This window comes from Triticum aestivum, chromosome 1D (assembly GCF_018294505.1).
Source record: "Triticum aestivum cultivar Chinese Spring chromosome 1D, IWGSC CS RefSeq v2.1, whole genome shotgun sequence".
In the NCBI taxonomy this organism is placed as follows: Eukaryota; Viridiplantae; Streptophyta; class Magnoliopsida; order Poales; family Poaceae; genus Triticum; species Triticum aestivum.
In genome coordinates, this window is record NC_057796.1 from 478,999,866 (window position 1) to 479,144,044 (window position 144,179).

At 47.5% G+C, this 144,179-nt stretch overlaps 4 protein-coding genes and 1 long non-coding RNA gene across 6 annotated transcripts; 3 read left to right on the forward strand and 2 right to left on the reverse strand.

The window, feature by feature from the left end:
* The first annotated feature begins 24,739 nt into the window (after positions 1-24,739).
* Positions 24,740-28,040, forward strand: LOC123177148 (uncharacterized). The gene is made up of 3 exons (XM_044591055.1): positions 24,740-25,964; positions 26,112-26,267; positions 27,725-28,040. The coding sequence occupies exons 1-3, from the start codon at positions 25,832-25,834 to the stop codon at positions 27,865-27,867; spliced, it is 432 nt and encodes a 143-aa protein (XP_044446990.1). The 5' UTR covers positions 24,740-25,831; the 3' UTR covers positions 27,868-28,040.
* A 9,606-nt stretch (positions 28,041-37,646) lies between these two features.
* Positions 37,647-41,946, forward strand: LOC123177161 (two-component response regulator ORR26). Its single transcript, XM_044591062.1, has 8 exons — positions 37,647-38,021; positions 38,110-38,265; positions 39,775-40,143; positions 40,335-40,411; positions 40,940-41,050; positions 41,148-41,283; positions 41,435-41,541; positions 41,639-41,946. Exons 1-8 carry the CDS (start codon positions 37,895-37,897, stop codon positions 41,693-41,695), a joined length of 1,140 nt encoding a protein of 379 aa, XP_044446997.1. The 5' UTR covers positions 37,647-37,894; the 3' UTR covers positions 41,696-41,946.
* A 6,797-nt stretch (positions 41,947-48,743) lies between these two features.
* On the forward strand, positions 48,744-51,612 carry LOC123161140 (putative two-component response regulator ARR19). Its single transcript, XM_044578991.1, has 6 exons — positions 48,744-49,059; positions 50,066-50,305; positions 50,830-50,943; positions 51,043-51,214; positions 51,330-51,457; positions 51,556-51,612. The coding sequence occupies exons 2-6, from the start codon at positions 50,258-50,260 to the stop codon at positions 51,610-51,612; spliced, it is 519 nt and encodes a 172-aa protein (XP_044434926.1). The 5' UTR covers positions 48,744-49,059; positions 50,066-50,257.
* A 10,373-nt stretch (positions 51,613-61,985) lies between these two features.
* LOC123177172 (uncharacterized) lies at positions 61,986-63,117 on the reverse strand. Its single transcript, XR_006488800.1, has 4 exons — positions 62,808-63,117; positions 62,426-62,520; positions 62,304-62,342; positions 61,986-62,162 (listed from the first exon to the last, which is right to left on the reverse strand). It is a non-coding gene; the product is annotated as an uncharacterized lncRNA (long non-coding RNA).
* Positions 63,118-65,371: 2,254 nt separating this feature from the next.
* On the reverse strand, positions 65,372-71,420 carry LOC123183209 (CTP synthase). Of its 2 annotated transcripts, XM_044595972.1 has the most exons (21): positions 71,117-71,420; positions 70,131-70,210; positions 69,557-69,643; positions 69,078-69,128; positions 68,857-68,974; positions 68,665-68,721; positions 68,467-68,531; positions 68,270-68,353; positions 68,104-68,154; positions 67,932-67,994; positions 67,803-67,849; positions 67,639-67,717; positions 67,486-67,548; positions 67,224-67,313; positions 67,099-67,137; positions 66,804-67,031; positions 66,628-66,713; positions 66,487-66,535; positions 66,324-66,404; positions 66,140-66,233; positions 65,372-65,994 (listed from the first exon to the last, which is right to left on the reverse strand). In XM_044595972.1, the coding sequence occupies exons 1-21, from the start codon at positions 71,232-71,234 to the stop codon at positions 65,825-65,827; spliced, it is 1,800 nt and encodes a 599-aa protein (XP_044451907.1). In that variant the 5' UTR covers positions 71,235-71,420; the 3' UTR covers positions 65,372-65,824. The 2 variants fall into 2 exon arrangements, with proteins under 2 accessions (XP_044451907.1, XP_044451908.1); XM_044595973.1 differs by lacking the exons at positions 67,486-67,548; positions 67,639-67,717 and having other exon boundaries at positions 67,820-67,849.
* Between the last annotated feature and the right edge of the window lie 72,759 nt (positions 71,421-144,179).

A 144,179-nucleotide genomic window follows, 5' to 3' on the forward strand; every position in this document is an offset into this window, starting at 1 on the left:
CTGCTAATACTTGAGAATATTCTTTGGCTCCCCTTGTGTCGAATCAATAAATTTGGGTTGAATACTCTACCCTCGAAAACTATTGCGATCCCCTATACTTGTGGGTTATCACGGAACACCGACCAAATCTGACGCTTCCCACGCAAACACGTCCTTGTTTGCCCAGAGGAAACTAACCAATGCCTCCTCCTGCTCCGGGGGGAGGCTGGCGCCTATGGTGAAGGTGGGGCCTGAACCCCCCCCCCCCCCCCGTCGATAGGCACCTGCTTCGTCTCGGCTCGGTCTTGGGAGAACAACTGCTTCTTCTTCATGGGCGCGGCCTCTGGGGCCTCCCGAGCATCTCGGCACCAGGTCGCGAGGGCGCTGCAGCCTTGAACGCGAGCTTGAGGACCCGGACCGCATCCTTGGTGTCTCCGGCCATGGAGATAATGCCGCCGCTACCGGGCATCTTGATGATGTTGTAGCCCGGATGCGTCACCGCCATGAACTTTGCGAGGGCCAGGTATCCCAGGATGGCGTTGTACGGGAGGCCGATGCGGGCCACGTCGAAGTCAATCAACTCGGTGTGGTAGTTGTCGCGGGTACCGAAGGTGACCGGAAGGCACACCTGCCCCAAGGGGGTGGCAGAGCCTCTGGTCACCCCCGTGAATGGCTTGGTGGGTGCGAGCTGGTCGTAGGGCACCTGAAGCATGCCGAAGGCCTTGATGGAGAGGACGTTGAGGCCGGCGCAGGTCCGGGTGACTGCCACGTTACTGATCGTGGGCGTGCACAACATAGGGAGCGCACCGGCGACAGCCGCAGTCCTGGGATGGTATCTAGAGTCAAAGGTGATGTCGGTCTCTGGCTTGACACGGTCCCGCGAAGCCTCTGGCTGTAGCTGGGAGGCGCCTACTCGGCGAAGAAGCTGCTTGGCATGGCGACCAGACGCGGGCGCCTGTGATCCACCGAGGATACAAGCGACCGCGTGAGGCCCAGGAGCCGCGAAACGCGCGATGAACAAACCGCAGAGATCCTCCCAGGTGGACACTGAGGCCTCGGGGAGGCCGCGGAGCCACGAGCGTGGCATCTCCGTGAGGGCCAGGGGGTGCCAGTTGGCCAAGCTTTGTCGTCGCCACCGGCCGCCTGGATGGCCTGTGCGTATAGCCGGAGGAACTCCTGGGGGTCTGTCGCGCCGTCGTACCACAGGGGCAGCGCCGGCCTAAACTTCGCCAGCCACCACACCCGACGCAGGTTGGGGGCGAAGGCCGGGCAACCCGCAGCGTCTCCAAGGGCCGCGGGCGGCCAATCGGCGACGCATCATTCGCCATGGAAACCACGAGGCGAGCTCGAAGCGCGGTCCGCGAAGAGACGAATCTTCGACACACCCCTACCTGGCGTGCCAAATGTCGGATTCAGGGCTCCGCAGACCCAAGGAGGTTCGAACTCTGGGGCATGTGCGAAGATCTCAACCAGCCCAAGCCTCAACTCCTCACCCCTTGGCCTAGCTACGTCGAGTTCGTGCGAGCTAGGAAGAAGATGGACACGGCAGTTTACCCAGGTTCGGGCCACCTTGTGGTGTGAAACCCTACTCCTACTTTGTGGTGGATTGGCCTCGCGAGGAGGTTTGAGGATGAACTAGTACAATGGTTGAGCGACCTCGCGAGAGCTCGAGAGGTGAGTGTGGAATGGATCCGATCCCTTTCTACGGTGGTGTCTAACCTATATTTATAGTGGCCTTGGTCCTCTTCCCTCAAAACTTAGGCAGTAAGGGATCCCACAACGGCCAATTTGAAAGGGGACAAGAAGTACTTCTAATCTCGATGAAAGATAGTCTTCGCCTGCAAAGCTTCTGGTCGTGACGCCGTAGTGGGGTCGACAATGACATCCGTCCTGCCGAGCCCGTGGTCTTGGTCTCGTTGCACCAGAATGGAAAGCTTTAGGGGATTCCTCGGGAACCCGCGTCTGTCCTTGCTTCCTTAGCACCGAGAGGCAAACTGCCTCCTTGCGCCTGCTAGCACCCGTCTGGCCATGGTCGTCATGGCTCACGTCACCGCAGCCTCGTGAGGCTGGGTACCTACATAGAAATTTCCGCTCCTCAGGAGGCAGCCTAGGGGGAACGCTCCTCTGGAGGTCTTGATGTCGCCCTCCTTGCGAGGCTGGGTGCCCCCTTGAGGGTCTTGTCTTGGAGGGTTTTACAGCTAGGCTGTACCGGGTCGTTGACAAGCCCACGCGCTGGGCCGTAGGCAGGCAAGTCTGGGTATCCCTGATCCCAGAACGCCGACATGAGTCTATTGTCCAATCAAGGCCCTAACTGTCACGCGGGGTTACCTCAGTTATTAAGGATTTCTTCAGACCAACGCATTAGACAATTAGTGACTGCACCTCATGGTCCCCAAGGAGTTGCTTTCAGCTACCATACTAATCCTTATTGTCATGACTTTTGGTATAGCCTTCCACGCATCCCTGCACTTTACCTCCTTGGTCGATCTACTGGATCCCATGTACCCACATGGACTTAGAACCAGAAAGAGACAAGAGACAAATATGTTATGATATACATTCAAATAACATTCGATTAAGCAAAGTTTATACTAACAATCTTGTGCACAAGTACATAGGGATGCAAGGCTATGCCTGAGCCCATGGTCTGCGGGGATTACTCACACATCACAATAAAATCACACATGAAAAAAGTTGATAGATGAATAATTGATAAAGGTCTTACGTTGGAGTAGTATGCAATGCATCGATTACAAGTATGTCAAACTATGGGGAGAATGGCTAGGGAGAAGGAGATGGAGATGGTAATGGTAAGGGTTACTAAGGGGAACGGCTTTTGGTGGCGATGATAATTCTGGTGATCTAGCAACTCTCCGTTGCTAATGAGGCCTTGGGCCTTTTATAAAGTGTGCTTCTATTGATGTCACGAAACTGTTAGAGGGTAGTACGAGCGCTAATACGAGCAATACTGCTTGTACCAACCGACGTCATCTCCTCTATTTCCTCTGTTGTGCCTCTATTTGATTTGGTTTGATCTCCACGCTTCATATTTCCGTATATATCTTTGTTTCCTTCCTCAAATGGACCATTTCCTGTAGAAACAAATTAAACATAGGAATTTGCAATCTTTTGCATTTATTAGTAATTAGTGAGAAGATCGAAGTGATTTTCTTGGACTGTTCGGGATTATACAGTTTAAACAATGGTGGACCTGTGTCCTCGGGCTCCGCCGTTGCGACGGCATTTGCTCCAGCGCCAGCGTGGAGCTTGGGAGGTAGTCCAGGAGCGGATGCTGATTGTGGTCTGCATCGACGACATCTGGAAGATGGTGGATCTGGATTCGTGGTCCATGGCAGGCTGGTATGGTTTCCTCCTCCAATGTCTTACTTGGGCGGGGGTGCCAGATCTGGAGTTCAATTGCGTGTCCGGGGTGTTGCCCTGGTCTGATTCGTTCAACGGCAATGGCTTCGCCTTTATTGGTGAGCCACCTTGGAGGTCCGCAAAGCTGCATATCAGCGATGGAGCCACGTCGAGCTCGGGAGAGGAGGTGATCCGTCATTTTCTCCTTTGGTGGCTTCTATGGTGGTACCAGAGGGAGGTGACGGACGTTGGTGTCAAGCTCAGAGTATTCTTCAATCTTGTTTGTAATTTTACTTCTTGGTTGGTGTTCCTGTGTGCAAAGGCTAGCGTTCTGCTGTCTTTTCAGTTTTGTCAGGTCGGTATGTACGTGGCTTGTACTATGATCCTTATGATATAAATGAGACACATATTACCATGCAAAAAAACACTCATCACCCTACAGGTTCGTAAACAAGTGGATATGACCCGGAACACCTTCTGGTCAATAATTAACAGCGATATCCGGGCACTCTTGATAATTCTATGTATTTACAAAGATCTTTATCGAGCAAACCTTATGTGACCACATACAATTCCATTTGCTTCGTGATACGTTACAGAACTCAAGGTGGCACTTTTATACTAGTTATCGTTGTTAACGGTTTTGTTCCCTTTACTCATTTTCATATTTCAATATCCACGTGATCTCAATTACATGTGTTTGGTCAGGGCCGGGCCGGCAAAATCCTGGGCCCTGTGCGAAACTAAAAAATGGGGCCCTATTTCACAAAAAATGAACTAACGAGCAATTATAATGTATATATATATATATATATATATATATATCATGAAAAAATTATAATGTATATAATGTAATGTCTTACATAACAATTGGACATATAAAATGGTCATACATATCCAACTCCAGTTTGCTAATTATTTGAACATCCCCATTCTTGTAGTATTCTTTGAAATGAAATCTTCAATCATACCCTCGTAATCAATCTTCTCCAACAGTTCACTCTCAAGTGCTATTGTAGCCAAATCATTGAGTCTTTGTTGTGTCATAGTAGTACGCATATAGGACTTCAATATATTCAATTTAGAAAAATTCTATATGCCGATGAAACTGTCACAGGAATGGTCAACAGAACTCTATAGGCAATACTTGCATTGGGAAAACAATCATGCCGCTTTAAAAAATTCAGAATTTCAACAGGTCCGATATTTTCTTTTGGCATGAAATTTTGAAGAAACTTCAACTCAACAAATAGATCATTGGCGTCAATATCAGATTGTTTATCCTTCATAAGGGTTGTCCCAAGATTAACACAAGAAGATTTCAAACTATCCTTATCCAATGAACGCAATGTTTCAGAGGTGAATAAGAAACCAAATATATTTTTGGCAACCTTCATATTGCTCAAATCTCCTTGTGGGTGAGGAAATTGCTTGATCAACAACACATAGAAAATAGTTGACTCTAAATGATTCCTCTGCAGACTGTGTGGCAATATTTGTGTCTTCTGGGTTCTCATCAAACTGTTTCCTTCTTTTAATTTATCTTCTTTTACGAAATTTTGCATCAATATACATCTCAAGTGCAATTTCTTTGGCTATCTCCAATGCTTCTAAGAAACCACTGTCTCTGTGAAGGAAATATGCCCTAGAGTCACTAATAAAGTTGTTATTTATATTTCCTTATATCATGATAAATGTTTATTATTCATGCTAGAATTGTGTTAACCGGAAACTTAGTACATGTGTGAATACATAGACAAAACAGAGTGTCCCTAGTAGCCTCTACTTGACTAGCTCGTTGATCAAAGGTGGTTATGTTTCCTAACAATAGACATGTGTTGTCATTTGATGAACGGGATCACATCAGTAGAGAATGATGTGATGGACAAGACCCATCCGTTAGCTTAGCATAATGATGGTTTAGTTTTATTGCTATTGCTTTCTTCATGACTTATACATGTTCCTCTGACTATGAGATTATGCAACTCCCGAATACCGGAGGAACACCTTGTGTGCTATCAAACGTCACAACGTAACTGGGTGATTATAAAGATGCTCTACAGGTGTCTCCGAAGGTGTTTGTTGGGTTGGCATAGATCAAGATTAGGATTTGTCACTATAACGAGATTGAACTAGGTATGATGACACCGACGATCAAATCTTGGGCAAGTAACATACCGATGACAAAGGGAACAACATATGTTGTTGTGCGGTTTGACCCATAAAGATCTTCGTAGAATATGTAGGAGCCAATATGAGCATCCAGATTCCGCTATTGGTTATTGACCGGAGATGTGTCTCGATCATGTCTACATAGTTCTTGTCGTGGAATTGTCACGGCAGATGTCCTTGGGCTAGGACTTAGTCGTGGAGCCATCGCAACTAGGAAGCTTGAAGGGGTTATGCGGGACAAGGAACACGAGGGTTTATACTGGTTCGGCCCCTTACGGTGAAGGTAAAAGCCTACGTCCAGTTCGAGGTGTTATTGATTAGGGTTACGATCGCCAGGGAACTAAACACTTATCCCGGCTCTCGGATAGATTGTTGTCGTCCCCAAACCGCTGCCGGGTCGTCCCTTTATATAGGGAGGCTGACGCCCAGCAGCCCTTAGAGTCCCGGCCGGCTCATAAGAGTGTCCGGCTCGGGCTCTAAAACAATACTTGCCTTACACTACAAGTCTACTATAACAATGATTGTAACTACGGGCTTTAAGCCATATCCGGGTCTCAGCCCATCTCTGGCCCATTATCCTGAAACTTAGCTCCGGGCTTCTGGTAATGATCCTTGGAGTAACCCGGCCCTCCTGGCGGGTGACCCCCAAGTCCATATCCACAACATTAGGCCCCAGATTGACTTGAGTCGGCTCGTGTCAATCTTCAGCTCCGCAGTCAGAAAAAATCTCCGGCTTATCATTCATGTGAAGGTCATAACCCGGAGTGACGTCATCCTCTGGACTCCGGGTAATCCGCCGTGACGTCATCCTCCACTAAGTCCGTTTTTTACTCCGCCAGATCCGCAACGGATCTTTGCTTTTACTGACCTTCCGAGAATCGAGGCGCCGTGAGGGGGGAGATAACCACGCCGTGGCCTCCTCAAATCCCGCGCCCACTTATGACTCGGCCTTATAAATAGGCCGGCCCGGCACTCTCTTCTTCACATTCTCCTTCTTCCTCGCACTGTCGTTCCTCTGCCCGAGCTTCTGCCGCCGCCGCCGTCGCACCCCTGGTCTTCCTCAACCCGGCCGCTGCATCAACCTGACTCGGACCAGATAACGTCGGCGACCTCCGCTCTTCTCCAGCTCCGGTGAGTCCCCTCCGCCTTACTAGCATAGATCTAGGACAGAGTTCATCTGTGTTCTTCATGTTCATCACTGTTACCGCAAGTTTTCGGTAACCCCTGTAGCCACTGCCCCCGTTGATCCTTAGGCTTGTGTAGAACCACCGCGGTAGATATCTGAGGTTCATTTCTTCTGCAAGAACACCTCTTTTTACTGCATAAGGACTGGGTTCCATCTCAAGAACCTCCCCTGCTTCTGTTTTTTAGGTCTAGAAAACTTTCTCTGCTCCGACTACTTTGATCCAAAAAAGTTACTGTAATATGTGAAATCTGTTTACCACACTTAGTAAAAACTGCAGTCCTTGAATCTTGGCGGCTTATATTTCCGACTTAGAGAAAACACGCGCCGTAGAACTTTCCGGTTTAAAGAGAATCATGCTCTGTAGTATCTTCCGACTTAACCGCAGTAAGCCGTAGACGACCAACTTATCCTGAAAGCCCCGACGGCTTAGATAACCCACCGTATCAATACATACCATTAGTCCCCTTCATAAGCCGTCATTGTAACTTGAATGATAAACTCCGGCTTATAATTAACCCGGACACTTTTCTCTTCCTCGTAGACCACCAACCGTCACCATGCCTCCCAAGGCTCCCATCACTTGCAACTGGATGAAATCCAGCGTCACCGAAGAGACCCTGGCCAACTTCGTTAAGTCCGGATATCTGCCTAAGAAGGAAGTGATGTCCTACCGTGCCCCTGACCCGTCCGAAGAAAGGCCACAGCCGAGAGACGGGGAGGTAGTGATCTTTGCCGACCATATGAGCCGGGGCTTCGCACCGCCCGGCTCAAAATTCTTCCGGGACGTGCTCAACTCCTTTGATCTTCGGCCTCAGGATATAGGACCCAATTCCATATCCAACATCTGCAACTTCCAAGTTTTTTGTGAAGTATATCTTGGAGAAGAGCCGAGTCTGCTGCTCTTCAGAGAGCTGTTCTATTTGAACCGCCAAACCGAGTGCGCAAACGGTCCAAGTCTAGAGTTAGGCGGCATCTCCATCCAACGGCGCAGGGATTGTCTGTTCCCTTACGCAGAACCGCCAAGTCACCCCAAGGACTGGAACATGACTTGGTTCTACTGCCAAGACACGTCCCCGGCTGATGAGAGCCCGCTGCCCGGCTTTCGCCCAACGCGCCTGGAGCCAACTCATCCATTATCCGACAAGCTGACTGCCGCAGAACGCCAGCCTCTGCTTCCAACGATCAACAAGATCAAAGCCCTGCTAGGCAATGGTCTGAACGGAATTGACCTGGTCCGGGTCTGGATCTCATGGCGGGTGATCCCATTGAGCCGCCGCCCCGGCTTAATGTGTGAGTACACCGGGCGAAAGGATGACCCGCAGAGGCACAGTCGCAATGATCTTCCAGAAGACGTTGCTGAAGAAGAGACCAAGGCTCTTTTAAACGAGAGCCTGGCAGACTGTGGAAGAACCGGGCTAGCCCCGTTCTGCAAGACCAATCCAGCCCCAGCGGTAAGCCGCTGACTTTAACCTTTCCATTTTGTTTTACCTGTCATCTTACTAAGAGCTCATTACTGTATTTCTCAGGCTGATGATAAATTCTGGCGGGTCAAGTATGACCACGAGGCGGCCAAGAAGGCCAGGAAGGCGAAGAAAGCCGCCAAGAGAGCCGCCCCTCGCAAAAAGGGAAACAGACCCACTGCTTCGGAGCTGCTGCAATTAAGCGATAGCTCCGAGTCAGAGGTAACCCTTAAATCTTTTAAATTCTTGCAGTATATGTTGTCTGATGCTGTCCGCCTTATCAACACTTGCTTATTGACAGGATGACACCGGCGCCAGTAACCCGGTGGTCGAAGAGGTAACATCACTTTCCTCCGGCTCGGAGCCTTTACCACAGCTGAAAGTCCGAAGGGTAACCCGGAAAGTAAGCTTTTCCCATCGATTAGCTCACCGAGACCCTCAATTTCTTTTGAAGCAGCAGGTTCACGAGAGCCGGCGTCACACCCGGGCCCGCAAGGACACCGACCTCTCCACTGGGTTACCCGACGCAACGAGGAAACGCCGCACTGAGGTTTTTTCTCACCTGTACCCTTTTCATCCGTTGGCGGGTGTCATCCGTCAGCCACTCAACTCTTCTGACTCCAATTACCAGGAGACCTCCCCCTCCTCGGGTGACTCCATGCAGTCAAGTCTGCCGGCCTTCAAGACTGCCCCCGGGTAATAACAATCTCCTTACATCATCTGTCTGTACTTACCCTTTGTATGCCTAACACTTCTGCCTTTTCAGTGCCCAGGCAAAGCTCACCAAAAGAGTAAAGAAGACCAGGTCAGCCGGAGTGCCCGACTTGCCTGAGCCGGAGACGACGGCTCAAGAGCCGCCAGTCGCCTCCACCCCTGAAGCCACCATTCCCATGGATACGGTGCCTGAAGCCCCACCAGCTAATGACCCGGACGCGGTAATTACCCGGACGGAGTTTGTTGAGCCGGGAAGGCCGACCGCGCTGGCCAAATGCTCCGCAAGGGGGGAGTTGCTACAACCCCACCGGGTGAATCTGGATCTCTCCAGCTACACCGACTTAAGTATTGGAGAACTCGTCTTAGGCTATATCAGCCAGGTTCACAAGAGCCGGGACGCCGAGATCGCCATGGTCAACCAGATCCAACACAAATCTGAGGTAACCTTCTGCTGTTCTCTTACTTTCCGCATAGTGATCCTTGCCATTCTAGCCCCCAAGTCTAGGACTTATACTTGAATATGTTGTAGACTTTAGATTCCGGCTTACTGAACTGAGCCGGCCGTACATAGATAGATACGTTCAATATGCATTAGCCCCCAAGTGCCAAGTGTCTTTGCTTGGAAAGCGCTTGGGACTTTATAGAATGACTGTTAATAACCCGGAAATATATGCAGGCTGTTGGCAAGAAATTAGAGTCGGACCTGGCGGATCTCAAGAGCCGGCTGAAGGCACAAGAGATGGAGACCCGGAAGGCAAATGCCAAGTTTGTCTCCAGCATCGCCGCTCAGGAGAAATTGAAGACTGAATTCGACGCTGGGCGGAAGGCCTGGGCTGAGGAGAAAGCTGCACTGGTGACCCGGGCAGAACAGGCGGAGAAGGCCCTCACTGAGAAGACCGCTGAGCTCTCCGGTCTAAAGCGCCAAGTGTCCCAAATGGTAGCTGCCATCTTCGGTAAGTTGCCTCACCGGCTTTCATTCAAGTTGGAATGTTTACATCTCTTAACTCATCCTTATCACCGGGTCATCTGATGTTGTTAAACAGGTTCCAGAAGCGCCAACTTGAACCAGAGCGTGGTCACCAAGTTAAAGGCCGTGTACACCCTGGTGGAACAGCTCTACACCGGGTCACAGCGGGCTTTAGCTGTGGTGGCCCTGTCAAATGAAGTGCCGACTCATCTGGCCGAAGTCCTGCGCCGGCTCGCAGTTCTGCCGCAGCGGATCCAGGAGCTACGACGAGCATCCGCGAGATCCGGAGCAATCGCCGCACTGAGCCGGGCCAAAGCCTTCTTGCCGGAGCTAGACCCGGCAGATATCGCCCTGGGTTACCCCAGCCTGAAAGAAGACGGCTCAGCGTTCGACCAGAAGGACTTCGCGGCTTGTGTGAAGGCTGTGCGCCCGGTGGCCACCATCATCGGGAACGACACCGATTTAACCAAGTATCAGCCGGGATACAACGCGGAGAATCAGAGGATTCCAACCCCTCGCTATGAAGCTATCAATCTGATTCCCCCGGCTCGCCAGCACACCTTCGCCCCGGAGATTAACCCGGCCGGGTTAATTGACGAAGAAGCTCAGTTCGAAGCTCTCAGCGGCATCAACTGGAAGTCGTCGACCTTCGAAGCCTTGGGATCAGCCGAAGCAGAAGATGAGCCGGGGACTTCAACTCAGCAGGCGTCATAAACCGGCTAGCGGCTCACCAAACAACGCCCATCCTTGAAACTTTGAAAGATTTTTGTAATAGAGTAGGTGCAACAATTTATCTCTGCCGTGCCATCGTGCACGTAATGAATGCTGAAATCCTTTGAAGTCATTCTTTTGATGCTCCTCCGGGTCGGAATTATCCCTTTGTCCTTCTCAACCTTAAAAAGTGCCTTTAAATATCTGCATAGAAAGGCAAATTACAAGTCGCAAAGCGGCTTACCGCCCTGAGAATCAGGTGTTTGAGATGGATAACCCGGGATACGAACCAAAAAAGATCGGTCCTTAACTATACTCGAACATAGCTGTGATGACACACTTAACAGCCTGTAAGCATACTTCCGGGTTAAATAACCCGGGTAGCACGGTTGGTACCTTAACTCGAATTTATTTGTCTTGATGACATCCATGATGCTCAACTAACAAGATAAACCAAAATTAAGCCGGCAAGTGAAACCCGGCAGTACATACTTTGACATGATCAAAGCAAGTTTGTGGTAAAATATAAAAACTTAAGGGCTTCCGGTTCGAATACGACCAGAAACTCGGTCCAAAGGGGTTAAGCTAAGATTCGGATACGATCATATAGCCCCCAGTGGGTTTGGCGATGCCAATCAAGAGGGTATCGACAGCTATGTTCTCTTTGGTTCGAATACGACCCATGTTTGAACAGGAAGCCCCCAAGTGATTCTGAAAATTTGTTTAACGACGCTGATTCGAATACGATCCACGTCGGTTCTCAGAGGGGTTACACTATGATTCAAATATGACCAGAGGCAACTTCCCAATGAGCTCGGCACTTTGCCAATCAAATGGGTATCGACAGCTATGTTCTCTTTGGTTCGAATACGACCCATGTGTGAACAGGAAGCCCCCAAGCGACTTTACTGCTTACAGCTAGATTCGAAGATGATCATAAGCCGGATCTTCTGTAAGTCAGCATGTAACAACACACATTTTTGGAAGAGAGCAAAGGACAGAGGTCCTGCTTTATTGCTTTATCATAATATATACATGGCTGAGATAAATATGTACATCACAAGAGTCGGAAGCTCAAGTGTAGTAAGGCCGAAGCTGAGCTATGTTCCACGGCCGACGGGTCTCCTCCTCAGATTTACGTGAGTCCTTATGCTCCCGGATATCAATGAGGTAATATGACCCGTTGTGCAAGTTCTTACTGACCACAAAAGGCCCTTCCCAAGGTGGGGATAACTTGTGTGCATCTGTTTGATCCTGGATGAGCCGGAGCACCAGGTCGCCCTCCTGGAAGACCCGGGATTTGACCCGGCGGCTATGATAACGGCGCAGGTCTTGTTGGTAAATCGCTGAACGGGCGGCTGCCACATCACGCTGTTCGTCCAGCAAGTCCAGAGCATCTTGGCGCGCCTGTTCATTATCCGTCTCAACATAAGCCGCCACACGAGGTGAATCATGACGGATGTCGCTGGGGAGAACTGCTTCTGCTCCATAAACCATGAAGAAAGGCGTGAAGCCTGTAGACCTGTTAGGAGTAGTGTTGATGCTCCATAAAACGGAGGGCAACTCCTCCACCCAACAACCTGGCGTCCGTTGCAAAGGGACCAAGAGCCGGGGTTTAATGCCCTTCAGAATCTCCTGGTTAGCTCTCTCAGCTTGACCATTGGATTGGGGGTGTGCCACTGAAGAGACATCAAGCCGGATATGCTCTCTTTGACAAAACTCCTCCATAGCGCCTTTGGACAGATTAGTGCCATTGTCTGTTATGATGCTGTGTGGAAAGCCGAAGCGGAAGATCACCTTTTTCATAAATTGAACCGCCGTGGCTGCATCACACTTGCTAACTGGCTCAGCTTCCACCCACTTCGTGAATTTGTCCACTGCCACCAAGAGGTGGGTCTTCTTATCCTTGGACCGTTTAAAAGGCCCGACCATATCAAGCCCCCAGACCGCAAAGGGCCAAGTGATCGGGATCATCCTCAATTCCTGAGCCGGCACATGAGCCCGTCGGGAGAACCTTTGGCAGCCATCACATTTACTGACCAAGTCCTCTGCATCAGCGTGAGCCGTCAGCCAATAAAAACCATGACGGAAAGCCTTGGCCACAAGAGATTTTGAACCGGCATGATGGCCACAATCCCCTTCATGGATCTCGCGCAAGATCTCTTGACCTTCCTCAGGGGAGATACAACGCTGGAATGCCCCTGAAACACTGCGATGATGCAACTCGCCATCGATAACAATCATTGACTTAGCCCGCCGGGTTATTTGCCTGGCCAGAATTTCATCCTCAGGCAACTCTCCCCGGGTTATATAAGCCAGATATGGCATTGTCCAGTCTGGTATGATATGAAGAGCCGCCACCAGTCGTGCCTCCGGGTCAGGGATAGCCAAGTCCTCCTCTGTAGGCAACTTAACCGAAGGGTTATATAGGACATCCAGGAAAGTGTTAGGCGGCACCGGCTTTCGCTGAGAGCCGAGCCGGCTTAAAGCATCAGCCGCCTCATTCTTCCTGCGGTCAATGTGCTCCACTTGATATCCCTGAAAGTGCCCGGCAATGGCATCAACCTTGCGGCGATAAGCCGCCATTAGAGGATCCTTAGAATCCCAGGTGCCTGATACTTGTTGAGCCACCAAGTCTGAGTCACCAAAACACCTCAGCCGGCTTAAGCTCATCTCCTTAGCCACCCGAAGACCGTGGAGCAAAGCCTCGTACTCAGCCGCATTATTAGTGCAAGGAAACATCAACCGTAGCACATAATGGAACTTGTCACCTTTAGGGGAAGCCAAGACCACACCAGCCCCCGAGCCCTCCAGCTGCCTGGACCCATCAAAGTGAATAGTCCAATAAGTGTTATCCGGCTTTTGCTCGGGTACTTGTGACTCTGTCCAATCATTGATGAAATCTATCAAGGCCTGAGACTTAACAGCAGTGCGTGGCACATATTTGAGGTCATGAGGTCCAAGTTCTATAGCCCACTTAGCAATTCTCCCTGTAGCCTCTCTGTTCTGGATAATATCACCGAGAGGGGCGGAACTGACCACAGTGATGGGATGACCTTGAAAGTAATGCTTAAGCTTCCGGCTCGCCATAAACACCCCATATACGAGCTTCTGCCAATGCGGATACCGCTGCTTGGACTCAATGAGCACCTCACTGACATAATAAACCGGCCGCTGAACCGGATGCTCCTTACCCGCCTCCTTGCGCTCCACCACAATAGCCACGCTGACGGCTCGTGCGTTTGCCGCTACATACAGTAGCAAGGGCTCCTTATCAACCGGAGCAGCAAGGACGGGGGGCTCTGCCAGTTGCTTTTTCAAATCCTCGAAGGCGGTATTAGCTGCATCATTCCAGACAAAGTTATCAGTTTTCTTCATCAATTGATATAAGGGCATAGCCTTCTCACCCAAACGGCTTATAAACCGGCTTAACGCAGCGATGCGACCCGCCAAACGCTGAACGTCATTTATACATGCCGGCTTAGCTAGAGAAGTGATAGCTTTGATCTTCTCTGGGTTAGCCTCAATGCCCCTGTCAGAAACCAAGAAGCCCAATAGTTTGCCTGCAGGAACACCAAAAACACATTTGGCCGGGTTAAGCATCATCTTATAGACCCGGAGATTGTCGAAGGTTTCCCTTAAGTCATCTATCAGGGTTTCCTCCTTGATGGATTTAACCACAATGTCGTCCACGTAAGCGTGAACATTGCGCCCGATCTGCTTATGAAGGCAATTCTGCACACAACGCTGGTAAGTCGCCTGTGCACACTTGAGTCCAAAGGGCATAGACACATAGCAGAAGGCTCCAAAGGGAGTGATGAACGCCGTCTTCTCCTGGTCCTTAACTGCCATCTTAATCTGATGATACCCGGAATAAGCATCCAAGAAACTTAAGCGTGCACAACCTGCCGTGGCGTCAATGATTTGATCGATACGGGGGAGAGCAAAAGGATCAGCCGGACACGCCTTGTTCAAGTCCGTGTAGTCCACACACATCCGCCAGGTGCCGTTCTTTTTAAGTACGAGCACCGGGTTAGCCAACCACTCTGGGTGAAAAACCTCAACAATGAACCCGGCCGCCAAAAGCCGGGCCACTTCTTCACCAATAGCCTTCCGCCTCTCTTCGTTAAACCGTCGAAGGAACTGTCTGACCGGCTTAAATTTTGGATCCACATTGAGAGTGTGCTCAGCGAGTTCTCTAGGTACACCTGGCATGTCAGAAGGTTTCCATGCAAAGATGTCCCTATTCTCACGGATGAACTCGATGAGCGCGCCTTCCTATTTCGGGTCCAGATTTGCACTGATGCTGAACTGCTGAGACGAGTCACCTGGAACAAAATCAACAAGTTTAGTCTCATCGGCTGATTTAAACTTCATTGCTGGTTCATTCTCCGTGGTTGGCTTTTTCAGAGAGGTCATATCTGTTGGGTCAACATTGTCTTTATAAAATTTCAACTCTTCTGTGGCACAAACAGACTCTGCATAAGCCGCGTCACCTTCCTCACACTCCAGAGCCACTTTCCGGCTGCCGTGAACTGTAATGGTCCCATTGTGACCCGGCATCTTGAGCTGTAAGTACACATAACACGGCCGTGCCATGAACTTGGCGTAAGCCGGCCGTCCGAATATAGCATGGTATGGACTTCTTATCTTGACCACCTCAAAGGTCAACTTCTCCACCCTGTAGTTGTTTTCATCACCAAAAGCCACTTCCAATTCGATCTTGCCGACTGGATAAGCCGACTTACCGGGTACCACACCATGGAAGATAGTATTTGACTGGCTGAGGTTCTTATCAACTAGCCCCATACGACGGAAAGTCTCATAATAGAGGATGTTGATGCTGCTGCCTCCATCCATGAGTACCTTTGTGAACTTATAGCCTCCCACCTGAGGAGCCACTACTAAGGCCAGGTGGCCCGGGTTATCCACCCGGGGAGGGTGATCCTCCCTACTCCACACTATGGGCTGCTCCGACCACCGTAAGTAGCGTGGAACCGCCGGCTCAACAGCATTAACAGCCCTCTTGTGAAGCTTCTCGTCTCGTTTGCACAAACTAGTGGTGAACACGTGATACTGTCCACCGCTAAGTTGCTTCGGGTTGGTCTGATAGCCCCCCTGTTGCTGTTGATGACCCTGACCAGACTGTTGATTGAAGCCCCCTTGACCGTTCTGAGGACCGGAATTTGACCCGCCACCCGGGCCATGAAAGCCGCCAGCGCCGGAGCCGCCTGCGCCTGGGCCGCCGCCCGGGCCATTGTAGTTTTTAAAGGCCTTCATGATAGCACAATCCTTCCACAGATGAGTCGCTGGCTTCTCTCTAGAGCCGTGTCTCGGACAAGGTTCATTCAACAGCTGCTCCAGAGAAGGTCCTGACCCGCCGCCTCGGGGAGGGGGCCTCCCCTTGCGTCGCTGGTTGTTGCCTTGGGTGTTGGCTACGAACTCCAGGCTGCCATCGGCCTTGCGCTTGCCTCCTCCTTGATTCCCCGGGTTAAACTGAGGGCCCTTGCCATTGCCGTTCTTCTTTCCCTTCCCTGTCCTTTCATCATCTGAAGGGGGATCCTTGGTACCATCGGAATCAGCGTATTTGACAAGAGCCGCCATTAGTGTACCCATATCCGTGCAGTCACGTTTAAGCCGCCCAAGCTTCATCTTTAGGGGCACAAAACGACAGTTCTGTTCTAACATCAAGACTGCAGAGCCGGCGTCCATCTTATCTGATGAATGTATGATCTCCTTGACCCGGCGAACCCAATGGGTCGTGGACTCACCCTCCTGCTGCTTACAGTTAGTCAAATCCACAATTGACATAGACTGCCTACAGGTATCCTTGAAGTTTTGAATGAACCGGGCCTTCAGCTCAGTCCAAGACCCAATGGAGTTCGGTGGCAGCCCTTTTAACCACGTGCGGGCAGTTCCATCTAACATCATGGTGAAATATTTGGCCATGGCCGCCTCGCTGACCTCTAGCAGTTCCATAGCCATCTCATAACTCTCAATCCAGGCCGCAGGCTGTAAGTCAGCTGTATAGTTAGGCACCTTCCTAGGGCCCTTGAAATCCTTAGGTAAACGTTCATTACGGATGGCCGGCACCAAACAAGGGACACCCCCGGTCCTGGTAGAAATACCCACATCAACGGACGCCGTTGGATAAGCCGGGGGGGTCTGATAAGCCGTCAATTGCGGCACCTGCTCCGCCTCTTGCCGTGCTTGGTCTGCGGCGTAGAAGGTTCCAACATGAGCCGGGCCATGGCGTCGGACATTACTTGAGCCGGTCGCCGAGACCATGTGCCGGCTGTAGCTCGGGCTCTGGCCTGGGCGAGGAGTTGAGTGGATCCTGTCCCGGCTGTAGGAGTACGCCTCTTGCTGCGCTAGGGCCGTCTGCAGGAGTTCCCTGACCCGGCGGGTTTCCACGGCTGCCGGAGAATTGCCGTCAACGGGAAGAGCCGCCAGTCGTGCTGCCGCAGCTACCATGTTCTCCAGCGGGTTATCGTAATGACCCGGGGGTATTGGCACATACTGAGGCGGGGCAGGGGGCGCCTGGGGAGGCCCCATTACTAGTGGCTGAATAAGGGGTCCCGACCCGGGCGCAATGACCCCTGGTGGGTTACTGGATCCCGCACCCGGCGTGTTGAATAGATTGCGCGGATCGTAAACCGGCGGGAGTCGAGACTGGGCCTTCTGATGCCTCCTTCTCATGACCTCGTTGGCCGCGTTCTGATCCATCGTGAGTTGGAAGGACTGCGCCTGAATCAACTGAGTCCGGGCGTCGAGAGCCGCCCGCTCCGCCGCCAGCCTGATCCCTTCTGCTGCAAGATCCTCTTTTGCTTTCATCAGATCCAATTTTAACTGTGCCACCTCCGCGTCATGCTGGGCTTGATCTGCCGGGTCAACCGTGGCAGTTAACAGGGCCGTCATCTTATCTGTGAGATCCATCAGCACCTGAGCCGGGGAAGGCTCCGGGTTTTCTGATCCGGTAGCGGGGTTCTGAACAGGCTGCGCACCAGCCATAAAAACTCCGACCTGACTTGGCGGCTCAAAAAGGTCCGGAATACTGTTGCCATCGGAATAACTCATGAGCCTGCCATCTTGAAGTTGGTACAACGAGTTTGACTCATCAGCGGCCGACTCGCCGTCAGAGCCGGCGGCCGCCTCATCCCCAGACCCAGATGGATCGGAGGGCCTTCCATGGATGCATCCCACAAAAGCGCGTTTTAAGGCAGGCCGGGCCCGGGCGGGTCGTGCGCGCTGAGCCGTTTCGATGAGATCGGCGCAGAGACCCGGCTCGGGGCCCGGCTCACCAACCTTGCCAATGAAGACATGAATTCCGCCAAAGGGGACCCGGTACCCGTACTCCACTGAGCCGGCGTCGGGGCCCCAGTCCGCGTCGTCGATGTAGAGCCTGCCGCGACGACTCTTGGTCATCCGGCCCACAGCGTATCCCTTGAGCCCTTCGAAGCTGCCCTTCAAGAACTCAAATCCACCGTGCGCTGGCCCCACGGTGGGCGCCAACTGTCGTGGAATTGTCACGGCAGATGTCCTTGGGCTAGGACTTAGTCGTGGAGCCATCGCAACTAGGAAGCTTGAAGGGGTTATGCGGGACAAGGAACACGAGGGTTTATACTGGTTCGGCCCCTTACGGTGAAGGTAAAAGCCTACGTCCAGTTCGAGGTGTTATTGATTAGGGTTACGATCGCCAGGGAGCTAAACAGCTATCCCGGCTCTCGGAGAGATTGTTGTCGCCCCAAACCGCTGCCGGGTCGTCCCTTTATATAGGGAGGCTGACGCCCAGCAGCCCTTAGAGTCCCGGCCGGCTCATAAGAGTGTCCGGCTCGGACTCTAAAACAATACTTGCCTTACACTACAAGTCTACTATAACAATGATTGTAACTACAGGGCTTTAAGCCATATCCGGGTCTCAGCCCATCTCTGGCCCATTATCCTTGAAACTTAGCTCCGGGCTTCTGGTAATGATCCTTGGAGTAACCCGGCCCTCCTGGCGGGTGACCCCCAGGTCTATATCCTCAAACAGTTATCAAACCCGTAGGGTCCCAACGGCTTAATGTTCGAAAGTGACGTTGTATTGATGAGTTAGGTTTGTTCCGGTTGAGAGAACTTGTCTCGTAAGTCCGGATAGATTCACAAAATGAAGGATGGCATTCGAAATGGTCGAGGAGTATAAGATGACTATATTGGAAGCATACTATGGGACAAGTTTAACGGACACCGGAATGGACAATCATGATAAGTTTTGGCGGATTTTTCGGAGTTATACCGCGGAGGTACCCAGAAACCCCCGGGAAAGTTAATGGCCTTTGGGCACATACGTGGACGAGAGGGAGGTGCAACAGAGGAGGCGCTCGCCACCCAAACCCAATGCTACATTGGACGAAGGAGAAAGAGGTGGAGGGCGCCCCCCCTTCCTCAACCTCTCCCTCCTTTCCCCTTTCCCCTCTCCATTGGAAGGAAGGAGGGGGGCCGAATCCTACTAGGAACGGAGTCCTAGTAGGACTACCCCCTCTTGGCGCGCCCCCCTTGGGCCGGCGTCCTCCTCCCCCTCCTTTATATACATGGGCAAGGGGGCACCCCAAAGGACAACAGTTGTTTCTTAGCCGTGTGCGGTGCCCCCCTCCACAGTTTACTCCTCCGGTCATAGCGTCGTAGTGCTTAGGCGAATCCCTGCGCGGATCACATCACCAACATCGTCGCCACGCCGTCGTGCTGACAGAACTCTCCCTCGACCCTCTACTAGATCAAGAGTTCGAGGGACGTCATCGAGCTGAATGTGTGCTGAACACGGAGGTGCCGTACATTCGGTACTTGGATCGGTTGGATCGTGAAGTCATTCGACTACATCAACCACATTAACATAACGCTTCCGCTTTTGGTCTACGAGGGTACGTGGACACACTCTCCCTTCTCGTTGCTATGCATCTCCTAGATAGATCTTGCGTGATTGTAGGTAAATTTTTTGAAATACTGTGTTCCCCAACAGTGGTATCAGAGCCAGGTCTATGCGTAGATGTTATATGCACGAGTAGAACACAAAGAGTTGTGGGCGATAATAGTCATACTGCTTACCAGCATGTCATACGTTGATTCGGCGATATTGTTGGATGAAGCGGCGTGGACCGACATTACGCGTACGCTTACGCGAGACTGGTTCTACCGACATGCTTTGCACATAGGTGGCTGGCGGGTGTTAGTTTCTCCAACTTTAGTTGAATCGAGTGTGGCTACGCTCGGTCCTTGTTGAAGGTTAAAACAACACACTTGACAACAAAATCATTGTGGTTTTGATGCGTAGGTGAGAACGGTTCTTGCTAAGCCTGTAGCAGCCACGTAAAACTTGCAACAACAAAGTAGAGGACATCTAACTTGTTTTTGCAGGGCATGTTGTGATGTGATATGGTCAAGACGTGATTATATATAAATTGTTGTATGAGATGATCATGTTTTGTAAAAGTTATCGGCAACTGGCAGGAGCCTTATGGTTGTCGCTTTATTATATGAAATGCAATCGCCATGTAATTGCTTTAGTTTATCACTAAGCAGTAGCGATAGTCGTAGAAGCAATAGTTGGCGAGACGACAACGATGCTACGATGGAGTTCAAGGTGTCAAGCCGGTGATGATGGAGATCATGACGGTGCTTTCAAGATGGAGATCAAAGGCACAAGATGATGATGGCCATATCATGTCACATATTTTGATTGCATGTGATGTTTATCTTTTATGCATCTTATTTTGCTTCGTACGGCGGTAGCATTATAAGATGATCACTCACTAAATTTCAAGGTATAAGTGTTCTCCCTGAGTATGCACCGTTGCTACAGTTTGTCGTGCCGAGACACCATGTGATGATCGGGTGTGATAAGCTCTATGTTCACATACAACGGGTGCAAGCCAGTTTTGCACGCGCAGAATACTCGGGTTAAACTTGACGAGCCTAGCATATGCAGATATGGCCTCGGAACACTGAGACCGAAAGGTCGAACGTGAATCATATAGTAGATATTATCAACATAGAGATGTTCACCATTGAAAACTACTCCATCTCACGTGATGATCGAACATGGTTTAGTTGATATGGATCACGTGATCATTTAGATGACTAGAGGGATGTCTATCTAAGTGGGAGTTCTTTAGTAATATGATTAATTGAACTTTAATTTATCATGAACTTAGTACCTGATAGTTTTTTGCATATCTATGTTGTCGTAGATCAATGGTCCGTGCTACCGTTCCCTTGACTTTTAATGCGTTCCTAGAGAAAGCTAAGTTGAAAGATGATGGTAGCAATTACACGGACTGAGTCTGTAACTCGAGGATTGTCCTCATTGCTGCACAGAAGAATTACGTCCTGGAAGCACCGCTAGGTGCAAGACCCGCTGCAGGAGCAACTCCGGACGTTATGAACGTCTGGCAGAGCAAAGCTGATGACTACTTGATAGTTCAGTGTGTCATGCTTTACGGCTTAGAATCGGGACTTCAAAGATGTTTTGAACGTCATGGAGCATATGAGATGTTCCAGGAGTTGAAGTTAATATTTCAAGCAAATGCCCGAGTTGAGAGATATGAAGTCTCCAACAAGTTCTATAGCTGCAAGATGGAGGAGAATAGTTCTGTAAGTGAACACATACTCAGAATGTCTGGGTACCATAACCACTTACTCAGCTGGTAGTTAATCTTCCTGATGATAGTGTCATTGACAGAGTTCTTCAATCACTGCCACCAAGCTATAAAGGCTTCGTGATGAACTATAATATGCGAGGGATGGAAAAGACAATTCCCGAGCTCTTCGCGATGCTAAAGGTTGCGGAGGTAGAAATCAAGAAGGAGCATCAAGTGTTGATGGTTAACATGACCACTAGTTTCAAGAAAAAGGGCAAAGGGAAGAAGGGGAACTTCAATAAGAATAGCAAGCAAGTTGCTGCTCCCGGGAAGAAGCCCAAGTCTGGACCTAAGCCTGAAACTGAGTGCTTCTACTGCAAAGGGACTGGTCACTAGAAGCGGAACCGCCCCAAGTATTTGGCTGATAAGAAGGATGGCAAAGTGAAAGGTATATTTGATATACATGTTATTGATGTGTACCTTACTAATGCTCGTAGTAGCGCCTGGGTATTTGATACTGGTTCTGTTGCTCATATTTGCAACTCGAAACATGGGCTATAGATTAAACGAAGATTGGCTAAGGACGAGGTGATGATGCGCGTGGGAAATGGTTCCAAAGTCGATGTCATCGCCGTTGGCACGCTACGTCTACATCTACCGTCGGGATTAGTTTTAGACCTGAATAATTGTTTTTTGATGCCAGCGTTGAGCATGAACATTATATCTGGATCTTGTTTAATGCGAGACGGTTATTCATTTAAATCAGAAAATAATAGTTGTTCTATTTATATGAGTAATATCTTTTATGGTCATGCACCCTTGATGAGTGGTCTGTTTTTATTGAATCTCGTTGTAGTGATATACATATTCATAATATTTAAGCTAAAAGACGCAAAGTTAACAATGATAGTGCAACTTATTTGTGGCACTGCCGTTTAGGTCATATTGGTGTAAAGCGCATGCAGAAACTCCATGCTGATGGGCTTTTGGAATCACTTGATGCTTGCGAACCATGCCTCATGGGCAAGATGACTAAGACTCCGTTCTCCGAAACAATGGAGCGAGCAACTGACTTATTGGAAATAATACATACTGATGTACGCGGTCCGATGAGTGTTGAGGCTTGCGGCGGGTATCGTTATTTTCTAACCTTCACAGATGATTTGAGCAGATATTGGTATATCTACTTGATGAAACATAAGTCTGAAACATTTGAAAAGTTCAAAGAATTTCAGAGTGAAGTGGAAAATCATTGTAACAAGAAAATAAAGTTTTTACGATCTGATCGTGGAGGTGAGTATTTGAGTTATGAGTTTGTTCTTCATTTGAAACAATGTGGAATAGTTTCACAACTCACGCCACCTGGAACACCACAGCGTAATGGTATGTCTGAACGTCGTAACCGTACTTTATTAGATATGGTGCGATCTATGATGTCTCTTACTGATTTACCGCTATCGTTTTGGGGTTATGCTTTAGAGATGGCTGCATTCACATTAAATAGGGCACCATCTAAATCAGTTGAGACGACACCATATGAACTGTGGTTTGGCAAGAAAAGGTGTCGTTTCTTAAAGTTTGGGGCTGCGATGCTTATGTGAAAAAGCTTCAACCTGATAAGCTCGAATCCAAATCGGAGAAATGTGTCTTCATAGGATACCCAAAGGAGACTGTTGGGTACACCTTCTATCACAGATCCGAAGGCAAGATATTCGTTGCTAAGAATGGATCCTTTCTAGAGAAGGAGTTTCTCTCGAAAGAAGTGAGTGGGAGGAAAGTAGAACTTGATGAGGTAATTGTATCTTTTCCTGAATTGGAAAGTAGTTCATCACAGAAATCAGTTCCAGTGATTACTACACCAATTAGTGAGGACTGACATGAAGCGAATCATGAGGGAACGTTTTGTGCCTGCTTATTACACTCGCCAGCTTCATAGTAGACTGCGTCGTCTAGTGCAAGGTACAAAATCAGTTGATGAGTACTACAAAGAGATGCAAGTTTTGATGATTCGTACAGCTGTGCGTGAGTCTGCGGAGGCGACCATGGTACGTTTCTTTGATAGGTTAGAAGAAAAGATTCGTGACCGTGTTGATTTAATGCAATATAATGATATTCATGAGTTGCTTCATCAAGCGGAGCGTGCTGAACGTTGGGTATTGGAGAAGCAAGCTTCAGAGACTCGTCCAACTTACAACAATGGGCGACGTGGTTCTTCTCCTATTGATGGTGGGTTTAGTGCTAAACCGACTCCTTCTTATAAGTCGGGAAGCATTGAATAGAGCAAAGTGGTGGCTGCGCCAAAAGAGGTCTCTCAGGTTTCATCTAATGCGACTTCATCTCATCATCGTAATATTATTTGCCACAAGTGTGGAGGACGCGGACACATGAAGCATGAATGTTCCAATCAACGAAGGGTTCTACTTGTTGATGCAGAATATATTTCAGAATCTGAAGATGAGATGCCTAAGTTAGAGGATGGAATCGAAAGAGGTCATGGTGATACCATACTATATTATCCTCAAGATGATCCTGATATCGAGAGTTTGCTAGCACATAAGGTCCAGCGAGATGACAAGGTCATTTTTGAACCAGGACAACGACGGAGTATTTTTCAAACTGCATGTACCATCAAGGGAGAAGTGTGCAAACTGATAATTGATGGCGGCAGTGCTAGCAACATGATTAGCAAGGATGTGGTGGAGTCTCTTTCTTTGCCAACTTGGGAGCACCCAAAACCATACTATATCAAGTGGATCAATGATGTGGGCAAAGTGAAGGTAACTCACAGGGTGAAGGTTCCTTTTTCTGTTGATGGCTATGTTGATAAGGTGGAGTGCGACGTTATGCCACTACATGTTTGTCACCTTATTTTGGGGCATCCTTGGCAGCATGATGTTAACGCACTTCATCACGGGCGAACAAACAGGTACACTTTTATGCATAAGGTTGAGTTCTATGCTATTCTTCCTAAGGTTACACAGAATATAAAGTGTACTGTAGAGATGTTTAAGAAGAAATCTGCAAGGCCTAAGTCGAAACCGAGGACGGTTTCCTTTTAAGGGAGAGAGGATGATGTGACACTGCCTATGAAGACAAATGTTTCATTGCCGGAGAAGTATGTCGTACCAGCTAAACGCACTGGAAAAAGAAATCAATTTGTTATTATCGATTCAATACATAAACAAAGTCTGGCCATGACGCACATAGCTCCGGAGATACAGGTATTACAGATTGGCACGATGGCGTTTCAAATTGTACAGCTGAAGGAAGTGAAGCCCACTTTCCGAACCCCATGCAATCATGATACGGAGGGGAAGATGAAGTTAAGGACTCAGGAGGATGCATGCGTTTTCCTTCTTAGTCCTGGTTCGTTTCCTTTTCAGTAAGTACTAGTCCGTTTTGTCTTTTGTGATCAACTTGCCGGATAATTAAATTAGTTAAGATGTGATTAGGAAGATAGGAGAGAGAGTCCGTGTAGTATTTTTCTTGTTTAAGTCGGTTTTGCCTGGTCGTTTTTCACGCTTACATAAAAGGCCGGCTTCGGCCGTGTGCGGGATAGCTTTTGTTTGACGTTATTTTTCAGAGATGAACAGATCGGGAACTCGGGGTGTCTTCGAGCCGCCGTTTGATATTTGTTGAATAGCTCTTGAGGCTTTGTGATTTTGGTGTGAGATTGATTCTAGAAATTCAATTTCCGCTGGTCCGCTGAAGATCGTCCACGTACTTCTTTTTTTGGTGTGCGTGTTGTTTCCGTGGTGATTGCATCTACAAGGTCGCGAGCGCCACGTCGTTTCAGGTGACACTGTACCGTGAAAGATTGATAAAATTATTCGCGCCATCGTTTTTCTGTTGAAGGTCGCATCAAACAGGAGAGGCAGACGACGAGGTTTAAGACATGTGGGGCAAAGGGATTTTAGTTTGACGACTATGAGGCGTGGTGTACGGGTTCATTCCCGGAAAAGCGAGGGGCTTTCCGTAAAAAGGTACGACACCACGGGCCGCACGACAACGCTCTAGCTTAGCCGGGGACCATTTACGGGACGATAGATGTCACGTATTCGCATATACAAGTGTTGCATTGTAGTGCTTCTCAAGTTTGAGGACATTTTCGTTATGCGCCAGGGAGTTCAAGGACAATCTATGTAATTTTCCCAGCTTTGCGTTGTTGCAGCCATCACCTCCCGCTGCGTGTCTTCCACTACACGTCTGTTGAGCTCCTACGTCAGCTGATATTTTCTTTTTGAGTTACCCTACGTCACCTGATTGACGTCACCCCATCTCGTCGCTGCCTTGCTCGACAAGCTCAAATTAAAAGGAAACACCAGATAAGCTCAATTTTTAAAAGAAGTGGCCCGTAGAGCGGGCCCTAGAAATAAGGGACCCGATCGAACGGTCGCGAGCTTGAGGGCATGGCCTTCTAGAAGTCAAGTTCAGGCCTCCGCATCATCCGCGTCCGTACGCACCAAGACCATGGCGCCGCATCGCGTTGGGTGCCGACTGGGCGGTGGGCCGAGGGCCGAATGAAGCAGGACACAGCTGGAATATTCTGCTAGAACAAGTACACCAACTTAACGAACAAACCTGCCAAGTACCAAACCCTCCCGGCCGCGAAGCCATCTACCTTCATGCGCGCGTCGCAAGACGCCTCTCTGCAACGCACGCACCGTCAATGGATCTCCCCGGCGCCGGCAGCGCCTACCTCCCTGCTCCTCCCCCTGGCCTCCGCGCGCTCGCCGTCTCGGCGGACGCCGTCAGGCTTAGCTCCATAGCCGCCAACCTCCGGGAGCGATGGCACTACGAAGGTATACGTTGCTTGCTACGTACTGCATCGTGCGTGCAGCGTTTGCTAAGCGCCGGCCGATCGCCTTCCCACCGTGCAACGGTGCAAGCTTATTGTCTACGCTGTGGTAGTGTGGTTGTGAACATGCTAGCTGTTTGCTTGTTTGCAGTGACGGCTTGCATTGATCAGGCGGCGGCCATGGCGGAGCTCCGCGCGGGGAACAAGTTCGAGGTCGTGCTGGTCGACATGCACTCCCTAGGCTGCGGCGCGCCAGCCATTGAGCTCTTGGAATGTGCCGTCGGCGGGATGCACGTTGAGACATATGGTAACTATATATTGGATCTTGTGCCTAGTTATGTCTATGGTGTTCTATTTTATCTAGCGATGGAGAGATGACGGTTTTGTTGACAACCTTACGAGGAGGATTAGTTTGATCTAAATACGTACATAGTGAAAATCATAGTGGTATGCTGCAAGTTTAATTCTTCTTTGAAGTTCGTAACTTTGACCCAAGTACTTGCACTATAAAAAGATAATCATGTTTGCTTCAACTTACTTAATTAAGTCTACCGTAATAGCAAGATGGATAACCATCGATGAGATTCGCGTTCATGCATGTGGTAACTGGGTCTTGTGCTTAGTTAAGCCTACCGTACGTGTTCCGTTTAATCTAGCCATGGAGCGATAACGGTTTTGAGGTTAAGTTTATTTAAGCAAGTAGACGATCGATTTAGAGCTATGTTACCAGATTCTTCTTTGAAGTATATAGGAGAAGTTTTTTTTTTCATTTTGAAAGCATCGACATACCACTAGCTGCGCTGCTTTGGCATTAACAAAAGAGAACTAGAATTCCAATTTCCGATGAAATCACTATGTTACATACTCCCTCTGTAAACTAATGTAAGAGTATTTAGATTACTAAAGTAGTGATCTAAACGCTCTTATATTAGTTTACGGAGGGAGTATAACACAAAAGGCCCAACTAAAAAACTCTCATACATCAATGAATCTCACTTCAAGCATTTAGACCAACCGTGTCTCGTAGATTGATAAATTTACTTGCAACCTACTTTCTGGGTGCCCTTTTATTAATTTGCATTGGTAAAAGAATATAATACCACATGTGATAAAATATGTTTGAACCATGAAGTTAGAGTTTGTGTATTACTGTCTGAAATAATTAGTACTCCCTTCGCTCCGAATTATAAGGTGTTCTAACTTTTTTTTTGAATTGGATGTGTATAGATGTGTTTTACTGTGTTCGTTCATTCATTTCAGTCTGTATGTAGTGAATATTGAAATATCCAACACGTCTTACAATTCGGAATGGAGGGTGATAACACATACTTTGTTCCAATAGAGTATTTCATATCACGTAGCATGCATCAATATCTTTTACTTGGATGAACGCTATGACTTTGTCTTCAGCCAGGTGCAGATGGTGCTCTAGCAAACGTGTAGTGGAACTTATATAACTAACTTTGACTCTCACACGTGAAAGTGTTTTCAGATTGGTCGGGTGACAATACTGTCACTCGATTTTTCATGAGAAATAATTTCATAATATCATAAGTTTATATTTCCATTATTTTTCTACATGAAAATAGCCGTGATAGTCACATATTGGACATTTTGCTTGTGTACAAAACACCATCTATTTACGCATATGGGAACTATAAGGTTGGTTCAAAATAGACACCAATATCATTGTGATTCATGCAACAAATGTTCCACTCTTCATTAATTTATTTATACTGACATTTCCCGTTTCACGGTATTTAGCAATATCAGAAAGTGGCCATCGCTTTGGACCCTTGGTGATGGAGGATCTCGATGTCTTAAAGAAGCACAACGACAATGAAGCATCAAATGGATCTAAGTCACTGGAGGCCACTCAGAATGGTCCATGCAACAGCTCACCCTAGTGCTATGAAACTTAAGTTTGCTACCATATTCTTTGTCCCATTTTATTTTTTATTTTTTAAGACAAATATTTAATACAGTAGGTTTTGGCATAAATCTGAGCACACAAATACTTTTTAGTGCTATGAAATTTTATTTTATTACAAAAGTTGTTCGTATTCCACCAATTTATCTATTTCCCTTGACACATTATAAAACATTTGTACATGTGTCATTTCCATGGTATCGTTAAATATCTATAGAACTTGATAGAGTATTATAGGTCTAGCAAACAACTCGGCATAGATGTGCGGAGTTCAAGACTATAGAGTTTAGGTCCAAGTTATTAGGTATTTTCATCTTCTTGAACAGTGGGGACTCAAATCCATCATCTTCACGAAGTCTTCACTCGAATATTTAATTATTTATGCTCAGGAATATGGCTTTGGTCAAGTTCCTCTTAAGTATCTTCGCTACTTCTTATCATCTTAACACTTTCAACCGGATTAGATTCTGGTTTTCCTGCAAATTTGGCAAGGATAACAGTTTGACTCTTGACTATTTTTCCATCTGGGCTTCCATATTGCGGGTTTTCTCTTGAAGTGTCCATACGTCATTGTTTAGTCCAGTAATTTTCACGTTCATTTCACCAAGTAAATTACCGTGAGACTTCAAGATACCGGTAAAGGTTTTATTTTGCTCGGTTTGAGCGGTCATGAAAGTGTTGAGGGTTTCCTCACATGAAGGCCTATCACCAGTGCTCGACCCATTATAGTTGTTTGATTCTCCTTGGCTGGTAGGATATGGTGGCTTAGGAAAATTTGGAGCATAATTTTATTTTATTTGTGAATTGAAATTATAATTATTACGAGCAATAAAATTGACATCAGCATCAATATTAGTAACAACGCTAACAATTACTGCACCTTTACCTTTAATAACACCAATTAACTCGTTTTCTTCATTTTTTTTCTTTGGTGATGGACTTTACCTTTTAGTGGTTGGCCTTTCAATATGCCATTGGGCATTGATCTCTTGCATATCATCAAGCAACTTTTTTGCTTCATCAATTGGTCTTTCTATAATAGTTCCTCTTGCAGCAGTGTCTAACATAGTTTTCGACATGAGATTAGGAGCATTTTATAAAATAAATGAAGGATTAACCATTCCTCCATCACATGGTTTGGACAATTTCTAGTTGCCTCTTCCATACCATTCTATGCAAACGTTAGTGGCTCGTGGTCTTCCTGCTTAAAACCAGTGATCGATATTGGAACGTAATTGCATTATTTTTGTTGGTGGCAAAACTTTGTCATAGATGCTGCAACATACGTTCCAAGAGGTGATGGTTCCTCTAGGTAAGGATTTAAGCCATTCCTTAGCTTTTCCTCTCAAGGAGAAAGGAATATACACAACTTTAAAGTGCCAGGTGCATAGTCGTTTATATGCGTCATATCACATAATGATAATTATGTGAAAAAATGTGTAAGTGGATACCAACGTCCTTGGATGTTTGTTTTCTTAGAAATGGAGGAAGACCCCCGGCCTCTGCATCTGGACGATGCATGCAGCCACTACGTCCTTGGATGTGGGACCTCTAATTTGGCCTTTTGAACCATCGTGACAAGGTGAGATTTGATCTTGAAGTGCTCGGCTATAACACTGGGTAGCGCAATAGGTGGATGCATAAAGTTTCCATTGGGAGCTGTAAACTCCACAAGTTTCTTAGCCATGATAATTTTCTTGGGTTTTGATAACTTGCGAGTGAAACAAACTAAAGAAAAAAAACAAAACTAAAATGATACCTCTAGTCACCTTGCTAGGGTAGCAAAGATGCTTCCGCAGCAACTGCACCAGTTGATCTGGTTTTTGATATAGATAGTCCCTACCTTTTCCCCCAAGGGTGACCATGTGTATCGAACCCATAGGAAGTAACGCTAGTAGAAAAGGAATCAAACAAGCTATTGTTGTTGTTAGAAATTCCAGTTTCCTGGATCGAAATCGCATGATTTTTAGATAGAAAAATAATGGCACGGAAAATGTCTAGGGCATCGAGACTTTATTTATAACCTTATACTTGCACTCAGGATCCTATCTTGATTTCCAACATGGTCCTCGTAGAGACCTCTATCATGTGTTCTCAATGTGTAGATATGGGGGATGCATCCAAATAACGTCACTAGTAATCATCAACCCGCATTGTGAGTCTATTGTCCAATCAACACCCTTACTGTTGAGTGGGGTTACCTCAGTTATTAAGAATTTCTCCAGATGAACTCACTGGGAATTTAATGACTGCATCTCATGGTCCCCGAGGAGTTTCTTTGGGCCACCGTACTAATCCTTATTGTCACTGACTTTCAGTATACCCTTCCATGCATCTGTGCACTTTACCTCCTCCTCGATCCATCTACAGGATCCCGAGTACCTGCGGGGCCTCAGAACGAGAAAGAGATAATAGACAAATATGTTACGGTAACACATACGAATAATGTTCAATTAAGCAAAGTTAATACTAAAATTTTTGTGCACAAGTGCATAGGGATGCAATGCTATGCCTCAGCCCATACATCACAATCAGATCACACATGGAAAAAGTTGATTGATGAATGATTGATAAAGGACATACATTGTCGTAGTATGTGATGTATCGATTACGAGCATGGCAAACTATAGGGTGAATGTCTACGAAGATGGAAATGGCAAACTCTTGGGAATGGTTCTTCGCGAAGATGGTAATTCTGGTGATTTGGTGACTCTTTGTTGCTCTCCATTGCGAATGGCACCTCGGGCCTTTTATAAAGTGTACTTGTGTTGATGTCACAGAGCTTTTAGAGGGTAGTACGAGCGCTGATACGAGCACGTCTGCTCGTACCAAACGACGTCTTCTCCTCTGTTTCCTCTGTTGCGCCTCTAGTTGATTTGGCTTGATCTCCACACTTCATATTTCCATATATAGCTTCATTTCCTTCCCTCAAATTATTCATTTCATGTGCAAACAAATAACTAGAGGGATTTGCAATCTTTTTCATTTATTAGTAATTAGTGTTAGTGATAAGATCAAAGTTTTTCTTGGAATGTTTGGGATTATCTGGTTTAAGCAATGGTGGAATGAGTGTCAAAATACACTCATCACCCTGCAGGTTGGGAAATAAGTGGATATGACACAGAACACCTCTTGGTCTGATCAATAATTAAGAACGATATGTGGACACTCTTGATAATTGTACATACTTTATTATTATTTTTTTAGAAAAGGAGGATGACCCCCGGCCTCTGCATCTGGGCGATGCATACGGCCACTTTATTAATTATTATAACAAGACCTTACAAAGCCATACAACATCAAGACTAAAGCCACCGTCTAAGCAACAACTGTCGCTACACCTATCCAATTGATCAAGGGACGCAGATAGTCTGGGCCTAATACCAAACAGACATCACAGCCAAACCTAAACATCTAAGACCTGAGACCCCAACCAGGACGCCTGCCGGGTATGAGGCACCTACCAGTCCGGCGCACTCCTCAACCAGGACGCCTGCCGAGTACGAGGCCGCCACAGCCACCTGCCACCAATCCATCTCCAGAGCTGTACTGTTGCATGCACCGTGCTAGGTCTCTCTGCCATCGATGCCACCACGACGCCCGACAGCGTCGTCCTCCTGTGCTAGTCCATCCTCCCACAGCGAACTCCGAATCTGCACTGCGCCACGCCGTCAAGATCCGTCGCCATTAGTGTGTAGGATGAAGCACCGCTCCACCAAAGAATCCGTCCTCTGGTCCCTCGATCACGTGTGTACCTCCTAGAATGACGCCCCCAAGGGAGGAACGACACCAGAGCGCCGCCGTCATCCGATCTAGGGTTTCCCCCGGAGGTAGCAGAGAGTGGCCTTGAACTTCTCCACGGCGATGCCTTCAAGAAGGGATTGACGCAGATAGCGCCGCCACCGCCGGCCTTAGCAGAAGCCGAAGGTAAGTTTTCACCCATATCAGTTCGAAGGGATCCAACTCTCATGCACGGGCCGCCGTCACCACCAGCACCACCAGGCAAACCCTGGAGTACCGGCAGGTCAGCGAGCCGCTGGCACCACCGCATCCAGATCGCCGGCCACGCCGGGCCGCCGCCATCCCCCGCGCTGTCCGGGTCAGAGCCGGAGCCGCCGACCGCTCACAGGGACCGCCGCCGACTGCACACGCCGGAGCACCGCCGAGAGCCCAGCGCCCGCCACCGCTTGCCGAAGCCAACCGTCGCCCGAGCACTGGCACCACCGTGGAGCCATCAGATCGGGGAGGAAGACGTCGCACGCCGACCACCCTCGCGGACCCCGCCGCACGCCCGAGCGCCGGCGCCACCGCGGCGCCATCAGATCGGGAGGAAGAGGAGCCTGTGCCTCACCACCCTGCGCAGACCACGCCGCCGCCATCGCCACCAAAGGAGAGCCCCGCAGATACGCCGGCGGCCCGACCTGCCGCCGAGCCGAGCGCCGCCGCGAGGGCCGGCCGTCCCGCGCCGCCCAGGAGCCTCGCGAGGAGGGAGGTAGCCCTGCCGCCGCCGACGCATGCGCGGGCTTTGCCCGGCGGCGGCGAGGGAGAGGGAAGGCGAAGGAGGGGAGCTAGCGGCGGCGATCTAGGGTTCCGCCCGGGCCGCTCGCGGGAGCGGCACGGGGGACAGGGGGGTACGGGGTTAGACGGGGGGACGGGGTTAGACGGGGGGGCATGCTAGCAATATGCAACAATCATGATTTTCCCGCATACGAACACCTTTATTGAGCGAACCTTAAGCTCCCGCATACAATCCCCGTTGTTTCGTGATACATTACTGTTGGGAATCATTGCATGGAAAACAAACAAAATTCTACGCACACGCAATGATCTATCCATGGAGATGCATAGCAACGAGGGGGAGAGTGTGTCTACGTACCCTCGTAGACCAAGCGGAAGCATTTTACAACGCGGTTGATGTAGTCGAACTTTCTTCGCGATCACCGATCAAGTACCGAACGTACAACACCTCCGAGTTCTGCACACATTCAGCTCGGTGACGTCCCTCCCCTTCTTGATCCAGCAAGACGTCGAGGTAGTAGATGAGTTCCGTCAGCACGACGGCGTGGTGATGGTGAAGTGATCTCTGCAGGGATTCGCCTAAGCACTACAAAAATATGACCGGGGGAGTAAACGGTGGAGGGGGCACCGCACAAGGCTAAGCAATTGTCTGGTGTGTGCTAGCCCCCCCCCCCACATATATAGGTGGGAGGGGGAGGGGTGAGGCCAGGAGGCGCCCCAAGTAGGACCGGATCCTACTTGGGCTCCTCCCAAGCCGCGCCCCCTACCATATATATCGGAGGGGGAAGGAAAGCGGGGGGAGGGGAAGGAAGGGGGAATCCTATTCCCTTTCTTTCCTTTCCTCCTTCCCCTTTCCTTCTCCACCTTGGCCGGCCCATCTGGGGGGCTCACCAGCCCCTTGTGGCTGGTGTGTGTCCCCTCTTGGCCCATAAGGCCCATATCTTTTGCCGGGGGTGCCCGGAACCCCTTCCGATGACCCGATATGTACCGGTACCCTCCGGAACACTTCCGGTGTCCGACTACCATCGTCCTATATATCAATCTTTACCTCTCGACCATTTCGAGACTCCTCGTCATGTACGTGATCTCATCCGGGACTCCGGACAACATTTGGTCACCAAATCACATAACTCATATAATATTATATCGTCATCGAACGTTAAGCGTGCGGACCCTACGGATTCGAGAACTATGTAGACATGACCAAGACACCTCTCCGGTCAATAACCAATAGCGGAACCTGGATACTCATATTGGCTCCTACATATTTTACGAAGATAATTATTGGTCGAACCGTTATGACAACATACGTAATTCCCTTTGTCCATCGGTACGTTAATTGCCCGAGATTCGATCGTCGGTATCTTCATACCTAGTTCAATCTTGTTACCGGCAAGTCTCCTTACTCGTTCCGTAATACATCATCTCGTGACTAACTCATTAGTCGTTTGCTTGCAAGCTTATGATGTGTATTACCGAGAGGGCCCAGAGATACCTCTCCGATACTCGGAGTGACAAATCCTAATCTTGATCTATGCCAACTCAACAGACACCTTCGGAGATACCTGTAGAGCATCTTTATAACCACCTAGTTATGTTGTGACATTTGATAGCACACAAGGCATTCCTCCGGTATCCGGGAGTTGCATAATCTCATAGTCGAAGGAATATGTATTTGACATGAAGAAAGCAATAGCAATAAAACTAAACGATCATTATGCTAAGCTAACGGATGGGTCTTGTCTTTTTTGCGGGGTAACGGATGGGTCTTGTCCATCACATCATTCTCCTAATGATGTGATCCCGTTATCAAATGACAACACATGTCCATGGTTAGGAAACCTTAACCATCTTTGATCAACGAGCTAGTCTAGTAGAGGCTTATTAGGGACATGGTGTTTGTTTATGTATTCACACATGTATTAAGGTTTCCGATCAATACAATTCTAGCATGAATAATAAACCTTTTATCATGAATAAGGAAATATAAAATAATAACTTTATTATTGCCTCTAGGACATATTTCCTTCATTTACAAAATCCGAGATGAAACTTTTATTAGTATCCTCACGTTCAACACCTTGATCACTATACGTGTTATCTTCGTTGTCGGTTTTGTTCACTTTACTCATTTGCATATTTCAATATCCATGTGATCTCAATTACATGTGTCTGGCCAGACGATGATGATGCAGTAATATCAAGTGGGTCTATACAGTATCTCTTCAGCGAGAGAGGAGAAAATCCCACCCTTGAACTATCGATGTCGAGACATACTTTTTTGGTATACCCGTAAGTTACTTTTATTGTCACCCAGTTACAGTGTGACGTTTGATAACCCCAAAATAACCATCTGGTATGTTGGTATATGACATCTAATGGTCTAAGGATGTGAGTAAACGTTAATATATTATATGAAATACGGACAACATAATGACAATGTGATCTCGCAGCAATTAATAAGTTGGGTCTATTCAACACCATTGTTCCGATAACAATGTGTTCTAATTATTGATGGCATCCTTGTTGCTTTAACAATGCCCATGATCAGGAAAACAAGATCATCATCAACATATGAGCTAGTCTTAGAGGTATGCTTAGGTATCCACTTGGTGTTTATGTTTTCACACATGCAGTTGAGTTTTCCTCCGAATGTCATGATCAACAACCCATGCAATTATAGCACAGAATAAAACTTAATTATGAATATGAAAAATATAATGATAAATTTATCATTGCCTTTGGGGAATATTTCCAATACTCACTTGCAGTGTCCTCCTTGTTGACGGCGTCGACTAGTAGTCGTCCTGCACTACCTGATTTCATGGCGCCGTCATCCCCAGGACCACCACCACGACATCCTCCTGTGGACCCGGCGGGTGAACAATGTGAGACATGTATGCCTTCTCTGCACCGGATCCCCTCCCCCCCCCCCCCCCCCCCCGCTTCTGATCATCCGCGCCTTCTCCTCCTTTGCCGTAGCCAACACAATCTCCAATTATTCCTCGTAGAGCATCGCTCGGTTCAGAAACCAGCTACAGGAGCATGGCGAGCTTCTCCGCATTGCGGCCCGCCACCTGATTTTTTTTCGCGAATACGCAAAGCTTGCGTATCATTCGTTGATAGGTAGAAGAGAAATACAGAGACATACAAGAGAAGAAGAGAGAAGCACTACACAAGGTGTGGGAAAAACAAAGAAGGATACAACACAGCACCAAACTCTTCTAGCTCAAACTCCAGCCGACAAGGCAAAGAGGCGAGATACAAGGTATCAAGGCCGCGTCGCGACCAACGCCAGGCACCATCATCACACAACCACTACTTCACGGCGGACCGGATCAATGTACCTCCCACCTATGCGCCTAGAAGATCGGCAAGTGGGGTGCAGGACCTGGCCGGACTAGAAGGAGAAGCCATGGAGAGAGCGCCGTCGAGGCCGTACATTGCGCCCCGGATACCCATGCCAAGAGGAGCAGCCCGGACCAGCAAAGCATCCAAAATCTTCGGATCCAACACCAAACACACCACGAGCAACAAGACCGCGCCTTCATGAAGGACACGACGCCGAGACGCCGCCGCTGTCCGATCTAGTGAACCAGATCTAGGGTTTCCCCTGATACTCGCGTAGGGGCACGGAGAAGAGGCCATGGTGGCACCTCCAAGAAAAGAACGGCACCCGCAAGTGTCGCTGCCGCCAGCATCGGTGAGCCAAGCAAGGCTTTCGCCCTGGCCAAAGTCCGCACAATCCCAAGCGCTACTGTATCCGGATTCGAAGACGCAGACACCAAAGTAGGCCAAGATCACACCACCGGAAGAAGAGCCGCACCCATCGCCGGGGAAATTGACAACGGGCACCGCTGGACGCTCCACCACAGACAGACCACAGGACAGATCGAGCCAGGGAAGGCTTGAATCCATCGCCAACAGCACCACAACCAGCCCGAGAGGAAGAGGCATGGCTGGGACGAGGCTCCGCCGTCGGGAGCACGCCGGACAGCCGGAGGCCAGGAGTCAACGGCCCCACCATGGCCGGCCAAAGAGGAGGCACGGCCGGGAAAGGCCCTGCCGCCGGGAAGACGCCGGACGACCAGGGCCAGGGGGTTGGGTGGCTGCCCGAGGTGGAGCTCATGGGAGGGGGGAGGGGGACGCACGGCACCGGGCGACGTCGGTGACCATGGCGGGGAGGTACCACGGCGGCGCCGCCAGATCCACCACCGGGGAGGGACCAGGAGGCGTGGAGGGGGAGGGGCGCCACCGGATCCGCCACCAGGAGGCGTGGAGGGGGAGGGCCGCGGGAGAGGCGCCGACGGACCGCAGGAGGCGGGCCGCCCGCCGTTGGGGCTAGCGCGAGAGAGCCGCGGCACGGGGTGAGACCCCGCCGCCGCCGCCACTTTGCGGGCTTCGCCCGGTGGTGGCCTCCGGCGGCGGCGAGGGGAGTCGCTGGAGGAGGGGGGGCCGGCGGCGGCGAGATTGGGGCCTGCCGCCCGTGTCGCCTAGGTAGGTGACGCCGGGGCCGAGCGGGGACGCGGTGTCCTCACCTGAATATGGATCTCGGCCAGTGTCGGAGTGACCTCCGTCGTCGCGACTTGCTAGGTTAGGCATTTCAGAGAGCAGGATGGGGAGACGACGGGATTTAAGACGTGTGGGGCGAAGTTATTTTAGTTTGATGCCTACGAATTGCGGGGCATGGGTACATTCCTGGAAGAGCGAGGGGTCTTTCCACAAAAAGGTGACACCACGGGGCGGCACGACAGTGCTCTACTTTAGCCGGGACCATAGATAGAACTGTAGATGTCACGTATTCGCATGTACAAGTACCGCACTGCAGTGTTTCTCAAGTTCGAGGACATTTTCATTATGCGCCAGGGAGTTCAAGGACAATCTATGTAATTTTGTCCCACCTTTGGGTTGTTGCAGCTATCACGTCCCGCTGCGTGAGTGCCTCTCATCCCTGCCACGTCTATTGAGCTCCAACGTGAGCAGATATTTCCTTTTTGAGTTACCCTACGTCACCTGATTGACGTCACCCATCTCGTCGCTGCCTTGCTCGACAAGCTCAAATTAAAAGGAAACACCAGATAAGCTCAATTTTAAAAAAGAAGTGGCCCGTAGAATGGGCCCTAAAACTAAGGGACCTGAACGGTCGCGAGCTTGAGGGCATGGCCCTTTTACGTACAACGGCAAAAAAACCGAATTTCTTCTAGAAGTCAAGTTCAGGCCTCCGCATCATCCGCGTCCGTAGGCACCAACAACCCCACGGCGCCGCATCGCATCGGGTGCATGCGGGCGCCCACTGGCCGGTGGGCCCAGGGCCGAATGAACCGAGACAGCTGGAATATTCTGCTAGAACAAGTACGTACCAACTAACGAACAAGTACCAACCCCTTACGGCCGCGAAGCCATCTACCTTCATGCGGGCGTCGCCGCTAGAGCCCTAGCAAAGGCGCCTCTCTGCACGTACGGGGAGAGCCACGCACGCGCCGTCCATGGATCTCCCCGGCGCCTCCCTCCATGCTCCTCCCCCTCGCCGCCTCCGTGCGCTCGCTGTCTCGGCGGACGCCGTCAGGCTTAGCTCCATAGCCGCCATCCTCCGCGACCGAGACCACTATGAAGGTATACGTTGCTTGCTACGTACTGCTTCGTGCGTGCAGCGTTTGCTAAGCTTATTATTGTCTACGCTGTTTTGCTTGCTTGCTTGCAGTGACGGTTTGCACTGATCCGGCGGCGGCCATGGCGGTGCTCCGCGCGGGGAACAAGTTCGAGGTCGTGCTGGTCGAGATGAACTCCCTAGGCTGCGGCGCGCCGGCCTTTGAGCTCTTGGAGTGTGCCGTCGGCGAGATGCACGTTGAGACACATGGTAACTATATTGGATCTTGTGCTTAGTTAGTACGTCTACGGTGCTCTATTTTCTATTTTATCTAGCGAGGGAGTGCCAGAGAGATACGGTTTTGAGGTATTGACAACGTTACGAGGATTGGTTTGAGCTAAGTACGTACATAGTGAAAAACTTAGTGCTATATATGCTGCCAGATTAATTCTCCTTTGAAGTTCGTAACTTTGACCCAAGTGCTTGCACACTATAAAAAGATATTCATCGTTGCTTCAACTTACTTAGTCTACCGTAATAACAAGATGGATAACCATTGTTGGGATGCGCGATGATGCATATATGGTAACTGGATCTTGTGCTTAGTTAAGTCTACCGTGTTCCGTTTTATATCTAGCCATGGAGCGATAACGGTTTTGTGGTTAATTTTCTTTAAGCAAGTAGACGATCGATTTAGAGCTGTGTTGCCAGATTCTTCTTTGAAATATATTTTTAAGTATTTCTTTGAAGTATATAGGAGTAGTTCTATAGATCAAACGGGCTTATATACCATAGCTTAACTGCTAAGTTGGGCCGGCTAATGATTCAAGGGGTACTCGCAAAAAACATTGATGTAAGGGATGTGCTTCAGTTAATTATCAATTATCTAAACGGGCTTATATAGCATAGCTAATGATGGTTTGAGGGGAAATACTTGCTAACGATTGATGTTTTTCTTTCATTTTGAAACCATCGACATACCACTAGCTGCGCTGCTTTCGCATCAACAAAAGAGAACTAGAGTTCCAATTTCCCATGAAATCACTATGTCACATATGACATAAAAGGCCCAACAAAAACTCTCATAAATCAGTCCATCTAACTTTTAGCATTTTGACCAACCCTGCATAGAAGTAGATACATAATTACTTTCTACCCACTTTACAGATGCTCCTTTTGTTAATTATCATTAGTAAATAATATAATACCACGTGTGATAGCGTATGTTTGAACCATGAAGTTAGGTTTGTGTATTCCGTCAGAAATAATTAGCACATACGTCATTCCAATAGATTATTTCATATCGCGTAACATGCATCAATATCATCTACTTAGAAGGCCATGAATTTGTCTTCGCAAAGGTAGCAGAGATAAATAAATAAATAGGTGAAGTCCGGTAATTACATGACTGGTTGACTATCTTTATTATCCATATAGATGGTGTTCTAGAAAATGCGTAGTCAAACTTATATAATTAACTTTGACTTTTAACATATGAAAACATATTCAGATTTATCAGGACACAATACTATCACTGGATTTCCATGAGAAATAATTTCATAATATTAGAAGTTCATATAATCATTTTTTTCTGCTTTAAAACTAGCGATCAAAGTTACATACTAGACATTGTGTTTGCGAACAAAACACCATCTATTTACGCAAGTAGGAACTATAAGCTTTCGCCAAAATTAATACCAATATCATTAAGATTCATGTAACAAAAGTTCAGCTCTTCATCTTTAGCTATACTAACATTTCTCATGTCATGTCATGTAGCTATTTCGAAAAATGGCGCCCGCTATGGACCCCTAGAGATGAAGGATCTCAGTAAAATCAGGAATGACATCTACAATGAAGCAACCAATGGATCTAAGTCACGGGAGACCATGTCGAACAGTCCATGCAACAACTCACCGGTGGCGACAACACCCACAACAACAGCCTTAGTAACTTCAGGAAGGAGGGCGACAAGAAGGAGGATAAGAAGGACACGAGTAAACGATACAAACAGTCAGGAGTTGGATGTAGTGAATGTCAAGAACGAGAAACAAAAACCGGCCGAGAAGCCAACGAAGGCCCGGGTCATTTGGACCGACGAACTACACAAGAAGTTCGTGGAAGCACATGACAAACTCCTCCCTGGAGGTAATGTAGTTAATCATCGTTGTTTGCCCATTTGCCTAATTTACAGTTAATTATTAATGTACTAGGTTTTATGTACTATTAGATCACTGAGCCTATCAACCAATCTTATATATCGCAAAGTTTACATGTAGTGTTGATAACTTAGTTTAGTGTTTATAAGGTAACTTGTTTTCTTTTGAATGTGGTCTTAGATGCTGTGCCGAAGAAAATACTTAAGTTGATGAATGACCCTACACTCACTAGAGAGAACATTGCCAGCCACCTTCAGGTAATTGGACTATACCTTTTGTACATAATATTAAAATTAAGACGACCACGTAGTCCTCTATTCTTTATATTTTTACAGAAAGTACAAATGTGATAAGTGAAATGTGCATCGGGATCACACAAATGGAGTAGAAAATGTGCATATTGAGTTTTTTATGTGCATGGGTAAACTTTCGTGCAAAATGTTGCATTTGTCTGCTATGTGAGAATCATATAAAGATGTCTTCTTAGCCTCTCCTTGTTTTTCAGTGCACTACAAATGTAGTTGTTTTCTAGTGAAACTAATATATAGTGCATTCTAGCATATAAAAGTAGGATTATATCCAGTTTTACCTATGTTTTTCAATCATTGTTTTAAAAAATCAATATAGTGAAAGCATCAACATGTGTTGGGGTGTAGAAAATCATGTACTTTAAAACTAGTCATATTCCTCGGTTATTTTGTTTTGTGGAGACTCTTTTTTGTGAAGACTATATCCTTTTATACTTTCACTGTTGTCCAATAAACATTTAACGAATTGTATTCCAGAAACATAGGATGAATCTCGATCCTCTTCGTAAGGGCAATACTGGAACAAGGAATAAAAAATTAACACCTCCCCAAGCATCATTGCTCTCTCCTAACTTGTCTCGGCAACAGGTAATCTACTGAAAATCTATCTAGAGACCATTATCACTTGCTCGCTCCAACAATGTCATAAACTCGTTTTCTCAACATGCAAATAACATGTGTGCAGGCTTCGTCTACAATGATGCAATCTTTGTCTAGTGCAAACTTTCCGGAGATTATTACGACACAAGCAGTTGTTTGCATGAACCATAATATGAATGATTCAGGCAGTCATCCGGTGATACAGATGCAATCATTTAAGGGTATGGACAAGATTAATAGTACATGTATACATGATAAACACACAACTATTTGATTATTCCTATTACTTTTCTTAATTAGATGTTACACTACTTAACTTATTTTTTTACGTATTCTAATTTTTTCACATGAAATGTGGGTTCTCCGATGTAGCATCAAAAGATATGTACACCGGAGATAATGAATATACAAAAAATAGCACATGGTCTGGTGGTAATTCAGATAATGCCGGCTGCCAGGAAAATAGCATCGAGTTTTCGGTAAGAAATGATAATAATGAGTTAATTTAATAGATCTTGCTATTTCAATATCCTAATGATATATTTTTTCAATTTTTTCAATATTGTTGTTCTATAGATAAAAGAGCCCAAGCTTTCATGGGATCAAGTGTATTTCTACACCAATGGTAACTAAAACACTTTGTCCAAAAACACATGAAGGACCAGTTTCCAAGACTAATTAGTGGAGAGTCCATCTTAGTTTTTGAATACATATAGTGTGTTAAGGCGGATAATGGTTATGTGCTTAGCATTTTTATGTAAGGAGATGGTTGTGCGATCGGATTTTGTGAAATCTCGTTTTGTGGACCACATACTCCAACAAATTCTGTGTGTGTGTACTCTTCTAAAATTAAATAATGCCAATTTGGAGCCCTTCACTCCTCTCTGAATGCAATTTTTCTGGGTTTTTCTTAGTTAGATCGGTGTTCCTTGTTTATGTATGCAACGTTGTTAGATATATTACAAGTGTCATCATCCTAGTCATACTATTACAAATATCACTATTCTTTTATTTTTATTTTTTAGAAATGGAGGAGGACCCCCGGCCTCTGCATCTGGATGATGCATGCAGTCACTTTATTAATTATTCACACAAGACCTTACAAAGTCATACAACAGTAAGACTAAAGCCACCGTCTGGGTAATATCTGTCGCTATTCCTATCCAGATGATGTAGGGATGCTGATAGTCTGGGCCTAATACCAAACAGACCTCGCAGCCAAACCTAACATCTAAGACCTGAGGTCCCATCCAGGACGCCTGCCGGGTATGGGGCACCCACCAGGACGGCGCACTCCTCACCAGGACGCCTGTCGGGTATGAGGCCGCCGCAGCCACCTGCCACCAATCCATCTTCAGTGCTGTACTGCTGCATCTACCTTGCCCGGTCTAGCTGCCGTCGACGCCACCACGACGCCAGACAACGCCACCATCCTGCGCTCGTCCATCATCACACGCCCACCGGCGAGACCGTGCTGCTCCATGCCGCTGAGACCCGCCGTTGTCGACGTGCCAGATGCTACGCCACTCCTCCTTCGCGGACACCACCTGCTGCCACTGGTCCCATCCTCTCCGCCTGCAGTTCCTCTAACCTAGCATCCAAACGCCCCAGGAGGCGCCTCCAAGAAGGGTACGACACTCGCAGTGCCGCCGCCCAATCGCAGGAGATTATGGGTTTTCACCCGGGCATGGTGTCGGGGTGGAGGGCAGGGACCTCAACGGCGCCTGCAAGGAGGAGAACGGCGACCCTGGTCGTCGCCACCGTCGGGATGAACGAGTCACCCAGAGTTTCCTCCGTTCTGATGCCACCTCAACCAGCCCCCGCGAACGCACCAAGGCCGACGGGCGCGATCGTAAGCCGTCAAGTGCAGTGGGAAAGAGCCTGCAGCGCAAAGGAGATCCACCGGCAACTCACCGCCCACGCGGTCAAGACGCCGTCCATCCACCCCCCGTCCACACCGCCCAAGGCCGCCGCCCCGGCATCCACCCACCGCACACATCCCATCGAGACATGGAGGAAGACCCTCACCGCCGCCACCAGGATTCACCACATCGCAAAAAGAGGCAAGGCCACGCCGGCCAGATCCGTGCGGATCCGGCGAACCCCGGCCCACCAGCCGCCAGATCAGAGGATCTGGCTCCGATCCCAGGGCCGAGGCGGCCGGATCTGACGGGCGGCACCGTCCCAGGTGAAGTCGCGGGGTGACAACACCGGAGTCAACGGCCGCCGCAAAGGGCCGGCCTCGGCGGCCAGCATGGGAGACGCGGGCGGCGGCGCCCGATGCAGGATGGGGGACTCTCCAGAGGCCTTGGCGGGTGCGCGGGGAAGCCCCCGCCGCCGCCTACCGCCGAGCGGGCAAGCCCGACGACGGCTGCTGGCGGCGGCGGGGGAGGAGGCGAAGGGGAGGTGGCTAGAACAGTTTGGTACTAAATGTCGCAAAATATCACTATTCTAGAACATTCTATGGTGTTATCCAAGCCCTAGATATTTTTTACATCTAGAATTGTAGATACCACCCGAAATATCGACCTCTAGAATTTTCATGAATATTGTAGATACCACCTGAAATATCGATCTCTAGAATTTTCTTAATTATATGCTGAAATGTCACTATGATTTTGCAATACGCGCCAGTTGACATCCACTCTGTTTTCTTCCCGTGGTATCCTGAGAAATCATTACCTAAACACCGGCTCCATATGAGCTCATATTCTGAGGAGTTGATGTGGTCCTCATTCCGCCATCTATTTATTTTTGTAAGAGAAGCACAATGGCTTATAAACTGATTAAATGAACCAGAATGCTTAAACAGATTACATCGAAGAAGCCTTGTTTGTGGCGGGCAATTTTCCTTCCTAGCCCCGCAGGAAACAAAGTATTCCTGTCAAATAGACACCCGGCCGATGCATCAAAAACAGGGTGAAAGTTGCACCCTGGAGAGAACACATTTGGTTGAACAAGACCGATCTGCGACATTTAGTACTTGTATTTGTTTCCCCGCAATTCCAGAAGGAAATAGAAATGTGTTTCTGCTAAATTACAGCATTCCAGATATATACCAAAGAAGAAGAAAAGGAGAAGACATACATATGAGCTGTGCACCAGTTCAGATCAGAACAGTTTGGTACATATTTTTTTCCCAAATACTACTAGCTTATAATCATTCAGTCACTGGAGAGCAGCGGTTCTGTTTTACAATGTACAAGCAGGCGAGACGGCAGGCTAGAAACTGAAGCTAGCTGTACATCCCCAGCTTTACAACCGTGATGAAATCATTAATAAAACAAGCAAACAAACAAACAAGCGAAAGGAATAACAGGCGGAAGTAGAGCACCACTAATAGACGCCAAATAGTTCCTAAAAACACGGAAACGGCTGCCCCTCCCCGCGTCACTCCCGGGAGCGATGGGGGGAAACCTAGCCGCCGGGACTCCGCGCCCTCCCTACCTCCTTCTCCCCTTGCCGCCGGCGGCGGCGAGGCCCCGTTCCCCCTCCTCTCGCCCATCCCAGCCTGGCGTGGGACAACTTGGGCGCGCAGAGGTGTGGCGGCGGATACTCGGGGCGGCGGCGTGCGTGGCTGGTGGCGTGGCATCCCGGGCGTGCTCTTGCGGCGCAGTGGCTGTGGGTCTGTGGGGGTTCCGCGCCCGTCGGATCCGGCCAGATCTAGCGGCGGGGGCTGCGTGTGGCCTTGGCCACGGGCTACCCGCCCTGCCCTGGCCGGCGGCTGGCAGAGCAGGTAGCATGGCGGCGCGGCCTCCAGTTCGGGTGGCGCAGGTGCGGTGGCGGCGGCCTCCTCCGGCGAGGGTGCCCCTCCCCGATGGCGGGGGGAGGTCGTGCCGATGGTTCCGAGCGCTGGACTTGGTGGTATGGGCGGTGAGTCGGTAGTGAGCACAGATCTCGGTCATGGGCGGCCTCGTGCGCCCATGGACTGATCTGAAGACGGCGACCTCTGCGTTCACTGGGAACCCACACCGACCTTGTTGCCGGCGTCCTCCTGTGGCCGGTTTGTGGTTGGTCAGGGGGTGGGCTACGGATGGGGGAAACCCTTGGCGGGTTGCGGTAGCCATGATGTTGGCGGCTCTCTATTGTCGTTCTACTTCTTAGAGTCGGCATCGAGTCCTAGCCCACTCACCCCGCCCCCCGCCTCTTCTTGTCTCGGGTGAAACCCCAAATCCCCTCAGACTGGGTGGCGACGGCGCCTTGCCATCGCTTTCTTCCTAAAGACGCCGTCTTGGGACGGGTGAGTGGTGGTCACGGCTTTGGCGTGGGTCGTTTGCCGGCGTTCGTTTTAGTTGTTCCTGCTCGACAATGTTCGGTGATCTTCATGGTTGTGGCTGGATGCAGTGGTGATAATCGGAGTGGCTTTGCAAACGTGGTGGTCGTGCTGTCGTCCTCTCCCAGTCCATCCGGGCTCAGGGGTGAGCTCTTCAGCTTGTCGAGACGGATAGCCGGGCAACGGTATGGGAGTTGACGACCATGCTCTTCCTCTGGTGGCAGGTTGTTCCTTTCTCATGAGCGTATTGGCGACATGTCCTGGAGTTGCCGGGGTTCTCGATGTCCTAGTTGGTTCTAGGTGTAGTCAGGACTGTTGTTGTTCGGTAGCATCTTGTATCCCTCTGTCGCCTTCTTATTTCTTTTTTCTTCTTTCTTTTTTATTGTATCGATAGTTGTATGCTCAGCTGTTGCTTTATAATATAAAGCGGTGAAAACCCTTTATCGTATCATCAAAACGGCTCGTCATGTTGCCGTAGCAAACGATCTCTTCCTGGTTGATCAGAGAGATAGATCCATGCTAAAGAAAAAGAAAAAACACATGCAGAAAAGAAAAGAAAATTGATCTGCTGTCATGCTGCTAGATGTGAATGTTGCATGTCGACACCAGGCCATTTATCTTTGTGTACTTCGTCTTATTAGGGCATCTTCAAGGCGGACCCTTAAATTTATCTTCGGACCGCGGAAGCCATCCAAAGCGGTCCTGTATCAGTCTGCAGAGCGGTCCGGACACGATTTCTCTTACAACTGGAGACAAACATGGGGAGGTTTGTGGGAGTCCAGACCGATCCCAAACCCGCTTCTGACCGCCTTGGCTCACCAAAAACCCTTCTTCCTCGCCCACGCACGTTCCCACCTGGTGCGAACTGTCCGCATTAACGTTGAAGACGGCTCAGGGCGGACTTGACCTCTCACCGCCTCCACCATTGAAGTGGCGCGCCGACTGAGGGAGCCGCCCGCGACGCGTCTCCGGTGTCTGTGCCTGTTCAATGCCAGAGATGCGTGACTTGATGGGACGGGACGGATATATACCACGCCCGTACAATTCCCCATCCGTCCATATGCCGCCATTAACCAGGCTCGCTAGTTGAGAAACCCACTCCGGCGTCCTGCATTGACGCCTGGCCTAACCGGAATCCGTTATTTAAGGGCAGCCACTCCGTGCTATCTCCACATCACAACACATCCGCTCCACATCCTCCTTCTTTCCTCCACATCCGCCATGACCGCCAGCGGGAAAGCACTGCGAGACAGTCTCGCCGGAAATGAAGCATGTGGATGCCGGCCTTGCCGCCGCCTGGCATAGCTGTCGTTCCAGGCGGATCGAGGCCGGCTTGCCGGATAGCTCGCCCGAGGTCTTCGACAACGAGGACGACACCATGATGGAGATGGGCTCTGACGACTCCGCCCTGGCCCCCGCGCCTCCTGTGCACGTTGGCGTCACCATGGAGCGGGCGCATGTGCACTTCAATGCCATCATGGTGGAGGTGCAGCCTGTGCTGGCACCTCTGTCAGCATTCCAGCAGGTGCAAGAGGAATAGTTGTGCAACATGTTTCTTCTGGAGCAACACCAGCTGGCGCGCGAGCGAGGAGGCAGTGGCGGCCATGGCCGCGACGAACCCCAACTTTGTGGCAGAGCAGCGTGCCACCTACGACACCGTTCGCGCTAAAGCCGCTGCTATGGAGGCGCAGCTGCAGGTGATTGCGGGGGAGAACAACGCCAGCTGCGCCTTCTACACGCCGCCGCCGAACCATCAGCAGCCCCGGTGAGGCGAAGACAGCGCCGGCGCCACCATTTCCATCGTGGACCACACGTCTACCAGCGACGGACAGTTCGCGGACTCCTCTGAGGATGAGTAGGCCACGGGAGGCGGCGGTGCCTTGTGTCCCATGTGGGCTGGTCCGTCTCCCGTGTTCTACTCTTCCTCGCCGGAGACCGCACCTTCACTTAGTCGGACTTATCGCCGGTGCTCATAAAGATGGCGGATGGAGGATGACATGGGCTTGGACACCAGGCATCGTCGCCATAGGATAGGTTTAGGGGCGGGTCTTTTTTTTGCGCTAAATGTTCGAAATGTAATGAAATTCTCCATGTTTATATGAAATCCGTCATGTTTGTATGAAATCCGATCGTGGTTGCATGAATTTCATCCGATTTGTTGAAAAAAAGTTGGCAATGTATGCGGATAGCGCTGGATATCGTCCCCCCACATCTGTGTCCACGGACTGATCCCCTTTTCGCGGGCAGATGCGGGAGAATTTTTGTGGGTTGCCATTGAAGATGCCCTTAGAGGCTCCGGGACCGGCGATGCACCTGGTTGGCAAGGTGACAGCACCCGATTTACACTGAAGCAGGGGCCCTAGCTGTACATGGCTTAACGGGATAGAGCCCGAATTAGCGAGACATATTCACGTAGGAGTCTGCGCCTTGTTGTGGGCTCTCTGGAATTGCAGAAATGATTTGGTTTTTAACAGGACAACACGCATTCTTTTTTGCAGGTTATTTTCCGAGCCACGGCGTTGATCCGTTCGTGGTCGCTACTCACTCCGACGGAGGCCAGGGAGCATTTGGTTACTGGATCTATCCGCTGGGAGATCCGCGGGGGGCACAAGTTCGAGGCCGTGCTGGTCGACGTGTACTCTCTGCGCTACAGCCCGGCGCCGACCTTCGAGCTCTTGGACTGTGCCATCAGCGAGATGCACATCGACACACACGGTAATTATATTGGATCTGTTTCTACTTAGTTAAGTCTACCATATAATTAATTTGACAACGTTACGAGCACCGGTTTGAGCTAAGTACGTAGTGGAAAACTTAGAACTGGAAGGGGGGGGGGGGGGGGGGGGGGGGGGGGGGGGCGGTTGAAAAAAAAACATTGACCCAAGTGCTTGCACTATAAGTAACAACATAAATCATGCTTGTTTCAGCCTAGTTAATTAAGAATAAATAATAAGAAGATATGTGCGTTGATCGATGCATATGGTAGTCGGATCTTGTGCTTAGTTAAGTCTGCCATGTTGCGTTTCATCTAACCATGGTGAGATAGCGGTTTTGACTTTTGAGGCAATTGGTTTGAGTTAAGCAGTAGACGATTTCGAGCTATGTTGCCACCAGATTCTTCTTTGAAGTATATATACAGGAGTAGTTCTATTCTATATTTGAAACGGGCTTATGTAGCATAGCTTAGCTGCCAGTTAAGCGAGCCAATGATTTAAGGAGTACTTGCAAAAAAAAATGATGTAAGGGGTGTGCCACCCCCTAGTCTGTTGGAATTAACCACGAGTCCTAGTCCGGTTTGGACAGGAACACGTCACCGTATGGGTATAGGACTAGTTTTGCTAGCCACGGCTGGCTGTTATATATACCTATATGTATCCCTGCAACATTTGTACAAGATATAAAAGCAATAACAAATCTCAGGCGCCTCGTGTTCACGTGTTGTGCTAGGTGAGATTGAATCGATCGATCAAGCCGGCGACTTCGTACGTGCATGTGCTAGCTAGCTTCACGTAGGTGAAAATCAATCCACCTAGTAGTAGCCTGCCTGCTTCCATGGTACGTATCTTCCACCGGAGTACGGATCGATCGCGTGGTTTGTATACTTGCGCGTCTCGTCAGAACCAATTGTCTAGCTTGTGTTAGCTAGCGGCTGCTCCGTACGTGATCGTCTTGACGGAAAGTACTCGTCGAGCGGACGTACAAGTCGTGCATGTGGCCAACATAGGTAATGATGGTTTGAGGGGAAATACTTGCTGATGATTGGGAGCTTTTTCTTTTCATTTTGAAACCATTGACATACCACTAGCCGCACTGCGTTGGCATTAACAAAACATTACTCCCTCCGTCCCATAATTTTGACACTAATATAGTGTCAAAAATGCTCTTATATTATAGGACGGAGGGAATACTAGAGTTCCAACTTCCGATGAAGTCACTATGCTACATATATACTACGGGAAAAACCATGTACATCGAGTGTCTCGGTCTTTTCCAAGTTCCTTTCTGCAGGCACTCAGCAAAGAGGGTCCTGGATGAGTACCGCACGAAAAACACTCGGTAAACAGAAAGAACTCGGTAACATAGGGCCTACAAATACATAGATAAATTTACTTACGAACCCACTTTCTAGATGCCCTTTTGGTTAATTTGCATCAGTTTAGTTAACACGTGCCTCGTTCCAATAGAGTATTTCATATGGCATAGCATGCATCAATATCATTTACTTAGATTAAGGCTATTAATTTTAGTTCAGAAAGGTGGTAGAGATGGGGTGTACTAGAAAACGTGTAGTCCAACTTATATAACTAACTTTGACTATTAACATACGGAAATGTATTCAGACTGGTCGGTGACAATACTATGACTAGATGACTGGTTACTGTCTTTGCTATCCATCCATAGATAGGTGGTGTTTCTAGAAAACGTGTAGTCAAAATGATATAACTAGCTCTGACTTTTGGCATATGAAAACTGTATTCAGATTTGTTGGGTCACCATGCTGTACTAGATTTGTCATGAGAAATAATTTCACAATATTAGAAGTTTATGGGAACTAGTCATCAAAATTACATGCTAGACATTATGTTTGTGTATAAAACACCATCTATTTATGCATGTGGGAAGGTAAGATTGCCTCAAAATTGATACCAATATCATTATGGTTCATGTAACAAATGTTCCGCTCTTCATTACTTTATTTATGCTGACATTTCTCGTTTCACGTCATACAGCTATGTCGAAAACTGGCCTCCGCTATGGACCCATAGTGATGGAGGATCTCAATAAAATTAGGGAGGGCATCTACAATAAAGCATCCGTTAATTTTTCATGTGGTGTTGGTAACTCTGTTTAGTGTTTATAAGGTAACTTGTTTTCTTTTGAATGTTTGCTTAGATGCCGTGCCAAAGAAAATACTTAAGTTGATGAATGACTCTACACTAACTAGAGAGAACATTGCCAGCCACCTTCAGGTAATTGGACTATACCTTTTCTACATATTCAAAGATGATGATATAGTCCTCTTCTTTCTCTTTTTATAGAAAGTACAATTGCGACAAGTGAAATGTGCATCAGGCTCACATAAACCGACTAGAAAATGTGGATAAGAATAATTGAGATTTTTTTTATGTGGCTGGGTAAAATTCGTCCAAAATGGTTCATTTGTCTGCTCTATGAAAGGGATATAAAGATGTCTTCTTAGCCTCTCCTTGTTTTTCGGTGCAAACTACAAATGTAGTCATTTTATCCTGGAACTAATATCTAGTGGATTCAATTAAGATTATTTTCAGTTTTTTGTGGTGATTTTCAAATGCTGCTTTAAACAAAGTCGCTACAGTGAGAGCATCAGCATGTGTTGGGTGTGGAAAATCATGTACCGAAAAGCTAGCCATACTCCTCTCTTATTTAGTTTTTGCATACACTTTTTTTTTACCAAGACTATATCATTTCTGTCATTATTGTCCAATAAACATTATTTCATGAATTAAAATTACAGAAACATAGGATGAACATCGATCCTCTTCGTAGGGGCAATCCTAAAACAAAGCATCAGAAATTAACACCTCCCCAAGCATCATTGTCGTCATCTCCGAACTTGTCTCAGCAACAGGTACACTACTACAAATATATTTGGAGACCATTATCATTTACTCACTCCAACATTGTCATAAACTCACTTTCGTAACATGCGAATAACATGTGTGTGCAGGCTTCTCCTACAATGATGCAACCTTTGTCTAGTTCAAACTTTTCAGAGACTTATATAACACAAGGAGTTGTTTGCATGAACCATAATATGAATGTCCAGCCAATGGTCAAACCTCCCCCAATTAGTGACATGCAAGACAGTCATTCAGTGATGTACATGCAATCATTTAAGGGTATGAGTAAGATTAATAGTACATGTCTACATGATATGCACAAAACCATTTCATTATTCATATTAATTTTCTTAATAAATGTTATGATGCTTAACATATTTTCCCTTTTTTACAGATTCCACTTTTTGTCAAACAGAATGTGTGTTCTCGGATCTAGAGTCGAAAGATATGTACACTAGAGATAATAAATCTAAACAAAATAGCACGTGGTGTCCTGATAATTCAGATATTAGCGAGATTTTGGTAAGAAATAGTAGTATTGAGTTAATTCAATAGATTTTGCTATTTGAAACATTCTAATAACATTTTTTTACTTTTCCAATGTTGTGTTGTTCTTACAGGATAAAGATCCTAAGCCTTCATGGGATGTAAAGTATCTCTTCTACAATGGTGACTAAAACATTTTGTGCACACAAAGGACCGGCTTCCAGGGCTAATCAGTGGAGAGCCTAAGGCGGATAGTGCTTATGTGTATGGCATTTCTACCCAAGGTCATGGTTGTGTGATCGGATTTTGTGAAATATCATTGCGTCGACCACATACTCCAATAAACTTGTGTGTGTGTGTGCGCACACACACACCCACACACTTTTCTAAAATTAAATAATGCCATTTTGGAGCCCTTTGGTCCTCTGTGTTAGAATATGTTGGTTTTTCTTAGTTAGATTAGCATTCCTTATTATGTATACAACTCTGTTAGATGTATGACAAGTGTCATCATCCTATTCATGCAATTACAAATCTCTATATTCTATAACTCTTTATGGTGTTATCTAAGCCTTACTCTTTTTTACATTCATGGCTATTGTAGATAACACTAGAAATGTCGAGCTCTAGAATTTTCTTAATTATAGTCTCAAATGTAACTATGATTTTGCAATATGCGTCGGTTGACACCACTATGTTTTCTTCCCCTAATATCATGAGAAATCATACCTGAACACTAGCTACGAATTAGCTCAGATCTGGAGGATTTGATTGTTGCGCCATTTTTCTCTTGCATTGTGTGGCACGCGGTATATAAAAGAGAAGCAAAACGGCTCATGCAAATATGTAAGGGTATGGACAAGATCAATAGTCCATTTCTACATGATATATACACAACCATTTGATTGTTCCTATTAATTTTCTTAATTAGATGTTACACTGCATAACATATTTCTATTTATTTTTGTCACGTAGAATGTGTGTTGCCCGATGTAGCATCGAAAGATATGTGCATTAGAGAATCTACACAAATAGCACTTGGTGTCCTGAAAATTATAATAATGATAGCTTGCACAAAAATTGACCGAGATTTCGGTAACAAACTATAACGTCGGCTTAATTCAATAGATCTTGCTATTTGAAACATTCTAATAATATTTTTTTTTTAAATCAATGGTGTGTTGTTCTGCAGAATAAAGAGGCCAAGAGTTGGGATGGAGACTTTTTCTGCTCCAATGGCTACTAAAACATTTTGTCCAGAAACACGTGAAGGACCGATTTTCTCCAAGGCTAATTAGTGGAGAGTTTTTTTCTTAATTGTGAGTAAGTGTGGGTAGGCCCAAGATGGCGAACGACGCTCCAAAACATTGCTAGGGGAGTGCCCCCTGGCTGGCTAAGTCTGGCTGGGTTGAGTCTGGCCGGGTACTCCCTGTCCGGGTTTTCCCTGTTCTGGTTCTCTCTGTCCAAGTCAACTAAGACGTCCCGTTGGACCTGTGCAGACGTGACGGCCATACCACGACCACTATTGCTGATAAAGTATACATAGTTCACTCGTCATACGCGACATCATGTACAGTGCTACTTGTCCATAAACACTAGTGTATAAAGTGACCCAGGGGAGCACTTTCTTGAAGAGGAAGGCATTCCCTTGGCCAAGAAGTCATAGACTTGGCCAAGGGGACAAGCCACACCATAAAAGCACACATCCATCCACGCCTCATACAGGCTCAGCCACATGCCCACTTGCTCACACGGGCTCATATGCCCACACACATTCACACATACTAGATCGATATCGCGTCTTGGCGCGAGGATGCCGGTCCCATGTTTAGATCAAGTAAATAATACCAAGTCAGTAGGAATCCAGGCTTAGCATACACATTCATACAGGATAACAATAAAACGAAGAAGAAATATTCAATTGTGATAGTAGCGAAACAACATTGCTCAATATCATCACGAGACTACAAGGCAGAACCGATTTCAGTGCGTTCGTAAGATCACAAAAGATAGCCACTCGACATGAGTGCAACTTTGTAATCGATCTTCTAAAAAGTGGGTACACAGTGAGCAACAGATGCATTTTTAGCATTGAAGGTAAAGGCACATATTGTTGGGGATCGTAGCAGAAGTTTAAAATTTTCTACGCATCACCAAGATCCATCTATGGAGTATACTAGCAACGAGGGGAAAGGAGTGCATCTACATACCTTTGTAGATCGCGAGCGGAAGCGTTCAAGTGAACGGGGTTGATGGAGTCGTACTCGCCGTGATCCAAATCACCGATGACCGAGTGCCGAACGGACGGCACCTCCGTGTTCAACACACGTACGGAGCAGCGACGTCTCCTCCTTCTTGATCCAGCAAGGGGGGAGGAGAGGTTGATGGAGATCCAGCAGCACGACGGCGTGGTGGTGGATGTAGCGGGATCCCGGCAGGGCTTCGCCAAGCACAAGCGGGAGGGAGAGGTGTTGCAGGGGGAGAGGGAGGCGCCAGGGGCTGTTGTGTTGCTGCCCTCCCTCCCCCCCACTATATATAGGCCCCCTGGGAGGGGGGGCGCCGGCCCTGGATCCCATCTGCAAGGGGGGGCGGCGGCCAAGGGGGAAGGGGGGTGGCTCCCCCCCCCCAAGCCAAGTGGGGCGCCCCCCACCCCTAGGGTTTCCAACCCTAGACGCAGGGGGAGGCCCAAGGGGGGCCCCCCAGCCCACTAAGGGTTGGTTCCCTTCCCACTTCAGCCCATGGGGCCCTCCGGGATAGGTGGCCCCACCCGGTGGACCCCCGGGACCCTTCCGGTGGTCCCGGTACAATACCGATAACCCCCGAAACTTTCCCGGTGGCCGAAACTGGACTTCCCATATATAATTCTTCACCTCCGGACCATTCCGGAACTCCTCGTGACGTCCGGGATCTCATCCGGGACTCCGAACAACTTTCAGGTTTCCGCATACTAGTATCTCTACAACCCTAGCGTCACCGAACCTTAAGTGTGTAGACCCTACGGGTTCGGGAGACATGCAGACATGACCGAGATGCCTCTCCGGTCAATAACCAACGGCGGGATCTGGATACCCATGTTGGCTCCCACATGTTCCACGATGATCTCATCGGATGAACCACGATGTCGAGGACTCAATCAATCCTGTATGCAATTCCCTTTGTCAATCGGTATGTTACTTGCCCGAGATTCGATCGTCGGTATCCCAATACCTTGTTCAATCTCGTTACCGGCAAGTCTCTTTACTCGTACCGCAATGCATGATCCCGTGACTAACTCCTTAGTCACATTGAGCTCATTATGATGATGCACTACCGAGTGGGCCCAGAGATACCTCTCCGTCATACGGAGTGACAAATCCCAGTCTCGATCCGTGCCAACTCAACAGACACTTTCGGAGATACCCGTAGTGTGCCTTTATAGTCACCCAGTTACGTTGTGACGTTTGGCACACCCAAAGCACTCCTACGGTATCCGGGAGTTGCACGATCTCATGGTCTAAGGAAAAGATACTTGACATTGGAAAAGCTCTAGCAAACGAACTACACGATCTTTGAGCTATGCTTAGGATTGGGTCTTGTCCATCACATCATTCTCCTAATGATGTGATCCCGTTAACAATGACATCCAATGCCCATAGTCAGGAAACCATGACTATCTGCTGATCAACAAGCTAGTTAACTAGAGGCTTACTAGGGACATGTTGTGGTCTATGTATTCACACATGTATTACGATTTCCGGATAACACAATTATAGCATGAACAATAGACAGTTATCATGAACAAAGAAATATAATAATAACCATTTATTATTGCCTCTAGGGCATATTTCCAACACATATATGATGCTTTGGAAGCTCTGCTGTTGTCACAAAGTTTTGACCAATTTCTTCTGATAGTCGCTCTCCCATCGACACCCTTCAATGCTAAAAAGAGGATTGTTGTTAGCATGTACCTAGTAAGATCTGTTATAGTATAAACATCAACCAACCACATTAGTAACCTAAACTGGAAGGTACAGGGTACAGTAGAACCAAAACTTATATATTTTCATCATATTTTAATTTACTCGTACGACTGGAAGAACCCTTTCAACATGATTGACTGGGGAAACATCAAGCAGCCAAATAAACATATATATACACAGGTGATACAGACAGAGCATGTCGAAAGGCAATTTTGCAGAAACACTGTTACATCAATTTGAATCAAAAAGATATAATTAAGTAATTAACAATCACCCAATAAAGAGGAAACATGTGACAGTAAGCATGATAAGGAAACGCTTTACGTATCTTCTGCATATAGCCCCCTAATGTTGCAAAAACCTTTTCTGGATCAGTATAGTATCTTGGTACATGTGATTTTGTTGAGAATTTTTTTACCAAATGAACCAACCAATCCTTCCTTGAGCATACAACATCCCCCACATGAGCTCCGAAGACGGGAGGAGCAACAGTCAGAGAGAGACGGGGTGACCTGGAACCTCGACGGAGTGGAGCTCCAGGCAGCAGAGCTCCGACGGGGCCATCACGAGATGAAGATCACGACTTGGGGCCCGATCTGCCTCGTCGAGAGCCCTAGATGAAAACACTGGGGACTCGATCTGCCGGTGCTCCTTGCCTCCCTACAAAGGGAGAGCGCCAACTGGTGGATCAGGAGTAGCTCCGAGGGGCGACCTTGACAGGGAGAGCAGTGGCAGCATCATGCTCAGGTGGACGGGTTGGTAAATATCACCCAGAAAATAAAAGGCTTACTATACATATAAATATGTCCTCCAATGTCCATGAATTTTGATGAATAACCTTCAGCTAAGAACAGAGTTGGGAGCAGCCAAAATCATGCAAATAATCAAGTATAAACCTAAGAATATGTCATGAAGTTGTATACTGCTAAGTGATGTTCATCCCACTACTTTTGCAACCTTAGACCAGTTTCTATAGTCTACCCTCCTCCATTTGTTGCCTATTCCAGTAAGTAGATGGCCTGAGGACTGAATAATGAATCTATGTAACTGAAAAGACAGAGCATTCACACATCCCAATTCTGAACATTTTGGTAATTTATATGACAGGCTGTAACCATATTAAGCACTCACAATTGATTATTTCCTAATTGGTCACCTAAACACCCTTTAATATACTATGACCAATAATGATAGAAGTCATCAAGCTCTTTATGATATTTTTCTACTTCAGACTGCAAATGACATTAAATGAGTGTCAAAACAGAATATAAAAAAAATAAAAAGGTTCAAGGTACTTCTGACAGAACTCTCAGCATTATTTTGGTATATAACTTAAGCCCTGGATCAACTAATCTACCATGGTAGGTTATTCTTCTTAATGAAAACACATATATGTAAGAACTGTTAGTTAATCACGAGTCCAACTAATTTAGCAAACCAAGCCATGAATGGGAGCAAGCATCACCTTTGTAGAGAGAGTGGCACAAGGGAGCTCTGCTTCTCCTGCCATCTCCAACCCCGAATGCCGCCTCCAGCCCTGTAGCTGCCATAAAATTTGACAAGGAAACCATGTGATCACTAATTAATATCAGGAAATGGTCGCATCAGAGATCAAAAGACAATACTTTTCTTAGCCCAAATGATTCCATTGGTAATCATGCAGTAAACAATGCTACCACCCCAAGCCAGTGCAAAGGCATGGACAAATAAGCAGATTCATGCTAAAGAAAAGAAGCACCGCCTTTCTTAGTGTATATATAGGAACCTTCAAAAGCAGAGTGAGCATTACATATATTGTTAACAATTAAGGAAATGATAAATATGCTACTAATGCTAATTAGAGTCAGTCGATAAGATCCATGAAAATATTTATTGACCATTTGTGACTCATCAGTAGTATAGCAGCACGATAACCTTTTACAACATATCTAACTCTAAGCAACCCCAAGTTCTCAGGTTTGAAATAATTTTAGACAAACAACCAACTGATTTCTTTTGAAGTTCAGTTAACATCTCGGCAGAGAACACACTGTTAACGTTTCCATGTCTTGAACCTAACCAGCAACCATTGCAAATTCTCAGTTTTCTTATTTTAGAATGCACCATTCCTTGATGCTGGAAACTAAATAAAGCTAGGCAATAGAAGAGCAAGAGGAGCTTACCAGCAATAGTTCATTCATAAAACTATTCTGATATGACCGAAGTCAAAACTAAATTACTATTAGTCAATCGTGTACTATATGCACCACATAGACACCTTGAGGATGCACACACAGGTGCGACAGGTTGGTACTATAACAAGGTGAGGAAGAATCATGCTTACCAAGTCCGTGGCAGCCTGCAGCATAACATGATAACCCCACTCTCCATTCCTAGTTTGTTCAGTAATAAGCATACAAAAGTTAGAAGAGTTCATCCTTCCACTCTAATTAATAAATATTTACTGATAAATAAATAGTAGAAAAGGAGCAGGCACTGACATTGGCATCTTCTTAAGACATTCTCTGTAATCCATAGGGACATATCCAGTATATATCTCATGATGAGCCAATGAGATCCAAGCTGTGAATAAAAATACATTAATGTGAGAACAAAGGATCTGACAAGTTTTTTTCTTCATCTTCTCCAGTAACAACATTAAAAAGAGATAGAACCAGTTCTGTAGATGTATATATCTAGCAATTAAAATCATTTTTATAGTTACTGTAAGAAGGAACCAAATTTGGAAAGAGGTTAGTACTTGCAGAGTAAGTTTTGTACTGGATACCAAACATGCCATTCTCAAAAAGTAAACAGAAAATCGAATCCCATAGGCCTGACAACCGCCATCTCCGTTGAATTTGATCTCAACCAAGCCGTACAGCACCAACCTAAGTAAGAGATCATATTAGAGTAAAATGGCAAACATTCAGAAAAACCTACCACATAGCACAGAAAATTATGTGCAGAATTATGGGATAAATAATACTCACTGATGCTTAAAACAACTATATATCCACTCACATGATTAGCACTTCAGTACAATATCATAGAAGTTAATATGATGTTCAGTACAGTATCATAAAAAAGAGACCCACACAACCTTTTGCACGGATGTGCTTACACAAGATAATGTGAAACGAAGGCATGTGAGAAAACCAAAGTCAGGACTCTAGGTATGACTGGACCCTGAGCAGCATCAACACACTACATGGCATACATAATCAGTCTATGAATTTCCCATGCACAAAATTGCCCAAGCAGAGCACACAGCAGATGCTATGTGCTCTGCTTGGGCAATTGCTCTAAAACATAAAATTGCTCTAAAATTGAACCCCCACTTCCCCTAAACCATAATACAAAATCTTAATGGCTTCAGTGGCCTCCCATACCACTCTGACGAAGCAGGAAACACAATCAGGATGGGAGCAGACAGCGCACCTGAGTGAAGTCCACCGCTTCGAAATCATCCACGTACTCCTCTGGGATCTGGACGGCGCCGGATGCCGCGACCTTAGGAGAGGAGGCCGTGGGAAGGGGTCGGCGTACTTGGTCGGCGCATCGAGCCGCTCCAGCATGGCCTTGGCTGCGTCGTACGCCGCGTCCCCCGACGCCGCGCACGTCGCCAAGAACGCCTCCACGTCCTCCGCGTCCCCCGACGACGCGCACGTCGCCAGGAACGCCTCCACGTCCTCCGCCGCCGTAGCCATTCCCTCCCCTTCGACGGACCGGACCGGATGGTTATGGATCCGATTTTCGAGTGGGAGTGGGAGTGGGAAGAGCGGGAGGTGGGGTGAGGCAGCAATGGCGGAGAGGAGGCCGGTGGCTAATCGGGGGCGGCGGCTAGGGTTCCTCGAGGAACGAATGGGAGCAGGGCGAAGAGGGCGAATGGGAGCAGAAGAGGCAAGCCAGCCGAACCCCCAACCTTGTCGAACCAGAGCCAACCAGCGGCCACCACGCACAGGGACAGAACATGAAAAGTCGAAAACGCCCTCGGCGGGGCAGGGAAATATCGGCGGTGGCATGAGATCTTTTTCTTTGGATGGCGCCGACGGGCCGCACAGAGCACACTCCCAGCCACAACCGCTGACCGGCGCGGCCCACCAGCGAGGGACCCACATGTCAGTGAGACAGCAGAGTAATTCCGGAGTAAGAAAAAACAGTAAGGGAAACCGAATGGAACCTACTATTCATTATAGCAGTGTCGTTTCTTGATCTGACGGCTGATATCATCTGAGGGCGAGATCGAACGGTCCAGAACAGATCTAAAAACTGATCCGATGGCCAGGAATCTCGAGCGGCGAGGAGGCTGGGTGGCTCCCAACTAACATATTTCCTGATTCCTGATTCCTGATATGAGGCCGGATGCCCACGACACTAATCTCAGATACAGCTTCAGGAGCAACTCTGTACTGCTACATATATACTGTATATATCATCAGACATGCAGGAGTAGGGGTGTTACCTCTAGACGAGGGCCCCGAACCTCGGTAAACCATCGCGCGCTGCTTGCCCAATCCCGTCCCTTGATCTCCACTGCAGCCTTGCCCTCACCTCAAGCCACCCTGTGGCATCGGTCATCTCGCGAACCCACCCGCGAGATCACCAGGACAGTAAGCAAGGCCTCTTATGTGTTTGGCTTTTCTATGTAACTAGATGATACCCTGCACATTTTTGCGGGAACTCTTAGTCCTACGCACATGATAAATAAGAACATAGTACTTGGAGTATAATTATGAACATAATAGAATGTGAACTATACATGTGATCAGGTTTTCTATTAAATATAGTTATTTGACATAACTAATCTTATGGGTAAATCATTCTTCACCTCTACATAGTCCGGTCCTGAGCATGCAGTCTGTTGCTGAACTTTTTCTGTTGGAGCCTAGACTGCACAACCCATAATCATGAAGGATATAAGGTAGTTACGAATAACTAAGTATCTCATGAGTAATGAGACAAAAAATGTTACATGAACATCCAATAAAGTTATCTTTCAAACCTAACCACCACCCCCCCCCCCCCCCCCCCCCCCCCCCCCCCCCCCCCCCCCCCCCCCCCCCGTGTCGCCCTCGTCTGGCAACACGGGGGTAACCCTCGACGCCGGGAGTTCCTGCTCCCGACCAACCTGCCCTGCATCTGGCCCTCTCCGCCTCCGGCTCCCGCGCGCCGCCACCGCCGGAGGGCCGGCCGTGCGATCACGTCGCCGTGCTTGAGGATGGCTGTGGTGGAGGCCCCCCTCCCCCACGCGCTGGAGACCTTCCCTCGACCCGGCCCCAGATCGAATCTGGCACGCCGCGGCCACTCCGCCCCGACCAACTGCTGCACCGCGTCTTGCCGGTCGTACGCAGCGGCACGGCCGCCTCCGTGGTGATCCTCCTCCCGTCCGCCTCTTGCCCCCCGTGGCGCAGCCCCTCGTCTAGTTGTCACCGTTTGGGGCGGGCGCGACCCTTGGGGGAGGTGGCCGCGGCTCGACCCTGCCCTAGGTGCAGGCCACCCTTCGCCCAGACGGCGCCACGTCCGAGCTACAGTGTAGGCCTCTGCGTGTGTGGTCTTGGGATCCTTTGGCAGGATGCTAGAAGCTTCACGGTGGATATTTGTCAACACCGCTCCGGTCCCGGCCTCCATGGACCTGCGTTCTCCACTGTCCTTTTCTGTCGGCGTCCTACCGGCACGGTTTCGGCCCGGTGCGCCGACAGCTGCGCCCCTTCCAGCTTTGGTTCGTCAGCGTTTTGGTGGCTCCGCCTCCGGCAGCTCGGATCTGCATTCCCTTCCGGCTCCAGGTTGCCGGTGGCGTCGACCATCATTCTTCCATCCGTGTTGGCTCTCTATCCACTGCCTCTCCGACCCCGTCCATCTACAAGCCATGCCGGTTCCAAAGCTCGCGTTTTTCATCAGCGACAGGTGCAGCCCCACCCCCCTTCGAGGTAGCGGTCGACAAGCAAGTTGTCTCCGGCATCTTCAGATCCTGATCTGGTGACTTTGGGATTGCTCAGACTCAGACCAGGCGAAATCCAAGCTCGGCTTGCCGATGCTGGCAGCGGCGACACTCGCGGGTGTCGTTTCCCTTCCTGGAGGCGCTTCCTTGGCTTTGATATGTGCCCCTCGTCGAGCAGCAGGGGAAACCCTAGGTCTGGTTCTCCGGATCGGATGGCGACGGCGTCACGACGTCGTTCCCCTTCTTGAAGGCGCCATCTTGCTAGCTCGTTGTGTCCCGGTGCTGGACTTGAAGATGTTTGACGTCTTGCTGATTTGATTTGCTCCTCTAGTTTTAGTTTTGGTGGGTTTAGTTGTGTTTCACCCTCTTCGGGCTAGGCAGCCCGTCTCTCTCTCTCTCTGTCCCGTGCACCATGCTCATGCCTCCTTGCGTTCATGTCATTTGTTGTGCATGTTGTTATAGTCATTCTCTTTCCTTCTATCAATGAAAAGATACGCAAGCTTTGTGTATTCGCGAAAAAAAGGGGATATGTTTCATTTAGCATAAATGGCCTAAAGTTAAATTTCAGTTTAGGTGTGTCCATGCCAGCTATGGTTTTGATAGAAACAAATATGCAACAGGGAGAACTATGATGAAAATCACAACAGTTACATCTTGAATCTCTTTTTTGAGAATTCCAGTCTTAGCTTGAAGTTTGACATGTTACCATGGGTACTGCTCCGCTTATGCATTCATGCTCTCCAACTATGTGAAATCATAGGTTATGTTGCAAGGGCTCTGACTGTGAAGGGGGTAATCTGGGATACCATTCATGAACTTAATTAAGCTTCTGCTTCACCCATTCTGCACTCTTCAATTGCTAAACGATACAAAAGTAGCAGGCGGTTAGATAATAGACATGAAGAGATCAATTAATGGACTGCTCCTGGAAGTGAAGAGCAAAACTTCTTTGGAAAGAAACCAATGCAAATATCTGAATGAACTGTAGCAGAACATATACCTCAATCCGAATATGTGAACTGATTCAAGGTAAAGCGACCTTCAGATTTGACAATAACATTGACCTTTAGATTCGACAATGTAAAAGGAATCGGTAAAAGAATCATGCAGAATCCCATTTACCTTGCTGACGGGAACATTGCCGCCAACAGAGGAGTTCATCACCAAGGAATCAACTCCACCGTTTGTCCCGTGTATAGCTTGACACCTGCGACCCTCTGCATGATAAAAAATAGTTGCCAGTACAGCACATGGTTATTTACCGACCAAGGTAGAAAGCGACAGAAAAGGATTGACACGAAGTGAAAAGAGCACAGAGCTATGATCTAAGCCGGAAGTCATGCTAGTCACAGCCTGGGCGCCCTGGAGTAAGATTCAGGTCGTTCATCTCTTGGGCTATGTGGTCAGTCAGGGAGCGTCGCCTCAGATCTTCTCGAACCAAGAGACGGGCTTTGTACACATCGAGAACATTAAACGACACAAAGAACATTTAGCTTGTACAGACCTGAATTCTTGGTTTGTTGCCGTGCATCGTCAAGTTTCTTGGTGGCACTGCGACGACGCGGGTGAGTGTGGATGGCCGTGGCCGGGCGAAGCCGATGCAGAGGTGTCGTCCGGGCATGGCGTCGCAGGCCAAGCAAAGCCGAGGCGAGGCACCAGGGAGGCATCGTGGGCGTGCACTGGCGCGCCGCGGTGTGGAGACGGAACATCGAGCTCTCCATCTTTGCGTGATGATGAGATCACGTAGACCGGAAGTACGAGGCTACGAGCGGACGACTCGATTAGGATAGGAAGACGCGGAGATAAAAGAACCATGTTATGTTATGTGGACTCTTGGATTGCCTCGTCTGTTACAGGAGACGGGAGAGCAAACAACCCGAGGATGGCTCCGTACTAGAAAAACTGGGTAAGATTTGTTGGATTATTTTTCACAGTAACATAAGTGGGCCAGGGATGATGAGGTGGATAGGCTGCATGTCAAGAGAAATAACATAGTAGGGATGAACTATTTAGGAGATGAGATGATTAAGTGGTTGGATTTAGCGAAATCTCGTTGGGTGGAACACATACTCCAACAAGCTCTTCTTCTGTTAGGTGTTTGTGTGCGCCGGCGTGTGCATGTGCGTGTGTTTCTTAGGGCATCTCCAAAGCGGACCCTCAAACTGCCCACATAAGTTCGTGCCGCGCAGGCCGGACGTATTTTGTCATCCAACGCGGTCCTATATCAGTCCGCCGACTGGTCCGGGCGTGCTTTTTCCTGCAAATTGGAAGCAAACCAGGGCTTTGTGGGAGTCTGGACAACAGCCACGCAGGAATCCGACACCCTCGGCTCACTCAAATCCCCCTCCTGGTCCCATTCTCTTCCACTACGCCCATGCCCCTCCTCCCCTTGCTTTGCATTCGCGCCCTCCTCGACGCCTCCGTTGTACCTTTTCGGGCGCTACCCAGACATTGTCGGACGTCTGCAACCACCACACACGCGCCCACTCGCCTTATACTAAGGCGCCATCCACCCAGGATCATCCGCAGCCAAGTACCCTACGCCCCTATCGACGACGTCCATGGCGGTCACCACGCCCGACAGGTGCTCAGTCAAATGCCATTGAGCTTATTTTCAAACTTCATGTTGTTTTTCAGAGTAAAGGATGGCGGGATACTCGGGTATGGAGGATGAGTTGTTGTGGGATGGGTGGTTGGCTGTATCTGCGGATTTCGTAGGCAGGACCGGAAGGGGGCTTTTCTTGCAGCGCGTGCATGATTCGTTTCATGCGTGAAAGCACATTGGTCCATACGACATGCACATCATCCATGAACGCAATAGGAAGTCGCTAGCGTATCAAGGGTACACCATACAGACCACCGTTGTCAAGTTTTGTAATGCGGTTAATTGGCTGGAGGCAAGGTGACTATTGCGCGCAGTAGCCGTGGAGATCGTAAGTTTTTCTCCTTCTTGTTCAACTTGTTGATTGCTTCATTCATTCACCCAGTGTTGCTCTACACCTTGTGTAACATGTACATGCAACCGTGATGTACCACAGGATAGAGAGCAAACCATGCACACACATCCACTGTAGGATGAAACTCAAGGGGCAGCGTGTGTGGAACGATATGATCCGTTCGTGGAGAACTTGTTGAGCATCCGGATAATATTGTTGAATTTGATCTATTGTTGTGCTAGACTTATTTGCATGTTATGTATGGATGACTTGTGCTATTTTCTATCTGAACTTTGATGAATACTGTCGTGTTTGATGAATTTTGTCCGGTCAGTTGAAATGCGATTTGAATTGTATGCAGATAGCGTTGGATGGTCGGCTCCAGCATCCGTCACCCCTGTCCTCGGACTGATGCGGTTTGCGGAGCAGCGTTGATGCCCTTACTTAGATCAGCATACATTGTTTATGTATACAAATACAACTCTATTAGATGTATGACAAGTGTCATCATCCTGGTCATCCTATTACAAATATCTTAATTCTAGAACTCTCTACGGTGTTATCTAAGCCCTACATATTTTTTACACTCATGAGTATTGTAGATACCACCTGAAATATCAAGCTCTAGGATTTTCTTAATTACACTCTGAAATGTCACTATGATTTGCAATAAGTGCCAACTGACATCCCACTCTGTTGTCTTCCCGTAGTATCATATGAGAGGCCATTACCTGAACAGCGGCTGCGTATGAGCTCAGATCAGGAGGGTTTGATGTGGTCGTTGTTCCGCCATTTTGTCTTACAATTGTGGTTTGTGGTGCATTTTTTTGTAAGAGAATCACAGCGGCTCATAAACAGATTAAATGAACAAAATGCTTAACACATTTCGTCCAACAAGTTGTTTGTGGCAGGCAATTTTTTCTTCCTATCCCCGCAGGAAAGAAAATATTTCTGTCAACAGATACACCAAAAACAGAGCTGCGCCCTGGAGAGAACACATTTGGTCGAAAGACCGATTTGCGACATCTGAGTATTTGCTTCCTCCTATTTAGAAGGAAATGGAAATGTGTTTCTGCTAAATCACTGCATTCCAGATATATATATACAAAAAAAGGGGAGAAGGCATGAGGTGTGCAGCAGCAAATTCAGATCCGAACAGTTTGGTACATATTTTTTTCCCAAATACTACTACAGTAGCTGCTTATAATCATTCAGTCACTGGAGAGCAGCGGTTCTGTTTTACAATGTACAAGCAGGCGAGACGGCAGGCTTGAATCTGAAGCTAGCTGCACATCCCCAGCCTTACAACCTTGATAATAAAATCCTTAAAGAAACAAACGAACAAGCGAAAGGAATAGCAAGCGGAACTAGAGCAGCACTAATAAACCCTAGCTAATTTTGCTTCCGCGCGACCCCAAATAGTTCCCTTCATAAAAACCCGGAAACGGCTCGTCGTGTCGCTGGAGCTGCCGATCTCTTCTTGCTTGATCAGAGAGATAGATCCATACTACAGAAAATAAAAAAAAGGAAAGAAGAACACATGCAGGAAAAGAAAAAGAAAAAAAACTGATCTGCTGCCGTGCTGCTAGATGTGAATACTGCTGCCATTCGCGAAGTACGTCGACACCAGGCCGTTCATCCTTAACTTCGTCTTAGGGGCTCCGGGACCGGCGATGCACCTGGTCGGTGAGCTGACAGCACCGGAAGTACGCTGAAGCAGGTGCTCTAGCTGTCCAGACGACGCAGCGATCAATCCTGTACATATTCAAGCACATTGTGTACGTCATTTTGTTGTTAATTTGGTCAGGTTCTCAGCTTTGCCAAGCGAAATTGAGATCGAAATGAAAGAGACAGTATATTGTATCAGACAGAGTGAAGTGCAGTTTTGAGGATGTTTTACCTAAGAAAAGTGGTGATGGCTTTCCAGGCCTAGAGTTAAATTCAGGATGAAATTGCGTGCCCACGAAAAACTTATGAGTTGGTAGCTCAATAATCTGTATCCAGTAAAGCATTTCACATTAGGTATTTGGAGGAACAAACATATTGGTGCGTTACTAATTCTAACGAAAATTTAGTAAGCTTACCTCCATGCGTCTCCCGCTTTCATCCCTGCCCACGAAAGAAAGCCCTGCTTTCTCAAATTCTGAGACCATGTCAGGATTCACCTGAAAAAATGGAGAGTGTTTCTATCACCAAACTGGATTAATAATAACAGAAAGTTACATGTCATCGCATTCTTTGACATACCTCGTATCTGTGGCGGTGTCGTTCGTCTACATAGTTAGCATTGGCATACCTATAACAGTTCAGATCTCGTACGATTATTTCCAGAACATGAAATGTGAAGAAGGCGTCAAAGGTGAAATAACAATGTACGAGATTTCTTACAGTTTAGCAGATTTGCAGTTGTTGACCTGGAAAAATGTCCTCCTTGAACCGAGGCGCATCGTTGCACCCATGTGAGTTTTGGAGCCCTGCAGAGGCATTGTGGAAGGTGCTGAGTAAGCACAAGGTGTCTCACAGAAATAAACTACTTAAATACAATAGCTGGTAAGGCAAGTTACCTCTGGCATGAAGATAACACATGGTGTTTTTGCAGCTGGATCAAACTCCGTGCTATTAGCATCACGCAGCTTCATGACAGAACGCGCATACTCGATCACTGCAATTTGCATGCCCAAGCAAATGCCGAGATACGGAACGTTGTTTTCTCGCGCATGTTTTGCAGCAAGAATTTTTCCCTGGACACCTCTGTCTCCAAAGCCTCCCGGAACTAGTACGCCGTTTGCACCCTGAGGTTGAGAACTCTTTCAGATTTCTGCATAATTGCCATCGTTTGAAAATATATGCGGTGCTTACCTTTAGTAGACCCCATGCTTTCTCATAGGCATCAGGCGTCTGTACAATGAAACAATACCCAAGATCAGTATATTCACCATCATAGAAAGTGGGATTAAAATGATATCCGGTAAAAATGTGCTGACCTCTACAGCAGCAGAATCTTCAAGATCACATGAAGGAACCCAGTCCACTACCAGTTTCCTGTCCAAAGCAACCGACGCATGCAGAAGAGCCTGACAGAGGTATCAGAAAATAAACTTGATTACACCCCAAAAAATGTGTCCAAACATGGCCGTTCTCTCAAGGGAGGTTGCAAGATTTCGCTAAATGCCTACAAAGCTAAGAACCACGCCAAGGAACACTTGAGTAGATGAATCATGCACGGATAAATGTCAAGTAAATCACCTTCAAAATAGACAGGTAGGAATCCGATATGCCGGTATATTTTCCAACCATGGCAATCCTGACCTGAGAATATTTGTGCACGATAATGTTTAGCACCAGATAAGGCTTACATGTATTACTGAAGGTAACAATTCAAAGGATCAGAGCACCAACCGGAGATTTCAGTTTGTCGAATCTGCTGGCTCTTTCAGTCCATTCAGACAACTTAGGTTCTTGAGGCACTTTCCCCACACTATATAAGAGAAGAAGGAATGCTAAGTACACCGATAAATTAGTCAAATTGATAATCTAATCATACTTGGATAAAAAAGACGTACCACCAAAGGCCCAGAACCTTCAAAATAGCTTCATGGGCTCTCTGATCCTGTAAAAATACCAGTACATATCGTTTGCTAAGCACATTTAAATTTGGATTCAGTTAACAGAAGAAACTTTATGTGACATACCCTGAGCAACAAAGGGATGTGCCAGATGTTTGTTACATCATGGAGATTAACGATGTTTGAAACCTGACAGAAAAAACTCAAAAGTCAGCACTAATGTTGTACTAAAGGAAATACGTGCTTGCTAATGTACAGAGTTTTCAGTAGCCTTGCACTAAAAGGAAATACTTATTACCGGAACTTGGCAAAACTGCGAGAGTTTCAGTTTCACATTTTCTTCCAGTGGCTGCCATAAAGCACAGAGCAAACAATGTGTAAAGTTAACCATCGGCATCGACGGACTGGAAACAGGGGGTAGGGCTATGGAAGAATGAAAATACAAGACAAATCCTGCATGATACCTGAGTACTGCGGCATGCCAAGATATCAGGCATCAACCCAAGTCCTCTTAGTCCGCGGACACTATGCTGGGTAGGCTTTGTTTTCTGAATAAATGATAGTTTGTATTATTTAAAGGAAACGATGTAAATGAAAATGAGTATCGCGGACAATGTCAATATTTTCAGTATTATGGAGCTTCCTTGTGAGTAAAAGTTACCTGTTCACCAACTACAGTTAGGACTGGTACAAGACTAACATGAACCAGGCAAAAGTTTCCAGGTCCTGAAATGCATATTGAGTAAGATCAGGTTATGTAAACTCAGTTTTACTTGGAAAATAAAATTCTGAAGTCAGATATTGTAAATCATGGTCAAAGAAATAAAGAAAACACTGAAGGACTTCACTTTTTTCTCACCTACGCGGTACGAAAATTGACCCAATGCTTCGATAAAAGGCATTGATTCGATGTCCCCTGCACCAAGAATGCAACTGTTATGCAGTGAAATTATTTTGACCCCTCAACCAGCAATACTTGCAAACAACTGTGTCCGTCGTGTTATTAACAAGTGCGATGGTTTGCTGCAGTAATTTAGTATGTTGTTTTTACCTATAGTGCCACCAAGTTCAATGACACAAACATCAGCTGGCTTATCTGTGCCATCAACCGGATTCATCGCCACACGTTCAATCCAGTCTTGTATTTCATCGGTAATGTGCGGCACAACCTGACAAAAGAAGACTTAGTCAGTAAAGTCATCAATAAAAGTTGCACTATTTGCACAAGAACTTACAAAAACAGGGAACTCTATCCTAGTTACCAACTCGCACCTGAACAGTTTTTCCCAGGTAGTCTCCTTTTCGTTCTTTGTTAATAACAGCCTGTATCAAATCGAAAACTCAATTGTTAGTTAGATGATAAAAGCACGAAGAAAAAACAATTTAATTTATTTTTCCAAAAAAAAGAAACATGTCTTGTAAGGAGGATATCAAATCTAAGTGATAGCATATTCTCCAGCGGTCCTAAACTTTGATAGCTACATAACTCCCAACAGCTACATATGGCATTTAATTGCAGTTAGGCCCATACAAGATTTGTCAAGGTGAAATGTAAACCACATAACTCTGGTAAAGTGACACAAGAAATTATTTGTGGGTCCCATGGAAAATCCTGGCAATCAAGTACCCAAACAAGAAAATATCACCAGTCTGCAAATGTCAAAGGTGAAGTATAAACCACAATTTTTCACTGGATAGCCTGAAGTCTAAATGTTCACCCAGACAAAGACTGATCATATATCCCGGATCACCTGGTAGATCTTTCCAGTGGTTATGTTGTTGTCGCGAGTCAGCTTGATGTCCAGAAACCGCTCGTAATTTCCAAGATCCAAGTCCACCTTTGACCCAAAAAATGAGAGAGAGATATCAAAATGAGGTACGTTGAATCCTTGAAAGAACAAAAAGGAAAAAAATCGCAATTATCCCATACTAGGCTCATTTTGTAGGAATGCTAGAACGTGGAAGAAGATAAGAAAAGTGTGCCCCTTTTGACAAGTGGGCAAGTGCCAAAATTTAGGGCGCTGACGTGGCATTATCTTGTACTAGGTGCAGAGGTGGCATTTTGTTATCCATGGTTGGTTGGTGCACTTTCTCAAATTTCTTGATAACCCAAATACTTGCGTATTTCAGACTGAACCTCCAAATAAGCTTGTAAGAAGTGGTTTAGTACAGTTTAGTGCAGGACAAACAGCTAGTTAAGTACTCCTCCGTAAATAAATATAAAAGCGTTTAGACCACTACTTTTACAGAGGGAGTACAGTTTTGTAGAGTGGTTTGGCACAGCTTTGTAAGAGGTTGATGGTGAAGCAGCGGCTAGTTAGGTACCTCGCCGCCGTCGTCGAGGACGAAGACCTCGCCGTGCTCGAAGGGGGACATGGTTCCGGCATCGGTGTTGAGGTAGGGATCTGCACATCACATGGGCATGGCAGTGAGAAAATAAACAAGATGAGAGTCAGAGCAGAGGAGCCGGCCACTGGTGAACCCAGATTATTTATCTCAATCTAGTGAAAAGATTTGTTAAAGAACTGGACCCAAGATGCATAGTACCACTAGTACATGACAGGACAAGGGGAAATACAGTTTGTTAGTAGTAGTAAAGATTAAAGAAGTAGACCCAAGAAAGGTTCATGGCACTTGGCCCGGGTCAAGAGACAGAAAGTTCCAGTTAACCTTTCAAAAACAAAAGAAAGTTTCAGTTGAGACAAAAAATCTGCCTGAGCGAGCAGAGCACGAGGTGCCAAATTTGACCCGGATTACCGGCTGCCCGCCCCCCATGTGAAATAAAATACACCTGGGAAGTGAGAGGAGTTCATGTGTCTCAAGGAACCCGGACAGTGACACTGGCCGACATACAAAGTCTCAGATTCACCGAAGCATACACAGACATCACCAACGAAAAGAAAATGAACCGTCAAAACTAGCCTGCAGTGCAGGGTGCGTGCATTTTGCTCTGATTTGGGGACAAGAGTTGGTTGATTTTGTGATCTAGGAAGAAGAAAACCGTAACCAGTAATTAACCTAACCTAACTAGCAAGCTAGAGGTAGTTAACTAACCTAGCTGCTGCTGGTAGTTTTGAAACTTGGACTGGACAAGAACAGAAGAAAAAACAAAGAGGGGGAGCACGTTGGTGCCCAGTGCGATCACGTGGCCACCATTACCAAGGAGCAGAGCAGAGCAGACGGCCGTTATTTTCTTTTCATTTTTTCCGTCTCTCTCTCTCTCTCTCTCTCTCTTCTGGTTTTGACCGGCAAAAGAAAGAAATGGGGAACCGGCGGCGGGAAAAACGGGAGGAGGAGGAGGCGGCGGTTACCGATCTTGATGGAGGTGACGCGGAGGCCGCAGGCCTTGAGGAGGACGCCGATGCTGCTGGCCGTCACGCCCTTGCCCAGGCCGCTCACCACGCCGCCGGTCACCAGCACATACTTCATGTCCACGTACACGCGCGGGAGCTTCCCAAACCGCCGGTCCGTCACTGCACTGGCAGGCTGGCTAGCTCGTGCTGCTGCCGCCTTCTTTGGGGGCTCGGAGAATGGGGGAGGGGAGGGGAGAGGGAGTGGCCGAGGTGAGGTTTTTGGTTTGGATGTGAATGAGAGGGGAGGGAGGAGGAGGGCTGTGTTAAATAGAAGCGGGAGGTAGGCAGGCTACTGAGGCGGGGACAAAAAAAAGCCACTCATTCTCTCTCTACTACATAACTGAAAGTGTAGAGCCTCAGAAAAAAGCGTTAGCCCCTTTCATTTTCTCTCTCTACTGTTTCTGTCAAAATCCAACGGGTGATACATAATTTATCCATGGAAAATCTAGGGGCCCCGGAGGACCACATCTGATCCGTATGTTTATTGTTTTTCAAAAATTTAGGTTTGCGGTTTTCTCTTCTTTTTTTCCTCGCCCCGCCGTGCCACTGCCTCGGGTCGCGATTAAATTATGTCTTGATTATGTTGGATACTATGGTAGATCGGTTCGAGTGGCGGGAATCATAGTTCAGTTTTACTGCCAGTCGAACACGCAAAAGTCGTGGGGTGAATCGAGCCCACACTCTTCTTTGTTGTTTTGCAAAAGGGCCGCACACAAGGTGTACTCTTCGGAAATCGGCCGCCTTGTGTGCACGTAAGGATTGGTATAAAATCTTGGGGAATACATGTTCACGTGTTTATGTGAATCTTATCACAAACTCACCGCCTCCGCCCCGCGCCCCCCCCCCCCCCCTTCCTTGTTCCTTATTGACACTAGTCTTGGAAAGACCTAAATTCCATTCGCGACTTCGGGGCAAAGGCCTTGCCACTTTTTGCCAAGAATCTATTCCATCCAGCACTGACGCGTCTTAATGTACATTTGTTTCAATTATCATTTTCATTTGTCAGAGCAAGAAAAATTCCACATTCTCCCCTCTTCCGATCACAAGCTGATTTCGCTCGAGAATACAACGGGAATCATACTTCCATCAAAAGTGCATGCAAAGTATGGCGTACATTTGTTAGTTGGTCGAATGACTAGTGTGTGACAAAGTGTCATGACATCTCCAACCATCTTTTCCAACATGCACCGCAAATGATAGAAGCGATGATCGGCGAGTTTACGCCAGCACGAGAGCCTACACGGGAGCAACATGACTGAGTGTGGCCGCTCGAACAACCGCCACCGTTCATTCAGCGCGAGTGCAGTGCAGCTTGGGCTTTGTATGATTAAAAAGATAGTTTAAGTATGCATGGCAAGAATAAACCAAACTATCAAAGGTCGAATTCAAATAACAAATATCAAGCCCCCAAAGACAACTTTCCTGTGTAAATGAGAATCTAACTATTGTGACCACCGGTTGACACCAGTCCTCATAAAGCCCCAAGAAGGAAGTTTCCATTCACGACTTCGGGACGGAGGCCTAGCCAACTTTCGCCAAGAATCTTATTCCTTCTCACTGTTCCCAGTCTGAATGTACATTTGTTTCGAGCCTCGTTTCGCATTGTCGGGCATTAACAAGAAAAATTCGATATTCCTCTTGTTTTACTATCATACCTGATTTCATTTGACAATCCAAAGGGAATCGTACTTCCATAAAAAAAACACTCAAAAGGCTGCTTATATTCCCTAGCAGCTGGCCGATCGACCCAAGTGCATGACTAAAGTGTCATGCATGGAATAATCAAGGCCATCATCGGTGCATGCAGCTAAGCAAGCACTAGTACACACCTCATGTTTTTCTAGCTAGCTAGGCTTGCCCACACGCGAATCCGATTCCGAGAAGGAATTCGTTCACATCAGCCAACCGTGCATTGCCATCTAACCTCTTTCTTTGGTTGTGGTGAACCGTGGAATTGCCACGAAACCTCTTTTTTCTGATTGCGGTGAGCCATGGAACGGTCAGATATGAACATATGCCGACTAAGTAGTGTCAAACTGTCAAGTCGTACTACGTCCTTGGTCATTGCTGTCGATTGATCATCGGCGGAACGTCATGATCTCTATGGCTTGATTAGTTTTTTGGCGGGCAATCACTTTCTGTGAATTCCTTGATCATGTCTTTATACTTAAACCTAGGCTAACGTGGGTGGAGGCCCCACGGTATTCGATTAGAAAGGTGTGAGACATCCGATTTGCCCGACGAATTATGACGGATATTTCGCCCCCAAGGGTTTGGTAAAATATCTCCGTGCTAGGTAAAATATCAGCCCGCTAGGTTCTGAGGCTCGATCGAGTCGGCACGGGGGCGGCAAAGCGCTCCCGTTACTAGGTCAAAACCCTTTCGCAAATCGACATATTAATTTACAAGTCGGCTTTCGCTTCGATCCTAGTCGATCTTGTAATCAACAGCTAGCCAGGATGTTTTCATACATCTTTTCCGTGCTGGTCATGTTATGTTACAGTTGGCACGATAGCGATTTCGGGTCGATTTCTTTTACCATGAACGGAGAAGATGTACGTGGATTAACTGGGCTGAGCGGTTAATCATGCTACCGTGGGAAATCATAAACACAAAGGTGAGATTTTGAAACTTGGCGCCAAAGCTTCGTGCCTACCCACCCACCAGCCAGCTGCATTCTCCCCTGTATCCGTTCATCGGTCTTACCCCAGATCACAATCTGAATTAACTTTGCAGCTAGCTGCTACCCTACCAAGTTGATTTAGTTGGATGGTTCACCATGTATGATAGTTACATGAGTTGTTGATTAAGATACAATCATGCACAAAACGAATCAGCCCTCTCAGAATATCTTCAATGATGTTCTTCTAGGCAAATATCTTTAGTGGTATATATGAAGTCGGCAAAATAATTCTGCTGGATTTGGACGGTTTAATTTTTCGTAGGACAGATAGAGCGGAACTCAAGGAGTACACCGTGAGAAGCCACTTACCAGGAGTGGCTGAATCAAAAAGAATCACAAAGAGGTGTCTCCGGCCTCTGTATCAATTGACGTCCGCGGTCATGACTTTCATGTCAAAAGAAGCGTAGCCCAGTGACAAAAAGTTAGCATAAACACTGTACCGTCGTGTCATCGTCTAGAACAGCCACCGTTGGAAACCGGTGCGTGTGTACAGCATCTCTTCCAAGCTCCAACAGTAACTAACGGTACGCATTATTATTTATTGCAATCATGCGTGTGCAACTAGCTTGCTAAACCCCAAATTAGAGACGCTTGGGTCATCGTTATCATGATCCATAACCGGATTGCTGCAGGCATTTGCGGGCTAAACTATCATGGGCGTCGTTGTCCGTTTATCGTTACGCTCGCACGTCGGGATCGTACGTACCCGGCCGGTAGTTGTTGGTTTCGTCACGTACGTTATCCACAGCTTGGAAGGCCACTACCTACGGGGTTTTTGAGCCTTTGAGGTTTCTTGAGAGTGCAGGGAGACGACGCCACACTGCCTTCCTTGGCCGACTATAATTTTTCCTTGACGGTACAATGACCCGCGCACTAAACCCGACCATCGTACTCATATATACCACCATCTATTGACGCGGGCAAGAAAATCTTGCCCGGCGTCCATGCGCACGTGCCTATAATAGATGCGGAATTATTCGTTTATTGGTAGTGAGAAATGATTAATCTACGTTTTATCGTCTATAGTCAGTGTTGAAATAGGAGCGGATGGTTGTTAAAAGCAGAGGCATATATTGGTCATGTTCAAGTCCAATTCAGAGGGTGCACAGGATTGAAAATAAACAAAAGTAGACAAACCGAAAGGGTGTGTGTGTGCGTGCGTGCGCACGCTCAAGAAAGAGGGTAATTGTTCGGAGAGTACAAGTTTTGGATTAAAAATCATATGAGTAAAATAAGTACTAAACGGCAAAAGAATTACAGATATGAAAGCAACACAAATATATGATCGTGCAAAACTACAAATATAATAAGGCAACAAGCAACTAGAAATTCTAGACAACAAGATTGGCCGGAGGCGCACCAAAGCGCATCTAATAACACAAAAGACAGCATCAACATATTAGAAGTCCATTGTAGCCACCTGGTTCCTCTTCTCCAAAAAGCTTAGGGTTCCTCTGCCTCTCGCCCGCGCTTTCACCGGTCCACCTCGTCACCTGTGGCCTTGGGGCCATAGGGGCGAGGTGGATCCCGGGCCTTGCCAGTGGGAGGGCTCCATTTTTAGACGTTTCTTTGAGTTTTGTTAGGGCTTGTGTGCTGCTCAGGAAGGCGAGACGACGGCGGCTCCCTGAAGATGGAATAAGGTTCTCGCTGCCTAGCCCCCGTTTCGATGGTGCGTCTAGCATCGTCGGCGGGCGTGTGGATATTTGTCCCCGGTGGATTTGTTCGGATCTGGTCGTCGTTCGTCTACGTTCGTGTGTTTTCGGATTAGATCCTTCCGACTTAGGCTACTCTTCATTGGCGGCGGCTGCTGTTCTGGTGCGTTGGTCCTACGGGGTCATAGCACGACGACTTCCCATTGTCTACTACAACAAGTTTTGCCCGGCTCCGACGAGGGAGGGGCGATGACGGCGGCATGCATTTCGGGTCGCTTCACTGCTTGTAGTCGTCGCTAGATGGTCTACGGACTTGGATGTAATCTTTATTATTTCAATATTTCTAGTGTTCGTGGCGCTGGCATGATTGAAGATGAATAGATTGGAAGTTTTTCGGAAAAAGATGTCCATTGTAGCCATGTGCATATGTGATGTAGAAGTCGGAGACAATATATATAACGCCGGACATCCAATAATTGGATTTCCATCAGCAAATCAGAGTCTCCTCCTACCTAGAAGTGCCGGGCATCAAATAATAATTACATTCATCGGATGCTTCATCCTATCGCGCCGTCGTGGACAGCTCCATTTCCCTGACAAAGAAAATGCACCGAATCATCCGGACTCGAGATAACCATCCTAGCCAACCACTTTCGTCTGTAGAGACTAGGGATACGAGCGGAGTGACCGGGGGTTGGTTTTGTCCACCGTGCGCAGATATGGCAATGGTAGCAACTTGATCCAAGGCCGGATGAGATGGAGATGGGCGCATGCAGAGCCGCATTTGGGCCAGGCAGAGCTCCACGTCGCAGCGGCTGCATGCTGGCTGGGTGTTGCCCGATCGCCATCGCCCTGCATGTGCGGAGCCGGAGCGGCTGGTCGACCGCTGCTATAGCTCGACGTCCCTGGCCCTGGCCCTGCCCTATCCGTGATCCTCCATGAATGCCGGCTGGTCCAGCGATTAATGCCGGAGCGCAGCAGCGCATGTTAGGGTAGGGTGCGCGCACACATGGACGTACTCTGGACCAACGCCATTGATTCCACACTCCTATCGACCTGACCTCCACCCCCGCTGCCCTGCACGGCTGACATGCGACCAAACGTCCTGCACCAATTCATAACCAGCAGGTCCTCCTAGATGAATGATTTTTTTTTTTGGAAATTATTATACGTACCCATACGTGGAGTTTCAGGGGCGACCGTGCGCCGCTGAGTTCCAGCTTTTTGTGCTGGGTTGGAACTTGGAACCCGGCCGGGTGTATGATTCCATGCATGGGGGGAAAAGGCGACGCCACCATGTTTTCCTCCTTCCAAAGTAAAGCATGCATGCAACGCACGATGTGAAAGATTATTTATTTATTTTTGGTTTATTTATGCCTGGCCTGGCCGCTTCTAAATTCAACGCAAGGACGCCCAGCCATGCATACGGTCCGCGAATTTTCTCCTCACTCGATCGTACGTGCACCATGGACGATGAGTAAGCACCCAGTCAGAGTGTGCTGGTGCCACGTTTCCACGTGCTATCAATGCTAAATTTGACTACCGGAAAAGTCGCGAAAACGTCTGCCAAAGAAGCATATAGTATGCGTCCATCCTATCATTGCTACTCGCAACACAATTTTAAGAGGGATTAATAAAAAATATATGATTTTTTAAGAGTGAGTGTGCAACAACTCATTCTATGCAACTGATAAAAAGTGTGCAAAATATATTTACAAAATATAAAAAATACAGCAATATCTAAAAAGAAAAAAACGAGACCAAAGGGGCGACCACCCCATGGCATATTTTTATAGGAGGTCGAGAAACGCGGTTGAAATATTCATTCCCCGAAGGGATCAAACCCAGCTGGCCTGGATTCACAAGACAGCGTCCCTACCAGTGAGCTAGCGCTCAGTTTTCTTACAGCAATATCTAAACAATGTAGTGAAATCAGATGTGAATCTAGAATCTCAACACTAGGATGCAATAGTTCAAATTTCGTGAAAATTTATGCCATAGCTTGTGTAATTTTGTCTAAACATCATCATGGTTTCAAAAAAGTAAATAAAATAGCATTAAGTTGAAACTCTAGCTTAGAATAGTTGGTCAATTTGCACTCCGATAATAAACAAGACAAATTAATTTATCGTAAATAATACTCCCTCCGTCCCATAATATAAGAGCGTTTTTGACACTAGTGAGTCAAAAACGCTCTTATATTATGGGACGGAGGGAGTAGTTGCTAGTGAAAAAAAATGCTGCGGATATTGACTTGATATTTACACCAACATTTGCCTTTTTTCGTAGCATAGATTATGTTAGTTTGTGTTTGAATTTGTTTAGATCTGTATAAAAAACAATCTTTGGTGGTGTAAAAATATAAAAAATTCGGCGGTGTAAAAATAGCACATACAACAAGACACATATTGTACATAGGGTGTAAAACAACAATATTTCATTATCTTCTTTCAAGATTTCCCCCTGATTTCTATTAAGATAAACACGTTGTCTCGTGCATGAAGCTGATTTATTTTTTCATGTGATGTTTCCATCGACAGCGGATACAATTGATGGCGACTTTAGATTTCATCTGGCGTTGCGGATGTGCGAACCCTATACAGTTGTACTGTACTTGCTATTTCCAATAGAAATGCATTGTCTTTTCAAAACGTGTCTCTAGATTCTGAAAGGAGGTGGCTAGATACCAACAGGAAGCTAACAAAACCCTGCCCAGAGTCGGTTCAACCAGAGGCTTAAACATGGAACCGCACAACGTACGGCAGCTGGCCGATGAGACGATCCAGAGTCCTGCATGAACTCGAGGCTGAAAGTGACGGTGAGGAATCCAAGCCCGCCGGCCCCCAGGTATGCACAATGATTTTCGTCCTGTACTTGCTTGGACGGCCACGGCCGTATCCGGGCAGCAGCACCACCAGTCAACTGATCCTTTCCTTCGCCGGGTAGTCTTCCTCGCAGCAACACGTACGTACGCTGTTGGAGCTCGGCACCGGAGAGTTGGAGCGCCGAGTGTACGTAACGTCGGTGTCATGGCGAATACACATCGCCCGCTGCATGCCACCGGCCGGCCGGGGTTCCGTCGACCGGAGAGCAACGAATATCGTAGTGCCGACCGAGCACATTCGGCAGAATCTATGTGGTGCGTGCTTGCGCTTCCATTATTAGCAGGTAAATGTGTGGTGGCTGTATTTTAGACGACCTCGAAAAGGTTTTGCATTTGGTAGAAGCGAACACTCCTCCGGCTTCTGCGTTCCAAGATGCCGGCACCACTCATAAATCTACTACTATCGTACGTGCTACTGAATTCTCCTCAAAGTGTTGCGTCACAAGATGCTCCGTGAAAGCCACAAGCTTTGCTAAATTCTGCATAGACCGTATGCATCCACATGGCGACATGAGTTTTTTTTTATTGTAATAAAGTAGCAAAGGGAATCGAAAGAGAATGAATTCTATGTCTTCCATTAATGATGGTGATAACATATTTATACAAGCCCAAAGGGTGGTTCCAGGAGTCGGGGAAAAAACTGGCCATGTGGTTAGAGAAATTGGTAATCCGCACATAGAGTGATTATCCGATAAGTAATCCTGGTTAATTAATTCATAAAACTCACCCTAATCATTGCTTTTTCTTTGTTGTCATCATCTTGTTTAAAGTCTCCTCCAAAACCCCGCGGGGAAAATATGAGGAGATACACATAGTATGTCATGAAAAAAACTCCTCCCAAAACCCGAGTGAAAAATATATATGAAAAAAATGACATATCACAATGTGTGTATTACTATTGCCTCATTAAGAATCTTCTATGAGAAACCATATAGAAAAAACTCATAAAAAAGAGTGCAATATCAGGAATGACCTATTAATTCGGTGCCAGAGTTCAGTTCCTGTTTTCTATTGTTTTTTAGTTTTTAGGTGAAAAATTCACGGAATCGGAATGAGCACAAACTTTTTGTGAACTTTTAAGGAATAGAAGACCACGGGAGCCATATTATGGTGTCCTCAGTCCTGGACCAGGCGATACTTACCATGTCGACTCCTAGCCAGGTGGGCCGGGCCGAGGACCCCCTTTGTCGGTTCTGTCCTGGCTACTTCGGGGCCCATAACGCATACAAGGAAGATTTCACAAGACATTTTTTACGTATAAGATTCCATAAGACTTGGCATACAAGACGAGGACTCCTCTCCAGCGACGTAGCCGACTAGGACTCCGATACCTCTTTTTACTGATTCGGCAATGGAGCAGAAAAGTGTATCCCGCACCTATTTTCCCAGAGGTGACCCTGGGTTATTGAACCCATGAGAGAAAGATTCCCTTGAGGCGATGGTCTCTAACAAGCTTTTGTAAAAGTGTCAAATCTAGCTTTTGACCGGATCAAGCAAGCAAATAGTGATTCAAATACTTATAATAAAAAAGGGTACGTGTATGAGGTCTTAATGCTTACAACCTTGTATTTGCGCTAGGAACAATTAATATATTAATTTGTGCGCTGGAAGTCACCCATCGAGATGTGCTTGTTACGGATCGAAGTGGAGGATGTATCCAAATAACATCTTCGAGAGAGGCCTAATCTTGCTAAAATCATGTGTTCTTGTTACCATCGTTCCAAGATGCCTAGCTTAGGATCCCTAACCCTGAGATATGTCGGATTTGGCTCCGTTAGTGGTGGCCCATACAGGTCCAACCATTCTTATTGTGTGGAATTGTCGTAGCTGCAACCCCTGCAAATTTCAGCACGATCCGAGGGTTCATACTCCGGGAATGGCCCGAGGAGTTCAACAATTTCTGAATCCGTTTCTGCACCAAAACGAATCTGACCTGAGTTTATCTTTTTTCATGAACGGGTTATCATACGTCGTTTTTGGAGGAATTTTTTTAAGGGTATTGTGTTTTGTTCTAAAACACATACCTACAATTTTTGAGCATTTTCTAAGGTGCTCTTCATCGTCACGCTGGTGTCACACGGTCCGACCTTGTTGCTCCATGGATGCCAACCTGCGCCAGCCATGTCGTCGTTGTGTCGAGCCCACGTCAACCATGCCGCATCATCACCTCGGTTAGCCGGCCAAGAGTTTGGCATCGCCAAGACAAAGTCGTCCACCCACGGACCGTGCGGGTCAGGCGTGCGCGGCATCGCCACGCTGTCACATTGTCAAGCCGACGTCGACCTCGTCATGAATTCTGACCTGCGTCGGTATCACCGCACCGTCACTTCATCAAGCCGACGTCTGTCACTCCGACCTGCTCCTTCACATCAGCTGGCCCAGGGCCAGCGGCGTCACCTCGCTGACCTGCACTATACATGACAATTCATTCTGCTGGCCCATTAGAGTAGCCTGGGATTCAGTAACTTCTTCGACAAGTCCACATAGTTGACAAACTCGTAAATTGTTTACTACACACTGTTAGAATACAACTTGTAATAGGATTAGGACTCCTACTCGGTTTGTAATATGGCTAGGACAGGTGCGGCTTGGCTCTTATATATACCTCTTGTACTGGTACAATATTGCATCAACAATTATTTAATACAATTCTACATGGTATCAGACTTTCGATCCTAGGTATGGCTAACCCGCCAGCCCCGCCACCGCCGCCGCCGCCTGGCTACTTCGAGCGGCGCGCCGCCATCGTCGCCGCCAAGGTCGCTGCGGCCACGACCTCCTCCGCCTCTATCTCTACTCTAGCTTTACCCCCACCAATACCCCCTTCCATCTCCTTCACCGACATCATCTCCGATATTAGCCCCTACATCCCCATAACCCTAGACCTTGCTTCTCACAACTACTACCATTGGCGTCACCTCTTCGACGTCCACCTTGGGCGATGCAATCTCCGCTCTCACGTTGCCGACGACTCTCTTCCTCAACTTCATGATCCGCAATGGTTCAAGGATGATCTCGCCATTATTCAATGGATCTACATGCGAGTCTCCACAGAGATCTTCAATCTCGTCCACTGTGACGGTGCCTCCGCCGCCGATCTATGGGCGGCCCTTCATCAGCTCTTCCAGGACAACGTCGACGCTCGCGCCAACAATCTCCACACCGAGCTTCAAAATAAGGTGCAAGGTGATTCACCAGTCGGCGTCTACTGCCAACGCCTCAAGGCGATCGCGGATGAACTCCGCGAACTTGGTGATCCGATCGACGATCGTCAGCACATCAACGTCCTCCCCGTCGGCCTCATCGAGCGGTTCGAGAGGCAGGCCTCCTTCATCCCTATGATGCGTCCGCGTCCCACCTTCGCCGAGGTTCGCTCGATTCTTCAATGGGCCGATCGTGCCCTAACTACAAAGGACTCCCGTCCTCATGTCTTCACTGCTTCTCCTCGCCCACCTGCGTCGACGCGCCACCGCCACCTCCACCAACAGCACCTCCTCAACCATCCGGCTGGTGTCCAAGTCCCAACTACCGGGGCAAAAACCCTAGGCCGTCGCAGTTCCGTACGGCGCCCGCTCCTGCTCCGCCCCCGGCTCCACCAACTGCACCACCACCTCCCCCGGCTTCATCAACTGCACCACCACCGCCGCCCGGATGGCGCCCATCTCCTGATCCATGGACAGGGCTAGTCCAGGCGTGGCCTATGCCCTGGTCCGCCCCTACGCAATATGGTGCCCCGCCTGCCTATACCGGTGGCTGGCAGCCCAGTGCTCACCCTCACACCGGCGCGCCTGTCCTCGCGCCCCGACAGCCGACGGCCGCGTACCACGCTGCTTCCGCCTACGAGCCACCGATCTACAACACCAGTCCTTATGCATCCTATGGCGCTCCATCGCCCCCCTACATGCAGTAGGACAATGATGGTGCCTCTCTCTTTACGCCGATGTCGGCCCTACTGCCGACGCCACCACACCCGCAAGCTCCCATGACTACACCGACCTCTGCTTCGACTCCGAGCTAGGACCAAGCTGCTTTCCTACAAGCCATGAACAACTTTGCTGCACAAGGGAACTCAGGTACGGATTGGATTTTCGATTCTGGTGCTTCTCGTCATATGTCTGCATCGAGTAATTTGCTTTCTTCTTGCACACCTTCGCCTTTTCCCTCCATTACTCTCGGTGATGGATCCTCTATTCCTATTTACTGTATCGGTCAGGCTCAAATCCAATCCCCAACTAAGCCTTTGCTTCTTCGTGATGTTCCTTTAGCTCCTGCTCTTATTAAAAATCTGATTTATGTTCGCCAAATCACCACTGATAATCATGTTTCTATTGAGTTTGACCCATTTGGTTTGTCTGTGAAGGACTACCCAACCAAGGCCGAGATCGCTCGATTCAATAGCTCCGGTGATTTATATTCTCTCCATGGTGCTCCGATCGCTGCTCCTCCAACATCTATGGTGGCCTCTATTGATCTGTGGCACCAACGTCTCGACCATCCCAATAAAAATGTGTTATCCACACTTCTTAATGAATTTTCAATACCTTGTAATAAAGATTCTCATAATTCTTCTATGTGTCAGTCATGTCAATTGGGAAAACATGCTCGCCTTCCCTTTAGTTCCTCTCAATCCTTAGTACTTTTCCTTTTGAATTACTTCATTGTGATCTCTGGACATCACCAATAGAAAGTGTATCTTGTTTTAAGTATTATCTCGTGATTCTTGATGATTTTACTCATTATGTTTGGACTTTTCCTTTATGAAACAAATCCGACGTTCATAATATATTTCTTAACTTTCAGCACTATGTCTCGGTCCACTTTTTCCTCCCTATAAGATTCATACAATGTGATAATGGTCGTGAATTTGACAACTTTAAAAATCAAAATTTCTTTCTATAATATGGAATTCTCTTACGTTTCTCCTGTCCTTTTACCTCCCCTCAAAACGGCAAAGCTGAGCGTTCTCTTCGTACTCTTAATGACATCATTCGCACTCTGCTTATTCAATCTTCTATGCCGTCGATGTTCTGGGCAGAGGCACTCCACACGGCCACATATTTACTCAATATTTGTCCATCTAAAGTTAACCCACAAACTACTCCTTACTTCTCTTTATTTCTCTCTCATCCAAATTACTCCGACCTTCGCGTCTTCGGTTGTCTTTGTTTTCCAAACTCCTACTCCACTTCTCCTAACAAACTTTCCCCATGCTCTATCCCGTGTGTCCATCTAGGTTTTTCTGACAAGCACAAGGGTTATCGTTGTCTAGATCTTGTTAGTGGTCGTGTTCATGTGTCTCGTCATGTAACATTTGCTGAAAACATTTTTTCCTTTTCCGAGCGTCAACAATTAGATTCCAACTCACCCGCGCCGTCCACTTGTCCCTCTCGTCGCAATCATCTTCCCTTCTTTCACACGCCGACCAATCCAGCAAAACCAGCTGCAGTAGCAGATCCTGCTGCCACCACTTCTATCATCACCTCTGTCCCGGCAGAAGAAAACACATTACACTCTGACGCGGCAGACCTCCTGCAGCCGCAGTCTTCACCACCATCCCCCGCGTCCGCTTCCTCCGCTGCGCCGGACGCATCCACCACATCTTCCCCCACCCCTCCTGCTCATGCTATCCCCGTTCTAGCTCCTACTAACGATCATACCATGCGCACACGTGCCATGTCCGGGTTTTGTTTACCTGCAAAAGATCGTCTCAATCTTCATGCATCTTTATCTCCTTCCTCTCTACCCAAATCTTACAAATCAGCTCTCCTAGATCCTAATTGGGCCGCAGCTATGAAAGATGAATATGATGCCCTTCTGCAGAATAACACGTGGCGGTTAGTTCCTCGTCCTTCCAATACAAATATCATTTCGGGCAAATGGGTTTTTCGCCATAAATTTAATTCTGATGGGAGTCTTGCACGTTATAAGGCTCGATGGGTATGTCGTGGTTACTCTCAGCAACACGGCATCGATTATGATGAGACTTTCTCTCCAGTTGTCAAGCCCAGCACTATTCGCTCTTCTTCCTGGCCAATTCATCAACTAGATGTCAAAAATGCTTTCCTTCATGGCTCTCTTCAAGAAATAGTCTGTTGTCAACAACCTCTTGGCTTCGAACATTCCTCCTATCCTAATCATGTTTGTCTTCTTCAAAATTCTCTTTATGGTCTTAAACAAGCACCATGTGCCTGGTTCCAACGTTTTTCTACTTATGCTCAAACCATTGGTTTTACCCCTTCCCGTTCTGACACTTTACTCTTCACCTTTCATCACAACAACAATACTGCTTACCTTCTTTTATATGTTGATGATATTATCCTCACAGCTTCCTCACAATAATTTTTAGATCTTATTATCTCTCTTCTTCGCCACGAATTCTCTATGACAGATTTAGGTCTTCTTCACCACTTCTTAGGTATTGCTATTATCCGTGACTCCTCTGGTCTTTTCTTGTCTCAATGTCAGTACACTCTGGATCTTCTTTCTCGTGCTGGTATGCTTGATTGTCAAACTTCTCGTACCCCTGTTGATACAGGTTCCAAACTCTCTGCAGGTGATGATCCTTTCTCTGATCCTTCTCTTTATCGTAGTCTTACCGGTGCACTTCAGTATCTTACTCTCACTCGTCCTGAAATTTCTTTTGCTGTCCAACAAGCTTGTTTATACATGCATGATCCTCGTATTCCACACTACAATCATGTCAAACGTATTCTTCGATATCTCAAAGGCACACTAGACTTAGGTCTTCATATCAACAAATCCTCTGAGTACCGCGTTGTGGCTCATGCGGTTGCTGAAACGGTTTGGTTGCGCCGGTTACTGTCGGAGCTGCACCGTCCTATTGAGCAAGCTACCATTGTTTACTGTGATAATATTTCAGTTGTCTACATGTCAGGGAATCCGGTTCAACACCGTCGCACCAAGCATATTGAGATCGACATTCATTTTGTTCGATAGAAGGTGGCTCTCAGTCAAGTTCGCGTTCTCCACGTGCCTACTTCTGCTCAGTTCGCCGATATCTTTACTAAAGGCCTGGCGACTACTCCCTTTCAAGACATTCGTTTCAGTCTCAACGTCGTCGAGCCTACCGTTGACACTGCGGGGGGTGTTAGAATACAACTTGTAATAGGATTAGGACTCCTACTCGGTTTGTAATAGGCTAGGACAGGTGCGGCTTGGCTCTTATATATACCTCTTGTACTGGCACAATATTGCATCAACAATTATTCAATACAATTCTACACACACGGTAATTCATTCAGCGTGCTTATTTTGGTTCAAATCTAGGCCAAACAACAATGCGGATGTGGTAGCTTCGTAAATCATAGAGCTCCACAACTCTGATGTTCGATGGGCGGTGTGTGAGTGTTTTCATGAGCTGGTGGTGCCGTGTACGTCTATGTTGTACTCGGTGTTTCCAAAATGTAAAGTCTCTTGAGTTTTAAGTGATCTTCTCTATTTGATTGCTACATGAATCGAGTGTTTTACGTGGAAATCGTTTTAACAACAGAAGGAGATTCGAACCGTCAACAAAATATATACCACTCGAGTGTTTTACGTGGAAATCTCAGAGGACTTTTAATGTAGGTACCGCCTCAAGAGTGTAGGTTCCGACCTTTAGATTGTTCTTCCTAAAATGACGGGTCTAAAGAGTAAAACTGCGTTGGTGGAGATCATGTGAAAGCTCACAAACTTTATTTTACAAAAATCGAAAGCCGTCCCATCAAAACCTGTAAATTTAGATGTTAATATGCATCGGTTCTTAGCACCAACCTATGGAACCGTTGTTTTCAATCTATCTCAGAAACAACAAAAACGATAAGGGTCTTCTTAGATTGCAGGAATTTAGAAATGTGAGATTGAGATGCCACATGTCGTGAAATCCTACAGGATTTCAAAACAACGGAATTATTAAATATGTGCATTTAGAAGGTGAACTTGGAAAAATGGAGAAATATGAGAGTGTAAAGAGGGATAGAGTGGGAGTGCATTGGACTTCTTAAAGAAGGTTTAAAATAAGGTTTGACCTCATGTCGAGATTCCTATGAAATGGGTGGGCATAGGAAAGGATTCCATGAGAATTTGATAACCGAATCCTAAGATACAAATGACTACTTTAGGATTCAAATACTCTGCAAAAAATCCTACAATCCAAATAGGCTCTAAAAATTAGAGAGAGGTGCATGACCCGAACTTAGAGCATCTACAACCGGACCCCCCAAACCCGTCTCAAACGCCCGGGCAGGCCGCCCGGTCACTGCCCGGTCAAGATTTTTTGACCCAGACGGGCCTCTCAGACGACCCTCAAACGCCCGGGCTGACCGGCACCCCCATATCCAGCCCAAATATGGGGCGGATATGGGGGCCGCCGGGCACGCCCGGGCTCGCCCGCCACGCCGGACTGACGAAAGGGTCCTGGCCGGAAACGCCCTCAAACCCGGCGGTCCGAAGCTCGTCTCTTCCGTCGGACCAGTGGCGCCGCGTGGCGCAGCTCCGGTGGGCCGCGTAGTGCATTGCCCTACTATTTAAGTCGACCAGCGGCACCGAAACCCTACCATTCATCCACATTTTCCTCCTCTTGTCCGCCGCCACCGCCACTTTCCACTCCACCCGTCCACCTAGTAGCCATGCCCCCACGCCGCTGGGTGAGGAGCGAGCCCCACTAGTAGGAAATGGCTCATTTGTCCCGGTTCATAAGGCCCATTTGTCCCGGCTCCTGAACCGGGACTAAAGGGTTGGTACTCAAGCCCAATACCTTTAGTCCCGGTTCTTATTCGGACCGGGACAGATGGGGCTCCACGTGGCCGCTGCGGCTTGCCCAGGCAGGGGGGCTTTTGTCCCGGTTGGTAGCACCAACCGGGACCAATAAGCGTCCACGCGTCAGCAGTTCAAGGGCTGGGGTTTTTTTATTTTTTGAAAGGGGGTGGGGGTTTGAGGGTTTTGTAGGGTTAATTTAGGGGTTTCATATATTGTGTTAATTAGCTAGCTAATAGAGAGAAGTGTCCTCTCTTATCTCCATGCTTGGTCGACGTTACGTACTATACATATAGAGAGGACTCGACATGCCGGGGCCCAGAGCCGGAGCACCGGCTCGAGCTCCTTGAGCAGATCCGGGCAAGGCGCGAAACACGGATCGCCGCGGGGCTACCTCCGGATGCAGTGGTTCCGGAGGAGGAGGAGGAGGAGGAGGAGGAGAAGGAGGTGGACGAGGAGGTGGACGAGGAGGAGGAGGAGGAGGAGGAGGAGCCGGAGGAGGAGGATGTGGGGGACCCTGGCGACGGGGATCTGCAGGCGGAGCAGCAGGCCATCCTCGATTCCCTCCGGTCAGAGTCGGCTGCGGAGGCAAGACGCCGTCGCCAGCAGGAGATGGAGGCGCAAGAGGCCGCGGACGAGGCGGAGATGTTCGCCTACATGGATGAGGTCGAACAGGAGGAGGATGAGCCGGAGCCCTCCTACCCGCCTGTCCAGCCGGCGTCCGGCACCGTCGTCGTGGACATCTCCCACGACAAAGAGTGGCTAGGGTAGTACGTAGATGTATTACGTAGGATTACTTTTGCATGTTTTGTATGGATCTATGGGATGAAATATGAGAGAGGCGGATGCAAAGTGACTAATTTGAGGTGTGCCCGGTCAGTGCCCGCGGACGCGTCCGCGGGCGTTTGAGCGGCTGGATTTGCAATGTCCGGCTGTAGATGCTCTTAGGGCATGTAAAATGATGTCCTGATAGCTATCTGTAAGAGTTGCCATGTAAAAAAATCCGTGATGCGGAGGAAAAAGAGAGAAAAGTTTGTTTATAGATGTTCAGACGATTTGTAGGATTTTTACAGACAGCTAATAGATGGTGATTTTGCTATTGCACAAATGTTGTTTGTGATTTATCTCTCGGAAGTAGGTTTATTTCTTTTGCGGGATCTCTCTCGCAAGTAGTTACATGCTAAAATAGATTCTTTACAGAGTGTTCATATCATTGTCCGCAAATGATCTGGATGAATTTTATGGACAGATACCATATGTACGATTGTACATGTCCTTGTAGATACATTTAACGGTATCCGAGTACTTAGCAACTCGGTATATCATTGTCTGCAATTGTATGCCGGAGTACAAAGGCAGCAACTCGGTATCTTGGAGCATGTGGTGGTCTCTCTCGTAGATACATTTTAACGGTGAAGAGGCAAACAGACGCAGAGGTTGCATGTAGACCGTATACGGTTGCAGCGCTGCATGTGGGAACAGTGACCGTGCATGTGACGATGCACTGCGTGGGACGAGCGGGACAGGACAGGATCGGTGCCACCCCCGAACGATTCGGCGGGCCCCACGTACCGGATCCTAGGTGGGGCCGTACGAGGTGTGCCACGCAAGGCCGCCGTGGACTGCGGGCCACCCACCAACCCCAGAGGGTGGGTGCGGGTCTGGGCCCCGCCACGTTGCGGACAATGCCGACAAGGCCCGGGCCTGGCCCGCCACCACGTGGCCCTCTCCCTGACGCCACCCACGACGACCGTTGGTAGTTGCAGGGCAGGGCGCTCTCGCTCTCGGCCGTGTCCTCCACGACAACAACGGCCGGTCTACCGACTGCCGCCCGTCGACCTATCTGCGCCCGCCCTCTGTGCTGCTGGTGTAGCGTAGCCTGCGTGAGCCAACACGAAATGCTACTAGTACGTACGATGGTTGGTTACTTAATTGCTACGGTTTGGTGTGGATCGTGTACCGTGATCTTGTGTGGGAGTAGCAGTGTTTTCCCTGTACGCGATCGGCCGGCTCTGGGGTCGGGACCATATGGTACTATTGGTGTGGTGGAGGCTCGCCGTTCACGTACTCGTCGCAACAGTGGCGCGGCGACAGAATCCGAATCCCTCGATCGGGCCGTAGATTCTGGGCTTGTTGGCTTGCGTCCCGCCCCGCGCGCCGTTCCTTCACGGGCGTGCCTCGGTCACCACGCTCCGGCGAGGCTCTACTGCATGAGAGAGAGAGAGAGAGAGAGAGAGAGAGAGAAGAGAGAGAGAGAGAGTCTAGTGTACAACAGGAAGGAGGGACGGCCGGAACGTGGCTAGATTGACTGAAACGACGACAAGCGCGGCTGGCCAAACGACCACATGCATTGGCATGCAACATGCATGCATGTGCGCTTTATTTGGCGCGGATCGCGGGAGCCGTATCATCAGTGGGGCGCTACGACAAAGGCGCCGCGCGGCAATGGCGAGCGAGCGTGCGTACCATGGCTAGAACATACGGATATCGTATCGAGCAGGACCTGGCTAGCTAGCTGCCCGTGCGGCCGGCGCGCTCCAGCTGGAAATCAATCAGTCCAAGGATCTGGATCTGATATATGGGTCTGATTTGTACGTGACCGGAGGATCGATATGTGTTGTGTATCTTCTTCTTCGTGATTGCAGTCCGTCCGGCTGCACATGCATGCATGCATGCGAGCCCAGCGAATGTAGCGTGCATGCATGCGAGCCCAGCGAATGTAGCATGCTTCCGTGCTACGTGTCAGTGGTGTGTCCGAGTGTGTGTGTGGATTCGTCGATCGCCGTTGTAGTGCAGTGGAGAACAGAAGATCCACCTTGCGATATCTCGAGTACAGAGAGATAAATCCACGGCCGCCACGGTGCACCTGGACGAAGCTTCATGCGTGTGTAATAACCGTAATAGCGACCGCACGGGTTTCAGCCCCCATCGAGAAGCTGCTCCCTCATCCACGACGACGGTCGGTCGCCGTCGCGGTCACAGCTAGCAGTCCAGGCCCTGACCAATCCCAAGTCCTGGCTCCGTCCGCGCATTTGTCAGTCCGGCGACCGGCCACGCACGCCGGGACAAGAGAGGAGTCCAGGTCCAAGCCACTCGGCCACGGGCGTCTCGCCGATCACACGCATGCAGGCTGCAGCCACCAGGTAGCATGTAAGAGCATGTGCACTCGCAGCTGACTAAGGGCATCTTCAACACTAACCCTCAAACCGTCTGCATACGTTCGGGCCGCGTGATCTGAACATATTTTGCCATCCAACACGGTCTTATATCAGTCTGCATGTCCAGTCGCAATTGAATGCGTCTGCGGACGATGTCTAATCACCCCTCAACCGGATAGCATCAAACATAGCAAGTTCAGCTTACAACCGGATATAAATCATACCAAGTTGACAAAATATAGATCAACTAGCTACGATCTATGATTAAATACAACTAGCAAGTTCTGGAGTATGCGGTAAGTCTTCGGGGATATTTGTTCTACGCGTCATGGGCCTCCTGAAGATGTCTACTGATGAATCGTCATGGGTGGTCCTCGGCCGGGCCCACCTGGCCGGGAGACAATGTGGTGAGTGCCCCCTAATCCGGGGTACAAGTATAAGCGTCAATGGCCGGAGGGGCATCATCATCGTCGTTGGTAGTGCCACCGTCGGATGAGGAGGTTACCCTGGCAAGCTACCGGGGAAGGGGGTGGGCCTGCTCCTTGGCGAGGTGCTGAGCCATTGCCGCGTTGTCCGCCCTCTGTCTGGCGAGCTGCTCGGACTCCTCAATGCCAAACTGCAATGCCTTCGCATTTTTGCTGCGATGGCGGAGTGATAAGCATCAGTCCTCGCGAAGTCAAGGAGATGCGAATGACTTCACAAACAAGGTCGTCCTCCAAGTTGTCGGGCAGACGCGGATCTACATGACCATCAACCAGCCTGGCTAGATCCGGTTTGCGCTGGCCCCTGCCTCGCGCGATCCCACGCCTCTGACTCGAGGAGCAGCGGGGGCGTGCTCAGAGGTGCTGGCACAAGCCCCTAGTGCAGTTCGGGAGGAGCGGGGACTGGAGGTCTCGGGCGGCACTGCTCGCCCCGCCACCTCATCGGGGAGGTAGCGGACTGACCCGGTCTGACGCGGAGGTTGAGCCGCTCCTCCGGGACACCGAGGAGGGCACGTCGATTGAAGGCCCCTCCCCTCTCCATCCGTGCCCGGTGGAGGGTGATGTGTAGGGCGAGCTTCTCGTCGTACGGGGCGTGAGATCGAATCCTCCTTGGCAAGCACATCCCCGTCAATGGTGTCGGACTCGCTGCTAGAGCCGGCCATGGGGGCGCGAGGAGGGAACGGGTGGGGAGGGGAACGAAGTGAGCCGTCGAGTGTAAGGCTAACGTTCGTTCTGGGTGGGGATGAATTTGGGATCGGGATGGGGTCTGGGCCAGTCTGACGTGACGTCTGCGTCCGGGCATATCTAGAACTTTTCATATCCGCCCCACACATGAAGTGAGTTTAGGTGTGTTGGACAACCCGAACATTTGGCCTAGATTTAAAGTGCCCATTTGGATATGGTTCTTTTTGTCCAGGTAGAGGCTGTCATGTCCACCCAAACAAATGAGGAGAGCATGGTGACGGTTGTAGATGCTCTAGCAACTAACAACCACCGCGCATACACTCCGGTCGTCCAAGCTAGCTAGTCATATAATGTGATAGGTTGCTTTCGGGTCATCCACCGGCCGATTGCACTCTCGAACGTGTTAGGCCCCCGTTGGTCCACCTGTTGGCCGAGTCACGGTCCACACATCCGTATCACAACAGGGCCGGGCGGCCGGGCTGGGATGATCACAACATATCGACAAACAACCACCGGAGATTCATGCGTGTTTCTTAATCCAGAGCTCGATCTCCGTCGAGATCGCGTCGGCGCATGTCGTGACCCCGATGGCCTGCACGCACACCGCTGCAGGCATGCACACACGTCTCGGACGCTGTGGCCGGCGGTGCGTCGGTCTCTCGTGACTGACGTCGCGCGGCCATGCCCCACCGGGTCCGGGTGATCGCCGGTCAGCGTGGTCGGTCGCTCCGAAGGATCGCGCGGGACCGGTGGTGCTGTGGGTGAGGGCAGAAATCACATATTTGACCTGAGGACGAAATCAAATCACAAACTGACCTGGTTTCGAAAAAAATTCACTCTGCTGACCCTTTCGTGTGGCGCCCGACAGCTAGGCGCCGCACACTACTATGCAGCGCCTCTGCCTTAGGCGTCGCACCTCCTGCCAGCGTGGCAGCCCTGGTCCAGTTGCGGCCCCACAGACAGCACTGCAGCGCCTAAGGCGTAGGCGCCACACTTGTAATGTGCAGCGCCCGTCTCTTAGGCGCTGCACATTGACTTAAGCCGCATCGGGCCAGCCCCTCCCAGCAGTTCTTCCCCCTCTTGCTCTTGCTCTATTTACAGAGAGCGGCGGCGGCGGCGCCCCCTTCGGATCCCCCCACACCCCTCTCAGATCTGACGTTTTGAGGCCCGGATTCGATCTCCAATCCCTCCTACTAGGTAAACTCCTCCATTCCCTTTCTTTTCCTCCGTAAATGCGTTGCAATTTTAGGGATTTGCCCAAGATTAGGTGGAACCTTTGATTTGCTTGGTTTGGATCTTTGTTTGCCCAAGATTAGGTGGAACCTTTGATCCCCCCCCCCCCCCACACACACACAATATGATTCTTGTTAGTGAAACCTAGATTGTAATTTTTTTAGGTATATATGAGATGCCTAGTTTTGTAGATAATTATGAGATGTTGAGTTTTGTAGCTATATGTGAGATGTTGAGTTTTTTTAGATATAAATGAAATGTTTAGTTTATTTGAAATATGAGATGTTGATTTACTTGAACACATATGACATACTAGATATATATATGATAATTTACAATCATTTATTCATTGTGTGAGAAGGAGATGTTGAGATTCTTGTAGATGAATACATATGAGATGTTTAGATGAACACATATGAAATGTTGAGTGTTTACCGATATTTGAGATGAACTCATATATGTTTATTGTTTGTAATTTGTAAGGATGGTTTGGCTTCTCGACGATGTCTACGACACGAAACACCGGGCCTACATGATGCGCGAGAAGGAGATGGTAATAACGAGTAATCTAAATATTTTGCAAATTTGCCATAAGTTGAAATTTACATGCCCTAAGATTTGTCATTACTTGTTTTTGCAGAAGCTTGAACCTTTGAAGATTCGGTATCACGGGGTCTCTGGTCCTGCCATGCCTTACGATGAGCGGTACACACCGTACATCAAGCAGGCAGGACTACTCCCGTGGATTCAGTTGGTCAGCCGGTCCACGCCGAATCTGAACGCTCCACTGGTGTCCGCTCTTGCTGATCGGTGGAGGCCGGAGACGCATAGTTTCCATCTTCGGACTGGGGAGATGACCGTGACGCTCGAGGATGTCTCGTTGATCACCGGTCTTGCTATCGACGGGATGCCTCTCTGTATGAGCACCGATTCTGATGGGTGGCGCGAGCAGATGATTGCTCTTATCGGTATGGCTCCTACTGAGGCTGAGGCTGATGTAGAGGAGGGAGAAGAGAAGAAGAAGAGGGAAAGGAAAGCAGCCGGAGCTGCTTTCACGTGGATTCAAACTCACTTTGCGACGTGCCCTCCGGATGCCACTGATGATGTGATCCAGACACATGCTCGTGTCTACATGTGGTATGTTGTGTCGAGGACTTTGTTTCCTGACTCCACTGGCAAGAACGCTCCATGGATGTGGCTGAAGGCGTTGACCGTCTTCGATAGCAAATGGAGCTGGGGTTCAGCGACTCTTGCCTACTTGTACCGACAGGTAGTTGGTCTGTTTTGTGATCAACTCATTTCTTCATTAGCAATGCAAGCTTGCTGTCAAGTTAACATTGTTTTTCTTTCATATGCAGCTGGACGATGCGTGTTGCAGGATCACAGATAGTGCAGGCATTGGTGGTAATATGCTGCTACTTTCTGTATGGAGCTGGGAGCGTCTGCCTGTTGGACGCCCGAAGAGCGTCAGGTTTAATCCTTGGTATGAAGATGAACATGACGAATTACGGCGCCCCACTTGGGCTTACAAGTGGGATGTGGTTTCCGAGATGACGAACGATGTCAATCTCATGTACCAGAAGTACGTTGCCGAGTTGGACACGATTACGCCTGAGCAGGTAACGAGGTCATTACTTCAGTCATTTCTCATGTTTGCCAGAAAAAAAGTCACCAATTTTGCTTTGTTGCCCTATTTCATAGGTGGAATGGCAGCCATATGGCGCGGATGACAGACTTGGGTACACCCCGGAGTTTAGCATCAACCCGATGTGCTTGCGGGATAGGGATCTCTGGCTTATGCGGTGCCCACTGATATGCAACTGGGCTGTTGAGTTTCATTTGCCACATCGCGTGTTTCGTCAGTTTGGTCTGTTCCAGCCTCACCCGCCGGAATGGGTGGATACGGACAAAGCACTTCATAGGTAAGAGAGCGTATTGACTAAGCATCGTCAGTCCTTCTTGATTTTGCTAATGTTTGGTATTGTACCATGCAGGTTGGACAGGAGAAGGCAGCGGAAGATAAAGGACTGGGACAAGCATCATGCTTCGTATGTTACCCGCTTCCAGCTTTGCGTGGAGCAAGCTCGTAGCAGTGCACGCGCCCAGCTTCGTGAGCATAACCCACTTGCTTTTGATAACTACATACGATGGCTTCTTGAAAATACTCGAGTTGAGATATGCCCGCCGGCATATAATGAGGATATTCTTGAAGAACCCGTGAACTTTGAGGATCTATCAAAGGGGAAGTACAACAGAGATGTCAGGGTAGGGCAAGGAGTCCCTGCTGTTCCGGTGATTAACTATGTGGTAAAGTGTTCCTTCTTTACTTTCCCGTTGGCCGTATTACACATGTCTGAATGGCTAACGTGTTCATTCTTTCTCATCCGCAGCGCAGCGAGATCAAGAAAGCAGCTGATGAGAGCCAGTCTATTCTGGAGAACACACCGGTTGGAAAAGGCAATGATGATGGTTCACTACGAGCATTCCTCAAGGTACATATCGCATTCACTATGAGAGCCAGTCTATGTTGCGGAGTTTGATATCTTCCACACTTGTTCATGTTACAGCGTCAGGCCAGGAAGTTAAGGCGGTTATCGAATCTTCTCGGTTGCCGTGATCCCGAATTTGATGAACCATCTGCCTCTAGGTCTGGTACACCATCAGACCCCTCATCTCACCATCAGGGGGACGATGTGAGTTCCTCATATGCTTATCTGGATGATGATGGCGTGGTCACCCAAGAGGTATGACTAATCCTTTAGATGTGATTCTCACTTGATTACGACGCCGGTCTTCACCATATTGTTTGATTGTGTGATAGGGCCATGAGCTTGATGATGACATGACTTTGGCGGACGCTCAACTTCGGTCCCCATATGTGTTCAAGCCTAGGCATCCCAGACGCCGGTACACGCCCAACGACTTTGACAACAGAGGCAACCCAAAGGTGGTCGTAGGGACCTCGCGGATGGCTAGCTTGGATCATGAGGCGGAGGCGGAGGAGGAAGTGCAGGAAGAGGAGGCTCGTCCACCCAGGAAGAAGAAGATTGCCTGCAGGCGTGGCACCAGGAACACGCGCGGAAGGCAGTAGTGCTTGTGTTTGTTAGTGCTCTTGTAGCCGTTTCATTAGGTCGATGAACTTGTGAGGTTATGTTATATGTTAGTGAATTCTTACTAGTGTGGTATTTGTGTTTGCGAACTAGTAGTAATGTTGAATTGTCCTAAATGATGTGATGTTCAAGTTATTAGTTGTCTTTGTTCAGTGTGTGCAGTCTACAGTAATTTTATTTATGTTGTAGCAAGTTATGTCAGTGCTGCATGAGGCCAAAATGGCATCTGTTTCTGCAGTTTGGCAGTTAACAACACTGCAGCGCCCAACAGACAGGCGCTGCACTGTACTGTGTGACGCCCAACGCCTAGGCGCTGCACAGTACAGTGCAGCGCCCGTCTCATAGGCGTTGCCGACCTGGCCATGGCTATCCAGAGGGCCACAGAAGGCTTTCAGCACTGACCATCCACGAAAATTACCAAGTCATAGTGCAGCGCCCAACAGACAGGCGCTGCACTGTACTGTGTGACGCCTATCCCTTGGGCGCTGCATGGTATAGTGCAGCGCCTGTGTTCTGGGCGCTGCACGGCTGTTTACTGAAAAAACAGAGTTTACAGCACATTCATTTCACCGGAACAACATAATACTTACAATGACTGCAGCATCACTGCAATTTGAACAAACACAAATTTTATGCCGATGAGTTCATAACTTAAGACAATTCAAACGTTAGTACGACATGGTTCACGACACATTCATTACAAATTTTATGCCGACGAGTGCAGCGAAGCGAAGTCCCTACTGAGTAGAGCGAGGCCATTTCCCCTTCTTGTCATGGGCCGAGTCCTCCTCTTGCGCCACGCGAGCCTTTGCAAGCTTTCTTGCCCTCTCCTCCTCACGAGCAAGTTTCGCTTGGCGTGCCCTCTCCTCCTCTCGTTTCTTCCGCTCCATCCTCTCCTTCTGACGACGCTCTTCCTCCAAGCCTCTTCGAAACGATTCTTCGAACCGCCATTGCCGCCTAAGACAATCTTGGTATTGGTCCTTTTTGACATCTTCTGGCACTTCAAGATCTATCCGCATGAAGTACTTGCATAGAGGAGGCGGTGACTGCATACAAAATTTTTGTTAGTGTTGACACACATTTGATAGTAACATTTTACTTCTCGAGCTTACCGGTGGTTGGTCATAGGCGTTAGTTGGAAGTGCACGATCATAAGCATAGTTCGGGTATACAAAATATCTCCGCCCTTCCGTCCATGATTTATTTCAGTCGGTGGACACCTTCACCTTGCAAACATCTCCACACCAACATGGCGGGATGTCGACATCTTTCTCCTTCACCTTGTCTAAAGATGCGTCCTCCCACTTGTTCGGCATGTCTTCTTGGTTAGCACACGGTGGCCTCGTCATGGAACCGGATGAAGCCATGCCTACAAAACCGAGAATTCTTGGTTAACCCTAACCCCCACTTAACAATAACCACAATCCTAACCATAGTATAACCCTAACACCAACATCAAACACACAAAACCCTAACCCTAGCATACTATGAAAGCCTAACCATACCAAATTAGCAAAGAAGCATAACATCATTCAACACAATTTTGCAAATCCAAGCCAAAACTAGGGTTTCCCCAAAGTAGCAAGATTTGAGCAAATGTGACAATTCCTATGGATGAAAACGAGGGGATCGGAGGAGGTTACCTTAAGGGAGGGGTTGGCTTCGAAATCCACGGTCAAATACTCCGGATCTGAGGAGGATTTGAGAGGGGGAGAGAGGAGGGCAGAGGGGAGGCACTGAGCTTCGGGTTTGTGCGGGGGTGGGGGTGTGTGGGGTGGGGATGGGTGGGAGGGGGTGAGTGCAGCCTAATACATGTCCAGATGTGCAGCGCCCAAGGGTAAGGCGCCACACACCACAGTGCAGCGCCTTGCCCTTAGGCGCTGCACGGCTTGACATCCCAGTCCAGAGAGCAGCAGAAGCGTTCCAGTAGGTTTTTGGGCCAAATATTTGCTAAGTCAGTCTGCAGCGCCCAGGGGAGAGGCGCTGGACTGTACTGTGCAGTGCCCAGCTGTGAGGCGCTGCACATTACAGTGCAGCACCTCTCCCTTAGGCGCTGCACACTGACTTAGCAATTTTTTGGGTCGAAAAGCTACTGGAACGCTTTTGTTGCTCTCTGGACTGACATGTCCAGACGTGCAGCGCCTAAGGGAGAGGCGCTGCACACCACAGTGCAGCGCCTCTCCCTTGGGTGCTGCACACCTGGACATGCTAGTCCAGAGAGCAACAGAAGCGTTCCAATAGCTTTTGCACCCAAAAATTTGCTAAGTCAGTATGCAGCGCCTAAGGAAGAGGCGCTGCACTGAGTAGTGTGGCGCCGTACCCTTAGGCGCTGCACTATCTGTTGTTTTCAAATACAAAGTGCTTTTTTATGTTTTGTGATTCACATAGATGGCACATGATCATATCCAAATCACATGTAGTAGTCCAAAACACAGAAAGAAGACATAGCACATATAGTAGTCCAAATCACATACTCATACACACATAGCAATAGAGTAGTCCAATCACATAGTCATACACAAACATTGAGCCAAAAGACATAGTCATTTACGTCTCATAGCACATAGTAGCACACATTTTGGTTCATAAGAAGGTCACGGTCCTTGTCCCTTCTTCTTCCTCTCTTCTTCTTCTTCTTCTTCTCCCTCCTCCGACCACCAAGGGAGCTCACCTTCCCCCTCCGTGTCCTCCACCCCCTTCATTGTTTCCATACCTATGGAAATGGCAATATAATAGTTAGTCACACAATGCAAAATGACAACACAAGCATTGAGCCAAAAGAACAAGATCATAGTAAGTCACATACGGCAATGGTCCATTGAGCCAACTGAACATTCCTCCACCACGGCCGCCGCCAAGGCCAAGATCACCACCACGGCCTCTACCACCACCATGGCCTCTACCGGCACCACGGCCTAGACCACCACCACGGGCTCTACCACCACCACGGCCTCTCCCACCACCACGGCCAAGACCCTCACCACGGCCAAGCCCATCACCACAGCCTAGGCCTTCACCACGGCCTAGGCCATCCCCACGGCCTAGGCCATCCCCACGGCCTAGGCCATCACCACGGCCTAGGCCATCACCACGGCCTCTACCACCACCACGGCCTCTTCTAAGACCTAGTTGACTCCCTCTTTGTTGCCTAGTTCCTCGTTGGCTTGCTTGACTTGGTTGGCTACTCGTTGGTTGACTTGGTTGGCTATTATTTGCTTGGCTTGTGCTTGCATCATTTTTCTTTGATCTTTTTCTTGGTTTGGGACAAGTTCTTGTGTTGTGTCCCCGATGACTGCAGTCCCCACAACGGGTTTGCTCACGAGGCTCTTGGAATTGGCTGGTGCCGTATTCTCCACCGCCACCACGGCCCCATCCGTCCATGTCACCTCTAAGACGCTTTGTCTTACGTCTTCCCCGTCTAACGACCTTCAATTCCGGGTCCGCCCATAGTTGAACTCCATGATACTCCGACCATTGTGATTGGTCCAAGTATGGCTGAAACCGGGGAGCCCATGTATTCTTTACCGTCATGATTGAGAACTCGGACTCCCTCACGGTAAGAGGGCAATTGACGTCCACATTCCTAACACGGGATGCATTTAACAAGTGCGAGCATGGGAGATGAAGCAACGATGGCCTCATGCAGATGCAATCACACCGTGTTAGGGAGACCTCGAAAGCGCGGCCTCCGTGTTGGTGCCCATCGTTTGTGGTTCCTCCAGGCTCTTTCACTTCATACTTCCACTCGTTGTCGTCATATAGTACAGCTTCTTGGGAGTCTGCCTTTCGTGATTGAAAGTCCAACCATTCTTCTGTTGGAAATATGCCCTAGAGGCAATAATAAATGGTTATTATTATATTTCTTTGTTCATGGTAATTGTCTATTGTTCATGCTATAATTGTGTTATCCGGAAATCGTAATACATGTGTGAATACATAGACCACAACGTGTCCCTAGTAAGCCTCTAGTTGACTAGCTCGTTGATCAACCGATAGTCATGGTTTCCTGACTATGGACATTGGATATCGTTGATAACGGGATCACATCATTAGGAGAATGATGTGATGGACAAGACCCAATCCTAAGCATAGCTCAAAGATCGTGTAGTTCGTTTGCTAGAGCTTTTCCAATGTCAAGTATCTTTTCCTTAGACCATGAGATCGTGCAACTCCCGGATACCGTAGGAGTACTTTGGGTGTGCCAAACGTCACAACGTAACTGGGTGACTATAAAGGTATACTACGGGTATCTCCGAAAGTGTCTGTTGGGTTGGCACGGATCGAGACTGGGATTTGTCACTCCGTGTGACGGAGAGGTATCTCTGGGCCCACTCGGTAATGCATCATCATAATGAGCTCAATGTGACTAAGGAGTTAGCCACGGGATCATGCATTACGACACGAGTAAAGAGACTTGCCGGTAACGAGATTGAACAAGGTATTGGGATACCGACGATCGAATCTCGGGCAAGTAACATACCGATTGACAAAGGGAATTGTATACGGGATTGATTGAATCCTCGACATCGTGGTTCATCCGATGAGATCATCGTGGAACATGTGGGAGCCAACATGGGTATCCAGATCCCGCTGTTGGTTATTGACCGGAGAGGCGTCTCGGTCATGTCTGCATGTCTCCCGAACCCGTAGGGTCTACACACTTAAGGTTCGGTGACGCTAGGGTTGTAGAGATATGAGTATGCGGAAACCCGAAAGTTGTTCGGAGTCCCGTATGAGATCCTGGACGTCACGAGGAGTTCCGGAATGGTCCGGAGGTGAAGAATTATATATAGGAAGTCAAGTTTCGGCCACCGGGAAAGTTTCAGGGGTCACCGGTATTGTACCGGGACCACCGGAAGGGTCCCGGGGGTCCACCGGGTGGGGCCACCTATCCCGGAGGGCCCCATGGGCTGAAGTGGGAATGGAACCAGCCCTTAGTGGGCTAGGGCGCCCCCCATGGGCCTCCCTCCTGCGCCTAGGGTTGGAAACCCTAGGGTGGGGGGGGGGGCGCCCCACTTGCCAGGGGTCCTATATAAAGGGGGGAGGGAGGGCAGCAATATTACAGCCTTGGGCGCCTCCCTCCTCCCCTGCTACACCTCTCCCTCTCGCAGAAGCTCGGCGAAGCCCTGCCGAGATCCCGCTACATACACCACCACGCCGTCGTGCTGCTGGATCTCCATCAACCTCTCCTTCCCCCTTGCTGGATCAAGAAGGAGGAGACGTCGCTGCACCGTACGTGTGTTGAACGCGGAGGTGCCGTCCGTTCGGCACTCGGTCATCGGTGATTCGAATCACGGCGAGTACGACTCCGTCAACCTCGTTCATTGGAACGCTTCCGCTCGCGATCTACAAGGGTATGTAGATGCACTCCTTTCCCCTCGTTGCTAGTATACTCCATAGATGGATCTTGGTGAGCGTAGGAAAATTTTAAAATTCTGCTACGATCCCCAACAGTGGCATCATGAGCATGGCCTATGCGTAGTTACTATGCACGAGTAGAACACAAAGCAGTTGTGGGCGTTGATGTTGCCAATTCTTCTTGCCGCTACTAGTCTTATCTTGTTTCGGCGGTATTGTGGGATGAAGCGGCCCGGACCGACCTTACACGTACGCTTACGTGAGACAGGTTCCACCGACTGACATGCACTAGTTGCATAAGGTGGCTAGCGGGTGTCTGTCTCTCCTACTTTAGTCGGAACGGATTCGATGAAAAGGGTCCTTATGAAGGGTAAATAGAAATTGGCAAATCACACTGTGGTTTTACGTAGGTAAGAAACGTTCTTGCTAGAAACCTATACAAGCCACGTAAAAACTTGCAACAACAATTAGAGGACGTCTAACTTGTTTTTGCAGCATGTGCTATGTGATGTGATATGGCCAGAAGATGTGATGAATGATATATGTGATGTATGAGATTGATCATATTCTTGTAATAGGAATCACGACTTGCATGTCGATGAGTATGAGAACCGGCAGGAGCCATTGGAGTTGTCTTTATTATTTTGTATGACATGCGTGTCATTGAATAACGCCATGTAAATTACTTTACTTTGTTGCTAAACGCGTTAGCCATAGAAGTAGAAGTAATCGTTGGCGTGACAACTTCATGAAGACACAATGATGGAGATCATGATGATGGAGATCATGGTGTCATGCCGGTGACGAAGATGATCATGGTGCCCCGAAGATGGAGATCAAAGGAGCAAATGATATTGGCCATATCATGTCACTATTTGATTGCATGTGATGTTTATCATGTTTTGCATCTTATTTGCTTAAGAACGATGGTAGTAAGTAAGATGATCCCTTATGATAATTTCAAGAAAGTGTTCCCCCTAACTGTGCACCGTTGCGAAGGTTCGTTGTTTCGAAGCACCACGTGATGATCGGGTGTGATAGATTCTAACGTTCGCATACAACGGGTGTTGACGAGCCTAGCATGTACAGACATGGCCTCGGAACACACGCAATACACTTAGGTTGACTTGACGAACCTAGCATGTACAGACATGGCCTCGGAACACGGAGGACCGAAAGGTCGAGCATGAGTCGTATAGAAGATACGATCAACATGGAGATGTTCATCGATCTTGACTAGTCCGTCTCACGTGATGATCGGACACGGCCTAGTTAACTCGGATCATGTTTCACTTAGATGACTAGAGGGATGTCTATCTGAGTGGGAGTTCATTGAATAATTTGATTAGATGAACTTAATTATCATGAACTTAGTCTAAAATCTATGCAATATGTCTTGTAGATCAAATGGCCCACGTTGTCCTCAACTTCAACGCGTTCCTAGAGAAACCAAGCTGAAAGATGATGGCAGTAACTATACGGACTGGGTCCGGAACCTGAGGATCATCCTCATAGCTGCCAAGAAAGATTATGTCTTAGAAGCACCGCTAGGTGAAGCACCAATCCCAGAGAACCAAGACGTTATGAACGCTTGGCAACCACGTGCTGATGATTACTCCCTCGTTCAGTGCGGCATGCTTTACGGCTTAGAACCGGGTCTTCAAAAGCGTTTTGAGAAACATAGAGCATATGAGATGTTCGAGGAGCTGAAAATGGTTTTCCAAGCTCATGCCCGGGTCGAGAGATATGAAGTCTCCGACAAGTTCTTCAGTTGTAAAATGGAGGAAAATAGTTCTGTTAGTGAGCACATACTCAGAATGTCTGGGTTGCATAACCTCTTGTCTCAGCTAGGAGTTAATCTCCCGGATGACGCGGTCATTGACAGAATCCTTCAGTCGCTTCCACCAAGCTACAAGAGCTTTATGATGAACTTCAATATGCAGGGGATGGAAAAGACCATTCCTGAGGTATATTCAATGCTGAAATCAGCGGAGGTGGAGATCAGAAAAGAACATCAAGTGTTGATGGTGAATAAAACCACAAAGTTCAAGAAGGGCAAGGGTAAGAAGAACTTCAAGAAGGACGGCAAGGGAGTTGCCGCGCCCGGTAAGCCAGTTGCCGGGAAGAAGCCAAGGAATGGACCCAAGCCCGAGACTGAGTGCTTTTATTGCAAGGGAAGTGGTCACTGGAAGCGGAACTGCCCCAAATACTTAGCGGACAAGAAGGCCGGCAACACCAAAGGTATATGTGATATACATGTAATTGATGTGTACCTTACCAGTACTCGTAGTAGCTCCTGGGTATTTGATACCGGTGCGGTTGCTCATGTTTGTAACTCAAAACAGGAACTGCGGAATAAGCGGAGACTGGCAAAGGACGAGGTGACGATGCGCGTCGGGAATGGTTCCAAGGTCGATGTGATCGCCGTCGGCACGCTACCTCTGCATCTACCTACGGGATTAGTTTTAAACCTCAATAATTGTTATTTAGTGCCAGCTTTGAGCATGAACATTGTATCTGGATCTCGTTTAATTCGAGATGGCTACTCTTTTAAATCCGAGAATAATGGTTGTTCTATTTATTTGAGAGATATGTTTTATGCTCATGCCCCGCTGGTCAATGGTTTATTCTTGATGAATCTCGAACGTGATGTTACACATATTCATAGTGTGAATACCAAAAGATGTAAGGTTGATAACGATAGTCCCACATACTTGTGGCACTGCCGCCTTGGTCACATTGGTGTCAAGCGCATGAAGAAACTCCATGCAGATGGACTTTTGGAGTCTCTTGATTACGAATCATTTGACACGTGCAAACCATGCCTCATGGGTAAGATGACCAAGACTCCGTTCTCCGGAACAATGGAGCGAGCAACCAACTTATTGGAAATCATACATACCGATGTGTGCGGTCCAATGAGTGTTGAGGCTCGCGGAGGATATCGTTATGTTCTCACTCTCACTGATGACTTAAGTAGATATGGGTATGTCTACCTAATGAAACACAAGTCTGAAACCTTTGAAAAGTTCAAGGAATTTCAGAGTGAGGTTGAGAATCAACGTGACAGAAAAATAAAATTCTTACGATCAGATCGTGGTGGAGAATATTTAAGTCACGAATTTGGTGCACACTTAAGGAAATGTGGAATCGTTTCACAACTCACGCCGCCTGGAACACCTCAGCGAAACGGTGTGTCCGAACGTCGTAATCGCACTCTATTGGATATGGTGCGATCTATGATGTCTCTTACCGATTTACCGCTCTCATTTTGGGGCTATGCTTTAGAGACTGCCGCATTCACTTTAAATAGGGCTCCATCGAAATCCGTTGAGACGACACCGTATGAATTATGGTTTGGGAAGAAACCTAAGCTGTCGTTTCTAAAAGTTTGGGGATGCGATGCTTATGTCAAGAAACTTCAACCTGAAAAGCTCGAACCCAAGTCGGAAAAATGCGTCTTCATAGGATACCCTAAGGAAACTATTGGGTATACCTTCTACCTCAGATCCGAAGGCAAGATCTTCGTTGCCAAGAACGGGTCCTTTCTGGAGAAAGAGTTTCTCTCGAAGGAAGTAAGTGGGAGGAAAGTGGAACTTGATGAGGTGATAGTCACCCCTTCCGTACCGGAAAGTAGCGCAGCGCGGGAAGATGTTCCTGTGGTGCCTACACCGACTGGGGAGGAAGTTAATGATGATGATCATGAAGCTTCGGATCAAGTTACTGCTGAACTTCATAGGTCCACAAGGACACGTTCCGCACCAGAGTGGTACGGCAACCCTGTCCTGGAAATCATGTTGTTAGACAACGGTGAACCTTCGAACTATGAAGAAGCGATGGCGGGCCCGGATTTCGACAAATGGCTAGAAGCCATGAAATCCGAGATAGGATCCATGTATGAAAACGAAGTATGGACTTTGACTGACTTGCCCGATGATCGGCGAGCCATAGAAAACAAATGGATCTTTAAGAAGAAGACAGACGCGGATGGTAATGTGACCATCTGTAAGGCTCGACTTGTCGCTAAGGGTTATCGACAAGTTCAAGGGGTTGACTACGATGAGACTTTCTCACCCGTAGCGAAGCTGAAGTCCGTCCGAATCATGTTAGCAATTGCCGCATACTATGATTATGAGATATGGCAGATGGACGTCAAAACGGCATTCTTTAACGGCTTCCTTAAGGAAGAGTTGTATATGATGCAGCCGGAAGGTTTTGTCGATCCTAAGAATGCTAACAAGGTATGCAAGCTCCAGCGCTCAATCTATGGGCTGGTGCAAGCATCTCGGAGTTGGAACATTCGCTTTGATGAGATGATCAAAGCGTTTGGGTTTACACAGACTTATGGAGAAGCCTGTGTTTACAAGAAAGTGAGTGGGAGCTCTGTTGCATTTCTCATATTATATGTGGATGACATACTATTGATGGGAAATGATATAGAATTTTTGGAAAGTATTAAGGCCTATTTGAATAAGTGTTTTTCAATGAAGGACCTTGGAGAAGCAGCTTATATATTAGGCATCAAGATCTATAGAGATAGATCGAGACGCCTCATTGGTCTTTCACAGAGTACGTACCTTGACAAGATATTGAAGAAGTTCAATATGGATCAGTCCAAGAAGGGGTTCTTGCCTGTATTGCAAGGTGTGCAATTGAGCACGGCTCAATGCCCGACCACGGCAGAAGATAGAGAAAAGATGAGTGTCATCCCCTATGCCTCAGCCATAGGGTCTATTATGTATGCCATGCTGTGTACCAGACCTGATGTAAACCTTGCCGTAAGTTTGGTAGGAAGGTACCAAAGTAATCCCGGCATGGAACACTGGACAGCGGTCAAGAATATCCTGAAGTACCTGAAGAGGACTAAGGATATGTTTCTCGTTTATGGAGGTGACGAAGAGCTCGTCGTAAAGGGTTACGTCGACGCTAGCTTCGACACAGATCTGGATGACTCGAAGTCACAAACCGGATACGTGTATATTTTGAATGGAGGAGCAGTAAGCTGGTGCAGTTGCAAGCAAAGCGTCGTGGCGGGACCTACATGTGAAGCGGAGTACATGGCAGCGTCGGAGGCAGCACAAGAAGCAGTCTGGATAAAGGAGTTGATTACCGACCTAGGGGTGATTCCCAATGCGTCGGGTCCGATGACTCTCTTCTGTGACAACACTGGAGCTATTGCCCTTGCGAAGGAGCCCAGATTTCACAGGAAGACCAGGCATATCAAGCGTCGCTTCAACTCCATTCGTGAAAGTGTTCAAAATGGAGACATAGATATTTGTAAAGTACATACGGACCTGAATGTAGCAGATCCGTTGACTAAACCTCTCCCTAGAGCAAAACATGATCAACACCAGGACGCAATGGGTGTTCGATTCATCACAATGTAACTAGATTATTGACTCTAGTGCAAGTGGGAGACTGTTGGAAATATGCCCTAGAGGCAATAATAAATGGTTATTATTATATTTCTTTGTTCATGTTAATTGTCTATTGTTCATGCTATAATTGTGTTATCCGGAAATCGTAATACATGTGTGAATACATAGACCACAACGTGTCCCTAGTAAGCCTCTAGTTGACTAGCTCGTTGATCAACCGATAGTCATGGTTTCCTGACTATGGACATTGGATGTCGTTGATAACGGGATCACATCATTAGGAGAATGATGTGATGGACAAGACCCAATCCTAAGCATAGCTCAAAGATCGTGTAGTTCGTTTGCTAGAGCTTTTCCAATGTCAAGTATCTTTTCCTTAGACCATGAGATCGTGCAACTCCCGGATACCGTAGGAGTACTTTGGGTGTGCCAAACGTCACAACGTAACTGGGTGACTATAAAGGTACACTACGGGTATCTCCGAAAGTGTCTGTTGGGTTGGCACGGATCGAGACTGGGATTTGTCACTCCGTGTGACGGAGAGGTATCTCTGGGCCCACTCGGTAATGCATCATCATAATGAGCTCAATGTGACTAAGGAGTTAGCCACGGGATCATGCATTACGACACGAGTAAAGAGACTTGCCGGTAACGAGATTGAACAAGGTATTGGGATACCGACGATCGAATCTCGGGCAAGTAACATACCGATCTACAAAGGGAATTGTATACGGGATTGATTGAATCCTCGACATCGTGGTTCATCCGATGAGATCATCGTGGAACATGTGGGAGCCAACATGGGTATCCAAATCCCGCTGTTGGTTATTGACCGGAGAGGCGTCTCGGTCATGTCTGCATGTCTCCCGAACCCGTAGGGTCTACACACTTAAGGTTCGGTGACGCTAGGGTTGTAGAGATATGACTATGCGGAAACCCGAAAGTTGTTCGGAGTCCCGGATGAGATCCCGGATGTCACGAGGAGTTCCGGAATGGTCCGGAGGTGAAGAATTATATATAGGAAGTCAAGTTTCGGCCACCGGGAAAGTTTCGGGGGTCACCGGTATTGTACCGGGACCACCGGAAGGGTCCCGGGGGTCCACCGGGTGGGGCCACCTATCCCGGAGGGCCCCATGGGCTGAAGTGGGAATGGAACCAGCCCTTAGTGGGCTGGGGCACCCCCCATGGGCCTCCCCCCTGCGCCTAGGGTTGGAAACCCTAGGGTGGGGGGGCGCCCCACTTGCCTTGGGGGGCAAGTCTCCCCCCTGGCCGCCGCCGCCCCCATCCAGATGGATCTTGGCCGGCGCCCCCCCCCTTCCCAGGGGGCCTATATAGAGGGGGCAGGGAGGGCAGCAATATTACAGCCTTGGGCGCCTCCCTCCTCCCCTGCTACACCTCTCCCTCTCGCAGAAGCTCGGCGAAGCCCTGCCGAGATCCCGCTACATCCACCACCACGCCGTCGTGCTGCTGGATCTCCATCAACCTCTCCTTCCCCCTTGCTGGATCAAGAAGGAGGAGACGTCGCTGCACCGTACATGTTTTGAATGTGGAGGTGCCGTCCGTTCGACACTCGGTCATCGGTGATTCGAATCACAGCGAGTATGACTCCGTCAACCTCGTTCATTGGAACGCTTCCGCTCGCGATCTACAAGGGTATGTAGATGCACTCCTTTCCCCTCGTTGCTAGTATACTCCATAGATGGATCTTGGTGAGCGTAGGAAAATTTTAAAATTCTGCTACGATCCCCAACATCTTCAACCTTTGGTGGGAAATAGTACTTGTGCTTATCCTTGTTCTCACTAGCAATCTGCTTATCCGTCTCCATTGAGTACTTTAAAAAGTATCCATTCATCTTGTCAAATGTGTATTGAACTATTGCCGTCACGGGTAATGCACGTACACCCTTGAGCACCTTATTGAAGCATTCTGCCATATTGCTTGTCATTTGACTGTACCTCCGGCCATCTTCATCGAAAGCACGTGCCCACATATTCCTTTCGACAATGTTCCTATTGAGAAATTCAAGACCACCGGGGTCAAGTTTCTTGTGTCTGAGCAATGCATTGAACAATGTGGCAAACCGCTTGTTGGTGAAAGCGAGACAACAATCTTGAAGATCATCGGCCAACTCCTTGATACCACATGCCCTATAGAAGTTTGCACAAAAGTGCCTCATGCACCATCGATGGTGCAACTTTGTATGTCTGGGAATGTCAACCACCACCGCGTTTAGAATTCCTGGATGGCGATCCGATATGACACAAATTTCCCTTTCAGCCGGTAATACCCTTGTTCTCAATTGACGCAAGAACCACTCCCAGTTATCATTGTTCTCCACCTCAACCAAAGCGAAAGCCAATGGCAACACCCGGTTATTGGCATCACTTGCTATTGCAACCAATAAAGTGCCCTTGTATTGCCCGGTCAAGAACGTGCCATCAATGGCGATGACGGGACGACAATGCTCAAAAGCCCTCACGCATTGCTCAAAGGCCCAAAATGCACGGCCAAATACTCGGACGGTCCTCCCGTTATGAATCAATGTTTGGTGCCCATGAGGCTCAACCACGTGAACCATGCCTGGGTTTGTGGCGGCCATAGCTAACAACAACCTAGGGAGTTGGTTGTATGCTTCCTCCCAATTGCCATACAACATCTTGAATGCGGCTTGCTTCGCCTTCCATGCCTTGCCGTACTTCACCTTGTAATGAAAGATGGCTTTCACAAGGTCAATGACACTCTTGATGCTCATTATTGGAAGTGTGGTTATTTGGTTGGATAACCTGTAAGCAATGAACTCGGACGTGAGTTGTCTGTGTTGTTGGTACACAAGCTCGCCATCCGCATTCTTGTGCCGGCACATGTGAGTTGGTAGACAACTCACTATGCGCCAAGTGGGACCTCCTTTCCATGGCCTCGCACGCACAATCCATGGACATCTTGACACTTCACATTTGACCGTGTAACGCACATTGACGTCCGAGTTGGCCACTTTATGTGGACGATAATGTGTAACCGAATAGTTGTCAAGCCACATCTTCAATTCCAAGAAGGATTCAAACTCACAACCGGGATATATCCCGTTCTTGCTGTCTTCCAAATCACGGTGAGAACTTGGCCTAGCTCCAAGAGATATGCATTTGCCACCATCCACAACGGCTTCATCCGCGAGACTAAGATCCTTGAACAATGGTGTCTTGTGGTCCTTCCCGAATACCTTCTTGAATGCTTGGGCCTCCTTCGGCGTGAACCCTTCCTCATCAACTTCTTCATCGAGACCATCGTCATCCGAGTCCGATGCATATGCACGGGAAAAAGGGATGGATTGGTCCATTGTCTCTTGCACATGATATTGGTCGAGATCACCCACATTGTTGTCATGGAGATCAACTTCGTTGTTATCCTCCTCGTACTCATCATTCTCCTCTTCAAAAGCTTCATTTTGGTTGTTTGGAGTCGGGCTCAATGTTGGCCAATCTTGTTGCATGAAATGAGGTTCACTCATTTGATCTTGGTTAATGGGTGGGGGAGTGCTAGCAACCAACGAGGAGGGGTTCCGGTTCAAGTCCAAATTCAAAGTAGACTCAACCTTCTTGGAGGCAAATAGCTCAAAAGCCTTGTCTAGAGATTCGGCAACCGTCTCCTTGTATGAAACCCAACGTTGCTCGGAGTTCACACGCATTGTCTTCCAACGGATGTGCATTCCAAAACCAACATTATGCCTTCCCTCGAACTCAACAACGTCACTTGGGTCCATCCAATTCAAATCCTTCCTCACTTGGTCCAAGAGCTCCGCATAGCTAGGACTACTTTGAAACAACATGTCAAGCTCATCCGGGTCCGGCTCAACATTCACTAGTAGAAAACTGGGCTTTGGTCACAGGGCAATATTCACATTAGTCCCGGTTCAGTGACGAACCGGGACTAATGTGAGCATTGGTCCCAGTTCATGCGGACCCTTTGGTCCCGGTTGGTGGGACAAACCGGGACCAATGGGACACGCTCCTGGCCCACCACCCTTTAGTCCCGATTCATACCACAAACCAGGACTAAAGGGCTGGTCCTAGTTGCGGCCAGTGTTTAGTCCCACCTCGCCAACCGAAGGGCGCTCACACTAGTTTATAAGCCCGTCCGTCTCTGCCTTGTTGAGCTCCTCTTAAAGTGAAAATAGATGCCACCTACTGGGCCACCACGGCCTGAATACGACTTGAAACCCATCCGTGGGCCAGGATTCAGGCCCGCAGAAGGCCCAGTAGGCCCCACTGGCAAAGAGAACGGTTAGGCCCGAAAGCCTGCGGTTGAGAGGAGCTCGAGAGGGTGGGCGCAGCAGCGCTTATAAACCACTCTCGAGCCCTCTCAACTAGCGAGGTGGGACTAAACTTTTGACGCGGGGAAGCATAAGGCCTTTGGTCCCAGTTGGTGCCACCAACCGGGACTAAAGGGGGCATTGGTCCCGGTTCGTGGCACCAACCGGGACCAAAGGCCTTTAGTCCCGGTTGGTGCCACGAACCGGGACCAAAGAGTTCCCTATATATACCCCATCGCCACAGCAGAGCACTCCAAAGTGCTCTGTTTTTTCTGGCCGGCGAGGGGAGGGCATTTGGGTGCTCTAGCTCACCTCCTATGCACATGAGGTGTTCGATGAAATTTCTGAGCCACACTAGTTAATCTTTCTCCTCTCGAAACTCGACCTCCGAGCTCCATTTTCCCCGAGATTTGTCTAGGTTTAGCGGTCCGTCACGTCCCATCCCCGTCTTCACCGCCGTCGATCGCCCGCGCCGATCTCGTCGCCGGCACCACCGTGGTGAGCCTCTTGTTCTTATCTTCTTTCTGAAAGGAAAAAAATTCTTACTTTAGATAGTTACTTGTCTAATTTTGTTAATTTTATTATTCCTTCTTATTACATAGTGCGATGGTTTTGGTATCCGCCCCCGTCGGCCCTCGTCCTGTCTATGATTCGGATGTGGTATATATTATCTTTTTATAACTATTTGGTTCATTTATTGTTTATGACAAATATACCGACCAACGTGACATAGATTTTATTTATCTAGGAGGTGGTTGAACCGGAAATTCTAACCGACCCTATTGTCGAGAGGTTAAATTTAGTTGAAGAAGAAAACAATTACTTGAAGGAAAAAAAAATTGAGGAGGAGAAGATGATATTGGAGTTGCATGTTGCGGATGTCGTCGATGATCACAAGATCAAGATGGATGCAATGCGCTTGAAGATTAGAAAGATTAGAAAATATGCCATTCATACCGAGGCTTGGTATCATTATGCCGTTGGATCAATTGTTACCTTGGTTGCGATTATGATCGCATTTGTTTTCGCATTGAAATGTTTTACATAGTTTCAATGTATGGTTTAATTAATTAGATGCTCTGGAGAGCTATATATATGTTGTTAGATGAGAACTATGTATGTACTTTGGTTTTAATGTGATGATGAACTTCTATTAATTTGGTCACTTAATTATCTATTCATGATGTTCTGTAATGGTTTTTGACACACTTAATTATATATAATGAACGCAGATGAACCGGCAATGGATGTATGGTGACAGACACACCTCCAAGTACATTAAGGGCGTGCATGATTTTCTCGAAGTGGCTGAGGCAAACAAGCAGAATGGTTTTATGTGTTGTCCATGCCCTATATGTGGGAATATGAAGTCTTATTCTGACCGGAAAATCCTTCACACCCACCTGCTTTACAAGGGTTTCATGCCACACTATAATGTTTGGACGAGGCACGGAGAAATAGGGTTTATGATGGAAGACGGCGAAGAAGAAGAGGACGATGACAACTATGTGCCCCCTGAATACGGTGATGCTGCAACGGGGGAAGGAAGCTGCTGAAGATCAAGAGGAACCAGACGATGTGCCCAATGATGCTGCAAGGGGGGAAGCTGCTGAAGATCAAGAGGAACCAGTGCCCGATGATGATGATCTCCGCCGGGTCATTGTCGATGCAAGGATGCAATGCGAAAGTCAAAAGGAGAAGCTGAAGTTCGATCGCATGTTAGAGGATCACAAAAAAGGGTTGTACCCCAATTGCGAAGATGGCAACACAAAGCTCGGTACCGTACTGGAATTGCTGCAGTGGAAGGCAGAGAATGCTGTGCCTGACAAAGGATTTGAGAAGCTATTGAAAATATTGAAGAAGAAGCTTCCAAAGGATAACGAATTGCCCGACAGTACATACGCAGCAAAGAAGGTCATATGCCCTCTTGGATTGGAGGTGCAGAAGATACATGCATGCCCTAATGACTGCATCCTCTACCGCGGTGCGTACAAGGATCTGAACACATGCCCGGTATGTGGTGCATTGTGGTATAAGATCAGACGAGATGACCCTGGTGATGTTGACAGCGAGCCCCTAGGAAGAGGGTTCCTGCGAAGGTGATGTGGTATGCTCCTATAATACCACGGTTGGAACGTCTGTTCAGAAACGAAGAGCATGCCAAGTTGATGCGATGGCACAGTGAGGTCCGTAAGAAAGACGGGAAGTTGAGAGCACCCGCTGACGGGTCGCAGTGGAGAAAAATCGAGAGAAAGTACTGGGCTGAGTTTGCAGCTGACCCAAGGAACGTATGGTTTGGTTTAAGCGCGGATGGCATTAATCTTTTCGGGGAGCAGAGCAGCAATCACAGCACCTGGCCCGTGACTCTATGTATGTATAACCTTCCTCCTTGGATGTGCATGAAGCGGAAGTTCATTATGATGCCAGTTCTCATCCAAGGCCCTAAGCAACCCGGCAACGACATTGATGTGTACCTAAGGCCATTAGTTGAAGAACTTTTACAGCTGTGGAATGGAAACGGTGTACGTACGTGGGATGAGCACAAACAGGAGGAATTTAACCTGCACGCGGTGCTGTTTGTAACCATCAACGATTGGCCCGCTCTCAGTAATCTTTCAGGACAGACAAACAAGGGATACCACGCATGCACGCACTGTTTAGATGACACTGAAAGTATATACCTGGACAAATGCAGGAAGAATGTGTACCTAGGCCATCATCGATTTCTTCCGACCAACCATCAATGTCGAAAGAAAGGCAAGCATTTCAAAGGCGAGGCAGATCACCGGAAGAAGCCCGCCATGCGTACCGGTGATCACGTACTTGCTATGGTCAATGATTTACACGTAATCTTTGGAAAGGGTCCCGGCGGACTAGCTGTTCCGAATGACGCTAAGGGACACGCACCCATGTGGAATAAGAAATCTATATTTTGGGACCTACCCTACTGGAAAGAGCTAGAGGTCCGCTCTTCAATCGACGTGATGCACGTGACGAAGAACCTTTGCGTGAACCTGCTAGGCTTCTTGGGCGTGTATGGGAAGACAAAAGATACACCTGAGGCACGGGAGGACCTGCAACGTTTGCACGAAAAAGACGGCATGCCTCCGAAGCAGTATGAAGGTCCTGCCAGCTACGCTCTTACGAAAGAAGAGAAAGAAATCTTCTTTGAATGCCTGCTCAGTATGAAGGTCCCGACTGGCTTCTCGTCGAATATAAAGGGAATAATAAATATGCTAGAGAAAAAGTTTCAGAACCTAAAGTGTCATGGCTGCCACGTGATTATGACGCAACTGCTTCCGGTTCCATTGAGGGGGCTTCTACCGGAAAACGTCCGATTAGCCATTGTGAAGCTATGTGCATTCCTCAATGCAATCTCTCAGAAGGTGATCGATCCAGAAATCATACCAAGGCTAAGGAGTGATGTGGCGCAATGTCTTGTCAGTTTCGAGCTGGTGTTCCCACCATCCTTCTTCAATATCATGACGCACGTCCTAGTTCATCTAGTCGACGAGATTGTCATTCTGGGGCCCGTATTTCTACACAATATGTTCCCCTTTGAGAGGTTCATGGGAGTCCTAAAGAAATATGTCCGTAACCGCGCTAGGCCAGAAGGAAGCATCTCCATGGGCCATCAAACAGAGGATGTCATTGGGTTTTCTGTTAACTTCATTCCTGGCCTTAAGAAGATAGGTCTCCCTAAATCGCGGTATGAGGGGAGACTGACTGGAAAAGGCACGCTTGGAGGGGACTCAATAATATGCAGGGACGGATATTCTTGGTCTCAAGCACACTACACAGTTCTACAGAACTCTACCTTGGTGACCCCGTATGTTGATGAACACAAGAACAGTCTGCGCTCCAAACACCCGGAGCAGTGTGACGACTGGATTACATGTGAACACATCAGGACTTTCAGCAGTTGGTTGGAAACACATCTCAGAGGTGACACCACTGTTTGTGATGAGTTGTACTCGTTGTCCAGGGGGACCATCTTCGACTGTATTGACTTACAAAGGATACGAGATAAATGGGAATACATTTTACACGATCGCCCAAGATCAAAAGAGCACCAACCAAAACAGCGGTGTCCGCTTTGATGCAGCAACTGAGAGGGGAAAGGACACATATTATGGTTACATAATGGACATATGGGAACTTGACTACGGACATGATTTTAAGGTCCCTTTGTTTAAGTGCAAATGGGTCAATTTGTCAGGAGGCGGGGTACAGGTAGACCCACAGTACGGAATGACAACAGTGGATCTGAACAATCTTGGGTACACTGACGAACCGTTCGTCCTAGCCAATGATGTGGCACAGGTTATCTATGTGAAGGACATGTCTACCAGACCGAGAAAAAGAAAAGATAAGGAGGCAAATACATCATATGATGAGCCAAAGCGCCACATAGTTCTTTCAGGAAAAAGGGACATTGTGGGAGTGGAGGGCAAGACAGACATGTCTGAAGATTATGAAAAGTTTCATGAAATTCCTCCCTTCAAAGTCAAGACTGACCCAAGCATCCTGATAAACGATGAAGATTATCCATGGTTACGGCGCAATAAGCAAATGACACAAGCGAAGAAAAAGTGAAGACTTTCTCCCGCAACTATTATGATGATACCATGCCAACTTTGTAACAGGCGAGTATGATAACATTGTCCGTTTTGTACACGAAGTGCATCTAGTTTTTGCCATAACCCTCTCAACTTTCTTGCACATGCTATGTGGATGAAATGATGATACCATGCCAACTTTCAACCTTTTCAGAGTTCATTTGAAATGCTTTTCAATTTTAGGGTCTTATAGCTCAAAATAATTAGTAAATGCATGAAAATAACAGGCCAAAAATTAAAAATTATGCCACCTACTGGGCCACCACTGCCTGAATACGATTAGAAACCCATCCATGGGCCAGGATTCAGGCCCGCAGAAGGCCCAGTAGGCCCACAGGCATGTACAGAGAGGTTAGGCCCGTAAGCCTGTTTTAGAGAGGAGCTCGACAGCTCAGGCGCACCGCACCTTATAAACAGGTGCGGCTCTCTCTCAGCTAGCGAGGTGGGACTAAACTCACCATCACGCCGCTGTGCAAGGCCATTACTCCCGGTTGGTGGCACGAACCGGGACCAATTCCACCCTTTGGTCCCGGTTGGTGCCACGAACCGGTACTAATGAGGCTGTGGCCCCACGAGCACCTTTAGTACCGGTTCGTGGGACGAACCGGTACTAGAGTTTCTTACTAAGCAGTTTTTTAGTCCCACCTCACTAGCTGAGAGGCACTAGGAGCGGTTTATAAGCCCTGAGTGCAGAGACGATGAAGAAGAGGCGCACTGCTCACGTTGCTTAGCTTCAAGCCTTGAGGAATAAGGTAGACTGCATGGAGCTATGTGCAGTGCAGTCTACGCTATTCCGAAAGGCTTGAAGCAAATCAATGAGCATTGCGCCTCTTTTTTATTTTTAATAACTTATTACAACTCCGGACTTCTTGTGTTCCGACAAAATAAAATAAACTTTAATAAAATTTATGAAACTAAAATTAACAAAGTATTTTCTGTTCAAAACATTATAAGAAACCTCTAGTATTATTGAAACTAAAATCATATAAAATTGATGCAACTAAAATTATCGAAGTATTTTCTGTTCAAAATCATTAAAAGCAAAAAGAATTTTCATAAAGAACTTTTTTTGATAGAAACTTTAATAGCAAAAAGAATTATCATAAAGTAAAATAAATAAGTAATTAGAAACAAAATAAAATAAAATAAATAAGTTTTTTGTTGTAAGTAGAAACAAAACAAAATAAATAAAGCAAAAAAGAAAACAGAAAAACTAAATACAGCAAAAAGAATTTTCATAAAGAACTTTTTTTGATAGAAACTTTAATAGCAAAAAGAATTATCATAAAGTAAAATAAATAAGTAATTAGAAACAAAATAAAATAAAATAAATAAGTTTTTTGTTGTAAGTAGAAACAAAACAAAATAAATAAAGCAAAAAAGAAAAAAAAAACTAAATACAGCAAAAAAAATGTTGGGGCGCTGTCCGCTGGGCCCTCCAACCCTCGGGTTTGCAAATATAGGCCCAGAAGGGCTAGAGGGCTCAACGGGCAGCGCGCCAAAGTTAGGCCCAGAAGCCTGCTATAGAGAGGAGTTCGAGACAGCAGCCGCAGCGGGGCTTATAAACCACTCCGAGCCCTTCTCAACTAGCGAGGTGGGACTAAACTTTTGGCCGCGACGCGGGCAGCAAGAGGCCTTTGGTCCCGGTTGGTGCCACCAACCGGGACTAAAGGTGTGCATTGGTACCGGTTCGTGGCACCAACCGGGACCAATGCCCCCCCTTTAGTCCCAGTTGGTGCCACCAACCGGGACCAAAGGCCGCCGCTTCCCGCCCTTTGCGATGCTGAAAAGAGGGCTTTGGTCCCGGTTGGTGGCACCAACCGGGACTAATGCCTACCTTTAGTCCCGGTTGGTGCCACGAACCGGGACTAAAGGCTTTGCTATATAAGTTCACACTTAGGAAATTTTGAGAGTTACCTAGCAGTTGCCGCCCCGACGACGCGCCGCCAGGCTGCCCCGACGCCGCCCCGACGCCGCCCGCCGCCCCCGCCGTCGCCGTCGCCGTCGCCCGTGCCCGTCGTCGCCGTCGCCGTTGCCCGCGCCCTCGCCATCAGCCGCGCCCCTGCCCCGACGCGCGCCGCACCTGCCCGTCCCCGTCGTCGCCGTCGCCCTACCCCGCCCTTCGCCGCCGACGCCTCTGCCCCTGCCCCGACCACGCCGCCGTCGCCTCTGCCCCTGCCCCCACGCGCCGCCGTCGCCTTGGTCAGGGCCGGCACTGCCCCCTAATTCCTCCATGTTTTTTCTGCACATTTATATGCTTAATTATATGTATATGTATGAGTATATGTATGTGTGTATATCTGTTTATATGTCCTTTTTTTAGATCTTTTTTTTGCATTTTCTCTGTGTATATGTATGTATATATGTTCTCTGTGTATATATATGTTCATGTATATATGCAAAAGATAGATTTTTAGAAAAGTTAGGATTTTTTTCTGTTCATAGATTTTTTTGATGATATTAATTATTGTAGAATCTGCAAATGTTTGTATATTCATATGAACAATGCATTAGGCAAAACCTTTACTTTTTTCGAAATTTTCTATTTGAACATTTTTTTATGAATGAGAGGAAAAAGGAAAATAAGAAGAGGAAGAAAGGAGAAGAAGAGGAGAAATAAATAAGAAGAGGAAAAAAGAAGAAAAAGAAGAGGAGAAGAAGAAAGGAATAGAAGAGAAGAAGAAAAAATAGAAAACGATTTGGAAATCCCTGGTGGGCTGGTTTTCTTCGATCTTCTCCTCTATTCCTTTTCTTCTTCTCCTCTTTTTGTTTCTTCTTTGTTTTCTTATGTTTTATCGGGTCTGTCGTCGTCGATATACCCCTCTCCCGATAATTTCAACACGAGGGGGGGTCGATATACCCCCTCCCCGATAATATTATTTTCCCATGTACGTTCATTGTCGTTGTCGATATAACCCCCTCCCGATAACTTCAACACGTGGGGGGGGGTCGATATACCCCCTCCCCGATAACATTATTTTCCCATGTATGTATGTCGTCGTTGTCGATATATATAACTCCCTCCCAGATAACTTCGACATGATGGACGGTCGATATTTATACCCCCTCTCGACCGTGATAACTTATACCACGGGAGCACCCTCCGGCCCTCTCGCTCGACCAAAACTCTCGATCACACCCAAACCGTAGAAAAAAACGATGTCGGTCTCCTACCCCCTCCCGCCGCGCCCCTACCCTTGAAGCGTTGCTGAGGCCACCCCAAACCCGGAATAAGCTAGGTCTACGTTTGCACTAACCACCTGCTGTCATGTTTGTGTAATAATTGCCATGTTGTAATATTTGCAGAAACAATGGAGCACGGACGAGACGAGCAAGCAGAAGAGGTGTTGGGGGACATAATCTTAGCCGGAGGTGATATCTTGTCGTATCTTAACGACAATGATGGTCTGGAAGAACAGGGTGAAGAAGCAGGCTACGGTGATCGAGAGTGGAGGAAAGACATGATTATGATGGCTCCGGTGACCCAATGCTGGTGCAAGAAGGAGCCCGTGGTGACGGCTCCGGTGACCGAACAGAGTCCGGCCAGGTAAATATATTAGTTAAGCCTGTGCTGACTAGCTAATTGATGCATTCATTGTTTTGGTATGTACACATATTAATTAACACTCGTCTTTCTTCTTTTTTCTAGCCCTCCGGATCGAGCACAACTGCGGTAAAGAGACGAGGCCCGAAGAGAAAGTTGCGCTCGGATGAAAGGTTTGAGATCACAGCAATCGCGCGCGACGGCCAACCGATTGAACCCATCCGGACAAAGGATGCATTTGCTGCTCAGTGCGGGGTTCTAGTTAGGGACAAGATCCCGATCAGCATCCACCAATGGTATAAGCCTAAGAAGGAAGACCCTGAGGTGTCTTATGTCAATGATATGCAGAAAGATGATCTTTGGACTGAGCTGAAGGCAAATTTCACCCTACCGCCAGAGGAGGATCCGGAGAAGCCAGTTAAAGAGCAATTAATCAAGTCTCATGCTCTTAAGAAGATGGCAGACCTATTCAGGAGGTGGAAGAATGAGCTGAAAACGTTTGTCGACAAAGAAGAGACACCAGAATTCATCGGCCGGTATGAGAAGATCAGAGATCACTGGCCCGCATTTGTGGCCCACAAGACATCGGAAAAGAGTAAGAAGATGTCAGCGACAAACAAGAAGAATGCTGCGAAGAAGAAGCTTCACCATCGCACGGGGTCAGGTGGCTACCTCAAAGCCCGGCCTAAGTGGGCCAAGGCTGAGAATGATCTGCTTGAAAAAGGGATCGAACCACAGACAATGAACTGGACAGACCGTTGCCGGACTTGGTTCTTCGGGGCTGGCGGAACCTTGGACCCTGTATCAGGGAGGTGCGTTTGGACGAACGAGCTTTTGAGAATACCAGTCAAGAAGATTCAGCAATATATCGATGCAGCGCAGGAAGGGACGTTCGTTCCAGACAGAGAGAACGACGAGCTCACAATGGCCCTCGGGAATCCTGAGCACCCTGGACGGACACGAGGCACGCCAGGCTCCGTTCCGTGGAAGGCTGGTTTTCCGGACGCAGGCGGTTACAAAAGCCAGGAGAGGAGGAAAAAAATGGAGCAGACCCAAATTCAGAAGCTGCACGAAAGGGTTCAAGCGCTAGAGGAACGAGACAGCAATCGACATGCCGAAACTACCCCCGAAGCTACCCCGCCATCTCAGCGGAGAAGCAGCGTGGCTTCCACCGAGCTGCTTCAGCTGGAGCATGTCTTGACGGCTCCTGCTAGCTACCCCGTGGATGCTATCACGGAGTCTCAACATTGCCACCTTATGGCGCAATGGCAGAACTTCAAAGTCAAGGCGGCTGTTGGCTCTGTTTTACCTCCTGAACCCGGCGCAACCTACCATTGCCGGCCGATTCCAGAAGGATATGCTAGGGTGATGGTGGATGAAATAACGGAGGGATTTGAGGACCTCCAGCTTGACCACCCTACCGGTGAAGGGGAGACTCGGCTGGGTTTAGCTCTGAAGACTCCGTGCCTATGGCGGAAGGAGCTCATCAACCTTCCGAACTGGACGGCTCCGGCGAGTAAGGGCAGTCCGCCTCCTCCTCCGCCTCCTCCTCCGGCGAGTGATCAGGGCACTCAGCCTCCTTCTCCGGCGCGTGGCGGCACTCCGCCTCCTCCTCCGCCTCCTCCTCCGGCGAGTGATCAGGGCACTCAGCCTCCTTCTCCGGCGCGTGGCGGCACTCCGCCTCCTTCTCCGCCTGCGCCGGCGCGCCAGAGCAGCCAGCCTCCTCCTTCTCCGCCTCGTCAGCAAGGGCGGAAGAGACCCGCCGCCGCTGCGGCTGCTCCGGCGCGTCGTAGTCCTTCTCCTCCGCCTCGTAAGCAAGGAAAGAAGACAGCCGCAGCCGCTCCGTCTGCTCTGCCGGCGTCTAGCAGTACAGCTGCCAGAGGCGGGAGGCAATACAGATTCGGTCCTTCTCTGAAGACTCCAGAGAAGTTACCATACGAGAGGACCGAGGAGGAAACCAGGAAGATCGTGCGAGCCGAAGTGACAAACTTCTTTGAAGGGGTGAAAGCAAAGAAACATCCACCTCCGGAGGAGAAGGTAGATCCGGTGAAAGCAAAGCGCACTCTGGCTGCCCTGACAAAACCACCAAAGTCTCCGCCGAGAGGCAACTATGAGCGCATTCTTGCAAAGACATATGCCGAAGCGGAGCGGTCGGGAAGTACTGTCAGTGATCAAAGGTTAAAAGAACGACGAGCTGGGAAAAAAATTGCCCAGCTCGGCGAACAAGCGAACCAATCGTGCCCCCCGCTCAAGGTGTCAAAAGACATCGTCGCTAATGATCCGAGGATGGTGCCCGGTTATAGCAATCTTGGAGATTACCTGCCCGACGATGTACATTATGAAATCATGGAGGTGGACGAACACAAATACCATTACGGGAAGCCTCTCGTCAAAGATGAAAGATCTCTAACAACGATGATGCGAAGATTACATGATTGGTACATGAAAACCTGCAGAGAGTCTGATGGGACGAGTACTTTGACGCTGAGAGTTAAACCGGAGCATGACCTCGTTGGAATTGAACTGCTGAATGTTCCATTTGAGGATTTCTTCCAGTTTTACAATCAAAAGGCCCTCGATAAAACAACGATCACTTGCTACTGTCTGTAAGTAGTACTACTTCTGTCATTAAGTCTCTCTATATAGGTCAGCTCTTTCATTGCATGTATTTATAATTATCCTCACTATATTATGCAGATTGAAGATCGCCGAATTGAAGAAAAGACAAATCGGTGATATTGGGTTCATTAACACAAATCTCATAGATGCATATACGGTTGAAAAACATCCCAAAGAAGCCGAGGCCAACTTGCTACAATCGTTGGTATTAAATCAAAACAAAGATATAATACTCTTTCCTTACAACTTCAAGTGAGTGTTACTGTCTTGTGCATATTCGGTTTCCCTTATTAGTCCAGGTTATGGTAATGTAATTGATGACTTATGCATGCATGCGCAGCTTCCACTATATTCTCCTAGAGATTAAGCTTGAGCAGGGAGTAGTAACCGTCTTAGACTCGAGACGAAAAGATCCCCAGGACTATGCGAACATGACTCAAATGCTCGAGAAGTAAGTTAAATCGATCATTATCCACCATATCAGCAACTTTGTTCATTTCCTGATATCAAGTAATTGTTTTCTTTGTCTGGCAGGGTTTGGAGAAAATTCACCACAAAAGCTCCGGGACTGCCGAAGAAGCTGCAATTTAAACACCCGAAAGTAAGTACTATAGTAGCATGTTCCGCGCATCTCCTAGTGATTCAAGCGCTAGTTTCATCAATACCATTTAGCATGCTTGCTTATCAGTTTGATTGACCTCTATTTCTTGTAAAGTGGTTGTGGCAGGAACCCGGGAATAATTACTGTGGATACTACGTTTGCGAGTCCATCCGCTACACGACCTGTGAGCGGGGCTACTCTGAAGAACAATATGAAGTGCGTAAGCAATAATATTCACAATTTTATTTTATTACCATCATTTGTGTTGAGTTTCATTTATTCATATATATATATGTATTGACCCCCTTCTTCAAATTAGATGTTTCGGAAGCGGGATGAACTCCTAGCACCAGATCGTATGCGAGGAATTCAAGAGGAATTGGCGGCATTCTTCCTTGACCACGTGATCGCTGAAAACGGAGAATACTATGTGGACCCTGTGTTCTTACAATTTAATTAGGAGATTGTATTGTAAGAGATAATTATTGTATATATGTAGCCGGTAGTGTCGGATAGATATACGAGAACTTGTTGTTCGACCAATCTCTCGGAGAAGGAGAGGTGGTCGATATCACTTCTCTCTGTATGCATATGTTCATGACGATCTTCTGTTTCCTTCATTTGATTACTAGCTAGCGTGTCTAGTCCTCTCCATACGTATATAGTACGTAGCGTCGACCAAGCACGGAGATAAGAGAGGACACTTCTCTCTATTAATTAGCTAGCTAACACAATATATGAAACACCTAAATTAACCCCCCAACCCCCCCCCCTTTCAAAAAAAAACAAAAACCCCAGCCCCTGAAATGCTGACGCGTGGATGCCTATTGGTCCCGGTTGGTGACACCAACCGGGACAAAAGGCCATGCCTATTGGTCCCGGTTGGTGGCACCAACCGGGACCAAAGGCCCCCCTGCCTGGGCTGGCAGCAGCGGCCACGTGGAGGACCTTCTGTCCCGGTTCGTGTAAGAACCGGGACTAAAGGTTAGGGCTTTAGTAACGACCCTTTAGTCCCGGTTAAAAAACCGGGACAAAAGGCCCTTACAAACCGGGGTAAAAGCCCCTTTTCCTACTAGTGATTGCCTTTCAAAAAGGCCTCTTTATCCACATGATGAACATAAACACATGTTCTCCCCATCCCTACAATAATCAAAAACACACATATATCAAGTAAGTACTTAACAAAAATATTTGCACAAACACACATATATGAATTAATAACCATAACCCCCACTTAACAATAACCACAATCCTAACCATAGGATAACCCTAACACCAACATCAAACACACATAACCCTAACCCTAGCATACTATGAAAGCCTAACCATACCAAATTAGCAAAGAAACATAACATCATTCAACACAAATTTGCAAATCCAAGCCAAAGCTAGGGTTTCCCCAAAGTAGCAAGATTTGAGCAAATGTGGCAATTCCTATGGATGAAAACGAGGGGATCGGAGGAGATTACCTTAAGGGAGGGGTTGACTTCGAAATCCACGGTCAAATACTCCGGATTTGCAAGATTTGAGAAGGATTTGAGAGGGGGAGAGGGGAAGAGAGGAGGGGCGCAAGTCTAAGGGTTTGGGTGGGGTGGGGGTGTGTGGGGTGGGGGTGGGAGGGGAGAGAGGGTGGGGCCAGCCTAAGTGGAACACGGACTATGCAGCGCCTAAGAGACGGGCGCTGCACAGTACAAGTGTGGCGCCTAAGCCTTAGGCGCTGCAGTGCTGTCTGTGGGGCTGCAACTGGACCAGGGCTGCCACGCTGGCAGGAGGTGCGACGCCTAAGGCAGAGGCGCTGCATAGTAGTGTGCGGCGCCTAGCTGTCGGGCGCCACACGGAAGGGTCAGCAGAGTGATTTTTTTTGAAAGCAGGTCAGTTTGTGAGTTGATTTTGCCCTCAGGTCAAATATGTGATTTCTGCCGTGGGTGAGTGGGTCGACCAATATTTCGAGACGCGCTCACGATGCAGTTTTTAATATTGTTCTTGCGTAAAGTGATCCTGGATGCGGATAGATTAGTGCCGGCGAGATCCTTTTAATCCGCACGCGCATGCCACGCGGTGGATAAGAGAAGAGAAAGGCCAAGTGAAGTCATGCATGGCCTCTAATATAATAATAGAGCAGTAGGTCGCTAGCTATTATTTTCCAGTTTAGCTGCATGTCGGTTGGTTGAATTTCGAATTCGGGTAAGTTGATTTGAATGATGGAAGGAGAAGGGCCTTGCTGACGACGATCGGCGTCCGTTGGATCTTGATCAAACGGTCGAGACAGAGAGTAGGAGAATCGACCTACCCTTTCTTGATTTTAACTCGACTGTCGCCTAGCCGCTCCCATTATTTCCACAAAAAATATGTAGATAACAAGGCACGTACAGTGGCGGAGCTATGTATATAACTAGGCACGTACTGTATATAACTAGGCACGTACTGTCGCCTAGAAATTTTTTTAGAGAGCTTAGATGAGAGAGAAAAAGTAGCATTTGGTTTGGCCCCCTCAAGTCCGCATGTTTTACCATTTGTCCCTTGAACTTCCTTCCAGCTCTGTCACTGGGCACGTACACTTCGGTTTAAGTTATGATGGGCATGGTGCCACGTAGAAAAGCTCTGTTATTCTATGTCCGTGCTCGATAGCGGAAAAGGTTATCTTGGTTCTTGGATCATGTAAGTAAGTAAATTGTCATGTCAGTATGTCACCCTACTGCCTCGTCACGCACGCACAGTGCATGCAGCCGGCCGGCTCAGTTAAGCCCACTCGTTGATGGGGCAGGCCAAATTGGCCGACCGTCCAGGGCCCCCAAAAGTTTGGGACCCCCAAGTCACTAGGCCAATGTATTGAGTAGTCTGTGTGTAGCCGAGCGAGGACGCCAGCAAAACGAGCACGTCGCCCGATCATACAAGCCCATAACATTATCGTAGACGCCTCATGGCCTCTGCCAATCATACCGCTAGGGCTTGTTCCGTCGGCTGATCGCTCGATCCGACCGCTCTCCTCGTGTTGGTCGCCCTCGCCGTCCTCGCCCTTCGGCTCTCCCCCGGCCTTCCTCATGTCACCCTACTGCCTCGTCACGCACGCACAGTGCATGCAGCCGGCCGGCTCAGTTAAGCCCTAGCTAGTCACGCACGACTTTTACTGGATCGATCGATCGATAGATCCTTGCCACCAGCTGCTGGGAGTGCCGGCTCAACCAAACTCTATGCTTGGTAAGGACAAGTCGGTGGTGGAGGCAACGGAGCAAGCACTGTGTACGCGTGCTAATTGACTGGTTAGTGCAACTGACGTCCCGTCATTTTAGGTGTGACGATCGACCGACTCCTTTGCTAACCGTCGACACACACGTGTCGCGTATCCGGCGCAGGGCATCTACGCACGCAGTACGAACCGCTCCACGCCCACCAGAAACACCTAACTTTTCCATAACCGGCTGGCAGTTACGGACCCAGGAACCATGGCCATGAGCCCATGACCACGACGTACTGAGACGGATGGATGGATGGCTCGATCGCGTTTCTGACGTACTGCTACGTGTCGATCCGGCGGGAGTTGGTGTAATTGTCACTGTAGGTACGTGGCGAACGGCCGTGGAGGCTGGAGAGGACGGCCGGCCATTGGACCGGCCTGACACTTGGCGCCGGAGCGTTGGTCGGGGCGGGCCTCGGTGGGACACGCGGCGCCGGAGCAACGGCGTCGCTGTGGCCCTTGGCTGGGTGGCTAACGTGCGTACGTACGTAGTACGTGCCGCCGCGCGCGCCCGCCGTTCAAATTCGGGCGAAGGTACGCTCGATCGGTCCGCCGCGCGCTTGGTTTGAACTTGGCAACCGTCGTCTTCTTTCCGGCGACCGCACGCCATGGCATTTACGTACTAGGCAGGTTTATTTGGTTGGTGGTCGACGCGGCGGCAGGGCAGTGGCGCGGTCACACGGTGCCGGACAGTGCCGGTGATCCCTTGAGCGGACTGGACGGCACCGGTAGCTGTGGTAGTACCGACCTCGGAAGGTGCAAGCGGGACCCCACCGACGCAACGCAACTACCACGACGTGGCCCGCCCAACGGCCCAACCAACCAACCAGCAGCAACGGCCGATGCGCTCCCGGGGCGGAGGAGGCGGCGGTTACGATGCCGTTTCCGGCCCAGACCGCGAAGCCACCACCCGCGGCACCCCTGACGCCGCGCGCCGCATCCGTCCCCGGCCTCTTCGGAGACGACACGGCACGCGCGCCCTTCAACCGCCTCGCCTCGGCCCCTCCTCTTATCCTATCCTGCCTCGTTCACATGGTCGACGCCCGGCCCGGCCGGCCCCGCGAGCGCGGCACCGTGCGTGCGCCTGTCTGCCGTCGACGAGCGCGACGCGCTTGCTCCCTAGCTTCTGTACGTCCGCCCGTTCCTGTTTCACTGCTTGCAGCGGCGGGCATGTGATCGGTGCTCTGTATCTACGGGCGTACACTGCACAGCCTCTGTACGCTGATGCTGTACGTGCATAGATATTGCACAGTGTTACTGCTAGTGCCACATGCATGACACGGATTGGCTGCGTGCCTGTAAACGGCGCATGCTGCTCGACTAACCGGCCGGGGCGCGCCGATGACGGTACTACGTACACTGCGACCTGGTGCGTGCATGTTCGGTCCGTCCACTTCGCTGAGCCCTCGCACATGCGTGCATGCCCTGGCGCGCCCTGTGCGTCCATGTTCCTCCACATGCGTGCAGTGCAGACTGCAGAGCACCCGGGGCATGGAGAAGACTACCAGTCAATACGTACGTACCAGCAGCTTGATGGAGAGTTGATTAATTGATGTGCACTGAACCTAGCTCAATCCGACTGCACTCCTACGCATACACACGTGGACATGAGTCACACAGACCGACGTAGCAAGCTATATATCTGGACGGAGAGATACGCCTGACCCGTTTCTAGGTAGCCGGCGCTTGTTCGAAAAGCGTGGACGCATGCAGGAGACACGCACGGGCGCGCGCAATCAAATCTTCTATCTTTGATCGATGGGCTAGCTCCCTCGCGGCCTGCGGTTGGGGTTCCGCGATGGCGACGACAGCCTCGACAATGCGGATGCGCGGTCGATCTCGCCGGAGAGCCGACACGCGCACGCACGCACCGCCCGTCCCCCGTCCGCCTCGCCCTTCGCGTCCATGGCCGGCATGGGTCCACGGTGACGTTCGAGAGGAGATCGACAACAAATAATGCGGGTGCGCGGTCTCGTCGGCCGGCCGACAGAGGCATGCATGCATGCACGCGGCGCCCATCCTCAGGATGGGGCGGCCCCCTGATGACGAGCTGTCGCCTAACGGCGGAGCACGGCGGGGTTGGTCGACTACACCGTCTCGACAGCGGGATCCGGGCCGATGGCGACGGGGCCGGCCGGGGCGATCCATGTGTCGGCGACGCGCGGCGCCGAGGCCATCGGCTCATACGCGGTCTCGATGGCCCGTGTCGGCTCACCTCGAACCCACCGTGTCACCGACCACCGCACTATTTTATGTGAGAAGATGGATGGGAAAAGTGGCAGCTTTTCCGACGCTCTTTTCTTAACGACGAAAGACGGCCATTGCTGTACGTACGTACGTGGCACGAAATACAGTAAAAGGGAGAGCAGCTGCGCATGAGGGGCGCCGCTATGTCTCGCTCCCAGCGAGACAAATCGTCCGCTCGCCTGAAGGGACGTGGAAATGGCCCACCAGTGGCGCTGTTCGCTCGATCGTTTTTCGTTCGTTCGTCTACTCGATTTCGAATTTTCCTTTTCTTGTCTTTGTTTCTACTTTTTATTATACTTTCAAAACAAATCCTAAATACACATATTTCAAAAACTTCAGTTTGAAAAAAATGTTTGTGCAGTGTTAGAAAAATGTTGATAGCATCTGAAAAAAAAATTGTGCAATGTGAAAAACTGTGTTTGCAGTGTTAAAAAAAATGATGGTGCAACTATAAAAAAATGTTAATGCAATCTGAAAAATATGTTTTAACATTTATTTCAAAAACAATGTTTAACACAAATTCGAGCAACAATGTTAAAAAACATGTCTTTTCAAAAATGTTGATCATGTACTTATAAAAAAGTAAAACATATATAATAAATGTTACAGTTATATAAAAAAGGCAAAATGTGTATGACACAAAGTTAACATCGAAAAACGTATTAGGAAAAATGTTAATCATTTATTTAAAAATTGTTAAACTTGCATTCAGAAAGGTTCTGGATCTATGCAAAAATGTAGGCATCAAAACATACATTTTTTTAGAAAATGTAGTATGTGTATACAAAAACTTACAAGGTGTATGAAAAAAAATTAAACATCAAAACATATATAATGAAAAATAGACATAAGAATATAAGTTTTCGAATATGTTAATCATGTATTGTGAAAGTGTTAAAAATCTATATAAAATTGTTTCTTATATATACGAAAAATGTTGAATGTGTACTGATAAAAAAAATATGTGTTGAACAAAAAAGAAACTGATGAAAATCGACAAAAAACACAGGAAAACAAAAAATAAAACCGAATAAAAACTAGTGCAAAGAATGAACCCCGGAACAAAGAAAACCAAGAAAGATAAGGAAAAGAAAAAAACCAGTGAAAACCAAGAAAAAACCAAACAAAAACAACGAAAAAAGGAAGAAAAATCAGTAAAACTATGAAAGAAACGAAGAAAACCATTAAAAACAAAGAAAAATAGAAAACCAAAACAACCATAGTAAAGAAATAAAAGAAAACTGAAAGCGTATGGCAGGCCCATACTCGGCTTTCCCTATCTTCCAGCCACTGGGTTTTGGAAGGTTCTGGAATCTTCACTGATCTGCTTATTCTTCTTTGTTTCTTCTCTATTTGTGTTTTAGTTTTTATTTTTTTCCTTTTTTCCTATTTCTAAATCCATGGAATATTTTCATATCTTAGAACATGTTTGGAAATTTAGAACATTTTCTCAATATTTTTAAATTAATGAATATTTCTTTAAATATGGAAAAAATTAATTCATTAGCAATTTTTGAAATTCAAAATATTATTTTGAAATCCCAAATATTTTGATGATTTTGAATAATTTTCAAAAAGTTATGAAGATTTTCTTAAGTTAAAAATTGAAAAAGGAAAATTTAAAAAATGGAGCACCCCGCCGCTCACATGGGCCGGCCTAAAGCATGGGGGTAGGCGAGCGTTTGCCCGTTGTCCGCCGTGTACCGCGCAATAATAGTAGGTCTCAGAGGGGAGCATGTATAGCTCGCCTGTTGCAAGTCAGAATTTTTTCTTTGAACCGGAACAAATCATTCCCTCACTAAACCCGCACAGCGATCTCGCTGGCGACCAGAGCCGAGATACAGTCTGGAGCCTGCGTCCATGACGAAACAAACAACTCCCCCTCTATAGCCGAAGGCGGCTAATTCAGGATCAGAGTTGTATCCCTTTTTTCTGCTATCCATCCCCCGTAGGTGATCAAAAACCGCATGTGGACTAGTGTACTCTATCAAGTGCCATTCTTGTGTCTTCCAACTCAAGGGATCTCCATACCTGCTTGACAAACTTGCATTTGAGAAAAAGGTGTCCTCCATCTTCATCTAATCTGCTGCATAATGGATATCTTGAATCCAACTCCACCTTCTTGCGTTGAATGTTCATACAGAGAGGGAGGCTGTTATGAGCGAACCTCCATATGAACACACACACACTTTCCCTGGCATGGACAAATTCCACAACCTGCTCTAGTCCATCCTACGAGGCCTTGACGTTGATGATGGACCGACATCTCTGCCCAACTTAGCATCTCTCAGAACAGTTCCCCGGTGATACACCGACTTAACTGGAAATTTCCCCTTCGGATCAAAGTGCCACATGACATGGTCTCCCATCCCAACTCGCAAAGGTATTCCATGATATTTTAAAATAAACTTCACAAAATAAGGCCTCCAACAGTTGTCCATCCCAGTCTGGATCAATCAAATCCGACACTTGCATGATCACCGCATTTCAACACCCTTCAGAATGCTCCGCCAGCTATATGAAATTCCTCTTATGGGTCGGGCCAAACTACAACACATGCTGCGAGCCAGAAGTTGCTCTCGGCTAGAACAGTCACGCCGCTTTTTTATGGGTCGGGCCAAACTACAAGTTCTGCAGCGATACGTTTTTAGTAGTTCATCCCGACACGACTGACATAGTTGTCTTTGACAAGATCGAGCGGCAGTTGGTCAGCATTTTTACAATTTGCTTGTTTCTTTTCTATTACCTTTTTTGGTAAAAAGATCACTATATTTTAGGTATAAAACACAAATTGTTCACGTACTTTTAAAGGGTCCTAGTATTTTTTAAATGTTCATGTATTTTAAAAAGTGCTCACACATATTTAAAAATAAGTTCAACCTGTGTTTAAAATTGTTCAACTATAGCCTAAAAAATGTTCTACATATTTAATAAATATTTACCATGTATTCGGAAATATGATCAACATGTATTTAAAAAAAATAAACCATGTATTTAAAAAATATTCAACGACTGTTTCAAAAATTGATTAACATGTTCTAAAAAATGTTCACTGTGTGTTTAGAAAAATCTTGGACATGCATTGACAAAATATTTAACATGTGTTTAAAAAGATTGCTGTATATTTAAATATGTTCAACATGTGTTTAAAAATTATCATTGCGTATTTGAAAATGTTCTACTTATTTGAAAAAACGTTCTCCGTGTATTTTGGAAAAATGTTTGATATGTTTTTCTGCATCGATGTTTGATATGTATTAAAAATGTTAAACATGTGTTTAAAAAGATTTCACCATATATTTGAAACATGTTCACCTTATATTTAAAAATTTATCATCGCATAGATAAAAAAATGTTCACCATGTATTTGGAATATATTCCATGTGTATTTGAATATATTTAACTTATGTATGAAAAATGTTTGACCTGTACCTGAGAATGTGACAATATGTATTTAACAAATTAAAGAAGCACAAATAAAAAAGAGGAAACAATAAAAAGAAGGAAAAGGAAAAGGGAAAAGAGGAAAAGGAAGAATAGAATGGTAAAAAAGAAACCAAAAATGAAAATAAAATGACCATAAACCTACAAAACTGATGGTCAAAGTAAAACCCATAGAAAACCATCGAGAACAAAACTAAAAACAAAACCATAGAAAACCTACAAAAAAAGGTCATGATTGATCATTTAATCAAGCATGTCATGTAGTTGGTCCATGTCCCGCCTACAAAGTGAGCACCACTGTTGGATCCCCCTACGAAGGAAGAAGGAAGCCCAGATGATTTGAATGTCATGTCTTATGTTAAATCTTGCAAGAAGAAAAATAAACAAAGGAGTAGGGATGGTGCCGTGGGTATTTCTCTGGCTGTAAGTATATGGGTGTAGATGGAGAGGCATAGAGTACGTTGAAGGATCATATGGATGCACATAACAAAGATTTTACCCACGTTCAGGCTCCCTTGCTAAAGGATAATACTTCACTCCGGCCGCTAGGCTTTCTTCTTGCCTATGAGGTTACAAAGGGATGCAAACCCTTGATCGGGTTACAAAAGGATGCAAACCCTTTCTTCTTGTCGACTGTTTATATTACTGCTTATTACATGTTGTAACACCTAATTAAATGCCTAATGGAATGCGTAGTAATGCTCAGCTTCATGGCCGACCCCCTTGACTTTCCGGGTGATCTGATCGACGCCCGCCATAATCGACTGAGCCTGTGTCATGGCGTTGCTGGATCTGGTTGCTTCACCACTGGCTATGACCCCCGACGCCGCTGAATTGGGCCCTATCATTACTCGGCATGGATCTTTAGCTTGGCCGACTGTCGCCATGGGCCCACCCAATGGAGATTCCCTCGTATGATGGCAATGGGGCCTCGTACTAGTGAACCCCATGGGGAATTTATCAATTAGGGGATAAGGATGGGTGAAAACTTACCCCATGAGGGCATTTACCGAACTAATCTAGTCCCATTATGGTACAAGGGGGATGGGGATGTTGTTGGAAATATGCCCTAGAGGCAATAATAAAGTGGTTATTATTATATTTCCTTGTTCATGATAATCGTTTATTATCCATGCTATAATTGTATTGACTAGAAACTCAAATACATGTGTGGATACATAGACAACAACATGTCCCTAGTGAGCCTCTACCGGACTAGCTCGTTGATCAAAGATGGCTATGGTTTCTTGGCCATAGACATGAGTTGTCATTTGATAACGGGATCACATCATTAGGAGAATGATGTGATGGACAAGACCCAAACTATAAATGTAGCATATGATCGTATCAAGTTTATTGGTATCGTTTTCTGCATGTCAAGTATCTGTTCCTATGACCATGAGATCATGCAACTCACTGACACCGTAGGAGTACCTTGTGTGTATCAAACGTCGCAACGTAACTGAGTGACTATAAAGGTGCTCTACACGTATCTCTGAGGGTGTCTGTTGAGTTGGCATGGATCAAGACTGGGATTTGACACCCCGTATGACGGATAGGTATCTCAGGGCCCACTCGGTAATACAACATCACAATGAGCTTGCAAGCAATGTGACTAAAGAGTTAGCCATGGGATCTAGTATTATGGAACGAGTAAAGAGACTTACCGGTACGATACTGAACTAGGTATAGAGATACCAACGATCGAATCTCGGGCAAGTAACATACCGATAGACAAAGGGAACTGCATACGGGATTAGCTGAATCCTTGGCATCGAGGTTCGACCGATAAAGATCTTCGTAGAATATTTAGGAACCAATATGGACATCCAGGTCCCGCTATTGATATTGACCGTAGAGGTGTCTCGGTCATGTCTGCATAGTTTTCGAACCCGCAGGGTCTACACACTTAACGTTTGGTGACGATCTAGGTATATTTGAGTTATTGTGTTGGTGACCGAAGGTTGTTCGGAGTTCCAGATGAGATCCCGGGCATGAAGAGGAACTCCGGAATGGTCTGAAGGTGAAGATTGATATATAGGATGAAGGGATTCGGACTCCGGAAATGTTCCGGGAGGTACTGGGTTTTCGTCGCGGGGGGGGGGGGGGGGGGGGGCGACAAGTGTTGGGGGCCTCATGGGCCAAGGGAAGGGTGCACACCAGCCCACAAGGGACGTGGCGCCATCCAAACCCTATCCCACACGGTCAAGGGGTGGGGGAGCCCACCTAGGGGGCCGGCCACCTTGTGGCTTGGGGGCCAAGCCACCCTAGGGTTTCCCTAGGGGGCGCCCCATCTGGTGGCTGCCACCCTAGGGGAAACCCTAGGGCTCCCCCTCCTCCCTACCCCCTATATATAGAGGTGGAGAGGGAGGGCAGCTGCATCCATTCTATGCCACGACGCTGGCCTTCCTCTCCCTCGTGGTCCATCTTCTGCTAGGCTTGGCGAACCCCTGCTGAGATTTCTCCACCACCATGACGTTGTGCTGTCGGGGGACTCGAGCTACTACTTCACCATCGCTCGCTGGATCAAGGAGGTGAAGGCGTCATCAAGCCATACATGTGTTGAACGCGGAGGTGCCGTCCGTTCGACACTTGGATCGGGAGTTCGTGTATGGATCGTGATTGGATCGCGAAGACGTTCGACTACATCAACCGCGTTTCTTAACGCTTCCGCTTAGTGATCTACAAGGGTATGTAGATCCAATCTATCCTCTCGTAGATGTTCATCTTATAGATTGATCTTGGTGAGCATAGGATTTTTTTTGTTTCCCATGCAACGTTCCCCAACAGTGGCATCATGAGCTAGGTCTATGCGTAGATGACATCACGAGTAGAACACAAAGGAGTTTGTGGGTGTTGATCTTCAGATTGCTTCCTTCCTTGGTCTTTTCTTGATTCAGCGGTATTGTGAGATGAAGCGGCCCGGACCAACTTTACATGTCCACGTACATGAGACCAGTTCCATCGACTGACATGCAACTTGTTGCATAAAGATGGCTGGCGGGTTCCTGTCTCTCCCACCTTAGTTGAATCAGTTTCGAAAAAGGTGGTCCTTGTAGAAGGTTAAACATCAACTTGAATATCACCATTGTGGCTTTGCCTAGGTAAGAACGGTTCTTACTACTTACCTGTAGCAGCCACGTAAAACATGCAACAACAAAGTAGAGAACGTCTAACTTTTTTTGCAAGGTGTGTTGTGATATGATATGGCCGAAGACATGATGAGATATATTTGATGTATGAGATGATCATGTTTTTTATAGATTATCACGACTTGCATGTCGATGAATACGACAACCGGCAGGAGCCATAGGATTGTCTTTAATTATTGTATGACCTGCGTGTCAATCATTAAGCGCTATGTAATGCTTTACTTTATCTTTAAGCGGTAGCAATAGTTGTAGAAGCATGGTTGGCGTGAAAACCCCGATGGCGACACAATGATGGAGATCATGGTGTCATGCCGGTGACGATGGAGATCATGCCGGTGCTTTTAAGATGAAGATCAAAAGCACAAGTTGATGGCCATATCATGTCACTTATGATTTGCATGTGATGTTAATCATTTTATGCATCTTATTTTGCTTATGACGACGGTGGCATTATAATGTGATCCCTCACTAAAATTTCAAGATAAAACTGTGTTCTCCCCAAGTGTGCACCATTGCGAAAGTTCATCGTTTCGAAACACCATGTCATGATTGGGTGTGATAGACTCTACGTTCGCATACAACAGGTGGAAGCTAGTTTTGCACATGTGGAACACTTGGGTTAAACTCGACGAGCCTAGCATGTACAGACATGGCCTCGGAACACAAGAGACCGAAAGGTCGGACATGAGTCATATAGTAGGTATGATCAACATGGAGATGTTCACCATTGAAACCACCTCATCTCACGTGATGATCGGACTTGGGTTGGTGAATTTGGATCATGTTACACTCAGACGACCGGAGGGATGTCGATTTGAGTGGGAGTTCTTAGATAATATGATTAATTGAACTCATTATCTTGAACAATAGTCTAAGTTATCTTTGCAAATTATGTTGTAGATCAATAGATCGCGCAGTAGCTCCGCTGAATTTCAATGCATTCCTAGAGAAAGCTAAGCTGGAAGATGATAGAAGCAACTTTGTGGACTGGGCCCGTAATCTGAGGATTATCCTCACGGCTGCCCAAAAGTCTTATGTCCTTGATGCACTGCTTGGTGCGCCACCCCCTCCAGCAACTCTGGACGCTGTGAATGAAGGAAATATGCCCTAGAGGCAATAATAACGTTGTTATTTTATATTTCCTTGTTCGTGATAAAGGTTTATTATTCATGCTAGAATTATATTGATCAGAAACTTAAATACATGTGTGAATACATAAACAAATACTGTGTCTCTATTATGCCTCTACTAGACTAGCTCGTTAATCAAAGATGGTTAAAGTTTCCTAACCATAGACATATGTTGTCATTTGATAAAGGGATCACATCATTAGGAGAATGATGTGAGGGACAAGACCCATTCGTTAGCTTAGCATAATGATCGTTGAGTTTTATTGCTATTGCTTTCTTCATGTCAAATACATATTCCTTCGATTATGAGATTATGCAACTCCCGGATACTGGATGAATGCCTTGTGTGCTATCAAACGTCAGAACGTAACTAGGTGATTATAAAGATGCTCTACAGGTATATCCGAAGGTGTTTGTTGAGTTGGCATAGATCGAGATTAGGATTTGTCACTCCGAGTATCGGAGAGGTATCTCTGGGCCCTCTCAGTAATACACATCATAAGCTTGCAAGCAAACGACTAAGGAGTTAGTCACGAGGTGATGTATTACGGAACGAGTAAAGAGACTTGCCAGTAACGAGATTGAACTAGGTATGGAGATACCGACGACCGAATCTCGGGCAAGTAACATATCGACAGACAAAGGGAATTACGTATGTTGTCATAAGGTTTGACCGATAAAGATCTTCGTAGAATACGTAGGAACCAATATGGGCATCGAGGTTCCGCTAATGGTTATTGACCAGAGAGGTGTCCCGGTCATGTCTACATAGTTCTCGAACCCGTAGGGTCCGCACACTTAAACGTTCATTGACGATACAATATTATATGAGTTATGTTTGTTGGTGACCGAATATTGTTCGGAGTCCCGGATGTGATCACAGACATGACGAGGAGCTCCGGAATGGTCCGGAGGTAAAGATTGATATATGGGATAATAGTGTTTGTTCTCCGGAAGGGTTCCAGAATTCACCGGAAGGGGTTCCGGATGTTTCCCGAAATATTTGGGTACGAGAACACTTTATTTGGGCCAAAGTGGAAAGCCCACGAGGCTTTTGGAAAGTGTAAAAGGAAGTTTTGCGGAGACCAGAGGCTAGATGTCAGGAACCCTGGCGTCTAGGGGGTAGACGCCGGAAACCCTGGCGTCTAGCCCTGGAGTCCGAGAAGGACTCTTGCCTTTCGGGAAAAATCGACTTTAAGGAGGCTTTACTCCAAGTTTCGACCCCAGGGCTCAACATATAAATAGAGGGGTAGGGCTAGCACCCAAGACACATCAAGATTCACCAAGCCGTGTGCCAGCAACCGGTCCTCTCTAGTTTATCCTCCGTAATAGTTTCCGTGGTGCTTAGGCGAAGCCCTGCGGAGATTGTTCTTCACCAACACCGTCACCACGCTATCATGCTGCCGGAACTCATCTACTGCTTCACCTGTTTTGCTGGATCAAGAAGGCGAGGATGTCATCGAGCTGAACGTGTGATGTACGCGGAGGTGCCGTACGTTCGGTACTTGATCGGACGGATCGTGAAGGTGTACGACTACATCAACTGCGTTGATAAACGCTTCCGCTTAGCGATCTTCAAGGGTATGAAGATGCTCTCCCCCTCTCGTAGCTATGCATCTCCATGGATAGATCTTGCATGTGCATATAATTTTTTTATTTTCCATGCAATGTTTCCCAACAGTGGCATCCGAGCCAGGTCTATGCGTAGATGATATGCACGAGTAGAACACAAAGTGTTGTGGGCGGTGATAGTCATAATGCTTACCACCAACGTCTTATTTTGATTCGGCGATATTGTGGGATGAAGCAGCCCGGACCAACCTTACATTTCCATGCACATGAGACCGGTTTCACCGACAAACATGCAACTAGTTTTGCATAAAGGTGGCTGGCGGGTGTCTGTTTCTCCTACTTTAGTTGAATTGAATTTGACTATGGCCGGTCCTTGAAGAAGGTTAAAACAGCAAACTTGATGAATCACCATTGTGGTTTTGCCGTAGGTAAGAACGGTTCTTGCTAGAAGCCCGTAGCAGCCACGTAAAACTTGCAACAACAAAGTAGAGGACGTCTAACTTGTTTTTGCAGGGCATGTTGTGATGTGATATCGTCAAGATATGATGTGATATATGTTGATGTATGAGATGATCATGTTTTGTAATATCGACAACCGGTAGGAGCCTTAGGGTTGTCTCTTTATTTTATGAAATGCAAACGCCATGTAATTGCTTTACTTTATCACTATGTGTTAGCGATAGTTGTAGAAGCAATAGTTGGCGAGAAGACCACGACACAACGATGGAGATCAAGGTGTTGAGCCGGTGACAATGAAGATCATGACGATGCTTTGGAGATGGAGATCAAAAGCACAAGATGATGCCAATATCATGTCACATATTTTGATTGCATGTGATGTTTATCTTTTGTGCATCTTATTTTGCTTAGTACGAGGGTAGCATTATAAGATGACCCCTTCACTAAATTTCAAGGTAAAAGTGTTCTCCCCGAGTATGCACTGTTGCTAAAGTTCGTCGTTTCAAAGCACCACGTGATGATCGGGTGTGATAGACTCTACGTTCACATACAACGGGTGTAAGACAGTTTTACACCTGCAAAATACTTGGGTTAAACTTGACGAGCCTAGCATGTACAGACATGGTCTCGGAGCACTGAAGACCGAAAGGTCGAACATGAGTCATATAGTAGATATGATCAACAGAGAGATGTTCACCATTGATGACTACCTCATCTCACGTTTTGATCGGACATGGGTTAGTTGATTTGGATCATGTATCACTTAGATAACTTGAGGGGTGTTTATTTAAGTGGGAGTTCATTAGTAATTTGATTAATTGAACTTAAATTTATCATGAACTTAGTCCTAATAGTATTTGCAAATTATGTTGTAGATCAATAGCTCGCGATATAGCTCCCCTATTTTCGATATGTTCCTAGAGAAAACTAAGTTGAAAGATGATAGTAGCAATGATGCGGACTGGGTCCGTGATCTGACGATTATCCTCATTGCTGCACAGAAGAATTATGTCCTTGATGCACCGCTAGGTGACAGACCTATTGCAGGAGCAGATGCAGACGTTATAAACGTTTGGCAAGCTCGATATGATGAATATTTAATAGTTTAGTACGGCTTAGAACTGGGACTTCAAAAACGTTTTGAACGCCACGGAGCATATGAGATGTTCCAAGAGTTGAAATTGGTACTTCAGACTCATGCCCATGTCGAGAGGTATGAGACCTCTGACAAGTACTTTGTCTACAAGATGGAGGAGAATAGCTCAGCCAATGAGCATGTTCTCAGAATGTCCGGGTACTACAATCGCTTAAATCAAGTGGGAGTTAATCTTCCAGATAAGATAGTGATTGACAAGAGTTCTCTAGTCACTATCACCAAGCTACTAGAACTTCGTGATGAACTATAATGTGCAAGTGATGACGAAAATAATTCCCAAGCTCTTCGCGATGCTGAAATCGACGAAGGTAGAAATCAAGAAGGAGCATCAAGTGTTGATGGTTAACAAGACCACTAGTTTCAAGAAAAAGGGCAAAGGAAAGAAAGGGAAATTCAAGAAGAATGGCAAGCAAGTTGCCGCTCCCACGAAGAAACCCAGAGCTGGACCTAAGCCTGAAACTGAGTGCTTCTACTGCAAAGGGACTGGTCACTGGAAGTGGAACTGCCCCAAGTATTTGGCGGATAAGAAGGATGGCAAAGTGAACAAAGGTATATTTGATATACATGTTATTGATGTGTAACCTTACTAATACACGTAGCAGCACCTGGGTATTTGATACTGGTTCAGTTGCTCATATTTGTAACTCGAAACAGGAGCTGCGGAATAAACGAAGATTGGCTAAGGATGAGGTGATGATGCGCGTCGGAAATGGTTCCAAGGTCAATGTGATCGTCGTCGGCACACTACCTCTACATCTACCTTCGGGATTAGTTTTAGACCTGAATAATTGTTATTTGGTGCCCGCGTTGAGCATGAACATTATATCTTGATCTTGTTTATTGTGAGACAATTATTCATTTAAGTCAGAGAATAATGGTTGTTCTATTTATATGAATAATATCTTTTATGGTCATGCACCCTTGAGGAATGGTCTGTTCTTGTTGAATCTCGATTGTAATGATACATATTCATAATATTGATGTGAAAAGATGCAAAGTTGATAATGATAGTGCAACATATTTGTGGCACTGCCGTTTTGGTCATATTAGTCTAAAGCGCATGAAGAAACTCCATGCAGATGGACTTTTGGAATCACTTGATTATGAATTATTTGATACTTGCGAACCATGCCTCATGGGCAAGATGACTAAAACTCCGTTCTCTGGAACAATAGAGCGAGCTGATGAATTATTGGATATAATACATATCGATGTATGCGGTCCGATGAGTGTTGAAGCACGCGGCGGGTATCGTTATTTTCTGACCTTCAGAGATGATTTGAGTAGGTATGGGTATATCTACTTAATGAAACACAAGTATGAAACATTTGAAAAGTTCAAAGAATTTCAGAGTGAAGTGGAGAATCATCGTAACAAGAAAATAAAGTTTCTATGATCCGATCGCGGAGGCGAATATCTGAGTTATGAGTTTGGCCTTCATTTAAAACAATGTGGAATTGTTTCACAACTCACGCCACCTGGAACACTACAGCGTAATGGTGTGTCCGAACATCGTAACCGTACTTTATTAGATATGGTGCGCTCTATGATGTCTCTTACCGATTTACCACTATCGTTTTGGGGTTATGCATTAAAGACAACCACATTCACGTTAAATAGGGCACCGTCTAAATCTGTTGAGACGACACCATATGAACTATGGTTTGGCAAGAGACCTAAGCTATCATTTCTTAAAAAGTTTGGGGATGCGATGCTTTTGTCAAAAGGCTTCTACCAGATAAGCTCGAACCCAAATTGGAGAAGTGCGTCTTCATAGGATACCCTAAAGAAACTATTGGGTACACCTTCTACGACAGATCCAAAGGCAAGATCTTTATTGCTAAGAATGGGTCCTTTCTAGAGAAGGAGTTTGTCTCGAAAGAAGTGAGTGGGAGGAAAGTAGAACTTGATGAGGTAATTGTACCTTCTCTCGAATTGGAAAGTAGTGCATCACAGAAAAACGTTCCCGTGATTCCTACACTAATTAGAGAGGAAGCAAATGATGATGATCATGAAACTTCAGATCAAGTTACTACTAAAACTTGTAGGTCGACCAGAGCACGATCCACACCAGAGTGGTACCGTAATCCTGTCCTGGAAGTCATGTTATTAGACCATGGCAAACCTACGAACTATGAAGAAGCTATGATAAGCCCAGATTCCGACAGATGGCTTGAAGCCATGAAATCTGAGATAGGATCCATGTATGAGAACAAAGTGTGGACTTTGGTGGACTTGCCTGATGATCGGCAAGCCATTGAGAATAAATGGATCTTCAAGAAGAAGGCAGACGCTGATGGTAATGTCACTATCTAGAAAGCTCGACTTGTCGCAAAAGGTTTTCGACAAGTTCAAGGGGTTGACTATGATGAGACTTTCTCACCCGTAGCGATGCTTAAGTCCGTCCGAATCATGTTAGCAATTTCCGCATTTTATAATTATGAAATCTGGCAAATGGATGTCAAAACTGCATTCCTTAATGGATATTAAAGAAGAGTTGTATATGATGCAACCAGAAGGTTTTGTCGATCCTAAAGGTGCTAACAAAGTGTGCAAGCTCCAGTGATCCATCTATGGACTGGTGCAAGCATCTCGGAGTTGGAATATACGCTTTGATGAGGTGATCAAAGCATATGTTTTTTTACAGACTTATGGTGAAGTCTGTATTTATAGGAAAGTGAGTGGGAGCTATGTAGCATTTCTGATATTATATGTGGATAACATATTGTTGATTGGAAATGATATAGTTTGTGGATAGCATAAAAGGATACTTGAATAAGAATATTTTAATGAAAGACTTCGGTGAAGCTACTTATATATTGGGCATCAAGATCTATAGGGATAGATCGAGACGCTTAATAGGACTTTCACAAAGCACATACCTTCACAAGATTTTGAAGAAGTTCAAAATGGATCAGTCAAAGAAAGGGTTCTTGCCTGTGTTGCAAGGTGTGAAGTTGAGTAAGACTCAAAACCCGACCACGGCAGAAGATAGAGAGAGAATGAAAGTCATTCCCTATGCCTCAGCCATAGGTTCTATAAAGTATGCCATGATGTGTACGAAACCTGTTGTGTACCTTGCCATGAGTTTGGCATGGGGGTACAATAGTGATCCAGGAGTAGATCACTGGACAACGGTCAAATTTATCCTTAATTACCTAAGAGGACTAACGAGATATTTCTCGATTTTGGAGGTAATAAAGAGTTCATCGTAAAAGGTTACGTCAATGCAAGCTTTGACGCCGATTCGGATGATTCTGAGTCTCAATCTGGATAAATATTGAAAGTAGGAGCAACTAGCTAGAGTAGCTCCATGCAGAGCATTGTAGACATAGAAATTTGCAAAATACATACGGATCTAAATGTGGCAGGCCCATTGACTAAACTTCTCTCACAAGCAAAACATGATCACACCTTAGTACTCTTTGAGTGTTAATCACATGGCGATGTGAACTAGATTACTGACTCTAGTAAACTCTTTGGGTGTTGGTCACGTGGCGATGTGAACTACGGGTGTTAATCACATGGCGATGTGAACTAGATTATTGACTCTAGTGCAAGTGGGAGACTGAGGGAAATATGCCCTAGAGGCAATAATAAAGTTGTTATTTTATATTTCCTTTTTCATGATAAAGGTTTATTATTCATGCTAGAATTGTATTGATCGGAAACTTAAATGCATGTGTGAATACATAAACAAATACCATGTCCCTAGTATGCCTCTACTATACTAGCTCGTTAATCAAAGATGGTTAAGGTTTCCTAACCATTCACATGTGTTTTCTTTTGATAAAGGGATCACATCATTAGGAGAATGATATGATGGACAAGACCCATTCGTTAGCTTAGCATAATGATCGTTGAGTTTTATTGCTATTGCTTTCTTCATGTCAAATACATATTCCTTCGACTATGAGATTATGCAACTCCTGGATGCCGGAGGAATGCCTTGCGTGCTATCAAACGTCACAACGTAACTAGGTGATTATAAAGATGCTCTACAGGTATATCCGAAGGTGTTTGTTGAGTTGGCATAGATCGATTAGGATTTGTCACTCCGAGTATCGGAGAGGTATCTCTGGGCCCTCTCGGTATTACACATCATAAGCTTGCAAGCAAACAACTAAGGAGTTAGTCACGAGGTGATGTATTACGGAACAAGTAAAGAGACTTGCCAGTAACAAGATTGAACTAGGTATGGAGATACCGACGATCGAATCTCGGGCAAGTAACATGCCGACAGACAAAGGGAATTAGGTATGTTGTCATAAGGTTCGACTGATAAAGATCTTTGTAGAATATGTAGGAACCAATATGGGCATCCAGGTTCCGCTATTGGTTATTGACCAGAGAGGTGTCTCGGTCATGTCTACATAGTTCTCGAACCCGTAGGGTCCGCACGCTTAAACGTTCGTTGACGATACAGTATTATATGAGTTATGTATGTTGGTGACCGAATGTTGTTCCGAGTCCCGGATGTGATCACGGACATGACGAGGAGCTCCGGAATGGTCCGGAGGTAAGGATTGATATATGGGATAATAGTGTTTGTTCTCCGGAAGGGGTTCTGGATGTTTCCCGAAATATTTGGGTACGAGAACACTTCCAAAGGGGAAAGCCCACGAGGCTTTTGGAAAGTGCAAAAGGAAGTTTTGCGGAGACTAGAGGCTAGACGCCAGGAACCCTGGCGTCTAGGGGGGTAGACGTCGGGAACCCTGGCGTCTAGCCCTGGAGTCCGAGAAGGACTCTTGCCTTTCGGGCAAAACCGACTTTAAGGAGGCTTTTACTCCAAGTTTCGACCCCAGGGCTCAACATATAAATAGAGGGGCAGGGCTAGCACCCAAGACACATCAAGATTCACCAAGCCATGTGCCGGCAACCCCGTCCCCTCTAGTTTATACTCCGTCATAGTTTCCGTAGTGCTTAGGCGAAGCCCCTGTCGGTGTCAAAACCGGCGGATCTCGGGTAGGGGGTCCCGAACTATGCGTCTAAGGCGGATGGTAACAGGAGGCAGGGGACACGATGTTTACCCAGGTTCGGGCCTTCTTGATGGAGGTAATACCCTACTTCCTGCTTGATTGATCTTGATGATATGAGTATTACAAGAGTTGATCTACCACGAGATCGTAGAGGCTAAACCCTAGAAGCTAGCCTATGGTATGATTGTTGTTGTCCTACGGACTAAACCCTCCGGTTTATATAGACACCGGAGGGGGCTAGGGTTACACAGAATCGGTTGCAAGGGAGGAGATCTACAGATCCGATTTGCCAAGCTTGCCTGCCATGCCAAGGAGAGTCCCATCCGGACACGAGACGAAGTCTTCAATCTTGTATCTTCATAGTCCAACAGTCCGGCCAAAGGATATAGTCCGGCTGTCCGAGGACCCCCCAATCCAGGACTCCCTCAGTAGCCCCTGAAACAGGCTTCAATGACGATGAGTCCGGCGCGCAGATTGTCTTCGGCATTGCAAGGCGGGTTCCTCCTCCGAATACTCCATAGAAGATTTCGAACACAAGGATAGTGTCCGGCTCTGCAAAACAAATTCCACATACCACCATA

What these genes read in the sequence shown, in the direction of transcription:
- LOC123177161 (XM_044591062.1), top strand. Translation starts at nt 37,895, where the DNA reads ATGGATCTCCCCGGCGCCTCCCTCCATGCTCCTCCCCCTCGCCGCCTC. An exon ending in GATGCACGTTGAGACACATG is followed by an intron (nt 38,266 to 39,774) that starts GTAACTATATTG and finishes CATGTCATGTAG; the next exon opens with CTATTTCGAAAAATGGCGCC. An exon ending in ACATTGCCAGCCACCTTCAG is followed by an intron (nt 40,412 to 40,939) that starts GTAATTGGACTA and finishes ATTGTATTCCAG; the next exon opens with AAACATAGGATGAATCTCGA.
- LOC123183209 (XM_044595972.1), bottom strand. Translation starts at nt 71,234, where the DNA reads ATGAAGTATGTGCTGGTGACCGGCGGCGTGGTGAGCGGCCTGGGCAAG. An exon ending in TCCTCGACGACGGCGGCGAG is followed by an intron (nt 69,644 to 70,130) that starts GTACCTAACTAG and finishes TTTGGGTCAAAG; the next exon opens with GTGGACTTGGATCTTGGAAA. An exon ending in GTGTTATCTTCATGCCAGAG is followed by an intron (nt 66,714 to 66,803) that starts GTAACTTGCCTT and finishes ATGCCTCTGCAG; the next exon opens with GGCTCCAAAACTCACATGGG.
- LOC123161140 (XM_044578991.1), top strand. Translation starts at nt 50,258, where the DNA reads ATGAATGACTCTACACTAACTAGAGAGAACATTGCCAGCCACCTTCAG. An exon ending in CGAACTTGTCTCAGCAACAG is followed by an intron (nt 50,944 to 51,042) that starts GTACACTACTAC and finishes ATGTGTGTGCAG; the next exon opens with GCTTCTCCTACAATGATGCA. An exon ending in GTACATGCAATCATTTAAGG is followed by an intron (nt 51,215 to 51,329) that starts GTATGAGTAAGA and finishes CCTTTTTTACAG; the next exon opens with ATTCCACTTTTTGTCAAACA.
- LOC123177148 (XM_044591055.1), top strand. Translation starts at nt 25,832, where the DNA reads ATGGATCTCCCCGGCGCCGGCAGCGCCTACCTCCCTGCTCCTCCCCCT. An exon ending in GGAGCGATGGCACTACGAAG is followed by an intron (nt 25,965 to 26,111) that starts GTATACGTTGCT and finishes GCTTGTTTGCAG; the next exon opens with TGACGGCTTGCATTGATCAG. An exon ending in GATGCACGTTGAGACATATG is followed by an intron (nt 26,268 to 27,724) that starts GTAACTATATAT and finishes CACGGTATTTAG; the next exon opens with CAATATCAGAAAGTGGCCAT.